Genomic DNA, 144,179 nt, shown 5'->3' with positions numbered 1-144,179 from the left:
GTGAGATGCAGCTCCCTCCTGCCCCGATGCCACTTCTCCTCCGCCTGATGATGCTGATGCACACAAGCACAGAAAGACAAACAAAAAGGGGGGGGGGAGAGAGAAATAAAGGGATATTGAGTACATGGATCTCCGGTACAGTTAGCGGACATGACAGACACAGATGCCCCCTGCACTAAGTTGCGCACTTGTGGTCCGCTACGCATTCCGTGGAACATGCCCTACACGCCTAGAGTTGACAACTGCACCCATGGATGACACGGCCCAGGGATGGCTGTACTGACAAACTACTGAGGGTGGTGGCTGGGGACACAGGGGCTTACGGGGGTGCCCAGCCTACAGATATCGCCCTGGCCTAGGGGGACCCCCAGCCCTCCTCCCCCACCCAGACACCTCCACTGCGCGACAACAGAGTAGATAATGCTTGTACTCACCCCCTTGTGTCTGCTGTGCTGCCCTCACGCGCCCATCCAAATCAGGGTAGGCCACCGCCAGGATCCGGAACATCAGGGGGCTCAGTTGACGGCAGGCACCCCGCCTACGTTGGGAGGCCATCCCCAGCAGAGACTCGGCGGTCTTCTTGGTCCCGCGGCGGATGTCCTCCCACCTCTTGCGGCAGTGGGTGCCCCGTCGATGGTGGACCCCCAGGGTCCGGACTTCCTTGGCGATGGCACGCCAAATCCCGATCTTCTCATGGGCGCGGACCTATGTGACACGTACAGGGAGGGAGAAATACCACGTTCAAGTTTGTCTGCATTTTCCTTGCCAGTGGCCCAACGCCCCCCATCCCCGCCAGGCCCCCCGCCATGCCCCCCGCCAGGCCCAACATACCCCCCATCCCCGCCAGGCCCCCCGCCATGCCCCCCGCCAGGCCCAACATGCCCCCCATCCCCGCCATGCCCCCCGCCAGGCCCAACATGCCCCCCATCCCCGCCATGCCCCCCGCCAGGCCCAACATGCCACCCATCCCCACCAGGCCCCCCGCCAGGCCCCCCGCCAGGCCCAACATGCCCCCCATCCCCGCCAGGCCCCCCGCCAGGCCCAACATGCCCCCCATCCCCGCCAGGCCCCCCGCCATGCCCCCGCCAGGCCCAACATGCCCCCCATCCCCGCCAGGCCCCCCGCCAGGCCCAACATGCCCCCCATCCCCGCCAGGCCCCCCGCCATGCCCCCCGCCAGGCCCAACATGCCCCCCATCCCTGCCATGCCCCCCGCCAGGCCCCCCGCCAGGCCCAACATGCCCCCCATCCCCGCCAGGCCCCCCGCCAGGCCCCCAAGCCAGCCAGTGGCCCCAAATCCAGATTGAATTAAACTCACTTGTTGGTCTGGAGGACCGTAGAGTAGCGCATACTGGGGGAGGACCCCATCCACAAGTTTCTCCAACTCCTCTCCAGTGAAGGCAGGGGCCCTTTCCCCAGGCGCAGCAGCCATTGTCCCTTCCAGACCGAGGTCACAGCAACACTTGCAGTATAGGTCCTCTCCTGTGAAAGTTCAAGTCGCAAGTGGATAAGTAGATAGAAAATGGCGGTCACGTCCGCGGCGGTGCGTACCGCGGCGGTGCGTCCCGCCACCGCCGGCGCCCTTCGCCATTGGCTCCTGAAACCCATAGGCTTCAATGTTAACCAATGCGGCTTCGCGCCGCGGTCTTCGCCCGCCGCCCGCCGCGGTGTGCCACGCCAGCGCATTGACCTCACATCCCATTGTCACACTTCACAGGTCAGGCAGCCGCCATTTCCAGGGCCCACATGGCTCAATTTCAACTGCGTCACACAGGCCTAGGCCTTGCATAGCCACTCAGACACGCCATTCACTGCATAGAGAATCGTTTACTGTGCTAGCTGTGAGTACGTACCTGTGGGTTGCTTGACTGTGTGCTCCATGTTGTCCTTCCTAGGCACCGTCCGCTGGGTTGGGCGAGGAGACGGATGAATCCTCCCGTGTACCGACCGCTGGTGGACCTGTCGACAATGGAAGAACGCCACATTATCCTGACCTACCGTCTTAACCGTGCCACTATCCATGAACTGTGTGCCCAGCTGGAGCCCGACCTGATGTCCCCCATCCGCCAACCCACAGGGATTCCCCCTCTGGTGCAGGTCATGTCAGTACTCCATTTCTTGGCAAGTGGGTCATTTCAGACAACAGTGGGAATTGCTTCTGGGATGTCTCAGCCCATGTTTTCGAAGGTGTTATCCAGAGTGTTGTCTGCCCTGATGAAATCCGTGAGGAGCTACATCATTTTCCGTGAGGTGGGCGAATTGGCTACAGTGAAGGGTGATTTCTACGCCCTTGGACATATCCCCAACGTCATTGGTGCCATTGATGGGACCCATGTGGCTTTGGTTCCCCCAAGAGACAGGGAGCAGGTGTACAGGAACAGAAAAAGTTACCATTCAATGAACATCCAGGTGGTGTGTTTGGCTGACCAGTACATCTCGCATGTAAATGCCAAATTCCCAGGGTCAGTGCATGACGCCTACATCCTAAGGAATAGCAGCATCCCTTACGTGATGGAACAGCTACAGAGACACCGTGTATGGCTAGTGGGGGACTCTGGGTACCCCAACCTGTCGTGGCTACTGACCCAAGTAAGGAATCCCCGGACCAGGGCAGAGGAACGGTACAATGAGGCCCATGGGCGTACTAGGAGGGTGATCGAACGCACCTTTGGCCTCCTAAAGGCCAGGTTTAGGTGCCTGCATATGACGGGTGGATCCCTAATGTACTCACCTAAGAAGGTGTGTCACATCATCGTGGCCTGCTGCATGCTTCACAACCTGGCTTTGCGCCGCCAGGTGCCTTTCCTGCAGGAGGATGGTCGAGACGGTGGTGTTGTGGCAGCGGTGGAACCTGAGGAGAGTGACGAGGAGGAAGACGACGGGGCTGAAACAGACAACAGGGACAGAATCATTGAACAGTACTTCCAATAGGACACAGGTAACATTTCAAAGATAATTTAGTAAATGTGAACTACTCTCCTGCATCTCTGCTGCCTGTCTATTTGCCCCAGTGTATGATGACTGAGTTGTGGCTTTTCCCTCCCTATTTCAGATCTGGGGTCCCCACTACGAGTCCTGTGCTTCGTTTCCCCATGGACTACAGCTTTGTGGCAGCTGTTTGTTGACTTCACCATGTACAAGGACATATTTGCACTGTCATGTCAATTACAATATATTGAAATCACAGCCAGACTCCAGATAGTTTTGTGCAAAATAGGTGTTTATTTAAGTGCTCAAAATGGGATGGGTGGTTTCAAGTGGGTGGGGGCTATGGTGAAGGAATGTCCATGGCAGAGTCCAGAGTAACAGTCACACAGGTGCATTGTCCAGAGGCCTGTGGAGAGATGGAGCATGGGCAGTTCAAGGATGGACAGGGTGACAATGTGGGACAGTGGGATGACATCAGGTGGTATCCATTGCTGGCGGGGGTCTTGACATCCTACTCTGTCTTCTTGCGAGATCTCAGGGCCCTCTTGCGGGGTGGTTCTTCTCCTGCAGGAGGTGGGGGTCTGGTGGGCTGCTGCTGTGCGGGGGCCTCCTGTCCACTAGCGCCGGCGGAGGTGGTTGGCTGTTCTTGGTCCAGGCTAGTGGCAGGGGCCCTTGGGTGTTGTTGAGTGTCCGCCCTGGTGTTGACGATGTCCTGCAGCAGCCCTACCATGGTAACCAGGGTGGTGTTGAGGGCTCTGATGTCCTCCCTGTACCCCCGATAGTGTTCCTCCTGCAGTACCTGGATCTCCTGGAACCGGGCCAGTACCGTCGCCATCGTCTCCTGGGAGCGGTTGTATGCTCCCATGATGGTGGTGAGGACCTCGTGGAGAGTGGGTTCCCTGGGCCCGTCCCCCCCCTGTCGCACAGCTGCCCTCCGAGTTGCCCTGTTTCCCTGGGCCTCTGCCCCCTGGCCGGTGTGCCCACTACCACTGCCCCCAGGTCCCTGTTGTTGTTGGGGTGGTGGGTTATCCTGGGTGCCCTGTAGTGGTAGACACACCGCAGATTGACGCGCCCTGGAGACAGAGGCATGGGCCCGCTGGGTGGGACCTGTGCTGGTGTTCCCAGAGGGGTTTGGGTCTGTAGTGGCCTGGGCCTGTGTGAGGGGAACCGACTGTCCAGAGGTCCCCGATGGTCCGGGCTGGTCATCGGTGTCCAGGTCGACAGAGCTGCTGTCATCGCTGACGGCCTCTTGGGTGGGGGGTGTGGAGAATTCTGGCCCCTCCGCCGCGGTGTGTTGACGGTCGGGTCCTGCAGGGGTATAGAGGTATGGTTATAGTTTCAATGTGTGGCATATGGGTGTATCTATGGGTTCTCGTGTCCCCAAGTGCTGGCATTCGTGTGTGGGGGCTTTAGTGAGGGTGGCTTGTGGGGGGGATGTGTATATGCATTGGGCATGCTTTGGTGATGGGTGTCCATGCTTAGTGGACGCATGCAGGCCTAGGTTTTGGGATGTGTGGGTTGTGATGGTGAGACATTGGCGGGGAATAGGTGTGCTGGGGGTGGGGGTGAGGATGGTGGTGGGGGTGAGGATGGTGGTGGGGGTGGGGGTGAGGGTGGGGTTCGAGGATGGGGGTGAGGGTTGGGGTATGATTTGGCATGCAGGTGGGGGGGAAGCAGTAGTGAAGCTTCAACTTACCAGTATCCATTCCTCCGCCGACTCCTGCGAGGCCGTCAGGATGCAGGATGTTCAAGACTTCCTCCTCCCATGATGTGAATTGTGGGGGTTGAGGTGGGGGTCCTCCGCCAGTCTTCTGCACGGCGATGTTGTGCCTGGATACCATGGAACGCACCTTCCCCCGTAGGTCGTTCCATCGCTTCCTGATGTCATCCCGATTTCTGGGGTGCTGTCCCACAGCGTTGACCCTGTCGACAATCCTCTGCCATAGCTCCGTCCTCCGGGCAATGCTGGTGTATTGTATCTGTGTGCCGAACAGCTGGGGCTCTACCCGAACGATTTCCTCCACCATGACCCTGAGTTCTTCGTCTGTGAAGCGGGGTTGTCTTTGGGGTGCCATGGGGTGGTGTGTATGATGTGTGGGGTGGAGTATGTGTAGTTAAGTGTGTTGAGTGTGGTGGTGTGTGTTGTTTTGTGTGTGGATAGTGTGTGGGTGATGGTGTTGAGTGGCTGTGGCTGTTAGTTTGTGGATGCTGGTGTCTCGCTCTGGCCTTCTTTCAGAATTTTTTTGCGTAGGGGTTTGTGGGTGATGTGGGTGGGTGTTTTATATTGTATTGTGTGTGTGGGAGTGGTGTGTGTATGTGTATCAGGTGTGTGGGATTCAAATCGTCCAATGTGGCTGAGTTTTGTTCGTTTGTGTGTATTCTGACCGCGGCGGTGTGTCCCGCCAATGGAATACCGCGTTTGAATGACCGCCGCGTGGATTCGTGGGTCGTAATGGCATGGGCGTATTTCTGTTGGCGTGGCGGTGGAGGTTTTGTCACCTCCACCTTTCCGCCGACCGCTGGTCTGGCGGTCGGTTGTGGCTGTCGGATTTTCGGAGGTTTGCCTTCTGCGGGTCAGAATGACCGTGGTGGGTTTCCGCGGCCGCGGCGGTGTTATGGCGGTCTTCTGACCGGCGGTAAGTGCATTTTACCGCCGGGGTCAGAATGACCACCTATATCTAATATCCCATCATATATTCCTTCCAAATCTTTTAAACGGATCAATTACATACTTTCCTCTTTTTATGGAATGAAAAGAAAAAAAACTTTGAATGTCTCTATTGATATTGAAATGTTCTAAATTGGATGTTGGAGTAAATATTCCTGATTTCCATAGATATCATACAGCCTTTTTATTAAAACAATCTATTTATTAGATTTTAGAATCTTCGGAGTAATATCCCTTGTGGGCAGACCTGGACAAACATTTTCTAGCGACTTTTACCTTTTATGAATATTTGGCATTCTCCAGAAAATGTCAGAGTATCTTTACTTCCATCTTTTAACATCTTTGTACACTGTCAGAACATATGTTCCCGTATAAGCCTACCAATGTTAACTCTTTCCTTAACTCCACGATCTGGCATACCACTCTACTATTACATATATATAAACCAATTTGTTGGAGAACATGGAGAAAAATGTTCTACTATGATCTAATCAACTATTTGTTATTTTATACATTTCCTCAAGCACAACACCTTTCTATTCTTCCATCTTCTTTTCAAAATAAATGTTAAATATTACAAACTATTATGTCTGATGCATATAATCAGTTTCAATCTTGTGTTCAATAGTCTCCAATCTCCACGTCTAGATTGGATTATCTATTTACAGCTCCAAAAGCACCTACTATTTTTCATCTTTTACAACAAACTCCCATTGAGCAGGATAAGACAGCTACTGAATTAGCCTGGGAATGAGACTTGGTAGTAACTTGGTCTATCCCACACGGAGACAAATATGGACAGAACTGCTTAAATCTTCTTGTACAGCTAACATTACACAAACACTATTTTTTAATCATATCAGACTTTTCATACCTCCTTCTATTTTACATTATGTGTATCTGGATCTTCCCGACACCTGTTCTTCAAGTCATTCACAACTTACAGACATAAAACACTTAGGCCCGTATTTATACTCCGTTTGCGCTGAAATAGCCTCATTGTTTTACACTAATTTAGCGCAAACTCAATTCCATATTTATATTTTGAAGCTAGACCAGTCTAGTACCAAAATATTGGAGTTTAAGTCATTTTTGGATGCGTGAAACCACCTTGTGTCAATAAGATGCAAGGAGGGCATTCCCATCCAAAAAATGACTCTAAGGCCCTAGCACCTTATTTATCCTCCTGTGCAAAAATGGTGCATGGTGGATGTGGGCCTAAATAATTGTGCTAAGCCTGCTTAGCGCCATTATTTAACACCTGGGTCAGGGCAGGCGTTAGGGGACCTGTGGAGCCATTTCCATGGTCAGACAACATGGAATGGTGCCCTCCCCAAGCCCCAGGAACACCCCCACTCCCACCAGAGGGACACTGGAGGATGGGGGACCCCATCCTGGGTAAGTAGAGGTAAGTATTTTTTAAAGTTTTTTAAAGTCCCTTTGGGGGCCCTGAAATGGTCCTCCCTCCATGGCACGGGGTGCAATGGCCATACCTAGGGGTCCCTTGTTCCCCGTGCTGGCCATTCGGGTGGTGGGCATTACTGTCATGTGGTATGGATGGTTTTGCGACAGGAAATGATGCTAGGTTTGTTAGAGGCATTTTTGCCTCAAACAAGCCTAACATCATTTTTTTGGTGCAAAACCCCCTTCCCCATACTGCCACCCCCTTCCTGCTAACATCATTTTCCAAGACGTTAGCCCACCCTTTGGCTGGATTGCGCCATTCCATAAATTTGGCATCCGGCTGACGTCCTGGAATGGCGCAAGCCAGCGCTATACTTTTTATTTTACGCAAAACTGCGCAAATGCCGAAATGTATAAATATGGGCTTTATTCACTAATCCTTCAGTTCATAATTTCTGGACACAAATATGGAATCAAATCAATTCTATTTTAAAGTTGCCTTATTCTATTATTAATGTTTTCTTGATTAGTTTATCTGGCGACTGGGAAGATGTGTCATTACATATTCAAATAATAGATCAATTGGTGGCAGTTGCTTTATAGCAAATAACAAGGAACTGGAAGGGCTTCACTCAATTTTCCTTTCAAGCTTACTGGTACATGGTTTGTTATAAACATAGATTGGATACAGCATATATTCATCCTCTTTCACTTGTGTTGAAATGGACTACTTTATAATCCCCACTCACACATTTTCTAAACAAACATGCAAAACCTTTTTTTCAATGCCAACCAAATGCAGAAGTTCTTCAGCCTCCTTGACTTCCTTTTTTCTTAGATAATTTCTTCTTATCTCTAAATTGCTTTAAATTGTTGAAAATGTCCTGTCATTATTAGATTTTTATTTTGAACCATTTATGCTTTTCTTATCATATTATCCATATTTTCTGTTTCCTCTCCTTCTTCTATCTCTTTAATTATATTTACTATACTGGTTTGAATGTAATACCATGTTGCATTTTGGTTAATTAAAGTAAACTTTGTTTAAACTGAAAAAAGAGTGGACACTACTTCTTGAAACAAGTTAGGGATAATGTAGTGCCTTTCCATCTGGCAGCCCTATACAGGTGAAAGTTGTGTCAGCTGTTCCTGAATATAACTGTAAAGAAACCTATGGATAACAGCAAAGGAATGCTACCACTGAGTTTGTTGCAAAGATGGCTCCTCAGAATCCAGGTTTTTCAAACAAAACAATGTTCCCAAAAGAAGCATTGTTGATAAGACGTAAGGATATTTGTCTCTTTTTCGAAATGTTATTGACGGTTTCTGTGCTAGCTTTTCCCTGGAAGGTAAGTGAACATGAAATCCCGATTTGTACAACGGCTTCCAATTGGATCAAAAGGTTTTTCATTATGGGAGGATAATGTGTACAAATAAAGTTAGATGACTGTAAGAGAAGCAGTTTAATTCTACACAATGTCTCGAGCTACTGTGCATATTTTGAGTTTAATTTGTCCTCTCTTTATATTACTTCACAAGCTGTTGCCTGCAGATCTTGAATTTTGTCAATCAGTGTGGAGGAGCCTTTGGAAATTAGGTCAGCTCAAGATTTTCTTCAGGTCTTTATGCCTTGATATCTCATGCACCCCTCTAGAAATTTACAGCTGCTTCTGTCATCTGCACATTTAAATTTTTCACTTACTTTTCTTGTTTCAGTTCCGGTTTTCCTCATGTCACTTCCCACGACAGCATAGTTGCTGAAGTCTGTTATTTCTTCATTTAGTCTGTGTCCAGTGTTGACGCACAACAGTTTCAATGTCTGTCGGATCTTTGCTAATGTGTTTTAAATGACACAACACCATCTACTGTTCATTTATCAAAACCGGACACTACGTTTATAATTAGAGCAATGAATAGGAAGGGAAAGTGTAAAGTTTTTTTTCTACATTAAGTACACAATGAGAGCAAAGTCCATGTGAACAAAAAACCCAAATTGTACACATTGCCTTTCTTCAGTACCAAGCAGCATTTCACATCAGTTACTAGCAAAAGCGCAGGGCCCCTGATGCAAGTAACAAAAAGCATTTGTAATGCAACGGGTCTCGCATTTCTCCGAGTTAGAGCTATTAGCAGTTGTAAACTCCAAACAGGACTTTTCTTGCCACATTAAATGGAAAAAAAGAGCGCAATCGCGCTGGTACAGTTCACTCGTAGTGAAACCTATCAGCAATTATCTATGTAACCGGCAAAAGTGAAATTAACTATGTAACAGGGTCGATGTAATGGAAAGCACTCGACTTCTGCCAAGCGAGATCGCGCTGTGAAAAAAAGATAAAAAGTAGTCCACAAACCGGACAGAAAACAGCGAGCCTCGCATGTTTTCAGTACTTGGTCGCTGTGCTCGAGGAGGGCTAACCACCGGAAAAGGCATGAGGTATGCATGCCTTCCACTAATGAAAGCCAGCAGATATTAACAGGCAAGCACACGAACAAATGAAAGACACTGACATGACATGGAGGGGGCTCGAAGCCCTTTTCCAACTAGTAAAGCTTCTCGCATGCGCGCAGGCTCAACCCTAAAAATGGGCTCCTCAACCCCCTGGTTTGGTAGTAAAAGAAACACAGCTACTAATTGTCTGAAGTTGGCCCCTCACAAGATGTGCCCCGGCGTCACTGCAACTGCTGCACTGTTCGCTGCACCCCTGCCAAACAAGGCACCCAGCTGCTTGTATGATGAAATCTTAACTATTCCTTCTGTTTCAACCGGCTATTTTAGTCTGCGAGTCTGCACTAAGGTAATATTCTTCGAAAGGCACAGCTAGCATATGCGTGACATGAGTCCTCACAGCAGGCTGATGTGAAAGCTGTGGCTTACGTGGAGTATAATGGCTTAGGTCACGCTGGTTAGGTAGAGTGGAGCATGCCTTCTGTATACGTGTGCTCTGACCCAACAGTAGGCGTGGTTTTGGGGTCCTATTCAGGCATGTTACCTGATTTCAGATGCAGCAGACCACAAACCAGCTGTAACCTTTGCCTTGCAGCCTCAGCTACGTGTGGGCAAGCGTCTGAAAGCTATAGATAGATGATCCTGGCTCAGTTCGAGATCTAGAGCTCAAATCTTACCGGGATTTAACTGGAGTCGATCTGGTATAGTGGCTGTAACCGCCAAACCACGTTTACCGGAAATCAGTTTGAATCCTGGTGTCAGCTTAGTGTCATATGAGTATGGCAAACTTCCTTGGGCCTGTAGCGTCGCGCCAAACTCGCTTGCGCGCGGCTTCCAAATAAACACACGGAGCCAGGTGTGTTTATTACGTGCTTTATTGGTTACCATAAACTCTGTCCCTGTCTGCTTTTCCCGCTCTCCCCTTTCCCTTTTATGCCCTCCCCCTCCCGCCAAATGGTGCAGCCCACTTCGCACCTTTTCCAGAGGGGTCGGGTTCCAGACCCCCCTCCCCGGTTTCTCCCCTTTGGTGTTGACCGCTTCCGCTGTCAACACTACATCCCTCCCCAACAGGGAGAGGGTGGAAACTATACTTTCATACAGATTAACTTAACTTGTAAAGCTAGAACAGCTCTTAGTTCACGCAACTGACCAAAATGCGTTCGACTCGGGTTGGAGCAGCATGCTGGGAGGATCAGTCACATGCAAAATCGGCATACCGCCGTGAAGGACCAGGGTTGTGCCTTAGCGAGTACTTTCCTGCTCTCGACCGCCCTGATGTCTGTGCTCCTTCTCTACTTGGTCCCGGCGCTTCTGCCTCTGTTGCCTGTGCTTGCCTTTGTTCCGTTAGTGGTCGGTCTCTTGGTTGTTCCTGACCGTGTTCCGGCTCATCTAGGGTGAAACCCCAATCATTTGGTTCAGTGTCCGACTCGGCTCTTGCCTCCACGTAGCTCCTGTCATCGTCGCTGGGTGTTTGTGGGGTTAGCCGTTTGAAGAATGCTACATTCCTGGTTACTTTTTCTTGGCCTCTCTGTGCCGTCACCATTGTGCCTTTTACGGTGATTACCGTCCATGGCTTGACTTCGAAAGGTAGTCGGAATTTGCTGCCTGGGTGGCGGTCTTTCACTAGTACCGTATCTCCCACTTGTATCCTTATTTGCTTGGCTCCTCTTTTCCGGGAGGCGTACATATTTGTGGCGCTCCTTTTGGCTGTTGACTTGCTGGGTGGTGGTATGCTCGCTGCCCAGGACGGATGGTGTTGGATGGCATCCACCACTGTTCTGCCGAAACAGAGTCGGCTGGGCGTGACTCCAGTGGTGGCATGAGGTGTTACTCTGTATTCCCTTAGAAACACATAGATTGCTCTCTCTATGTCTCTAGCTTCTGTCACCGCTATACGGATGACTTTGTTTAGGGTCCTCACGAACCTCTCCACCTCACCATTTGCTTGTGGCCACCGTGGAGTGATGCGTCTGTGTTTCGTGTTCGTGGACTCTAGGAACTGTTCCCACTCGCGGCTGTTGAACGGGGGTCCATTGTCTGTGCGGGTTTCCCCAAAGAAACCGTGAGTGGCCATAAGCTTCTCCACCTTGGGAATGACCGCTTGTGCTGACGTTGACTTTATCACTTCCACTTCTGGATACCGTGAGAAGTCGTCTATCATGATGAGCATGTGCGATCCGTCTGGCAGGTGCCCAAAGTCTGCGCTCACTCTTTGCCATGGTGCCGTAGGGTCTTGTTCCGTTATGACAGGTGCGGGGGGGTCGGGGTTGCCGCTGGCTTGGCAGGCCATACACCGTTGGATTGTGTCTTCCACCAGTCTGTCCAGACCTGGGAACCAGACTTTGTTTCTGATGCGGGTTTTGGACTTGACCACCCCTTGGTGCGCTTCGTGTGCTAAAGATACTACTCTGTCGGTAAGGCTGGCTGGTATCACTAAGCGGAACCCCCTGAGTAGGCAGCCTTCCTCACTTACTGACAGTTCTTGGCGCACGTTGAATAGTGCGTGCAGGCATGCCTGGGCTTTCTGCGTGCGAAATGAGTCCGGCCGTTGGAGGGGTCTCCATTCTCCTGTGCGGGTCGCCGTTATGGCTAGTTGCAGACACTCGTCCTGTTTGGTTGCCTCCGCTACTTCCTCGAGTGGTATGGGTATTGGCTGTGCTCTTTCTAAGATCAGTCTCACATATTCTTCTGTGTCTTTGGCTTCCTCAACTTCTGTTGGGGTGGCTGGGCGTGCGTGCCTGGACAGGAAATCCGCTGGATTCTTTGTGCCCGGTTGATATGTGAGCGTGAAGTCGTATTCTTGCAACTGCAGGATCCATTTTTCAATTCTTGGGGGTGGTTTGGATGATGACCCTTTGAACAATGGGAGTAGTGGTTTGTGGTCAGTCACTACTGAGAATGAGTTCCCATAAAGGTATAGGTGGAAATGTCGGCATCCCCAGTGGATGGCGATAGCTTCTCTCTCGATTTGGGAGTACCTTTGCTCCATAGGTGTGAGTGTACGGCTTGCAAAAGCGATGGGGGCCCATCCGCCACAGTCTTGTTTTTGTCCTAACACTGCTCCTAGCCCTGTTGGGCTTGCGTCTACTACCAGTTGTGATTGCCGCCTGGGGTCGAAGAACGCTAGGGTGGTGTCTGCTGAGAGTGCATCCTTTGTGGCTTGGAACGCGGTCTCCTGCTCCTTCTCCCAGATCCACGGTTGGGCGGACTGTGTGAGCTTTCTTAGGGGCCCCGTGATATCGGCCAAGTTTTTCATAAACCTCCCGCAATAAGTGACCATTCCCAGGAAACTCCTTATTCCTGTGACTGTTGTTGGTGCAGGGGCGTCCTGGATGTCTTTGACCTTCTGCGGATCCGGTCCGACGCCTTGTTTCGAGAATCGGTATCCGAAAAAGGAGATTTCTTCCTTGAGGAAATCGCATTTGTCTCTGTGGAGCATCAAACCTTTGGTCTGGAGCCTCGTGAAAACAGCCTGCAGTCGTTTCATGTGTAGTTCGATAGTCGGGCGTGGACTAAAATGTCGTCGCTGACGTTTAGCACTCCTGGGAGGCCATGTAGGACATCCCTGATCACTTGCTGGAAGATTTCTGCGGCGCTGGATATGCCAAAATTCAGTCTTTTGTAGCGCCATAGGCCGTTGTGTGTGGAGAAGGTGGTAATGGGCCTCGATTCAGGGTGTAACAGGATCTGGTGGTATCCTGAACGGAGATCCATCTTTGAGAACCAGCAGGACCCGGCCAATTCGCTAAGGATATCGTCGATTGTTGGGGTGAGATGGCGCTCTCTCTTTATTGCCAAATTTGGTATTCGCATGTCCACGCAGATTCTGACTGCGTCAGGTTGTTTAGGCTTCTTTGCGACCACAATTGGAGATACCCACGGTGTGGGTCCTGTGACCCTTTCGATGATCCCCGCTTCCTCCAGCATGTGGAGCTCGTGCTCTACTTTGGGGCGGAGGTGGAAGGCAACTCGGCGGTGTCTGAGCGCTATGGGGGTGACCGACTCGTCTATGTGGAGCCGTAGAGGGGGCTCTTTCAGGCACCCAATACCGTCAAAAAGGGTCTTGAACTCCTGTGTGAGCTGGAGCAGCGCATGTGCGTGTATGCTGAAAGCAAAATGTACCAGTTCGAGGTCTTGGGCTGTTTGGCAGCCTAGCAGGAACCCAGTCCTGTCCTTGGATACATATATTTTTGTGGGTTTTGTGGTGCCGGCATGACTGACCTCGGTGGTGAAAATCCCTGCTATTTTAAGAGGTTGGCTGTGCCCGAAAGCAAACACTTGGACGTTGGTGGGTCTTAGTGGTGGTAGTGGCTTGGGTAGGGTGTCATACACATCCGTGGCCATTAGGTTGATTGATGCACCGGTGTCTACCAACGCTGATACCTGTGTGCCTTGGACTTTAACTTTGCATGTGGGAAGCCGGCGGCCGTTTATGGTGTGTATGATGTGCACCACATGAGATTCGTTGTCTGTGTCGCTTTCTGAATCGGGGTCCCAGGTGGTGTTCACCATTTTGATGGTTGTTTTGGGGGCTGTCGTGGATTGTTTTGGTGTTGACCTGCACACCTTCGCGAAATGGTTCATTTTTCCGCAGGCACTGCACATTTTTACCCACGCTGGGCAGGTCGTTGGGTGTGGTGCTGGGCCTCCGCACCATTTGCACGTCCTGCTTTTGGGTTTGCCTTTGTATGTTTCTTTGCGTCGCACGGCCTCCTTAGTTACAGCATTTGCTGTTTCCGCTTTCGGTTGGGCTGCCACTGGTTGTTCTTGTGTGCTGCACGAGCGCGCGCGAGTTCTTGTGACCGCCCTAGCGTTAGTATGTCCTTCATTGTCATATTTGGCTGCTGCAGTATGCGTTCTCGGAGTTTTGACGACGAGCACCCTTGGATGAATTGTGCCCCGACCTCGTCTTCTTCGTCGGGCAGTGTGCAGGTGCTCGCTAGTTCTTTGAGTCTGGTGTAAAATACATCAACCGACTCGTCGGTTATCTGTCGGGCCTGGCGCAGGAGGAACCTTTCATAGTCTGCGTTTGCATATGGTTCGAAGTGTGCTGTGATCGCCGCTTTTAGAGTGTCGTACGTGTGCGGTCTGGCTTCTGTGACGGTCTTGAAAATTTTGTGTATGTCCACTCCCCCTATGTGGAGAAGGAGTGGTCTTTTCCTTTCTGCTTTTATGCCTAGAGCTTCAAAATAAGTTTCTAGGCGCTCCACCCAGACTTTCCATTTCGCTGCTTGGGTGGGGGGGGGCACCTGTGACCTGGAAAGGCTCTATAGGTGGAATTCCGGCCATGCTGGCTTGAGTGGTGTCGCTGGGACTATTGTGCGCTTATTTTTTTTTCGCTGTTGTTTATTTTGTTAGTGTCCTTTGCGCATAGCCGGTTGAAAATGGTGCAAAAAATCCCAAAGGAAGAAGAAAAAGGAAGAGTTCTGTGTGCTTTGACCCTCTATTATATATATTTTTTTTCTCTAGCAGAGTAGCGCAGCGGGCGTCAGTGGCTTAGCGTTGCTGGTGGGGTTCTGGGCCACTTGCACTGTGGCCTGGATTGCAGATTTGCGCAGCGGAGCGTTTCTCTGTTTGAAATCCGAATCCGTGTCAGGCGCCTCACCTTGTGTGCTTCGCTGATGCGATTGAGCTGCGGGGCCTGCAGGTGGGCGGGCCTTCCAGCGGGCGCGCGGTCCTCTGACTGCCGGGCGCGGCTTCCTCCGTTCAGCCGGCGCACTGGAGCTGGATGACAGCGCGCCGCGCTGACACGGCTGTGCGGTACTCCGATGGCCTTGCGGGACGGCGAGGTCCAGCTGGGTGCTTTGAGCAGGCGGTAAGCGTCTGTGCCGATTCCGTCTCTTTTCTTTTTTGTTTTGCGCCGTGGTGCGCGGGGATCGTAGTGGTCCTTGTCGCCAAATGTAGCATCGCGCCAAACTCGCTTGCGCGCGGCTACCAAATAAACACACGGAGCCAGGTGTGTTTATTACGAGCTTTATTGGTTACCATAAACTCTGTCCCTGTCTGCTTTTCCCGCTCTCCCCTTTCCCTTTTATGCCCTCCCCCTCCCACCAAATGGTGCAGCCCACTTCGCACCTTTTCCAGAGGGGTCGGGTTCCAGACCCCCCTCCCCGGTTTCTCCCCTTTGGTGTTGACCGCTTCCGCTGTCAACACTACAGGGCCAAAAGACAAACTTTTGTGTTTGTTGCGAGGAGCGCTTTTATGTTCTTGGGCGAGATACGTGCAATGTAACACTGCCCAAAATAAAACGTATATTATGCCAGTCGCCTGTGCTCCTATCTAATCCATCAAGAATTAAGAACAAAACATTACCTTTGATGTCAGAAAGAGGTGTTTATCTGGCATCTGAACTGTACAGTGTTAAACTGGAGAATCTAGGCCAGGTACAACAAACCTAACAGCTGACTGGCCTCTAAGTTCACTAATAGAATTGTCACCAGGGAGGGGCAAGAATGGGTCTCGGTTTAAGTTTAAAAACTCACTTTTAATAAACACTTTTCAAAGAATCTGTTGTACTTAGGTAAAATGCTTTTGAGTGTTAAAGACATTTGGAAATTTGATGACCCCCCCCCAAACATACTCTTCAATGATGTCTGTTGCATAGTTGTCTTGCCAAATATTTTAAAAGCTCCCTGAAAGCAAAAAGGCAGACCACTGGACCCGATTTTACCAGCTGAATAATACGGCTGGTGAAATCGATTTAGACTTGTGCTTCCAGAGGAGAACGGCCTCGTCCCAGGCCTCCACCTGACCCTGTCCTACAGCAATGGGGGGAGTACACAACGCTCTCCTGTGAGAGGCCATATCCTCCTCTTCCTTCTGCCACCGTCCTTATACTGGCCTCCCACCTGCTATTTACCACATGGTAAGAACAGGTGTTAAATGGGAGTGTTGATCCCTATAGAACTGGGAGCGGTGTGGAATTTCTTCTGAAAAACTCAGTCCACAGTTATTCCCCATCTCAGGGGGATTATCTTGTAATTGCACACTGAAAGGGTGGTACTGCACACCCTAGGAGCATACTTACACATTAGGCAATGCAAGGCAGTAAGCAAACTTGCTGCATTGCATGAAAGAGAGATATAAGAAATGAACCACAGCTACTAAAATAGGGAGCATTTCTGCTGTCTCCTAGTGTTGGTGCACTGTGTGCTTCCTAGCACAAATGCAAAGAAGTAACGAGGAGAAGTGAAGACATTTCTTCTGGTTACATCTGCTTCAGGGAGGCATAGCTTTTTGGCGCAGTCCCGGGTTTACTCACCTTAGTAAATCTGTGTTTGTGTCACAATCTGGCGGTGGGTGCCTAGAAACGCCCATGCTCCACCAATGGAATGCCATCCGATACAAAGTAACGCAAGGCACTCCATGCGCTGCCTTGAGTTACTTTGTATATAATAAACCATCCAAAGTGGCTTTGTGTTTATGTAAAAAAAAAAAAATTATTTCTGCATCTGGACTGAGCCATAAAAGTGACACAACCCCAATGCCAACCCTAAATCTGTACCATAGTGTTTACAGGTGTGGAGATTCCCCATGGTCAGTACAGTGTAATTCATAATCAAGACCACAGTGGATATGGAGAGTAGCATTGAACTGCATAGTGCAAGTACACCCCACTGTAAGGTATGCTGGAGAAGTGCTCATCTGGTTCTTTCTAGGAAATGTAGATTGCATAAGCAGATGTTTGAAGTTTTCATTTTCTGTTGGATTCCATGGTATGGAGTATAGAGATTGTAATATGCTTTGGCTTAATCGCATCTCATCAAATGTTGTACCTGCTATTTTATAAGGCTTTGTAAATAAGGGAGCAATTTTCAAGCATAGCTTCAAAGGTGCTTAATTCGAGAGGCCTTCAGCCAGTTGGTTTAATTTTTATTTTTTATTCTATAGCACTGGATTATACATGAATTGACAAGTGTAATTCATGTGACAGAGAACAAAACCGAAGTGCGAACCTCTGAAAGATGCCAATACTGCAGTACCACAGATGCAGATAAAAATCTCAAAGAGATTCTCTAGCAGACCACATTCTCAACTACTAATACTTTAACAGGACTTGTGTAAAATAACTTGCTAAAGCTTAGTCTTTCATAAATGACACTGATGTTACCTGCTTATCTTTCCATTCCATTCTTTATAGTCACTAACACAGACAGGGTTTTGTGCTATGAGGGATAAAGATTCCTCAATGGTCACCATAAAGGATAACCATGAACAGTGGGAACTGGCAAGTATAACAGTGGAGGGCCACACTGTGATTGAGCAAGTAGTAAATGTACCGTGGGGTTTGTGGTAGGCAAGGGGTTTCTCCGGAGACAATATAGTAACAAGCATTTGCAATGCAACGGGTCTCGCATATCTCCGAGTTAGAGCCATTAGCAGTTGTAAACTCCCAACCGGACTTTCCTTGCCACATTAAATGGAAAACAAATAGTGTGATCGCGCTGCTGCAGTTCACTCATAGTGAAACCTACAGGCAAAAGTGCAATTATCTACGTAACCGGCAAAAGTGCAATTAACTATGTAACAGGGTCGATGTCATGCAAACAGCTTGACTTCTGCAAAGCGAGATCGCACTGCGAAAAAAGATCAAAAGTAGTCCACAAACCGGACAGAAAACAGCGAGCCTCGTATTTTTTCAATACTTGGTCGCTGAGCTCGAGGAGGGCTAACCACCAGAAAAGGCATAACGTATGAATACCTTCCACTTATGAAAGACAGCAGATTTTAAAAGGCAAGCCCACAAACCAATGAAAGACACTGACATGACATGGACGGGGCTCCGAGCCCTTTTTTAACTACTAAAGCGTCTCTGTGCTTTGCCAAGTGCCAGTGTCTTGCAAATGATCATCAATCTCAATGCATTAACAATAAGGAATACTTTAAGCCAATAGCACATTGCATATTTATTAAATGGCCCATATCAATACATACATGTGGACATAACTACTATTGTGGTTTTAAACCCCCTTTGTCCTCTCTGCATGATTTCTCAATACATTTCTCTTGAAGTATACACTTGGGAAACTACTAAAACATGACACTTAATGGTATAAGCAATTTAGACTGTTTTCTGGTACTACATCCTCTTAAAAGAAACATATTTTTTTAATGTATGACAACTCAAGACATATGTGTGTTGTGTTGTTATAATGACTGTGCTGTGTTTTTTGGAAAGGGTGTGTGTGATGTTGCTTCGCTTCCCGTAGTATTTTGCTACATCAACCTCCATGCTTATATCTCTAATCAAATGTTAACAAATATTTCCAAATTACTGCATGTGGTATTTACATAGAGTAAATCTGGCTAAAAGACAGTAGAGAGCCATACAGCGTGAAAGCCAAAGACAGGGCAAAAATGTGAACGGAGGGGTAGCTTTTTGTAGTGTTACTGCATCATGATGCAGTGTTCACTAAAGAGGTGAATATTCATTTGTTTCCTAAATAGGAGCTGGGTTGAAACTGTCCAGATACATATGTGGTATCGTTCTAGATCCTTAGCGCATAGATGGGGGAAGTCATTTTGTCGATTTCTTTCTTTTTTTTTGCTGCCCATTTTCCATCTGAATGGTGTCCTTGCTGTGGGTGTACGGGCCATCTAAGTAGGCTAGGTTTCATGGCTTTTTAGATGATGCAGCTGTTTTTGAAGTTGGTACGGATCGGCAAGGAGAAACTTGTGGTGTTCCACCTTGGTGGGTTGATGTGTTAATATTTCTTCAGGCACTCATGACATTAGCAGCCGCATGTTGGATGCTCTTGAGGCGGGCCAGTTTGGAATAAAATTCCAAGATGCTTTTCCTGATACCCAGTACAGGATAAATTGTGTGGCACTGACAATTTTAAAACAAGATATGAAAGCAAACAAAACAGTTGAAAAAAGCTTGAGTTCTATTGACACTATCACTCAAGTGACCGTAAAAAATACCAAAATATAACTGAATGCTAAAAGGGTTTAATGATATGTGCCCTGGGCCATGGCAACAAGACCCCCATTTACACCCCCTGAAGCCCTCAAAAGTTTTGACTTTAATTCGAGGTAACATTCCTTTTGCACAGTGCTGTGATGCAGATTAAATTAACAGATTTAAGATATATCTCCTTTCGCCTACATACGGTGTTTCCCAGTTTTGCAGCACACTTGGAAAGGACACATCTAAAAGCAATCAAATTATACTGTGAGCCTCACTCAGTAACAAGCACAGTGCCTTTGGCTTCACACTAAAAGACTATAGCTGCAAGGACCAGGGCAGAGGAGCCAGCCCGCTAAGGTTGCTACTTGTCCATATTGACATGCCTAAAGCAGAGGAAAAAACAATCGAACATAGGTACAGAAGCTGGTGTTTTCTGCAGGAGGTCCAATGCAGATTTGCATGTGGGAAGTTCTAGTCTATAGCACTCAAAACACTAGCCCAAAGTGCCACAGGACACAATCTGCACCTCACTGAGGAGGCCCTAACAAGGCTGCGACCAGTATGTTGCTTGACTTTCCGTTGATGGGGGCAATAAGTTAACATTCCTGTACAGTTCTTCACTCTCAAATGGATGTGGAGGGGGCACAAGAGGATCAGTGTGGGGAGAGCTAAATGTGGGAAGTCGTGGCCTGGCACCGGCTTTGGTAGGCTGTATGCAGGCCCTGGGCAGCTGTCCACACTGCCCATGCTTAGTGCTGGCCCTTCATACTCTTACTGATTGCTGCAACAGACTAGCAAAGTTAATCTTGATAATAGGGTGAAATACAAGTAAAGGGTTGATCACAGAACTTGAATACCAGAGCATCAGTTCTCCAACCCATTGTTACGCTTGCTATGCAAACAGCCTTGTTCTTGCACAGATGATCCAGTCACTACTAACCATGTCAACCACAGCTTAATGAATCATGGCCCAACTTTATTAATGCATCCCCCAAGAGAGCCATAACAACTTTTTCTTAAATTTAAAAAAAAAAAAAAAAAAAACAGGAATGTAAAGCCTGCCTGAAAAACCTGTGAGTACAAGGCAGAATCTAATAAACAATGTCAACAACCATTCTATCATGTTTGGTCAAATTATTAGACAGATTCTTCTATTGGTACATTAAAAAAATGTAATTCTGTTTGCACAATGCTACTTTTTGCAATGGAGGATGGCCGGCCCACCAAAACATTTAACTTAAAAAAATAGGCTAAGTAGGGGGCGAAGAGTAAAAGGGAAGTAACGGGGAGTTGAGGGGGTGATGTTGCAACTGGGCTTCGAGAAAGTGCTTTTTGGAATACGGAACAGTCTGGATGTACAGGGCAGCTGTTGTGCCCTCCCAAGAAATAAATTAACGAAAGCATTATATTTTATGGATCGTGACGGGTAGGAGAGCAACGAATGAGCCGGTGGGGGACACTTTAGGGGAAACAACCAGGGTGGGTATTTGGAGGGGGCGTGTTGGGCAGCACATGAGAGGGAGCAAGAAACATGTACTCTTGAAGTTCTTAATGACAAAGAAAACAAGTTGTTCTTTAAATGTGAGCAGTGGAAGGATAGAAGTCAGACAACCAAAAGGACGGTATACAGGCAACGCTAAAGGGAAAATAAAAACACAAGCACATCGAATAAGGAGCTAGCAAATGGGAGTGACAAAGCCAACCAAACAATGGTAAGCAATGGGCGGTCTCCAAGTGAATGCAGTATTTTAGGCATATTTATGGGTTTGCAACATAGTCCCCTTTCTGCAGCATCTGCAGATGTCAACCCCAAAAAAAAAACACCTTTTGTTTCCAGCTCAAATGGATTAAAAGTTACTAAAAACTCAGTAATGCATGTTGCGGCGCTGTGGGAGGCCCATCACAAAGGCTGACTGGCCATCTTTCTGTTGCTTATTGCGGATTGTGTGTTAAACTGGTACTAAAGTGATGAAATCTTTGCACAGGCTGTGTTAATAAGCTTCGAACTGACAAACTAATGCACAAAATGTGCTGTATTATGCCACATCATTTGCATTTTCTTGTCACATATATAAATCAACCTTTTTTGCATAACTTGGTGCTACCCTGTCCTGTTATTCCAGGGGCTGTGGATCTGGTCTACAAGAGGTCCTCCACAAACTGAGACCTAAAACTCATAACCCTGAAAGAAGACCCTTATTGGTTGACCTCAATCACGTTTTAGACCAGGCCACAGCTCAAAAATTATTACTGACAATTACTAAAGACCAGTTCTAAAAGATGGACAGAGGCGAGACTTGACTTGCCTCTTCATCTTATTACATCTCTCTGGAGCATGTAACATCACAGAACATTACATACTTTTACACACCCTAAATATAGGTTTGGGAAAGAGCACTCTGCTGAAATGGCTTTCTTTTTATCATAGTAACAAAAAAAGATGTAAGTTCATATAGGCACGCACAGTTGTCATTCTTATCTTGTGACACACATGGTTCTACAGTGTGTCATCCTGTAAATTCTAATCTCAAGATGGAGTCCCTGGGTGACATGCTAAATGATGTTGTCATTGCATGCTCCAGTATGATGACAGTAGTGGGTTCCTCTTTTGAATAGACTCTACTGTAGACGAGTCATTCCTCACTAAATGCTTAAATAAATAAAATAAAATCCTTAATTCGTTTCAGTACACAAACTCAGAATCAACCCCTCCAAAAATGAGTTCCTCTCGACATCACCTTCTCCAGATAATTAATTCACTGGTACGAAGCTGGTTTGCCTCCCTCCCTGTATTTAAGGAATTTAAACTATATTAGTAAAAATGCTAATCTTTGCGATTTACTCAACAGTAGAATCCGTGTGTGTGATCTTTTTAAAATGTCATCAAAGGTGCAAAACAGACTAAGAATTTTGGAAAATTAGATCTTTTAGGTCAAGCAAGACCTAATGCCACTGGTTGAAGCCTGGGTCCTACACTGATATAGCTATGGGGAGGACCTTCTAACTGCTCTGACCCAATCGAAGATGACACTCCATAGCAACATTTCACATGGCATTTCTTCTTGTTGCTGGAAGCAGCCTCAAGCACCACATCACTGTACTGTTTCATTATCATTACAACCTCCTATTTCAAGAAGGAATCACTCAGGCTTGTATATATCACTTCCGAAGCCTTTCACCAAAATACCCAACCCAGAAACTAAGATATCAGGGAGTGTCCGTTCTTAAAGGAGCAAAATAAGTTTATTGTTTATACCTGGAAATCACAAGGACCAAAAAAACAAAAGACCAGGGAGCAGGCTTTGTCGTGAGCTGCCTCTAAATACATGTCCTTGCCCTCTCTCCTAAGAAAACACCTATCCCAAACAGCTTTAAATGTGAACTCAAGAGTTTCCTACCCAAGAGAGCTAGTCAAGTGAAAGGGAAATCTTGCTAAAGTGTATCCTAAACCTTAAGAGCACTTCGATAAAGCACCTTGGATATAGCATTATGCACTTTATCCAAGTGCTCTTACACATTTGGGTTACACAGCCCGAACCTCCACATTTTCTTGCTCTCACAGCTCCACGTGCTAGGTTTTTAAATAGTCAAACTCCTGCCTGCATGAGCACCGAATGCTCTTTCACTGCGATAATGCCAGGAACATATGTTTGTACTGCAGATTACCAAGCCTTTCCCCTCTCTCTTGGTCTGTGCGGTAATCAATGTCTATTGGATTGGCTTTAATGCAAATATTAATGGGAAAAGGCCAGTCTCTCTTTGGTGTTCCAAGCATGGTCGGACCTAGCAGAGACGTGGACACAGACACAGACTGCCCCAGACTAGGGGTGTTGCCAGTTACCACTGTATTTTTCACTTCCGCTTTTGTTTTGGTATGTTCAGCACTTAATAGTGTTACTTGCAGGTGTCAATTAAAACTCTAAAGCAAACCTTCAGACTCCACTGTAAAGTAAGCAATATGGAGATACCCTCCAACCATGAAGACCTATTGGAAGGCAGTATGGATCAGGGAGTTAAGTGCTCCACTCTGACATATTCGGTGAGTTGCAGATCTCAAAGACGGATTCCAGCCTCGGCTTTCCAAGGTTTGCAAATGGAATACCAATAATTCGGGTAAGAGTGTCACCTGTAATTTTCAATGCTTAGAAATGACAAAAGTGCGGTTTGAGGCGCCAAGTATAATTACGTCTTTATTCTGGCAAGCTTAACTGATGCAGCTGTGAACAACTCTACTTTCCAAAATGGACAGAAGCCTTAAGTTCTCCAGTCTGCACCAATCACAGAGTACCAAATCCAAGGCATCCAGATCCGGAGGTAAAACACAAGAGGCAGAAATGATTCATCTCAATTACCTTGGGTGTAGCCCTTAGTTGACTCTTTACCACGCTCCTACTATTCTTGTTACCACTCTGTTAGAACATGGGTTTCTGATGTTTTAACTAATGACAAAAGCACACACATTTTAATTGTCTGAAATTGCGATGGTGGTCACTGCTATAATGTTTGCCTGTGCCAGATGCTTTCAAAATGTGCAGCACTGGCAAAGCCAATAGCGGTAAATAGCAATCCTAGAACTATTGAAAACATTGTTTTCTATTTTCTCAAGATGGCCACCACATTGTGTGATGCAATGTGATAACGCAATGCGACAGCCACCCTTAAAGTATAGAACAAAATATTTTCATATTTCAAGATGGCCATCATATTGCATGGCGCAAAGTGAAGATGCAACGCCGGTCACCTGGAAGTGTGAAAACGTTTTTATACTTTTAACTACAGAAAACAATGTTTTGTATTATTTAGGATGGCTGGTCACTGAGACAGGCCATGCGAATACTGGCAAGACAACAGCAAGGTCATCACCATGTCAGTCATCAGACAGCCGTTGCGCTGCAGAGCAGTAATGGGACTGGCAGACACAGTAGGTCAAGCCCTTCATTCAGTGTCTGGCATGCAGCGGAGTACTGGGATGGTAAGGTGATGGAGAAACGTAAGGTGGGAGAAGTTTGGGGAGGACCCTGTCAGCAAAAGATGGAGCGGGACATTCATTCCCATAGAGTGCTCAATATGGAACAAAACCGAACAAAAAAAAGAAAAGTAGCTCTATGACGTCAACAGCAGAAGAAAACAACTTTCTAGCAGTGGGCGAATACACTTATCCAGGCAAAAGGAAGGGGCGCGACAAACCCGAGAATAGGGAGAAAAGCCATCTAATAAAGAGAAGGGACAGAGAGGCAAGAATGGCTTTAAATTACAAGGAAGGGGCTGGCCCAGATGTCCGTAGTGAGACTGCTAAAACAACTTTCAAGAGACAGCAGCAATATCACTCAGAGTAGGTCCTGCAGGGTTAGAGGTGCACCAGGACTCCTATTAGTTCCACCCTAGATCCTAAATAAGCACATCATTTCTTAAGGTAGAGTTCATTAGCTTTCTAGTTTCACAGTAAAGCTCTCAATCGATAGGCCCTCATATTTCTAAATTGTGGCAAATTATTTTGATGAATTTTAAATTAGTGGGTTAATTCCTAGTCATTTCTACAATGCCTTTTTCAATTCACCACAATAATGACTGTCCCAGGCTTTAGGAAGAACCTATAATGGTGCACCTGGATTGGAAAATGTACAAGTTTTGGACGGCAGACTGAATTATGCTACTTCGGTCACACCGGAATATAGATCAGAACCCAGGGATGACTCCCACAATAGAGTGCACTTATTCTGGGCACAATGGGCCTAATTTACAAAGGTAAACCTACATGTCTGTGTGACTTTACTCTTATCAAGTATTCACAAAACTGCAATTAAATAGTATTTTTACGAGTGCGGAGACTCCGCAGTTGGAGCGGCAAACTCCACACATAAAAAGATAGAACAGGCCTATCTTTCTATGTGGGGAGTTCTCACCCCAATTGTAGAGTTTCTGTACTCATTAACTTACTATTAAATTGCATTTTTGTTAATACTGAAAAAAAGAGTAAGCGTACACATATGTGCAAGTTTACCCTTGTGAGTCAGGCACTCACTCTTCGCAAATGAAGATTTTCCTGCCTTTTTACTTTACACCATGGCTTTGGGGAGCTGGTCCAATGGGCTCATGAAGAATTCAACAATTCCCTGTGAGGCGTGGAGGTTAAAAGTTACTTTTGAAATGTCATTACTTACAATACCCTCTCTGCAGCTTCAGTTTAAATCAGGTGCCCACAGATGGACCAGTCTTCCACTCTGAAGCCACTCATATAGGCTACAGCTTTGGGGTGTCTTGGTAAAATGCCTGGACCTACTCCTTCACTGTTGGGTAAATAAGTAAAAGCTTTGGATCTGCAGGATAGCTCACCAAACTGGAAGCTTTGCTTTCTCTATGGAAATGTGAAAGTGGTCATTTAAGAAACAGAATTTACATGAACATAAGATGGGTCTGCATAAAGAATAATTGAGCTTTAGGCTTGGAGGAGGCAGCCAATCAACAGGTGTGACTCAATTTAGTGATCTATCACCTGGGCCGATGGATCCATGTCGGAAATGAAGGTCCATGCTACTTTGCCATATTCCACTTAAATGAATGAAGGTAATTTGGCTTTCCTTTCCCCTTTTTCTTTCATGCACTCAAGTTTCTCATCTCAATCCTGTCACAATTTCAGCATCTCCTCACTTTTCTCATTTCTTTCCAGTACGATTCCATACGATTTTTAAGCGACAAGGTCACACTGGGTAAAAGAATGTACTTGAAAGCCAAGGGTGCCTCAGGAAGCCTTCTTGAATTAGGAGGCCTGGCTGCATCTCTTTTTAGGAATACCAGCTCCGAACTTCCTCTGCTTTGTCTTACTCCTGGCTAACATGCCGAAGGAAATCGAAGGCAATCAATAACTAGCCCACATGCTGCTCTAAGTAGAGGTGCAGTAAAGTTAGTACCAGTACATTGTGTCTAACAGAAATGTATTATGGCCTAAAGTGTATTGCTGTTAGCTAGCTATACCAGCTGAGCAGTTGAACAACCCTACTTTTTCTGTCATTTTACATTAATCCCTAAATCCATTCATATGGTTTGTAGTTGTACCACAGAGACACTGAACTGAGCCTCAACACACATAAGCCGTAAGGAATCATTTAGAGTTTAACTCAGATACACAAAAAATGTAATCTCCTAGTGAAGCGGTCAGATCAAGATTTACAAATTCAAGATCTGTAAACATTAATGCTCACAAACATATGGAACTCAGTAACAAGGAAAAAACCCTAATCTGCTGTTTTTCCGCAATGTAAATTTAGTATTAGAGGTGGTAACAGGTTATCCTGGGGGTTGGGGGGGGGGGGGGGGGTGCAACAATGGGAAATGTGGTCAGTAGTGTCAACTTTGTGGGTGTTCAGAAACCTTCCCAATGGTTTTCATGCCAAACTCGCACACTTAAATTGAATGCACAAAAAGCTGGAGTAAACACAGAATATGGATGTACAAACACTAGCATATTTTATGTGGTTGAGGAAGGGATCAAGCCACACTGAACAAATCCAGGTGGTGAAGAAAGAGACAGAAAGCTAATGTGCATGCCTGCTAAACTACAACCACACAACCAGCAGCACATTATCTGCTCATGAAAAATCTGGAGGTCTGAGTCTAGGAGTATGCAGGGCCATTATTTTTTCATAGAGTTCTATGCATATTCCAATCAATGTGCGTTGAGAACTGGCCTTTGCATGTTTAGTAAATTGGTCTTCTAATTATTAAGAAAATGCAAAAACATAGTAGATGAGTGGCCGAAAGGTGGCTGTAATTTCCGGCAAGGAACTGTAATGTAACAAGATCCAAGTGTCATAAATCCTTTGTGTGTTCAGCTACCAATTTAGTTCATGGAACACAATTGTCTGTATGTGTATTTGATGGGGTAAAACAATGTGTCAGAATTAATAGTCTGAAGTCCATGATTCAAGCAAAACAAACATGACAATCAAAATCATTGAAATATGAAACAATACAATTCTTAGGTATTGTTCTGTAAACTTCCCAAGTGTGCTCGATGACATGAAAATACAAATAATTAAACGTATGGAATAAAACAGTAACAAAAGAAGACATTTCACAATTCAGTGCTTGAGTGGTAGGTACACTAGTTTTTTTAATCATGTATGGTGTTTTGAGTAGACTTTAGAGCTGTTTTCTTTTAACACGAATACAAATATTACATCCAGTAGTTGCATTTTGGTACACTACAGACATGAACGTTTTTTTGCAGACGTTAACTAGAATCTGAGAACTTCCTTCACACATTTCACATACACATCATCAGGTGGGGGTTTCCTCTTGCTTCCTGGTTGTAGGAATTTTTCAAGTGTTGGGATTTTACTCATTCTTTCCTTGTAAACCTGAAAATGGGAAAAACACTTGTTGGAAACCAAGGTCAAGGAAATAACAATTGATCGAATAAAAGCGAAATATTTTACTAATGAGAACATTTGTTGCATCGGAAACTGGATTAACATAGCTTGAATTACTACTGGAATAGTGTCAAAATGCGTTAGTGCTAATGCACACTTTCTTTTTAGAAACGCATGTCCGTGCATCTTTTTCTCAGCAATCACAGGTGATAACTCAGGAGTCGAAGGGTGCACATCACGCTGATTTATGCAAAATATATATAATGAAAATGTCACTTACCCAGTGTACATCTGTTCGTGGCATCAGTCGCAGTAGATTCGCATGTTCTGCAATAGCTCGCCATCTGGTGTTGGGCCGGAGTGTTACAAGTTGTTTTTCTTCGAAGAAGTCTTTCGAGTCACGGGACCGAGTGACTCCTCCTTTTGTCTCCATTGCGCATGGGCGTCGACTCCATCTTCGATTGTTTTTCCCCGCAGAGGGTGAGGTAGGAGTTGAATTGTAGTAATAGTGCCCATGCAATGGAGTGACTAAGTATGCACCTATTTAAGGTTGAGATGATACATATATAAATAATTGAAGGTAACTTCCAAACTGCTACAGGCTCCCGGGGAGGCGGGTGGGCACATGCGAATCTACTGCGACTGATGCCACGAACAGATGTACACTGGGTAAGTGACATTTTCAGTTCGATGGCATCTGTCGCTGTAGATACGCATGTTCTGCAATAGACTAGTAAGCAGTTATTTCCCCAAAAGCGGTGGATCAGCCTGTAGGAGTGGAAGTAGTCTGAAATAATGTCCTTAATACAGCTTGACCTACTGTGGCTTGTTGTGCGGATAACACGTCTACACAGTAGTGCTTGGTGAATGTGTGAGGCGTAGACCATGTGGCTGCCTTACATATTTCTTGCATTGGGATGTTTCCTAGAAAGGCCATGGTAGCACCTTTCTTTCTGGTTGAGTGTGCCCTTGGTGTAATGGGCAGCTGTCGTTTAGCTTTAAGGTAGCAGATTTGGATGCATTTAACTATCCATCTGGCTATACCTTGTTTTGAAATTGGGTTTCCTGCATGAGGTTTTTGAAATGCAATAAAGAGTTGTTTAGTCTTTCTGATGTTCTTTGTTCTGTCAATGTAATACATTAATGCTCTTTTGACATCTAATGTATGTAGTGCCCTTTCAGCTACGGTATCTGGCTGTGGAAAGAACACTGGAAGTTCCACTGTTTGATTTAGATGGAACGGTGAAATAACCTTTGGCAAAAATTTAGGATTGGTCCTTAGGACGACTTTATTTTTGTGTAGTTGTATAAAAGGTTCCTGTATAGTAAACGCCTGAATCTCGCTTACTCTTCTCAGGGAAGTAATGGCGATGAGAAATGCCACCTTCCAGGTTAGGAACTGTATGTCGCAGGAGTGCATGGGTTCAAAAGGTGGACCCATAAGTCTAGTTAGGACAACATTTAGGTTCCATGAAGGAACAGGTAGTGTTCTTGGTGGTATAATTCTCCTAAGGCCCTCCATGAATGCTTTAATGACTGGTATTTTATATAGGGAAGTTGAATAGGTAGTCTGCAGGTATGCAGATATTGCTGCAAGGTGAATCTTAATGGAAGAGAAAGCTAGGTTAGATTTTTGTAAGTGAAGCAAGTAACCCACTACATGTTCTGGAGTTGTGTGTAATGGTTGTATTTGATTAATATGGCAGTAGCAAACAAACCTCTTCCATTTACTTGCATAGCAGTGCCTGGTGGATGGCCTTCTTGCTTGTTTTATGACTTCCATACATTCTTGGGTAAGTTGTAAGTGCCCGAATTCTAGGATTTCAGGAGCCAGATTGCTAGATTCAGCGATGCTGGATCTGGGTGTCTGATCTTTTGGTTGTGCTGTGTCAACAGATCTGGCCTGTTGGGCAATTTGATGCAGGGTACCACTGATAGGTCTAGCAGCGTTGTGTACCAGGGTTGCCTTGCCCAAGTTGGTGCTATCAATATGAGTTTGAGTTTGCTTTGACTGAGTTTGTTTACCAGGTAAGGAAGGAGAGGGAGAGGAGGAAAAGCGTAAGCAAATATCCCTGACCAGTTCATCCATAGGGCATTGCCTTGGGATTGTTTGTGTGGGTATCTGGATGCGAAGTTTTGGCATTTTGCGTTCTCCCTTGTCGCAAACAAGTCTATCTGAGGTGTTCCCCAGAGTTTGAAATAAGTGTTCAGTATTTGGGGGTGAATTTCCCATTCGTGGACCTGTTGGTGATCTCGAGAGAGATTGTCTGCGAGTTGATTTTGTATCCCTGGTATAAACTGTGCAATTAGGCGAATTTGGTTGTGAATTGCCCAATGCCAAATTTTTTGTGCTAGCAGGCTTAACTGCGTGGAGTGCGTCCCTCCCTGCTTGTTTAGATAATACATTGTTGTCATGTTGTCTGTTTTGACGAGAATGTATTTGTGAACTATTATTGGTTGGAAAGCTTTTAGTGCTTGAAAAACTGCTAGAAGTTCTAGGTGATTGATATGCAGTTTTGTTTGATGTACGTTCCATTGTCCTTGTATGCTGTGTTGATTGAGGTGTGCTCCCCACCCTGTCATGGAAGCATCTGTTGTTATTACGTATTGTGGCACTGGGTCTTGGAAAGGCCGCCCCTTGTTTAAATTTATGTTGTTCCACCACAGAAGCGAGAGGTAAGTTTGGCGGTCTATTAACACCAGATCTAGAAGGTGACCCTGTGCTTGAGACCACTGTGATGCTAGGCATTGTTGTAAGGGCCTCATGTGCAGTTTTGCGTTTGGGACAATGGCTATGCATGATGACATCATGCCTAGGAGTTGTAATACCATCTTTGCCTGTATCTTTTGTGTTGGATACATGCGTTGTATGATGGTGTTGAAATTTTGAATTCTTTGTGGACTCGGAGTGGCTACTCCTTTTGATGTGTCTATTATGGCTCCCAGGTATTGTTGTACCTTGCGTGGCAGAATTTTGGATTTTGTGAAATTGACGGTGAACCCTAGTTTGAAGAGGGTTTGTATGATATGATTTGTGTGATTTGAGCACTCTATTAACGAATGGGCTTTGATTAGCCAGTCGTCTAGATATGGGAACACATGTATTTGCTGCCTTCTTATGTGTGCTGCGACCACTGCTAGACATTTGGTAAAGACTCTTGGTGCGGTTGTTAATCCGAAAGGCAGTACCTTGAATTGGTAATGTATTCCTTTGAATACAAACCTTAGGTATTTCCTGTGCGATGGGTGTATTGGTATATGGAAATAAGCATCCTTGAGGTCTAAAGTTGCCATGTAGTCGTGCAGTTTTAGCAATGGCAATACTTCTTGTAGTGTGACCATGTGGAAGTGGTCTGATTTGATGAAAGTGTTCACTACTCTGAGGTCTAGGATTGGTCTCAGCGTTTTGTCCTTCTTTGGTATCAGAAAGTACAGTGAGTAAACTCCTGTGTTTATTTGTGTGTTTGGCACTAATTCGATTGCATTCTTTTGCAATAGTGCCTGCACTTCTATCTCCAGGAGATTGGAATGGTGTGTTGTTAAATTTTGTGCTTTTGGTGGTATGTTTGGAGGGAATTGTAGAAATTCTATGCAATAACCATGTTGGATAATTGCTAGAACCCAAGTGTCTGTAGTGATTTCCTCCCATGCTTTGTAATGATGACCTATTCTTCCCCCCACTGGTGTTGTGTGGAGGGGGTGAGTGACATGTGAGTCATTGTTTAGTAGTAGGGGTTTTGGGGCTTTGAAATCTCCCTCTATTTCTAGGGAATTGCCCTCCTCTATATTGTCCCCGAAAACCTCCTCTATACTGTCCCTGGTAAGTGGACGGTGTTGCTTGTGAGGTGCTGGCTTGTGTGCTTTGACCCCGAAACCCCCCTCGAAAGGGCGTTTTACGGAATGTGCTGTAATTCCCTCTGCTCTGCGGGGAGTAGAGTGCGCCCATGGCTTTGGCAGTGTCTGTATCTTTTTTGAGTTTCTCAATCGCTGTGTCCACTTCTGGACCGAACAGTTCTTTTTCATTAAAAGGCATATTGAGAACTGCTTGTTGAATCTCTGGTTTAAATCCAGACGTTCGGAGCCATGCATGCCTTCTGATAGTTACAGATGTATTAATTGTCCGTGCAGCTGTATCTGCAGCGTCCATGGAGGAACGGATCTGGTTGTTGGAGATGGTCTGTCCCTCCTCAACCACTTGTTTTGCCCTATTTTGGAAGTCTTTGGGCAGATGTTCAATGAGATGTTGCATCTCGTCCCAGTGGGCTCTGTCATAGCGCGCAAGTAGTGCCTGGGAGTTCGCGATGCGCCACTGGTTTGCAGCTTGTGCTGCGACTCTCTTACCAGCTGCATCGAACTTGCGGCTTTCTTTATCTGGGGGTGGTGCATCTCCAGATGTGTGAGAGTTGGCCCTTTTCCTAGCTGCTCCTACAACAACAGAGTCTGGTGGCAGCTGTGTTGTGATGAAAGCCGGGTCCGTAGGAGGCGGCTTATACTTTTTTTCCACCCTTGGTGTGATTGCCCTACTTTTGACCGGGTCCTTAAATATGTCTTTTGCGTGCCGGAGCATACCAGGGAGCATAGGCAGGCTTTGGTAGGAGCTGTGGGTGGAGGAGAGTGTGTTGAACAAGAAATCATCCTCGACCTGTTCTGAGTGGAGGCTTACGTTGTGAAATTGTGCTGCTCTAGCCACCACCTGAGAGTACGCGGTGCTGTCTTCTGGTGGAGATGGTTTTGTAGGGTATGCCTCTGGGCTGTTATCTGACACTGGGGCGTCGTATAGGTCCCATGCGTCCTGGTCTTGGTCACCCTGGCTCATGGTGGTGTGAGCTGGGGAGTGTGATGGCGTTTGTGCTGGTGAAACGTTAATCACGGGCGGAGGAGAGGGTGGTGGTGTAACTCTTTTCACCACTTTTGGTTGTGGTGCTTGTTCCGTCTGGAACTCCAACCTTCTCTTTCTCCTAATGGGGGGAAGGGTGCTTATTTTTCCTGTCCCCTGCTGAATGAAGATACGCTTTTGCGTATGGTCCACATCAGTTGCTTGTAGCTCTTCCTCAAACCTATGCTTTTGCATTTGGGAGGTTAGCGAGTGCTCTTCTGTATAAGAGCCCGAAGCTGGGTCGCTTGCAGTTTGTTTCGGCATCGAAACTTTGTCTGCGTGTTTTTTCGGCTCAGAGGTGACTTTTTTCCTTTTCGGGGCCGAAACCTCTCGGCGTCGATCTGTTTCGGTGCCGCTGTCTCGGCGTCGAGCCGTGTCCACACCGGCATCTCGGTGTCGAGGCTTGTCTCCAGCACTTTCTCGGTCCCGAGAAGGCTGCGTGCCGGTGTCTCGACCGGAGTCGGACGATCTCGGCACTGTTTGGGCCTTTTTCGGTGCCGACGGTCGGTCACCGAATTTATGGGTCGAGCCATGGCCTGGTGGCAGTGGCGTCCCCTGGGCCTTGTAAATGTTTCTTTGTGTGGTTTTCGACGTCTTACTCACGGTTTGTGTATCGTCGAATCCTTCGGAGTCTGAGTCTTGGATCGAGAAGGTACCTTCCTCTTCCTCGAACTCCCGTCGGGCTGTCGGTGCGGACGCCATTTGAAGTCTTCTGGCTCGACGGTCTCGGAGTGTTTTTCGGGACCGGAACGCACGACAGGCCTCGCAGGTGTCTTCGCTGTGCTCAGGTGACAGGCACAGGTTGCAGACCAAGTGTTGGTCTGTGTAGGGGTATTTATTGTGGCATTTGGGGCAGAAACGGAACGGGGTCCGTTCCATCGGCGTTCCTCAGCACGCGGTCGGGCCGACCAGGCCCCGACGGAGGATCGAAAAAACTACCCCGAAGGGCACCGGAGCTCTTCGATCTTCGATGCGGTGTTGAATCTAAGTACGCCGATCCCGAACGCAACAATACCGACGAAAATCTTCCGAAATTAACTATTTTTTCCGTTCTGAAACTCGGAGCGACAGGAACACGTCCGAACCCGATGGCGGAAAAAAAACAATCGAAGATGGAGTCGACGCCCATGCGCAATGGAGACAAAAGGAGGAGTCACTCGGTCCCGTGACTCGAAAGACTTCTTCGAAGAAAAACAACTTGTAACACTCCGGCCCAACACCAGATGGCGAGCTATTGCAGAACATGCGTATCTACAGCGACAGATGCCATCGAACATGTATTTACTAAACAAAGGGTTCAAAGCCAAGATAGAGAGTTATCCAAACTGAATTGTCTTAATTTACGAGTTGTGGTCTTTTAATAATGTATGGTCTAGTTTTAGGTGTGATAAAGGCCTTTGTTGGTTTTTCTCCTCCATATGGTCCGTGATACTCCCCTGTTACAGGTTGCCATGAAGGGAGCATAGGAAGGGCCTGGGAAGTTTGGAATTGGAACTAGACAGCAGGGTACTACCAGGTCATGGATGTAAGTCAGGATTCTACTTCACTGGCTCGTAGCAAGTTAGACTTGATTAAAAAAAAGAATAAAAGAAACCCTAATTCACATTATGTATTAAAACTGAAGAGGCGTTGGAGCGTACAGGCCTGGGCAGTGAAGAACATTGTTTTTTTAGGGAACAAAATAGTTTCCTGCGCATTACATTCCAATAGCAAACTCTCCAATGCTCACCTACTTCATGTGCCTACGTTCATCATTGTATAGTAACGCACAGACCCGGATGCCCCATCATAGAGTCTGCGTAACCGGAACACTTTCCTTCTCCTAGTTCAATCAGGGGGCAAACGTTTGACGCTAAGCAACTACCTACGACAATTAATCGTGTAACTACGTGCCCAGGTTTTTAAAACTCTCCTTCAGATGTCAACTCTTTCATGCTCACCTTTCTAACTATAATGTATGCATCCGATTACTGCTACCAATAAAAAGACGAAAGAAAACACATGTCCATGATTACCACAAACCTCTTTCTATCCCATTTCCTTTTGCGTAGAGACCAAATACCCATAACATTTGTTTATTTAAAATGTCATTACCTGCAGCAAAGGGAACTCGGAAAGCACGGATTCACATTTTTCTTCAGTCATTAAAATTGCTTCAAACAGGTGTACATCCGCCCAACTTAATTTGTTTCCAACAAGAAAATCTTGGCCGTGATCTTTTAAAACCTAAACAAATATTAATAAGAACATTGTGCATAAGAGACAATGGACACAGACAGCAAAGCATGCAATACACTGATATTTCTTAAGGATAGGACTAATAAACATGTTGTAGAATAGCACTTAATGCAGCCACCGAGATAAGATTACCCATTTATCGCAAGCCAGGCACCAGTGGTGATAAACACCAGTGGGATGGCACATTGCACATTCGGAAACCCACTGCATTCAGATGCACGTTTTAAAAACATTCATGTTCTATTATTTTTGTTTTAGGGTCTAGTCTGTGACTGCATGCCTCTCGCTTGTGAGACTCTGCTGTGTTCAAGACAGGGCTCGGAGCCCGCTTGCCACTCACCATTTTTGGGTTTGCCTGGCACTCTTCTTTGCAGCCTCGTAATTCGTCAAGGCACGCCTGGCACCACTTCTGTTTTTCTGTGTGGAGCAGGGCTCAAGCACTAATTGATGCAACTTAATTAGTGCCCGCTGGCTTTTTGTGCCTGCTGCGCATGTTTTTGGCAAAGTTTTATTTTTTAAAGCTAACTTTATTTTGCCAAGTCGTCTTTTCCCAGTTTCTTCTCATGTTATATTTTGTCTTTTGCTCGTGGGAGCTGTTGTCAAAGGATGGCAATTAACTTGTTCAAAATATAAGAGCCAATAGCATTGCAAATGCTTGTTTAATGATGCCCTTTCAGCAGCTTCTAAGTTGGAAGCTTGGCCATGTGCCTACCACTCCATGACAGAAACTGAAATGTCTGGGTAAAGACTACCTTTGTAGTTTAAAATTTAGGTGGGTTATATTGGGTATGACTATGAACAAGCTGTGTGTCTGCACAGATGAGAGGTCTTTATTTTCGATATAAGCACTGCCTGTGGTGCAAAGCCTGAAAATTGAATGGTTTTAGAAAACACACTGAGTCTTCTTGAGAACATAATTGAACAGGCAACACTTTTTAAGGAAGAAAGCATGGATGCAGAAGATATGGGATAAAATACTGCTGATGAGGCACATATAAATGCTAAAATAAACAATATCCAAGACAACAAAGTTGATGAATTTACATATGGCAGCAAGTTTGGATTGCCTATGGTTCGGCATTTAAAGATTAATTCACAAATGGTAAGTCAGAGGTTGGCTATTATATTTAGATGGCTTATGTAGAATGGAGGACTTCCAACCCTACTGAGGGTCCACCATCATTAAACCCTTTTTGAATAAAAGGAGCAACGATAACTACGCCTGTTATCGTTTTATTTCTCTGACAGATATGCCACCTAAAATACTTAACAAATTTGTGCTGATGAGATTAAAAGATTAGTGTAAGGACTATTCTCTGATGCCTGTAGAAGTGTCTGGCTTTGTAATGTCAAGCTGCCCGTAGATCAGTAGAAGTAAAACAATTACTGTATAGCTGCTTTGTTGACTTCTGAGCAGCTTTCTACTTGATAGACCATACTCAACTAGGATATCAACTGAAATAAAATGTCACCAGGGATTTAAAAAAAACATTTAAGTGTTGCACTGAAAAATGGCAATAAGTCCACGTTTCAACTAATGGTAAATTGGTAAAATAGATCACCATTAAAAATAGTCAAAGGCAAGGATTCATTCTGGCTACAACAACCTTTTGCCTATTTTTGTGAAATCTCCCAAGAAAATTTGTGAAAATGTACTCTTTTTCACAGTGTTGCAAGATTTACACATTGAATGTCTTCTGTTTTGGTCAACCTGATATTGAGTAACCAATTCCTATAGGTTTTTAAAGAAAGATTAAGGATGTGCACTGAAAAAAATAAAGTCACTGTAAATATTGGTAAAACAAACATGATGTGTTAAATAAAGAAACCAGGAAAAACCGATTGGTAGCAAGGAGGATCAAAAGAGTAGATGGTTAGTGAATACCAATATCTAGAATGAAGTTCTTCTATCAATTTATCCTAAGATCTACACTGGATAAAATAAATGAGGGTCAAGACCTTTAGCACAATAAATGCATTACTGAAGTGTAAGAGTTTGTAGGCTTCGTTTGTAATTCACTGTTATACAGTTGCTAGTAATGTCATACATTTGTTTCTGTATGAGCATAAAATTATATTCTTGGATGGTTGTGTAAAGTTTCCCGACCTGGCGAGTTTAATAATGCAAAGTGTTCTAAAACATCATCAGTCAGCAATGATAGAAGTTCTTAGAGGTATATTAAGATGGTGTCTGAGTGTTTTATTAGCAAAACATCAAACATACTTTTTTTGTAAAAATGAATGAGATGGAATATGACAGGCTTTAAAAAATGTCTTTTAGCGACTGTAAATAGTAAAGGTCAGGTTATAAATGTTTGAAGAATGATTGAAAGAACACGGTATCCTCCAAGGGTGGATGCCACTCCCCTTGGGCATTTCTACAAAGTGCAGTAAAAGGACAGTTAGAAAGTTGTCTGAAAGCCTCAGAGAGGATCACACCTGTTTGTCATCAAGAGCTTCCATTGCAGTAATAAGAGACTAGCTGGGATCCTGAAACTGTAATAATTATTTAGTATTATTCACGAATGCCAATTAGGCAGATGCTTTTTGTCGCTATGATAGTTGGTGCCAATACCTGATGGAAATTGGGGCGTTTAATGACAATGTTGAAGGATTATGGGGGAAAATGCTTATTTTTTTGTCATTCATTAAATATGATTGCACATTAGTTTTACAACTTTCTCATTATTTACATCCACTATTTATAAAATACAGATGTTTAACATCGTTGGTACCATGAAACATTAAGAAGTGGCCTTTGCCTTGGCAATATTAATGGGCTTTGAAAATATGCTTTTAATGATAATGTAAGTCTTGCCTATTTAAGAGTGTATGCTCAATGGAAAGTATAATATAAAATTAAGACAAATACCAAGAAGGCAAAGCAGAAACAAAGACGCGTATCCATCAATAACTTAAGTAAAGTGGATACATGTGTGGGGACATAACCTTTTTCCAAAGGCAATTTTCTTTTGCATAATACAGAGATCCCATTTTGCATCTTTCTGCTTAGTTCGGAGTGGTGTGGGATAGATGGATGCAGTTTTCCATTGACTGGGTGATAGACTTGCCAGTCAGGCTATCTTATACAATGGTACACCCTAAACAGTTGTTTATGTTCTGGGGTCAGGGTGGGAATAAGCTTGGGGCAGAGGAGTCAGAGGGGTAGGACCGATTCCTCGTCCCCCATTCTACTCCAAAGAGAATAATTTGGTCCTTCCACTCTCCTTTAATGGTGAGCATCTGCCAAATTAAAACAATTCCGAAGACACATAAGGAAACAAACTGCTGAATGAGTTCAGAAAATGGCGGAAGAGGATATTTTTCCATATGGAAAAGATTGAAAATCTATAACTTCTGTAGAGTTATTTTCAGGTGCCAAACATTTTAAACTTGTGTAATATCTACCTAATGAGTAAAGTGTAAACTCCAATTTATCCTAGTAGATTCCACTGCCTCATCATCCATAAAGCAGAGATTGATAGGCTTTTATGTTTGCACTATTCTTGCTGGTTACAGACGGGACCAACATTAAAAATACATTAAAATACATATGTTTGTTATCTCTAGTTTTTAGCCTGAATCTGGAACTTTAGCACATAGAAGCCCAAAAGCCCTTTTAGGCAAAGTCTGTATTTCAGCACCAATTCATTCATTCATTGAGTTGTAGCAGCCAGTTACTATCACATTCCAGGAGACCTATCATCTCAGAAAATTGAATTTCTTTGATATGGCTATACAGACAAAGACTGCCTAGTGTTTTTTTCACTATACGTTCAGGCCTTATTAACAAGCAGTAGCATGTTTTATAGCAAAGCAAGACAAGGTCAACAGAAAGAGCAGGAGCACAAGTGTCCATCAATCAAAGTTCTCGTATGGGCATTATATGAAGATTAGGAAGTGTTGGACAGAACAAGGGATAGTCGACTTTTTAAGAGTGAGATAAGACTGTGTAGACAATGGAGGGATAAGAGAAAAAAGACCGACGGGAGACACTGGTAGGGAAAAAACAGCAAGAAAGATGGAGTTGAAGAAAAGAACAAAAGGTGGTGTGGACATTGAGGGAAATGGTTCAGAAGAGAAAAGGTGCAACAAAAATGGGGGAAGGGAAGGACAACGCTAAATTTAAGATAGGATTATAGTGGAAATGAGATAGGGAAAGGATAAGAAAGGAGAGGGAGAATAAGGAGACAAGAGGGATGACAGTATACTAATATTTGGGCCTACTCACAAAGGCAATTTGGGGTATTTAATGTAGTATCCTGTAGTGCTATTTTACATACTCTTATACGTCTTTTGTGATCTGGCCCAAAACCTCTAATATGGGAATGTAATGGAGGTATTTAGGGTTGTATATTCATATCCAATTATTACAAACAGAAAGAACTGTGCCTGCTTTGCACTTTCACTAAGCAGGAGTTGGACGTTTCGGGCTGACTCACAATGGCACGTACGAGTATGTAAAAAAGCTTTTAAATGATTTTGTCAATCAACCACACTGACATCAAAGAAACAAAAACAGCCATGCACTGAAGACCAGAGAAACAGCCCCGATAACTCTGATCAAGAAACCATCATTCTCATCTATCCACTAATGATTTCTTGGCTGAAACCACCTGCCATAGGGCTGGGCCAGCCAGCAATGGAGTAACACGTGAAAACTGCAACTCCATGCCATCTGCCCTGATCCATTGCATCCTGATTACTGATAATCATAGAACATTTCCAGTGCCACTGTACCTGGACACTGCCAATGGTAATCCATCAGCTGGCTCTGGGCGACAGAGTAGCTGAAATTACCTATGGTCCGAACTTGTCATGGAGCAGCTGAAAACAAATGGCATAGAAGGATGGGTGCCACCTGAGAATCCCTCATCAGTTTTACCAGCCAGGCTGCAATTGACTGGCACAGCAATGGTGGAATGGAGTTCAAAAGACTCTGATGAGGAACAGGAGAAGAAGACCCTTTCAGGACCCTTCTGCACTCAGACTTGGAGCCAAAAAAAATCAAGATGGCTGTGACAAATATGTAAATTCCTGGATTGGGATCTTTTTAGATGGAAAGGACAGTTCACAGAACCATGAGGAAAGAGGGTCGGTGAGGAATCTGCAGTTAGTCCCTAGCAGCGAAGGCTTTATCAAAATGTAAGTAACTTGTTCTTCTGATAGAGGCTTCCAATTGCAGATTCCTCACCTTTGAATAGATACCCAAACAATACTTTCTTACATCCTAGGTGGTGGGGTTGTGAGCTGGCTAAAAATCAAAAAGTCCAGTAGGACGGAGCAGGCAAAATACCCACCTCGACGGACCTAGCTGTCCAGACAACAGTGGAGACATATAAACATATGGAGAGACACCCAATAACCACCTCACAAACGTCCAGACAGACACTCAGCAAGTCAACACAATGGGAGCAGTCTTGGATCTGGTAGAATGAGCCCTTAAGCCTTCCAGTGGCAGCTTTTTAGCCAAAGCGTAGCAGATCTTAATGAAGAGTATAATGCAGTGCAAGATGATAGGTTTCTGGACTTCCTTGCTCCAGTAAATCCAGTGAAGAGCTGATCGTCCACTGGGTGTTCTCTGGTATGATCAATGTAGATGCTGACAGCCCTTTTCCGATAGAGCGAATAGAGCCTCTTCTCCTCCTTAGAGGGGTTAGGCGGAGCAAAGAACGTCAGAAGTGTGACAGCTTATCCGATGTGGTAAGATGTTACTATCTATGGCAAAAAGGAGATAAGAGTCTGAAGAGCCAGCTTGTCTGGGTACAAACAAGTATAATGGTGGGCTAGCTGAGAGAGTCCTTAAACTCATTCACCCTCCAGCCCGATATCATGACAACCAAGAAGTCCATCTTAAGGGTGAGTAACCTGAGAGAGAAGTTGTGCATAGGTTCAAATCGAGAGCACATTAGAAAAGTCAAAAATACATTCAAATCCCACTGAGGCACGATAAAAGGAGAAGGTGGAAACAAATGTTTCAACCCTTTAAGAAGACTAATTGCAACCAGTGACTTGAATTAAGAGGGCTTTTCTGGCAAGTGTAAAAAAAACGTCAAAATGGCTGTATGATATCCCCTAACAATGCCCAAAGCAAGTCCATGCTGGGGAAGGGACAACACAGGCAAGAAGACCTCAGACAGCTTGGTATGGAGTGGGTCTACCACGCAGGTAGTGCATCAGGCCACAAACGTATCCCAATGGCGGGTGTATAGAGACTTGGTTGAGGAACACTTGGCTGCTAGAATGACATCTACGTCCACAGGAAGAAGGCCAAAGGCGCTCACCTTCCATTGCTCAGTCGCTAAGCATGTAGGTGGAGTGTTTGCAGGTTGGGGTACAGGACCCTGCCCTGCTGCTGCCACAGAGGGTCCTCACTTATGGGCACCCAGATCAGATGACAGATGCTCAAGCGTAGGAGTTTTGGCTAACATACTCTCTGCCCAATCCTGAGCCTCTAGGATGATTTGGGCCCAGTTGGTTTCAACTTTCCTCAAAAAACTCAGGCATGACAGGTATCAGCAGAAAAGTGCACAGAAGTCCTGAGTTCCACTGTAAGTGCAATGCGCCTCTAAGTTAGAGTCCCTGTGTGAACTCCGGTGCGCAGACGCAATGATATTGTGCGTTCTCAGTAGTGGAAAATAGATAGAGCCAAGGTCCTCCCCATTTGTGTAAGAGACCTTCGACCACTTCCAGATGTAAGCACTATTCATGATCCACAAGACATCGTCAGCGGAGTCCATCTGAGCTGGTGTTGCACCACCAAGAAAATATCCTGGAATTCCAGCCACATCCAGAGATGCAGGGCCTCCTGGCAGATCATGACCCTACCCCAGCCTGATTGTTGCAGTACCACATGGCAGTGGTGTTGTCCGTGAATACCTGAACCAGCCTGCTTTTGATGGCTAGCAGGAAGTTTTTTAATCCCAAACGTATGGCCTGCAGGTCCAACAGGTTGATGTGAAGTCAGGCCTCAGCCAAAGACTAGATACCTCTAATCTCCTCCTCTCCCAAGTGGATGGCCCATCCTAGAAGTTATGCAGCGGTCACCACTGTGAACACTGGGTGGGGAAGGGTGAGAGGTCTGCCACAGCTGGTCTTTTGCAGTCTAGTCTGAAAGGTGGATTAACTCCGAGAGATCCCCTGGTGCTGTGCCCACTGGGACCTCAGATCCCACTACAGAGCCTATGTATTCCACCTTGCATGCTTGACCTGCATGATACAGGAGGCCATCAATCCCAGAAACCCCAGCATCACGCTCAATGAAACACTGGGGTCATAGCCTGAATGCCCTAGACGCTCTGCTCCCGGGGGAAAAGTCAGGTGTGACTTCAGCACATTTATAGTGATCTCCAATGATGTTAAAAGGTTCGCCATAGTCAGGAGGTGGTTGACGACTACCTTGGCTGAGCCTACTTTTAGTACTTAGTTGTCAAGGTAGACGAAGAATGGGATTCCTTACTGCCAAAGATGAGCTGCAACCACTGCCATCACCTTCATTAACACGAGGGCTACTGGTGAGGCCAAGAGGGAGCACAGTGATCTGGAAATGCTCCTGGCCCATCATCTCTCCTTTAATTTCCTCCTTTTTATCTTTTCTCTATTTTCCTTCACTTGTTGTCCGTCTTTTTCTGCTCCTCGAATTTTCTGTTTCCTTCTTCCCCACCATTCATTCATTCCTGCCTTCTACAGTTTTTCTGTTTTCCTACTTTTTCCTTGTTTCCTTTCTCATTCTTTAACTGCTTTTTTTCACTTGTGTCTGTTTATGTATTCTTTCTCATCTCTCTATCATTATTCTTCTTTTTCTGATTCTTTCTTTTGTGACTAGTTTCCTCGCATTTTCTTTCCTCTCTCGGTTTCTCTTTTCCTTCTTTCTTTCTTTCTTTCTCTCTTTGTCTCCCTTGCTTTTTCACATCTCTCGGTTTTCTGTTACTCAAGTGCAAAGGGACAAAATTGTTCCTTGGGGATCAAAGAGGTAAACCTTTTGCATATAGCTCTTGTGATTTTAATTCTTTTTGCTCACTGGGCACGATTGAGGTAATTAGGTGGCAGTAATTTACTTCTCCCTTGTGTACCCTTGTAGTATCTGAAATTAAGCAGTAGATCAGGATGGTTTTCAGTAACCAGAATGTGAATAGCGGACCCACGGTGTGCACTGAAGCAACAAGTGGAGAAGGTATTGAAATATATAAAATATTGTATGAAAAATAGGTGGGTTCAAAGAATAAAAAGGGTAGTCCTCTTTATCATCTAACCCTTGAGATAGAAAGGGCTGTGAGTTTCCCTACTGGAAGGGGCTAAGGAGGTCCTTGAAAGTATGACTTCTCAACGTGTTTCTCAAGAGGAGAAGTGAAAGGAGAAGTTTCAGCTGTGATGGAATGTTGCTCTAGATTTTAGGTGTGTACCTGGAAACCTTTGCTTTTGGTTTTTTTCCAAATCCTGGTTTCAAGTCTGATAATGCCTGTTGTTGTGTGTTGCTTTGGCCTCGTGAGAAATTTAGATTTTCGGCAAGGCAGTGTGATGGGGTGGTTGTTACTCTGTGGATGGATGCAAAACGATTAGAAGATGATAAAGGCCTCAAGGGCCAGCCAGTGCACACATATCAAGGTAGGAAGCAGGCAATCATACAGTTTTAGCCTTTGTTTAGTAAAACAGCAACTTCTTCAATGGAATAAGTGGAAAGTTGAGGACGAAGGAAAAGGTTGTATGTTCATCATTAAGGATAGTGAATTTTTGCCTCCAACTCAGGATGACATTGTTAATTTCTACACAGAAGTTACAGCTGGCATCAGGCTGTTTCAGTTAAGATGGTGATGTTGGTTCTGAGGAAGTGGTCATTTTTGATGGAGACGCTACACTTATGAAGAAGTACAGTCTGAATACATGTAACTTCAGTTTGGAGAACCAGTTCTGGTTCCTTGTTAGTGCCATAGGAAATATGGATGTTGGTTTTGTTACAGATCACCATCTGACATTCAAACTTTGGTCATGGCAAGGCAACTTTTCATACAGAGTTTTTGATTGCTGCAATACTGGTGTATCTTTATTCAGTGGGTGGCAAGGATGACCATCAGAGTTTCTGGTTGTAGCCTGAGTTGTATAGGGGGAGAAATGAATCCTTGGGATACTCTACAACTCAGTGGTAGCTGCTGGCATCTAAAGGTGTCCTTGATGAGGATTTATTTCTCCCATGGCAGTGAAAATAAATGTGGGCCAACAAGAGCAACTACATTAATAAACACACATTCACACAGTTAGTACTGAAGTGCAGAGATCAAATGCCATGTTATACCACACTACAGTGAGACTGACATAATAAAAAGGACTGTGTATTGCCCCACTTCTTGCATGTTACAATGACTTTACAAAGGGAAACAACTCTACTCCTAATCACAAGGCCTCTTCAATGTGATTTTACCTTACTGCACAAACATAGGCCCTCATTACAACTCTGGCGGTTGGTGAAAAAACAGCACGAATACCACAAACAGGCTTGCGGTAAAAAAAAAAAATTGAATTATGACCACGGTAGAAACCGCCAACACAGACAACCACTTTAACACTCTGACTGCCACTGCGGTAGCAACAAACACTGCAGCGGTAACCGCCAACAGCCAGGTGGAAGACAATGGCCCTCATTACAACCCTGGTGGTAAATGCTGCAGACCGCCGTGCTGATGGCTGCCAACATACTGTGACGGTATATTGTTACGGGCATTATGACCCACACAGAGAAGTCCGCCACTATACAGACACCCACACAAGTCCGCCAGCCCAAAGGTCAGTGATAAGCTGGCGGTACCAAAACCCACACCGTTGTGTTACGCCAACAGAAATATGCCCACAGCATCAAGACCCACGAATCCCCGAGGCGGTCATTCAACGTGGTAAACCATTGGTGGTACACACCGCCGCGCTCAAACACACACAACCTAACAAAACTACACCACATTGGACAATTCAAAATATACACACCTGACACACATACACACACCACACCCAATCCAATATAAAACATACACCCGCAATACCCACAACCCCTTACAACGAAAATCAATATTGCCAGCTGAGAGAGAGACAAGCCAGGAGCACCAACTGAATCAGAGCCACAGAACACCATCACCCATACACCATCCACGCACCCCACAGCACACACCCCAACACATCACCCCACACATACCACTCACACTACACCCATGGCACCACAAAGACACCCCAGGTTCTTTGAGGAGGAGCTAAGGGTCATGGTGGAGGAAATCATCCGGGTAGAGCCACAGCTATTCGGATCACAGGTGCAGCAGACATCCATTGCTAGGAAGATGGAGCTATGGCGGAGAGTCGTGGACAGGGTCAACGCTGTGGGACAGCACCCCAGAACAAGGGATGACATCAGGAAGAGGTGAAACAACCTACGGGGGCAGGTGCGTTCCGTGGTAGCAAGACACCAGGTAGCCGTAAAGAGGACTGGCGGTGGACCCCCACAACTAACAACATGGGAGGAGCAAGTCTTGGTGATCATGCATCCTGAGGGCCTCGTTGGAGTAGCAGGAGGACTGGACTCTGGTATGTCAAATCTTTACTATTATATCCCCACCCTACCTGCATGCCATCACAAACACCTACCCCTACCCTCATCCTCATCACCTCACCTCACCTCACATATACCCTACCATCACAGCCCACCCATCCCAATACCAAGCCCTGCATACAACACCAATGCATGGACCCCCCATCACCACAGCATGCACACTAGTGACAATCACTTAGCCAACCAAATCACAACTCACACAACCCAAAGCTGCCTTGATATTAACAACAGAGGGAAACCTACCCATGCACAAGATGGCACACGCAGAAACAATAACACTGCATTTACATCCCCACAGGACCCCCACACAACGTCACCAGAGAGGAGGTGCCAGCCACATCCAGTACCCCCTCTCCTCCCCAGAAGAGGCCCACAGTGATGACAGCAGCTTTGCATGCCTGGATCACGATGACCAACCTGGCTCATCTGGGACCTCTGGACAGTCGGTTACCCAGGCACACTCCCAGCCCACCACAGAGCCTCACCCCTCAGAAAACACCACCACAGCACCCATCCAGCGGGTCCATACCTCTGTCCCCAGGACACGTCAATCAACAGTGTGTCCACCACTACAGGGACCCCAGGCAACTCCACAAACACAGGATGATCAGGGACCTGGGTCAGCGGCAGTGGGCACATGGTTGAGGGGACAGAGGCACAGGACAACAGGGAAGCTGGGAGGACAGGAACAGGGGACTAGCATTGTAACTGGTAGTGCATGGCCTAGTGCATAGAGCAGTCATCCCTTGTTCTGGGGTGCGGTCCCACAGCGTTGACCCTGTCCACGACTCTCCGCCATAGCTCCATCTTCCTAGCAATGGACATCTGCTGCACCTGTGATCCAAATAGCGTGGCTCTACCCGGATGATTTCCTTCACAATGACCCTTAGCTCCTCCTCCGAGAATCTGGGGTGTCTTTGTAGTGCCATGGGTATGGTGTGAATGGTGTGTGTGTGTGTATGTGAGGGTGTGTGGGGTGATGTATTGGGGTGTGTGCTGTGAGGTGCATGGATGGTGTATGCGTGATGGTGTTTTGTGGCTGAGATTCAGTGGGTGCTCCTGGCCTGTCTCTCTCTCAGTTGTCAAAATCTTTGGGTTGTAAAGGGTTGTAGGTAGTGTGTGTGTGATGTGTTTATGTGTGTCAGGTGGTGTATATTTTGAATTGTCCGATGTGGAGTAGTTTTGTGTGTGTGTGTGTATTTTGAGAGCAGCTGTCTGTACCGCCAATGGTTTACCGCAGTTGAATGACCGCCGCGGTCATTCGTGGGTCATGATGTTGTGGGCGTATTTCTGTTGGCGTAACGGTGTGGGTTTTGGTACCGCCAGTTTATCACTAACCATTGGGTTGGCGGACTTGTGTGGGTGTCTGTATAGTGGCGGATTTCTATGTGTGGGTCATAATACCAGTAGCGGTATACCGCTGCGGTGGCGGTATGTTGCCGGCAGTCAGCATGGCAGTAAGCGGCACTTACCGCCAATGCCGTAATGCGGGCCATAATATCTTGCATCCTGGTTTTGGTTAAATACCTTTTTTTTTTTTAATATACATATGAAAAATGACACAGCATAAGCTATGTATGCAAATGCTCAGATAGTAAAGAAATTATAATTTACCTGTAAAGTTGGTTTGTAATGTATGTTTACATGCTCTGCACATTCCTTCCATCTAGTGCTGCACTTGCAATATTGCAATTTGTTTTTGTTTGAAGCAGTATTTTTTGTTAAGGTAACTAGCAAGGACAGAGCTCCAAGCTTCTGAGACCCGTTGATATCAGAGCACACTGCAATACGCTTAACCTTATTTGCTGCTGGATTCCTGTTCACAACATCTGCAGGAATTGCAAAAGTAACATCAGACCTCACCTGGAAGCTGGCAGCGTTGCTCTGCTAGGTGCTGCATTCAGATTGGGAGTAAAGGGGAGCTTTCTTTCCAATATGCAGACAGTGAATACAGAATTTACGGGCCACAAAATACTATATTTTTTTTTCTGGAAAAGGAAGATGTCATGAATTGTGCAGAGCTTTAGAGTCTTCAGCTCCAATCCATCAAGGCTGTCTCCTGGTTTGTCTCTTATTTTATTGATATTACCCCCATGATTACCACAAACGTAGTGAAGATGACTGACAGCTGATAAAGGGTAAGAGTACTGAGATATGCTCTGAACTCAGGTGGCCTCACAAGCAGAGAATCCCATCTCTATCTGTAACTTTTGTAACCGTTTTCTATTTGAGGTGACTTGGGATACTGCCACTAAAACCCACTAAGACACAAAATCCATGTTAGATTATTTTGTTTCACCATTGGTCTGGACATGTTATTGAGTGCTCCATAAATGGCTGTTCACTGAATCTCAACACTAAAGGACTGGAAAGACCAAAGTCTTTCACCACAGCATTGAACACATCATTTAGTACCATCAAGGATCAGATTAGGCTGGAGAGTCAGGGGTCACATGGTATCAGAAGGGCTCATGTGGGGGCAGTGATGGGAAATTCTCCTTTTAAATAGTGTTGAAATTATAACAGCAAATTCCCAACGCCTAGACTGTAACTGTTGTTGACAAAGGGATCACAATAAAAGTGTATGTTCTGCTTGCAAGACACTTCAATCCAAAGATTGTGTTTTTCCATCCCTAAAAGGGTGAGTTAATGTGTAGAGATCCAAAACATTAAGAGCCTCGTTACTACTTTGAAGGTTTTTTCGGAGGTCCGCTGCAGTGGCAGCTGCCAAAAGACCGCTATGTTGGCGGTAATCGACCTCTGTGTTAAGTCATTCTCCGAAGACCGCCAAAAAACAGCCACAAAACCTGACACCGCCAGACACAGGAGGGTGGGAAAGAGGCGGAACCACCAACAGCCCGACAATTCCATCCACCAGATTACAAGCCTAAAATCAACACAGCGGATCTTTCACGGCGGTAAACCATTGATGGTGCGAACCGCCGCGCTCAGAACCCACTACTGTCAGAATACAACACCACATTGGACAGTTTGGATATTCCACACCTGACACACAAACACACACCTACTCACTGCACTATAACACACCCCCACACAACCCACAATCCTTTGCTAAAAAAAAAAAAAAAGATTCGATCTTCACATACACAGAGCAGGCAAATACTTATAAATCACCATATGCACATATACACATCTCACTTAGCACAGACCACACAACTGCACTACCAACACAAAACACACATAACAAGCACACACACACACACCACAAGCGTCACTCATTCACAATGCACCACCCACACCCCATCAATCAACCCATTCTGCACCCTTGCACACACACACAAACACACAACCTCAACACAACCACTACCATGTCCCCACAAAAGCACCCACGGCTTAGAGACAAGTTAAGGGTCATGGTGGATGAAATCAGAGTAGAGCCACAACTGTTCGGAATACAGGTCTAGCAAACCTCGATAGCCAGTAAAATGGAGTTGTGGCAGAGAATAGTCAACTGGGTCAACTCAGTAGGCAACTATCTACACACACAAGGGAGGACATCAGGAAGAGGTGGAACGACCCTAGGGGGAAGGTGCTTTCCATGGCATCACAACACCAGATCACAAGACTGGTGGTGTCCCCCCCCCCCCAAACTCCTGCCCCACAGTTCACATCTTGGGAGAAGAAGGTCTTGGACATTCTGCAACCCGAGGGCCTGACTGGAATACCTGGTGGACTGGACTCTGGTAAGTAACCACAACTACCATGGCACACAATTGTCATGTGCTGCATGCTTCCTCACCACCCAAATACTCCCCAATCCACTGTATGTCTCACTACACCTCCCACCTATACACCCAATACCCCTCTCCTACATGCCACACCTCCACCCAGCCCAACTGCCCACATAGCCCTTGGCAAAGGCCCAGACAGCATTGGATAATACTAGCACTATACAACACACAATGCACTAGTCCATCTATGTGAAAACCTGCAATCTGCACATCAGATCACATCTCTTGCTGTATGACTATAGAACTAGCTATACCAACTAGATGGTACGACTGAGGACCACTTAATAGCAATGGAAGCAATGCAATGGCTCAACACAATCCCCAACAAGGCTAAACACAGCTACAGCACTATGACTAATCAATTTGCCAATAATCACGATCCACAACCCAGAAATTGACCCATCATGGTATGGAATGTAAGATGGCATACTCCATGAACATGCACAATGTGCACAGACAGGACAATTAACCATGTATACTCACATACCCTCCTCTCACTGGGATACCATGCTGCAATGTCAAGCCATTTCCTCTCACAACTAGCAAGCCTGAATAGTCACTGGCTAAAAATGCAGAACGGTCATGTGAACTATCAGAAAGTACCAGTACCCAACCACAGAGCGAAAGTTACTAAACCTGAATGACACCAACCCAAACAGAGAATGATACACATGCCACAGACCACTATCTACCACCAATGGTATGCTGTGCCGCATCTGTCATTGTCATTGCTGGGAATCACGTCAAGCCACTGTATGCATATGATAAAGAGATAACCAAACACGTTCAATTATTAACTCTGTCTCTCACTCCATCCACAGGTACCCCAACCAGTGCCACCATGGAGAAGATACAAGAGGCTGCCAGCCCTCCTCAGGATGAAGGCCCCAGTGAGGACAACACATTGGATGTCTACACACGGACGACCTACCTGGCCCATCTGGGACACCTGGTCAGTCTATGCATCCCTACCTCACCCTGCCCACATCAATCCCCTCCAACCCTGTGGCTTATACATCACAGCCAACCCATCATCCCTAAACCTGTTTCCCCAAGGACTGTTCAAACTATTGGGGGCCCCACAGTACAGGGACCTGAGCCGACCCCTCACACCCCAAACAATGAAGGTCCTGCAAAGACTGGGAGTGGGCACACCATGCTAGGGGCACAGGCACATGCACATGGGGGCATGGGAGGGATGCTGTGGGCCCTGTGGGACTCTACTGACCAGGAAATCACCTCCCAAGTCCTGGGAGAATACCAACGATCCCAGGACCGGATGGGCCAGATCATCACTATGTTGGGGGAAACCAAAGGCTGTAGACATAATACCACCAGGCCCACAATGCCACTGCGGCCTCCATTACAGGGGTGCTGAGGGACATCAACACCACCCTGCGTGCTTCCTCCACCCACTACCAGGCCCCTACCACTAGCAACTTAGCATCTGAGCCATCCACATCCGCGGCAGCTAGTGGAATGGTGGCCCTGCCAGGGGAACCACAGCCCTCAGACCTCCCCTTCCAAACGCCCCCCCCACCCCTTCTGTCCCTAGTCCCTTAGGTGCCTGCCTGTCCCCTTGATGCCCCTACCCTGTGGAGGTCATATAGCAGTCAGGCGTCATGTAGGGGCACACAGAAGTGCCATTTGTGCCTTTAGCACTTTGAACTTTGGACTGGCCAATGGCTTTCTCTTGGTTTATAGTTATTTATTTATTGCTATACATTTAATATATCTGAGCCAACCAGTTGTTGGTTCGATGGTAACATACTTGCCCCGCTTTTCTTTCCACATGGCTGTTTTGTTTTTGGCTGCTTTGGTTTGTGTGTGTTTTGGTGTGGCCCTGGCATTTGTCCCGCTGTTTTGGCTGTGTATTGTGCATAGAATAGGTTTGTGTTTGGTACATGCATGTATGTTGATAATTTGTGTATTGTTTTTGTTGACGTGTAATGGTGGTGGTGTGTGTGTTTGTTGTGTGCGCGTGGGGTGATGGGTATGTCAGTAGCATTGTGTGTTGTGTTAGCGTGGTATGACGTATGCTTCATTGTACGGCTGTGTGATTGTGTATTTCGGTTGTCAGGTGTAATGTGCTGCTGTATGTATGTAGGGTCATTGAAGGTGTGTAATGTGTTTGCTTGGCGAAGCGTTTGTGTTGTTGCAGTTGTGGTTTAGTTGTGTGAATCGGTGTTGTTGTGTATTGTTGGAATGTGCCGGTGCTCTGTGTCTGCGGGTTAGTGTGTGTATTGTACAGGTGTGTTGGCCGTGGTGTGTGTGGTATGGGGTGTGTGTGTGTGCGCATAGGGGTGTGGTTACGTGTGTGTGAGTGTGTCGCCAGCCATCCCGGATGTGTATTTTGTGTGTGCATGTGTACTTTGGGTTTTCTTACCGTGTCAGGTAAGTGTGTGTACTCACGGTTGTTGTGGTTGTCGCAGGTTCTGGAGTCCTTGTGCAAGCAGGAGCAGTGGGAGGACGTGCAGTTCAGGTTCCATGACAGCTCCAGAAAGGTATGTGTTCTAGAAGGTGAGTGTCTCCTTTTATAGATTTGGTTTCCTACAGGTGGTACGACCGTGGCGGAAACCTTGGAAGTGTGCAGCCTCGTCATATGTCCGGCGGGAACATGATGTCTGCCGGCCTGAAGGTGGCTACCGCTGTCCATGGTGGCATGACTGCACTGGTAGTGACTTGGCTGCCTTCTGTTGGGAAGACCACCATGGTCATAATTTGGCGGTCTTCTCCGCCGGCCCATTGGCTGTACAACTGCTGCCGCCAGACTCATAATGACCTCCTAAGTAATTGTACTATAAAGATTTTTGTGAAGCCCTGAGATGGGAGTGTGTACATATGCTACAGGTTAACTGTCACCTACTTTACATCCAAGAAGGCAAGTATGCCACATTCTAATTAGTGTTCCTTATTTACTGAAAACCATACATTTCCCCCATTTCTATTTTTAAAACAGATGGAACAGAAAAAAGCTATTTCAGTGTTGGTCAAGACTTCCAACCATTTCCAACCACTTATATAGCACATGCCTACCTGTGAAGCAATAGAGACCTTATGTGAGGGGTCTGGAGAGGATCTGCAAGATCGTGTATACCAAGTAGGGATTACACAAATACAGTTTACACACACATTTAGGCAGAATAAGTGATTTGCACATACACACAATGTTGAGTCGAGCGCCAAGTCTGGGATTCAAACCCCCAGCCCACAGATTCCAAGAGCAGCTGCTCAAACCGCTAAGCCACAGCTCCTTTTAAAATATGAAATATGAAAACGTCAGGTACCAAATTGCTACAGCGAGAGATTTGGGATTTAGATGGAACATTTGGCACTAATGTTGACTGACCAAATGTAGATGTAATGGAAGGCCTGATGTGGGATGCATTGGACATTTCCAAAAGAAAGGCATACCATGGTTGACGTGCCAAAGCTGCAGAAACGAGAGCAAGTATCAATGGTGCTTGCCTCATTTTTCCAACGACATAGCGATCACTAGAAGTGCAGTGAAATGATATGAAACTGTGCTAGAGCAATTTATCTCCAGCACATGCTCTAAAGAACTGGTGTGAGTACTTGGAGGTGCAGCTTTGGCATTAGGAGTTTGCATGAATTGAAAGAAGATTTACTGCCAGAATTCCCAGGGCAGTAAACATTGAATGGGAATGTGCTAATTCATTTCCTATTCATGTGTCTTATTGTGTCTGCTTAGGAGATCAGGAAAGCCCTGGCTCAGCTTTAGCAGATGCTCCACCAGCATGTGTCGGACATGCTGTGTCAATGAGTGCCATTTGTGGGGCAAGCTTGAGAGCTGTAGAGAATGTGTACCCCTGTTTACGCTTGAAGTACATGGTGGTCATGCTATCTATTTGAATTAAGGCCACTTTGTGGTGCAGCAGCCCAGAAATGCTCTGAGTGCAAAGAGCACTCTTTTCAAATCTAAGAAACTGATGAAATGCAAGCATTCTTGATGGGGCTATTGATACTGAATCATAGAGTTAAGGTATATGTACTCGTCGCTCCGCAAACAGTGTTGTGACCTGCAGCTGTGGGTCAAGGAATGATCTGTCTAGTAAATGTTGTGGCCAGTTCCCCCACTGTTGCCTGTGCTGAAATCTGGGCTCCACCAACACAATCGCCTCTAATACCTTGGGGTCACTGTCTGAATAAACACTTGTGTATTTGCAGCTGAGCACTGGTTACTAAAGCGGTGCATGAGGCCATCAGCCCCAACAGCTTTGTTTTCATTCTACAGTCGGAGGATTTGATAGACACTTCATTCTTCCCCAAAATCATCTCTAAAACAGCAGAATGTGCTCGCTTTGGCTGTTACAGATTAGAATGTGGTCCCAAGAAAAGCCTTAACCTCTTGAGGGTGCAAGTGGTATTTTTGATATTGATTGTGAATCTAATTGATGTAGATGATGTGTTTGTGTTTTGCTCATGTTGGCAAGACATTGGGAGTGAGTCCTCCCCTTCACCAGCAGATTTTCCAGTTAAAGATGTTCATCCATGTGACAGTGAAGCATGTAGTAATTTGAGAGGTTGAGGCCACTGCATACATTTGAACCTGGAAATAGGTGTCCTCGAGGGTGAGTGTTGTCAGACAGTGGCTTCCTGAAGCATGTTCTTCTTGAAATGAAAGGCAGTAATGAAAATGAGCAGCCCTATATAGAGGACCAGCCAAACAGGTTCTTACATTTTGAGGATAAGGAAGTATGGAGTACATTCTTTTTTTTTGTCGTTGTACAGGTTACTCTGGCCAGTAAAGTTCACACCTCCTCTAAGAGCAATTGGCTGATTCTGCTATGCCTTGGAAGGCAACTGGGTCATACTATATGAAATTCCAGGCAATATCCTTGGGTCATGGTGGAAATGACCTGTGATTGCAAAAAGAAAACCCTCAGTCTTCCCACGAAAGAGAGGTGCTATGTGGTCAGGGGCATGCCCAGTCATGGCATGTTGTCAGATGCACCTTGCCTTGGGTACCTCAGGGTCTGGAGCTAATGTAATGGTGAAAAAAAACAATGGATGTTCTTTCCTTGCTTAAACTGTACTATCAATTCAGTCTGAAAGCACTGAGTGGTTTGACTACTACTGGCTGGTTGTGCCATTGTTCGAAGAACCTTTCATTTGGCAACAATGAAAGTAGATTTTTGTTGTTGGTTGAGGGGCACCCATAGCCTTTACGGTTTCAGTTTGTGGGCTAAACACAGGTTCTCCACTGAATGGCAATGTGAATAGATACTGCAGGACCCCCGGGTGAAATCCACAGATGCATAACTATGAACCACTTAATCAGAATACTACTATTAACATGCAGGAAGCCATATCCACACCACTTACAGTGCAGCAGATGCTAAAACTGAAGATTATTTTGCTCTCTTCTACAATATTCATATCCCTCCTGCAGAGGGGATTTGTACAGATGCTGCTACAGCCCTTCCATCTCCCCTAGCTGTTGTCTGTCATGCCTTGCCAACAGTGCCAATACACTGGTATTATGTCTTGGCATGGTTGCTTGAACTATTATCTGCTTGACTGCAGCACCAAGTATCTTGATTTCTGTATCTAGAGGTGGTGTATAACATGTCCCTTGCATTAATGCACGTTTGTGCACTGTGTGAATCACCCAGGAATTATGGGATCAATTGTTTGGGACGGGCTTAAACGTACTTCCTCTGAACATGTAGCATGACTATTCACCATGTTTTGACATGATCCTTAAACATCTCTTAGCAGTGTTTCAACATTGTTTTTAACACTGAACATACGGATTGGACTTTCCAGTTTTGGAGAGAGAGAGAGAGAGAGAGAGAGAGAGAGAGAGAGAGAGAGAGAGAGAGAGAGATCAAACGAGAAAATCATCCTCTTCGCCTAAACTCACTGCCTTATGTATGACTGCAAGAAATGCAGCCGTTTTGTCAACTGAAGAAGCCCCTACAGGCTGTGAGTCATTATGCTGAGAAGGTGGAGGGAGGGGTTAGTAAACCCTATATTTAATTATTCCAAGCATCAATCTGATGGTTTTCCACCCCTACATCTTGATAGGGAGGTAATGGATCCAAAGACATGGCATTAATTGGCTTGTGAACATGTGGTAAATAAAGGGGAGGCTCATGCTGGGACAGGAGCAGTCTTGTGTTTTTTTGGAATAGTGAAAGCCCTAATTTAAGGAGATAAATTCTTCTCAAAGGTAAAGTTTCTCTTTTTTGAATGGGCGGCTTGGGAAATTGTGACAGTATGTGCCCAGTGTCTAGACTGAAATATATAGCATGCTGGCTTACATCTGGCAGTTGTGACTGGGATGAATCCAAGACCTCTTGTTTGTGCCCCATGTTTGGAGCTGAAGGCATACAGGACATCCTGTTTTTGCTTTACGCTGAAGCCAATTTCCGAGTACAAGACTTAGCTGGGTCTTCAAGAAGACAAGGTTCATTTTGAGACCAAGACTTTTCTCAAAGCAAGCTTCCTCTGGTGTTAAGGGAGACAGACACTGACTTAAGAGTGCAGCGTTCAAGGCTTTTTTCGACGAGGCTCGTTGGATAAGGCATGGCAATGCCAATGATTTTCCTCTATTTGGAGCTGAAGCTGTTTTCAAGGCTGATCACTGGGGGATGGTCCTTTGGGCGCTGCATGGCTGTGTCCTGGCAAGAGGCGTCTTTCAGAGTTACTCTTCTATGTCAAGTGAGGCAATCGGAGATGTGGTCTTGGTACTGGGTATAGGCGGTGGGGGGATCCCTGGAGATTAATGCTCTCTGGTACAAGATCAGTTCTCATTATGAATGACCCCAATTTCAGAGTACATCCATTTTGCGATCTAAAGTAACTCTTGTTACTCCGTTATTAAAAAGATTAAAATGGTCAATTATAAGTGTATTCTAATTTACTTTAAAGTTAAAATAAAACCTGACGGTTTACCATTCAGTTAATTTTGCTAGCCTAAGCTCAAGTTCCGTTGAACATAGAGTAGCTGAATATGGTTGAAACTTTCATTGTGAGGCATCATTAGAGAGTTTGCATCTAGCATCTTCATGGCCATCACTGATGCTATGACTAATTTATTTTATGATGTTAGTAGTAACACGCTATTGTTATTCTTGTGGCTAGTAACACAAATGTGCTAGCATTAATTGTAGTTGGACGACTACTTCACCCATTTCAGGATCTAGATGATTGTGGAATTGATACAACCAGAAATAATTTGGTATTCTGCCTGTCAGCTAACATATGTTGAAAAAACAATAGATAATGTAATTAATGACTTCATTTGAAACGTCCTCTGTGACATCATGCTTGAGGACATAAGCACAGCACGGAGTGAGCTGTGCTTCTGCAGGTAACTACAAGTAGCAATTTTTTTAGATTTCGCATCATAACCAAAAAATTTCACTTTTATGTGTATTTTTTTCAACTGTTGGGCTCTTTTGCGGGCTTTCATAATTTACTTAAGTGCCCACAATATGCAATACCCTTGCCTTCAGCACTAATTGGGCACAGCAGAGGTCTCTGGGCTCAGGGTGTAGCTGAAGGCCATGTCTTCCTACAAGCCCCCCTGCTCCATATATCATCTGACAGTTTACCCAGATTCTTGATGTCATCAAGATCCTCACAGCATCTTAGCTTACTGAAAAGTCTGGAGCCTTCCATTGACAAACTGGAGGCCAGAACAGCTGTCACCTGCTTTTCTCTCTCACAAACTACACAAGCGTTGGATGGAGGAAGGTGGGGCAGCTCCCAAAGGAGAGGAGACAGGGGAAAGAGACTAACACGAACAATGCTTCTCAACCCTTGGACCATGCCATAAAATCATGAATGGGTATTCAATGCGACGAGTGCATGACTAAGCTCCAAGGTCCAGATTGCCAAGCAGGGAAGGGTTGAACACACTCCTCAAACTCATCTCGGGGCAAGAAAGTCAGATGGAAGGAAACCCACGGTGGTTTCAACCATCCCTGTTCGTTATTTCATGACCAGTAAGAGACATTTGGGTGGGATGGGGGTGGTTGCAGTAGTCCTACGCACCCGGGCAATGCAAGGTAGTGAACTGTTTTTCCCCTCAAGGCTCCGTTTTGGGTGTTGCTCACTAACAAGTTATTTTGTCTAAATGACAAGTGAAATAGAATTGTTTTCAGCTATGTCTGTGAATTGGCAGCGTTGTTTCATAACCTATGACACAGTTAATTGAAGAAACCGGAGCCTTAACCATTCGGAGTGTTTTTTTATGCAAATTTCAAATTGTGAATTGTTTTCCGAACCAAATGATCAAATACGTCATTAAATATTTGAAGTATGGTTGGATGGATTAAAACAAATCACAAAATGAGTATAGAATGCATTCACCTTAGTCTGACCTTTGAGAACCCAGATTTGTGCAAGTTCATCCAGCATTGTTTGTGTCACTGTTTGGCAAAACTCCCCCCTAGATGAACTCTTTTTTTCTCTGAAGTCATGTGAACAACGTTTTTTGCGGCCTGCCTAAGTATTTTGTAGGAAGACTGCAAGTGACCCAAAACATAGCTGCTTGCATGATACTGGGCTATTTAGTCATTCAAACATCTCTGCCTATTTTTGATCTTTTGTTTGGTTGCCAACAGTTAACAGATCTACAATCAGATATTTGTGTTCCTTTCATAGGCCTTCTCAGATAAAGGCGGAGATGCTTTACCACTTGGTTCACTGAAAAATATTTTGTGTTCTGCAATGGTCTAAAAACTTGGCCCTTCACCGATTACTCTTTGTAGTCAGTTGCCTTACTCTGCATTTTTAGGTAGCAGGGCATTAACATCAAGACCCTATGTGCCAAGGTTTTTGCTGTGATTGATATATTTCATGATCATCATTAACAGACTAATAGGTACTGTAGATGAAAAACGTATGTGAATGCCCACATACATATCTGAAGGTATTTATGTATGGCATGTAAAAGGAAAAGCAACATGAAAACAATAGTTTTCAGCCATGTATATAAGCAAATAAATTCTTGTTGAAGTCAGGAAAAATTACTTTTCCGTGACTTGCATGGGAAGAGTGTGTGGGGTTAGATGAAATCTTTTCAGAACAGTTGCATTACATGTGCTAACACACATACGCTTATCATTTACGTATGAAAAATGTCACTAGGTAAAAAAAAACCTGCATGTATAAATTTACTGAAAATCTACTATAGTAATAAATAAAATACTCCTGGGATCCTCTGAATACCTTGAAAGTGGTACGTTTGATTTACCCGCCGTTTAGATCAAACAGAAGCATACATTTGACTTTTAAAAGGATGTTTTTGTGGCTTAGTCTCTGAAATAGGACTAAAACCTATGGCGAATGTGAGATATCAAGCAGGCAGACTCATATAATTTCAATATTTTCCTTGTATGATGTGTAATCCCTTTTTTAAAGGATTCATCTAGTTCATCCCAGCTCATCATAACATTGGTCTCTTCTAGAAATTCTGAATCATATCAAATAATGTACCTTTTCAAAGACTGGGAAGTATCTGCCGGTGGCCCTTTTACGTAGTAACTCAATCCTTTTGTTCCTTTCATCGGTGTCAAGAAAGGCAGTAGGAACGATCATCATCATCAGTTCGGCTGCTGCTTCGACATACATATCGATCCTGCAAAAGTGGGCTTTGTATTATTTCTAGCCACAGATGTAACATATTTCACATACAACTTCTATGTCAAACATTTTTTACTTGGCAAGTAAAATGATGGTTCTTTACTTCCAACAGTGCAAAAAGGTATGATTAGCATGCGCACCAATCCTTTCTTATAAAAGTGAAGCAAACAACAAACTTATGATTCAGTACCTAAACTTCGGTAGTGAATGTTTTCTGGCATACGTTTCTAAACACTCGCTATTGTATTGTCAGTCAGTGATTCCTAACCTGTGGTCAGTGGACCTCTTAGGGTTCTCAAGGCCTACACTGGGGGTCTGCAACTGTTTAGAAAATTAATATTAACAGATTAATAAAGTATGTACAAATAAAAAAAGCAAAATGTCAAATTGAACATTTTAAAATGCTCTATATATGTGAAGGAGTTGAAAACTGGAAGTGCAAAATTAAGTTGGTATCCTTAGCTTTATTCATGACAAGTAGTGGAAATCCAGCATCAGTAGCGTGGGTGGTGGCCTCACCTGAAGCCCGTGAAAGCACCAACAAAAATAGAGGATGTGTAACGAGTGGAAAAGAGTGATGTTCTACGATCTAGCATATCGCTTTGCCTTTTAGTAATTAAACTAAAAGCTCCAAGCTACCCATTTTTTTTGTTGGGAATAAAAGAAAAAAAAACAACAAAAAAAAAACATAGTTTGTGTAGTTGTTTGATGTATACTTGTTTCTGTAATTTTGTGTATTTGTTGTTTGAGGTTCACATTGTGGAAATTGCTTTCGCCGTGGGTCCTAGTTTCAAATAGCAATTCAAGTGGGCGTTCTGTATCTTATTCACTAGCATCCGTCTGCTCAGAATAACATTTGCTCTAAATGGAAGGCAGAATCCAGATAAGCAACTGGGCAGCGTTACGATGGCATAACACACCAAAGAACGTGAATGTGATCTTAACTGCACCAGAAGTGTAAATTAATCTACTTTGGTCTTAATCTTTTAACTTATCCCCAATATTATTTCAACAAACATCCAAGTTGTTTCTTGCATAAAAAGTGTACGTACAATAGCCTTTCCTTTATGTCCTTTCCATACAGATTGTACTTTGCAGCAATATAGCTTTGGATGGCCCTTGATTGCACCATCTTCACCCCATCCATCTCTACCATTGGAACTTGTTCAAACAGCAAATCTGCATATGTGAAAGAAATGAAAAGAAAGTAGTTAGAAAATGCACACTACTGAACACTACAATAACTGCATAATGCGGACCAGGACACAGTGCCCCTCCTGGCAGATTTCTGACAGCCACTAATTGTGAAAGAGCAAACGCTCATAAAAAAGTCACTAACCATAATGTGAAATAACATGTATTATAAGGTATTTAAAGGCCTAACTGGAAACGTGTTACAAAAATGCAGCTGAAACAGTGGGCACCATAAACAACGAATAATGAAGTATTAGGTGAAAAATAATGTCTAATCAAAATGTATTTTGTTTAATCATAAATACATGTGTTGAAAAAGTTGATTAAGAATATGTACAAAAAAATTAATGGTTTAAATTAAAAATTTGCTTAGCACTAGTATAAAGGCCTCACGTTTTAGTAATTTTCCAGAAACACGATGTTTAAATGTTGTGCTCACTGTGCAAAATAATGTTTCTTCAAACATCCTGTGCGACATGCACAGTGGAAATTTGTCCTGCTTTCACTGCTCGTGTTGCATATTTCCTCAAGATAAAAATTGTTAGTTTTAAACAAAGAGCCTCAGTGCACAATGTTGTATTTAAATTTTGCATATTTTGTTCTTGCTCGAGTTTTAGTTTTTGGCAGGAAGCACATGTCATGATTTCACGTTGCTTAAATGTAATTTTTGTTCGGAAACTGGGGATTGGAGACGCAAGAGGAGTGACAGCGAACACCAATCATGGGTGCAGAGAACGTTAAGAGATACATCTGAAGCGCAGATTATGTTTTTTTGGCTGTGTACTAAACCACCTAATGGTCTTGTCCAATAGACGTTTAGCTGGTAACTTCTGAGACTTTAATATAGCAAAGCTTTAGGTGATATAAGCCAGTTGCCCAATTTCTGAGCTTCTTGCTAGTTCTACATTTTCTGTGATTTCATTCAGCTTCAATTCTGTTCAGATGCTGCTTAGTTCTCGCCTATGATTTTAAGTTCAGATATACGTGGCCCACCTTTACTGAACTGTTTCCTTTTCATGCCCTGATGCGGACTAATAAAGACCTGACATTCCTGCGCTCTGTTGATGAAAACACTACTGATTGCTGACCATTTAGGAGAGGTATAACCAATGTGCATGTGTTTTCTTTGCAGGTTTCCCTTTAGAAAAACCAATCGCTTATTTTGGTTAGCGCCATAGTTAGATGTTTTCCAAATTAAATTTTTTCTTATTTTGCTTTTGGCATGAAGCCCACACATGCTTTCTCAATTAGGGTAATAGTTAGGGATGCCTGACCTAATATCTGTTTTTGAATGTATTTTAACTGATGGTGGTTTATTCAACTGCACAAACTAAATGTATAGTGTTTCTATCATTCACTTGATTCTGTTGTTATTCTGTATTGGTCTTTTAGAGTGTTTAATGATAAATGTTTGGATTAGATTGCGATTCTTTAGGTGTTTTGACCAGCCTGTGATGTTTCTGTATTTCTATCATTTGGTCTTGAGCACGATTTACATGACTTTAGCATTTTTAATCTAAAGGGCAATAAAGGTTTAAACTTTACTAAACTGGTGTGGTGATTCATGGCCACATAAATCATGGTGTTTGAAAATGTATGATTCCACATTGAATATTTTACTTAATGTTTATTGGCTCATATTGTCTGAATGAATGATTTCCAACTCCTGTCTGAGTCAAAAAGCCAGAGTCGACCTTTGAGGGTAATAGATGACTTACCCTTATACGTGTCACTTCATCATAACAATATAAAACAAATAAGGTCTGACACGCCCACATACCTCAAAGCATGCCCCGATTACAAGCTGTGCGGAATAGGTTGGGGAATTCACCACACCGGGTAAGTACCACTATCCTGGTTTAGGTAGCTCCCTGATGTAGTAAATGTCTTCTATTATGTGGTTTCAACTTGAAAATGAAGCATAACATGCTGAAGCTTTTGTTAATACACTGAACTCTGCATTCTATGCTTTCTTTTCTGGGCCATTTTTACCAGTAAATTACAGTAGGTTTTACCTGCCAGATTCTATCAGGGGAAAACCGAGAGTGTGTGATATAAATCACTTGTAATTCTGATCCCAGTGCAATCTTGTATTTCCACAAGGATAGGAATTTTGCCATGATCTTTTATTCAGGGCCACAGTCAGTCTGAGATACCAGGACCAGGGTTATAAATTCTGGCTGGTGTCTCCACCCCAATTACTGGGCATTCTGAGTTTTTATATCTCAAAACAAGAATATCATGCTATATGAAGAACTGGTGGGTCCACTACTGAATGCGGATCCCAATCCCAGATACATTTCCTCACATTTGCCCCTTGCCTTTAGCAGAGAAAATGTGCATTGCAATTCATTAGGTTTTAAGGGGAGTTTGCTCAGACCAAGCAAACCTTGTAAAAGAATGTGCGGCATCCCACCGGTGACAGTACTGTGCCCGACTTGTTATTGAGCCATAAATGGTATGTATGGTACTGCAACAGCTAGTGAAAAACAGAAACTGGAAATTATCAAAGGTAATGTCCTACTGTCAATATGCATGTAACCATAAATACTTATATGCGCCCTCAATTCAACTGCTGTGTGTCCCTATGGATAGGTAGCAGCAAATTATAGTGGTGCTAATTTCAAAAGGCACACTCATTAGGACCTTGACTTGGAGCAAGAATAGGTTAATGGCAAGTTGTGCAGTCTTTGTTGGGGAGTGTGGGGTTGGGCAGCACCCTGCCATGAACACTAGTCTGAAATTACTAAACTCCTTTCACTTAACATTCAGGGATTGACCCTCATTGTAAGAGCTTTCATCCACTGGCGACATGAGTAAGTCTTCAATTAGAGAAACATTCCTAATCTGAGCTATCAATTATGCCCAATGCTTAGCAAAATATTTTCTTCTCACTAGCTTTAACTCTCCTCCCCAGGTATTTTCTACTACTATTTCATTGCATTCCTATCTTCATCTGCATCTGCATAACGTCTTTCATTAGAGCTCCTAACAGGGCAATTTGATCTCTAAATGTGTGATTGGTCACATTTTCCTACTGTGAATGCTTCGCTTGATTGTAAGCTTTTTTGAATCCCCGGTGTAACTGACAGACTTTCTATAACCTTGCAGTCATTTTGGTAACATGAGGATATCCAGAACTGAAGGCTAGTATGAAGTGGTAATACATTTGTATTCCAATTGATCATAAACAGGTCCTGCGGCTCGAGAACATACCGCCCAGCTTTGAAAGTAAGACTGTGGAGAAAGATTAATTCACCTCCATGTGACTAGAACTGCCTTTGTCTTAGATGTAATTCTTATGTTCCCCCTACCTGGGCTTCACAAATGCTCACACCATTGTGTATGAACTCTTCTGTGGTGCATGTCATGTGTAGGTCAGGAGAATAGTAATGGGAAACCACATGGAATTACATTTAAATCCTGACCTTCTCTTAGATGGTAAAACACTCACTCAAGATGTTGCTGGTCTACAAAAATATAGACCTGTTGTGTAAGGAAATGCCTTCCTTGGCATGGTTACCCCCTGGCTTTTTACCTTTTGCTGATGCCAGTTATGATTGAAAGTGTGCTGGGACCCTTCTAACCAGGCCTCAGCACCAGTGTTCTTTCCCTAAACTGTACCTTTCTTCCCACAATTGGCACAGCCCTGGCACACAGATAAGTCCCTTGTAAGTGGTACCAAGGGCCCTGTGGCCAGGGGAAGTCTCTAAGGGCTGCAGCATGTTTTATGCCACCCTGGGAACCCCTCACTCAGCGCATGTACACTGCCTCACAGCTTGTGTGTGCTGGTGGGGAGAAAATGACTAAGTTGACATGGCACTACCCTCAGGGTGCCATGCCCTCATCCCACTACCTGTGGCATAGGTAAGTCACCCCTCTAGCAGGCCTTACAGCCCTAAGGCAGGGCACACTATACCACAGGTGAGGGCATAGTTGCATGAACACTATGCCCCTACAGTGTCTAAGCCAAACCTTTGACATTGTAAGTGCAAGGTAGCCATAAAGAGTATATGGTCTGGGAGTCTGTCAATTATGAACTCCATAGTTCCATAATGGCTACACTGAAATCTGGGATGTTTGGTATCAAAGTTCCCAGCAACATAAATGCACACTGATGCCAGTGTGGAATTTATTGAAAAATGCACACAGAGGGCATCTTAGAGATGCCCCCTGTATACCAGTCCAATTCTTAGTGTTAGGCTGACCAGTTCCTGCCAGCTTGCCACACCCAGACGAGTTCTGGCCACATGGGGTGAGTGCCTTTGCCACTCTGTGGCCACGAACAAAGCCTGCACTGGGTGGAGGTGCTTCTCACTTCTCCCTGCAGGAATTGTAACACCTGGCATTGAGCCTCAAAGGCTCATGCCTGTTGTTACAGCGCCCCAGGGCATCCCAGTTAGTGGAGATGCCCTGGGGCGCTGTACCACGTTTGGCGGCAAGTCCGGAGGAGATAATGAGAAAAACAAGGAGGAGTCACCCACCAGTCAGGACAGCCCCTAAGGTGTCCTGAGCTGAGGTGACCCCTGCCTTAAGAAATCCTCCATCTTGGTTTTGGAGGATTCCCCCCAATAGGAATGGGGATGTGCCTCCCTCCCTTCAGGGAGGGGGCACAAAGAGGGTGTACCCACCCTACAGGGCAGCTGCCCCCCAGACCTAAACACACCCCTAACCCTAAATTCAGTATTTAGGGGTGACCCTGAACCCAGGAAATCAGATTCCTGCAACCTGAAAGAGGAAGGACTGCTGACCTGAAAGCCCTGCAGAGACGACAACTGACTTAGCCCCAGCCCTACCGGCCTGTCTCCAGACTCAAAGAACCTGCACAGCGACACATCCAGCGGGACCAGCGACCTCTGAGGACTCAGAGGACTGACCTGCACCTAAAGGAACAAGAACCTCCTGAGGACAGTGGCTCGGTCCAGAAACCGCAACAAAATTGCAACAAAGAAGCAACTTTAAAGAGACTCTCACTTCCTGCCAGAAGCAGGAGTCTTCTCACACTGCACCAGACACCGCCGGCTCGAGTTCAGGACAACCAACATTACAGAGAGGACTCCCCGGCGATGTGTGATGTGATCCAATGATGTGGACACCCCGAGTCGACCTCCCTGCACCCCTCGAAACCCCCCTCCCCACCCCAGTGATGCCTGCAGACAGGATCCAGAGGCTCCCCCTGACCGTGACTGCCTGGTAACAAAGGAACCCAACACCTGGACCAAGCACTGCACCCGCAGCCCCCAGGACCGAAAGAAACCACCTACCATGCAGGAGTGACCAACAGGCGGCCCTCATCCTAGCCCAGTCAGTGGCTGGCCCGAGAAGCCCCCCTGTGCCCTGCCTGCATCGCCAGAGTGACCTCCCAGGTTCTTCCATTGATTTCTACAGCAAACCCGACACCTACTTTGCACACTGCACCTGTCCGCCCCTGTGCCGCTGAGTGTGTGTTTTGTGTGCTTGTGTGTCCCCCCTCAGTGCTCTACAAAACCCCCCTGGTCTGCTCTCAGAGGACGCAGGTACTTACCTACTGGCAGACTGGAATCGGAGCACCACTGGTCTCTATAGGCGTCTATGTGTTTTGGGCCCTCCTTTGACCTCTACACCTGACCGGCCCTGCTGTGCTACTGTGGCTTTGGGGTTGCCTTGAACCCCCAACGGTGGGCTGCTTATGCCCAGGAGACTGACATTGTAAGTGCTTTACTTACCTGAGAAATTAATGTTTACTTACCTTCCCCAGGAACTGTTGATTTTTGCATTGTGTCCACTTTTAAAATAGCTATTTGCCATTTTACCCAAAACTGTGTGTCCTACTGTTTTAAATCAAAGTTCTATGCGTACCTGTGTGAAGTACCTTGCATTTTATGTACTTGCCTCAAATTTGAATCTTGTGGTTCTAAAAATAAATTAAGAAAATATATTTTTCTGTGTAAAAACCTATTGGCCTGGAGTTAAGTCTTTGAGAGTGTGTTCCTCATGTATTGCCTGTGTGTGTACAACAAATGCTTAACACTACCCTCTGATAAGCCTACTGCTCGACCACACTACCACAAAATAGAGCATTAGTATTATCTAATTTTGCCACTATCAACCTCTAAGGGGAACCCTTGGACTGTGTGCACACTATCTCTCACTTTGAGATAGTATATACAGAGCCAACTTCCTACATAATGGCTTTAAGATTATGTTACACCTTGGCCTTCATCAATTTGTTTAACGTTTGCTGACAAGTCCCACACAGAGTCATCAAAACACTCATCTGGCATCCTGGAGATGTTCATCACTCTGAGGACCGTTCACAAATTGCATTTAGTGTCTATTTCAAATCACTGAAAAAACATCCACCGTTCACTGTTTGGAGACAGTCTTTAATGACCGTCAGTGTCCCATGCCTCCAAGCCTTGCTTCAGAAAAAGCCCCTCGGAAGGGTTTTATTGGAGCACACTCAGACCCAGTAACATGTTTGTGTAAAACCTAGTAAACAATTTTTTGACTTGTGAACTGTAACTCCGGGATTTGCAGCGAGTGTTCATCAGAATAAATAAAGGTACTGAAAGAGTTCAGACTCCGTGTTGCTTTTGTCCACACCCATCTACCCCTCCTTGTCACAAGTCATGCGACTGCGCTAATACGCCTTAGCTGGGCACACTTGCCCACACGCCAGTTACTGTCCAACTGCTTGACTGTCACAGTTGTCACAGTGCAGCCTGTGATATACCACTGGTGGCCAGATAGACAGCCCCTCCCCCCCCCCATGCTGACTCCATCCTGCTTTGATGAGGCAAGGCTCTGTTGTGCCGCCTTTAATGCTCACTGGCTTGACAGTGATGCTGCTTCTGTCCTTGCATGCAAGTTGCACTCGTCAGGCAGAAAAGGGCACTGCACGGTCCATGCTCTCAGCAGTAACGGGGCAGTGGAGAAATTACATTATGAGGCCCTGTGCTCAAGCTCTGCATCTGCCGCGGCTCTGGAACTACCACTCAAAAGTGTTCAGTCCCTCATGCACCTCAGAGAAGATAACTGCCTGAGGCAGAGGTGTTTTAAAACATGAGCAACCTGGGCTCTGGACCAGGACCCCTGCCCTTCAGAGGGGGGCCCTGCTAGAGCCAGGTCTGTTGTGCGGTCTCTTCCCCTAATGACCATAAACAATTCATAAACCAATTGTTTACAAATAAATTAAGGGAAATGAAATTTAAAAGTGTGTGATGTATGGAAGTCTATTAGAAACATTTTGCAGAGAAGTGACACCATGCAATAGCCATAAAAAAGGCAAACTCTGCAGGAGAAGAGGGACTCACCGCTACAAAGCTTTCCTGGCAAATGCTGCTAGAGCACTACTTCCAAACTTATGAACTTAGTTCAGGCATGTGGATTTACTCTGCTCCTTTCACAGAGATGCATAAAGAAAGGAATTAGCCCTCTTCAGAAACAAAATCAAGAGAGGCGCATTGATACCCAATGCCTGGACCAATGTGATTGTTCCATGCTGGGACCCACAGAGAAGTTGGACATCTTAGAGAGCAATCACCCACATGTCATAGGCCACTCAGCTCCAGTCGACTACCAACCCCTACACTCACAGGCGGTCCTTCACAGGCTTTGCCACTACTCCCCTGCTGCACCCCTCTAACACTTCTTCCATAGATACGTACAGCCAAAATCATTGGTACCCACACTAGTGAGAAATATTTCTGTGCAAACTGTTCTTCCTGGGCTTAAGGAGAAAATATTTAACCTGCCCAGACAACAAGTTCCTCCCAAAGACTAAAGCACAAACAGGCTAGAGAAGGAGACGTGCAACCTGTCCTGAACCCAGATTTGCCCCTGGCTGCCAGCACACCATCTGCCTATTTCTCAATCATCCAAGAAGAACACTGCAACACCATGGAACACCTTCACGTCCTGGTCCACTTTAACCACACCTCCTCTGTCTGCGGCACCCTGATGTACAGGCCACCCGGCCCCTGCCTACCTTTCATAGACGACGTCATAGACACCGCCCCTCCCCCCACCCAGCCCCTGCCTAGCTTTCATAGACGACGTAGTAGACACCGCCCCTCCCCCCCCAGGCCCTGGCGTCAGTTGACTACCTCCTCCTCGGCGACCTGAACTTCCACCTCGAGGACCGCACCGTCCCAAACACCACCGCTCCCTTCGACAACCTCGCCACCCTCGGCCTCAGACACCTGGTATCCACACCCACACACATTGCAGGACACACACTGGACCCCATCTTCACCTCAAGCGACCGGATCACCATCAAGGCCATCTCCACCCCAGAATGGACAGACCACTGCTGCATACACTTGACAATCACCGCAAGCAGCAGCCGCACCCACACCTCCAGGACCGCCCGAGGAAACGGGATGAAATCACCAACGAGCAACTCACCTCATCGCTCGCCAAATCCCTCCTTCGCCCCTCTGATGACGCCAACACAGCAACACGCAATCTCAATGCATGGATCACCAAATGCACCAACACTCTAGCCCCTCTCCGGCTGACATCGGCCAAATGCATACCTAAGAAAGTTCAGCTGGTTTACCACCGAACTCCAAGAATCAAAGCGTACCCAAAGACGTTTAGAGAAAAAATGGAGGAACAGCCAATCCAACGAAGACCTCGCCTCATTCTGTGCTGCAACCGCCGCCCACTGATAAAAAATCAAGAACGCAAGGAAGGACGCACTCCGTAAGCGCATCAACTCCTCCACACACAACTCGAAGGAACTCTTCCCAGTTATCAACAAGTTCACAGATCCCCCCTCCGAAACCACCAGCATCCCCCTGTCACATGACCTCTGCGACAAACTTGCCTCCTTTTTCCACCACAAGATCCAGGACATCTACCACAGCTTCCTCCTGGAAAATCCTGGCACCGGAGCCTGCGACCGACCCATGCCCCCAGAACCCGCCCAGACCATCCACAACTGGTCCACGCTCACCACAGAGGAAACAGTCAACATCATGAACAGCACCCACTCCAGAGCCCCCTTGGACCTCTACCCGCATCACATATAGATCAAAGCCAGCACAACCACCGCTTTTGAGCATAACACAATCAACTGCTCCATCAACATGGGCACCTTCCCTTAGGACTGGAAACATGCCCACTCCTGAAAAAACCTTCGGCAGACCCATCAGAACAAAAGAATTTCCGGTCCATCTCGCGGCTACCCTACCCCACCAAATTACTAGAGAAAGCAATTAACACATAACTACGGAATTTCATTGAGGCCAACAACTCCCTGGACAGCTCCCAGTCCGGCTTACACAGCAATCAGCCTACTGGCAGCCGCCGACAACATCCGATTACTCCTTGACTGCAGCCACACCGCAGCACTCATACTCCTCGACCTCTCAGCAGCTTTCGACACAGTCTTCCACAGCACTCTGCGCACCAGACTCCATGACAATGGAATCCGCAGAAGAGCCCTGGAATGGATCTACTCCCTCCTCTCTGGGAGGACGCAGAGGATCAGACTCCTGCTCTCCACCTTCAGACCCACAGAAGTCAACTGCGAAGTCCCCCACAAATCCTCACTCAGTCCCATACTGTTCAACTTATACATGGCCCCTCTTGCTGCCATTGTCAGAAGCCACAGTATGAACAAAGTGTCATATACCGATGACACACAACTCATCATTTCCCTCACTGAAGACCCGGGCACGGCCAAAAGGAACTTTCACGCAGGAATGGAAGCTGTCGCCACCTGGATGAGATAAAGCTGCCTCAAGCTCAACTCCAAGTCGGAGCTCATCTTCAGAAACGCCACCTCAGCTTGGGCCGACTCCTGGGGTCCCTCATCACTCAGTGGCCCCCTCTGCATCAACGAGCACGCCCGCAACTTAGGAATCATCCTCGACTCCTTCCTATCCATGACCCGCCAGGTAAACTCTGTCGCCTCCTCCTGCTGGCACACACTCCGCAAACTTCGGAAGAGCTTCAGATGGATCCCAGCAGACTGTCGCAGGACAGTCACCCACGCCTTAGTCACGACTAAGCTCGACTAGGGCAATGCCCTCTACGGCACCTCAACTAGGAACATCAAAAAAATCCAACTCATCCAGAACCCTACCTCCAGACTCATTCTGGACCTCCGTCGCCGAGAACACATCTCCCAACACCTGAGGACCCTCCACTGGCTACCTATCGAGAAGCGAATCACCTTCAAGCTTCTCACCCACACGTACAAGGCCATACACAGCGCAGGACCAGCCTACTGTAACCACTGCGTCTCCTTCCACACCCCGCCTGATCCCTGGGCTCTGGCCACCGTCCTTCACATCTGCAAAACTACAGCCGGAGGAGGATCTTTCACCCACACTGTAGCAAAGAGCTGGAACAACCTCCCACTGCACCTCAGACAAAGCCGGTCGCTCACCATCTTCAGGAAGAACCTCAAGACGTGGCCCTTTGGATGAGGCCCCTCCCCTCTCATGCCTTGAGACCCTCACAGGTGAGTAGCCACAATTTATAAATATTGATTGATTTACAAATATTGATTGATTTCTCAGGGCCTCTGGAACCCAGTAAGAACCAACAAAAGGACAACCTGATAAAAATCGATATCTCCTGCATGCCACATCAAAGTCAACAACTACAAGACAGAAGGCCTTGAGTGCAGAACAGCATGAGTTCTTATCTGTGGTAACTCTACTCAAGAGCCCTGGTAAACTTAACTGAAATTACAGACACTGAAACCCCTTGCACTCCCTACCATTTTCCTTTCCAGCTTGGTGACAGTTTAAGGAGAAAAGAACTCTCTAACTTGGACTGAATACATGGAGCCACTACATCAATAGCCCATAACTTCAATGCTACTGCTTGTCACTGGGGCATGCAATACTGATGCATTATGCCAGGATGTAGCGGCATTTTGTTTTGGCCTCTGCTCACATACCAATGTTGCCCCTTGTAAGGAAGATGAGGGGAATGAATCCTCAAAACTTATGCCACATGTGGTTAGGAGTGACACATGCCTCCACAGTACCCTACCTCACTACCAGTGCTGCTATGGAGGCCCAACTGGCCTTACATCTGAGGCTGTGCCATGCTTGATTAATGAAGGAAGATAAAGAAGTGGCCTGACAGTCCACACAGACATACCAGGAGTCAACGCCAACATAAACAAAGAAGAATCTTGTCATATCCTGGCACCAAAAGTCAAAGGAGGGCAGCCACCATTTCACATATACAAACCTGAAGCCCACTCCTGTACAAGAGTAAGAAGAGCCCAAGTGCAGCTGCTGATTAGGTTTGATCACACCAGAAGATAAGGACATCCCCAAAGACTTGCACTGTCATCTATAGTGCAGGCTTCCTTCCGGAACAGGCTGTCCACCAATGAAGAGTGACAACTTTGTGAAAGCCTGGAGGAAGAACTAGAAATAAGCCACACTCTATCCCTAGCTTCCCACAGCAACAGCCCAGATATGGTCACCGGCTTTCTACCTTAAAGACAATGGCATCCACCCCAATAAGACCTTCCAATGCCTTGCACAGGCTGAAAAGGTTCACCCTTCAACAAACAAACAGGCTGAAGATGTTCATACATCAAACGCAACCCACAGGCTACTGGGATAAGACGTTCATCCTTTTACATACACTTGATGCATCATGGAAAGATAACCATGGCTCCATGGAAAAGCTGTCAACTGCCAAGTCGTCGAATTTTCAACCTTTCCTGTTAAAGATTACAAGTTTCATCTTACCTATGACTTTACTACCATGTGTGTCATCCGATGAGCCAGTCTTCGCAATTAACAAATTACTCTAGTAATGTTCATTCCCTGATGCACCATTTATATTTTTGGACAAGAGCCACATACTCTCTGAAGAGTCTGCTGGGTGGACCAACTCTGAACTCTCTAAGCAACATCCTGCTGTGTAGGACATCATATTTAATTGATCCATTTACATTGTTCATGACCGGACTCAATATCAGTTTAAACCACAAACTTGAGCAACAATTCCCTGTTGCAGCAGACATTGTTCATTTGGGGGTCCTTCACTGTCTTGCTGATCTACTCTGAGACTGATAAACCTACGGTGGTGTCTTTATTTGTTATGTTTTCCTGGTTAGGCTCCGTGTCTTTCAGTGATTTTTTTGGGGGAGCGATATAGTGTCCATCAGGGCACATCAAGGGGCAACTTCCTTTCCAAAGCGGGCTATCTTTCATATCAACCCACACTCATCAACCAGTCATGGCACAATTCATCTGACCGGGCTAAGAAATAGAAGCTGAGTGCCAGTGCTCTCAGTGCAATTACTGCCCAACTGCTTGTCTCTTCGTAGCCAGTGACATAACAAACAGCAGCTAAACAGGTCTGGTGTAACAGAGTAGGATGATAAAGGTAAAGCCATGATCCACCGTGCATATGGGAGTAAGTGTGGTGCAATAACTTAGCATGCCCAAACCACATCCAGTAAGAGTTTGGGCGATCACACTGATGATAAAGGAATCCAATACCATTTCTTAAAAGAATCAAATCATTATGACTCTAACCTGTGAAAATGTCAAACTAACCTTAAATCTGTAGTGGTTTAGATAAAAAGCAATACTCCTGTCTTCATGTCCAAGACGCAGGTAATTTGCTCTCTCTCATTAGTTCTAGAGTCTTCCCTATCCTGAACTTGCCAACTAGAACTTGGGAAGCCAGTTTCTTGAATTATGCTCAGGGGTTTTGCGGTTGTCACTGCTCCTTCGCCTGCTTCCTATGAATGGCAATAGTGCAAAGAAGTACATAGTGTTTGTACCTTTTCATTCCTGAGGAACAAAGGAAGCGAGAAGATCTGCAGCGGTAGACCCTCAATGAAAGCATATACTTCCTCAGGTTCGAAGGAGCAAGAGGTATTGGATACACTGGTCATGTGCTTTGTGGTGGCTTAGTTATAAGGCAATCCATTTAAAGAGTCAGATTTATTGGGTACAAGTACAAAGTGGAGGATACCTTGGTACCTGCAATCCATCCACCACTCCCAATGATTAGGCTGTACTAAATCAAGTCCCACAAATTTATTTTCCAAAAGCAGATATGAAGCTACAGCACCCATGTGGGAAACTTCAACCTTGAATGGATTACACCGCACCCTGACTTGCTCAGAGTTTTCATCCAGCAAGCACCCCCATTGTGAACTCCCACAACCGTAATCCAAGGTCCTGGCTATAGGGTTGGCTTCAGCTTGTGACCTTTGCCACAGCAGAGCAGAATGCCAGATCTCCAAGGACTTATGCAAGAGTGGCTGGGCCCAGTGATTTTAAATAGTAATGGCTAAAACATGTATTACTCGTGTTTCCTTTATTTGACTTTTCTAACATTTTGTGGTGGCAAGTACTTTTTTATGAACTGGAGGTCAACTTTACTTATTATGTTATTTGCCCTTGCACCTTCATCCACTTTACAAACTTAACTACCATCATCTCAGGTTCTGCTACTAAAAGTTAGTCAAGGATTCAATAAAAGGATATTTGGCTTATGTTTGTGTAGCGTTCCAAACAAGGCTGTGTAGGAGCTCAGCAAGAGCACATGCCTGGGCCTCTAAGCATTATCATATATTACTCTGCAGGGGTATTTTTATAAAATCAAACTTGCTAAGAAAACTACTGCAAGTTAACCTTACTATGTTAAAGGAATGCGGGACCTCATTGCCACAGGACCCAAACATCAACATTCTTTATATCATTACCCACAACCCCACCCACTGCAAGCTTACCTGGTGAGCCCATCCATGTGTAGGTCACCCTCTACTTCTAACTTCAAAGAAAAGACTTGGACTATCTCCTGCTTCTCTGAGGTCACTGGATTTTTCTTTAACCATTTATCGCAGCCAAGCTATTCACAAGAAGGTGTGAGTGCAAAGGCACCATCACTGTTACTAAGATAGCCTAGCAAAATAAAACATAATAATGCAAAGATTTCCTACAAACTTACAAAGTTAATAGTTGATATATATATTGAAGCAGCATAGAGTTACATTACTTGGGATCTTGTACTAATGAAGGCCCCGTTTATTTTTGCATTGTGACCAGACACTTAGCAGACATGAGTCTGCATGCTAAGCAGTAACCAGAAATGAAGGCATACCAGCACGCAAAGGCAGCAACATAAGTGATGTAGGATCTAAAGTAGTGAATGATAATGGAAAAGATTGTTAAAGAGTGTGCTACCCTGTGGTAAGAAGTAAGGAAGGAGGTTTATAGGACTACAATGTGGTTAGAGGTGGATGGTGAAATAGCACAAGTCAATCAAAAGTGAGTAGGCAGCAAGAAGAATTAGTGACAAAAGATTAGTAGTATGTACATGCTGTTGGCTGCACAATGTCTGATGTAAGACCTTCGGTCCGAAGGTGGTGCCAAGAGTAAAGAGCAAAATGGTAGGTAACAAAAAAAGACATGTGGGTGCAATGATCCCTTCCTAAGGTCATCACTCAAATACAACAGTGTAACCTAGCCGTCAGCATCACGGGTGACTCTCACTACTGGTTTACTCTCAGGTGATAGAGAGGAGTCGCAGGGTTGAATGGCTGTTCACATGTGGGAAAAGGAACAGGTTCCTCTCTGGGCTTTCCCTAGCACATATAGGAAACAGTAATTTCTTAGTCTCTTGTAGCAACAGTGAAATGCAGGGTGAAGGTGCAAGGCAGCATGCAGAGGCAGCAAAGGCTGGAAATTGGGCAGGAAATCGACAGCTTCCAAACTGAAAGAGTGAAAAACATGCCCGCTCTTCTACCCAGGTGTTGTTCAGACTAATTTTTTCAGGGAGAGTGTAGGCCTTTGGCTACGGAAGACTTCATCAACACAGAGTCTTTCTCTTCAACAAGCCCCTCGTCGCAGGACTAATTTCCCCCTCCTATCTTCAGAGCGCATGTCACAAACCCAGTCAATTTCAGAGAAGCAGGGCACTTTGGAGCAATGGGCACTGAATTCACAAATGTGAACAAAGAGCAGAAGTGCTATCATCATCTAGGATGGGTCGTGTGACCAGGAGGACCAATCATGTGCCTTTCAATGTTTCGCACTTAAAACAAATGAAGCAAACTCTGATCTGGGTCAATCCCATACAGGTGTCCACATTAGTAAGGCTACCCGCCCTTGGCAGAATCGGGCCAGGTAGCAGGTTCCCTTGCTCCATGACTGATTATTTCTGGTCTCCTGAAACATCGAAGGATCTCCATAGCACATTGGATACATAGGCTGACCTTGTCCTGTTCGCTTCCCATTGCCAAGAGATGACAGAATACTGACCTCCACAGTAACCATGTAGGCTAAATATACAGACTGTGTTACAAACATTTCCACAATTTTCTTGGTTAGTCACAACTTTTCTTCTATCGGTTGAGGCAAAGTCAAACATCAATCAGCCAGCTATTGTGTCAGGTGAACTTGCAATCATTTGAGGCCATTTGGACTCAGATACACAATTCCTAATATACCTCCGGCTGCTAAAACCCACACCTAAGGTCCTCAGACTCCCTCACCACAAAGTCAGTTTTAGAATACATGAAGACATGACAATATCTAGCCATCATAAAAGTATAGAAAGGAACAAGGACAATGGGCAACTGTGCGATTACCAAAAACTGTATCTCAGAGTAGGGACTGCCCAGGGGCTTTTCACTTTATGTTTAGTGAGTTAATCTATGCATATCCAGTTAATGGTATGTATTGATGTATGCCATGTCAAGCCAATAAAAAGTGTCTATAAAAGCAGGGACTTTATAAAAATATGCATTTGCAGCAAGCCACAGTGCCACCTAACTTCTGAAGAATCGTTTTCCCAAGATAGGTTATCAACAATGCTATCCATAGCCTGGTATCCAAAATTGTCATGCCACTTTCATTAAAGGAAGATATTGTTAACTCCATTATACTGTAAAGGGATACACCCATCTCCAATTCTGCCAGCTCCTTCTAGTCTCAAACTTGCCTTTTAATGTAAGCGATTTAATAACGTGCTAATGATTCTTCCGTGTTCTTCCTATTCTTCAATCATTTCTAGCTTGTCGACCAGATGATGTATGCTCCAGTACTGCTTTCCGTCAGAGATCACCTTAACTGGATTTGATCAGTGATGAAGTCACTCTCCACTGTCAAGAACATCTCCACTACCAGCCATGAACCTCTAGCAATTAGTCCAAATAGTATAACTTGCTCAATAGGGTTCCTCGATTTGTTCCTATGCTTGCCAGTCTTTGCTGATGAACCCCTCGTGAACAAGCATGCTCAGCTTCTTTGGTGCTATCATCTTGGTTTCAATAGCAATGTAGCTTTGGCCTGACAACATAATATATACAACCCAACAGTGGCCACACCCCTTCATAAAACAGCAATGTGGTTATTAAAGGAAGTTGGTCTTTTTCACAAAGTATTCACATCAACATTGTGGCGGGTTTTCAGATTTCTATGTGCATGATCCTGTTTCTCACTGTTCATGTGACACTTCAATGGTGCTATATATATTCTCATATTTGGAGTGTCTACCTCAACTCGTCTGGTATCTGTTCTGATCCCATTTATCTTGTTCTACAAAGCTATGCTTTGTTGGTCCAGTGATTAGAATGTCCTGATTGAGAAGGTCTCTCACACACTAAGGGGCACAGAAATTACTTCTGTGTGCAGTGGGGTTCCTTGCTGAATTTCTTCACAGACGACTTGAAATCGCAAATATATTGAGTGCACTCCAGGATATCCCACAAGGATCCACAGAACAGTTCACTTGTGAGTAATCTTAGCGGCAGGAGGACACCCCCACAATCAGTACTGAGATTTGACTGTTCTCGAATAATTCTGTGTCTTAATGTTTTGCAGCAGTCAGTCTGAGGAAGACGGTGCGAGGGTATTGAGCTGCTTGGGAAGTCGGGTATTGGATGGTTGTAATTCCTAAAAATATGCAACGCCGAAAAATCAAAGAAAAATCTATTGATTCCTAAACTGTTTAATTTATTTTCCCTGTTGAATTTTCTGTATCAAGTTCTCTTCAGATAAAGTTCTACAACTCGTGTGCGGAAACACTTGAGAATAGATCAATAGGAATTTGGGCACCAACCAAACTTTCCCAGCTATGATACAATTTTGCAGTCTTTCCCCGCTCTTCGTTGTTTTCATGACATATCTTCTATCATGCTTTAATAGATATATGTCTCTGTTTACTTGGCAGTGATGTGCCCTCTAAAATGTGTTTGGAGGTCACAAATGGATGCAGCCAATGAAGGTCCGAGGGTCTGGGTACCTTATCTTCTCCTAGATATCTTATGTTGTGATATCAGTGTTGTAATGTAGAGCACATCAGGGATGCTATTCACTCGCTAGATTCAGCACACTGGAGTATGCCATCAAGGTATGGATGTGTGCAGGAACACAGTAAGTGATGCCTATGCTGTGCTCACTCCCATTATGATTGTGCGGCTTGTGGCAGCCTAATATGAGCAACTTACCTTCAGGGCATGGCACCAGACCTTGCAAGTAGAGTCTATAGGCAGAAAATGAGCCTACTCTGCAAACAGCACTACTGTCCATCCCCTTCCCTCGTAAATATAGAAGTAATTAGCATAAAGGATAAGTCTTGTAAAGCTCGAACATAGACCTTCATCATACAAAAGACTATGTAGCTCTCTGTCTCCTATGCATGCCAAACATATCATCACGCCATCAAGGAATGGGGAATTCAGATCCATGTAGGTAGTTCCATCCACAAGCATGGTGCTGCTGCATGCCCCAGCTACCACCGGCAGATAAGGCTATAAAATTACAGTAGGATACCTACCCAAAGCATCCCACTTTAAGTCCATGTCAACAAGGTAGCCATTTTTGAATGGCTTTGAAACTGATCTCTCAATGCTAATAACAAGCTCACACCCCAAAGACATAAAAGGATAAATGCATTATTGCCTTAATCAACATCCTTCAGCATGACAGACACCATATAATTACCTCAATTCATCCAAACTGACCATTTTGCACGCCACTGAAACTCATATCACTATAGAGGTATAACAATATCAACTAGTGATGGCTAATCAAAGTGCATAGGCCTTATAAAAAAGCATGCTAAATAAAGTGCAGCCATTTTTAATTTAACATGAGTTGCCATCCTACATAAATGGACTATTGGCACGCTCTACAAATTAAATAAGGCACAGTAATTCCAATAACATTACATTTAGCTTCACCATTTTTAGAGTTGGATAATTCTCAACAATAACAACAAGCATTGGCAAAGCCAATAAGTCGCTCCCATGCAAGAACTATTGACTTGGTCAATGTGTTATAGCCATGTTGCATAGCAGCACAGCTGCTCTTCAAAATGGCTGAAAGTCAGGGGGAAAATGTGTATAATGGAACCATGCTTTTCAGTCTGGCAGGAGGGTGGGACAAGCAAAACAACACAGGAGGGGTAAGTAACACAAAGCAGGTGGGGATTGGGAGGGACATAGAAAGCAATGACTGGGCAACATCAACAACGTGGGGTGGGGCAGGAGTGAAGAGACAGCCTGCAAACACATGCACTCTAATGGAGTGCTGCAAATACAAGGAAAAAGTAACTTCTAAAGCACGAGCAGTGGAAGGACACTGGCAAAGGACGAGGTACTGGGGTCATACCACTGTTCTGGGATCTATAAATGATACATCAAAAAGGTAAGCAGTTAAGGTTTTATGTCAAGTCGGTTCCAAAATGTTGGAAACACAAGTGGTATCTCACAGCAAGAACATAAATCCATAACCCATCACAGGGAATGTCCAATCTTCCAGGGTGAACAGTGCATCCGAAGATTATAATAGATCAAATGAAAATGATCTGAAAAGTGCAAGAAATTTTGCTACTATAGAAACAACCAATATCATTAAAAGTATATAAAGTTGGCTCCAAAATTTAAAAAAAAAGTTAGGAGTAAAATGGTTGATGTGATGAAGCGCAAGCTTTTCTTTTAAATGATCAAAAGAAGCAAACGATATTCTATTTAAATGTTTACATAAAAAGCCCTTCTTAAAAATGCCCGTTGAATGAAGGCAGTGGTGTTAAAGTATCATTTATTCCTGAAATAGTTTATGAACTCTTAAAGTGTTGACGAGAGTGAGTAACGTTATAATTGTAGAGATGCCCAGATTGCTTGCTGCTGGGAAGCAAATGTGCAATTGTGTGTACTACCGTAATTGTATTTATATAGCCCTTACTACTGCCGACAAGGCGCTAAAGCTCTTTGCGCTGGGCAGAACACTGTTCCGGGAACCCAAGGTTAGTGGTCAGTTTGTGTTTATTGGTTATAATTGGTTTTCTGAATTAATCTTGCGCTCTCAAGGAAACCATTCCATGCATTTACAGAAGTTTCTTTTTGTTGGAAGATGGAATTCATAGGACTCAGGGCTCAGGTATGATCATTAGCAGAGAGATTGGAGTCCATGCAGAAGGTTGGTGGAATTAATAAAATAGCCACTGGGATGCAGGGTTATTAGTTACGAAGGAGTTCGTTATGATCTTTGACAAGAGGTGTGGGAAATTTGACTCAGTCCACTGCTCGAGTATCACCAGGCGGCCATTTCAGCATGAAGAGCGCATCAGCACAGGGGATGGAAAAGTAAAGTATTGACTGGATGCATACATTGAGAAATATCAAGAAACGTATGCAGCACATGAAAGAAGCAGTAACCTCATAGAGTAACAATGTGGGAACATATATGGGAAAATAATGCAAACATTGAAATTCTGCAAATGCCGAAGCTGATTTCTTTATAAGTTCGCCCTCAAAGTTTGGCCCACAGTGTTAAATCGATCCATTTGGAATCTTCTGGTTTCCCAAACAATATAAGTGTATCACCTGCATTCCTATGGGAGGAAGGTGGTGATCCAGACAGGGAAGTGGGAGTGGTGGAGACAGGACTACCTTTAGAAATGTATTGGGGATTAGTTCTTCCTCAGCACTGCTCTTGACAGATGGTAGGGATGTGGGTGAGGCTGTAGGACCTGTTGTTCAAGGTGAGAGACTTTATTGGCCATTTTTTCTGTCTGTAATTGCTGAGTCAGGAAGGTTGGAGTGACGAGGCCTCACGCCTCCTTGTGTCTCTGCTGTGGGTGCTCCGGCTTGGAGCAGCCACAGTACTCCCTGCTGTGAGAAGAATGCTTCACACAAAGGCCGAGTCTGGGAAGAGGGCACGCCTAGGAATGACAACTGCTCTTTACAATGTCTGCAGGATTAAACAAGCACTCAAATTCGACACTACTCAGATGATCCAACAAACCGCACAATAAAAACAACCAGCTAGCAAGTTGTATTTCAAATTTAAGAACATAAAAGTAATGTAGTCTGGCCCACAAAGCTGCATCTGATCGATAGTCACCCAGAGCTATATTTATAATAATGAAACAAAAAAGCACCGAGGACCACGTTACCACTGTGCGCCAGACACTTCTTAGCTTCAAATACAACACACTGCATGTACGGTAAGAGGCCACTTTCGCAGCATTTTGTCACCATACACAGCCAGGAGTGGCTGCCTTTTAACTAACACACTGCTAACAAAAATATAAAAACAAAAACCACAGTCATCCCAGCCGCGTTCACCGGACACTTGAAATGGCGAAACAGCACTGGGGCTTTCTTTTTGGTGAAAGCAAGATCCTTACCTCTGAAATATTGTACATGTATTCTTTAGCGAGAGGCCCATAGGAAGCTGGTGCAGCCAATTTTAGGATGTTTAAATGTTGATGAATAAAAGGTACACACTTTGATTCCGGACCAAAGACTGCACATCCCCACAGACTGAATCAGACGCAGGTCAGTTTGGGAAACTACCAAATGTGCTGCACTAAGGCCAGATTGTTTGCTACATGAACGCCAAATCAAGGAAGCACCAGTATCTGAGGCGCCACTTGCACAAGATGATCCAAAAATCACAATTCGTTAAGCTTTGCATAGTTTGCATCGTATGCGACTCTTATATAACTTTTTCCTTAACAAGTTGTTTGTTCAAATGCATATGCCATTATAGCCGAGTCCCTCTTTCATTTCTGCTGCACTTCCACTTCCTACTTAATTAGCAAGCATTTTCCCTCGCAGACCATTACACATCTCGCGACTACCTGAAAGCTCACTGCTACTCTTCTTCCTGGTAAGTGACCAACTCGCCTTTGCAACGTATTCCTTAACGTTGTCTTCACCAATATTAAATACTGTACTATTCCTACCATTTCCTTAGATTGAGACTCGCCTTTACAACAATTTCTAGAGCGTGTACCTCACCGTAAATACTACTTTATAATTCCTGCCATTTCCACTTACTGATTCTTTGCCCACTCTCCTGCGGTCAATTTTCTAACCACAATACATTTTGTTTTAGTCCTCACCAGCCACCCACCACCACACGAGCTGTTTTTACTGTTTCAACCATGGTTTATTTAATTTTGAGCTACGTGCCCAATATATCACCGTGTGCTTCGACTCGGTTTCTCTAAACTGGTTGTGACTTAATTTCTGGCGCATTATCCCATAGCTAAATCCCCATTACCCGACCGCACGAGCATTTTCGACTTGCAATGTATTCATGCTGGTTTCCTAATGTCTTTATTCCTCATATGAATCGCATTCACGATAGCATTTCGCTTTAATTTTACCTTCTTTTTTACACTAATTTCCTTTTTAAGTCTTCCGGTGCCGGCTATCCTGCCTGTTTTTATACTCACTTTTTATCATTCACCTTGTCAGGACCCCCTTACTGCTTTGTCAGATCAAGACTCGCCACTAGCCTTGATTTCTTATCACACAAACCCTGACTTGGATCTTACTCTACCTCAATTACATTGCCTATAGCTCCCCTCATCCAGGCTTAAACTCAATTTTTATTCCATTATTTTTTTCCTGGCACGGTCATAGGTTATGATTACAGGCTTATCAGGGCCTCCTCTATCTGCATTATCACACAAGCTTTCTACCTACGTACCTGTAGCTGCCTGGCGCAGCCATACTAATTACAGCTTTACCACTATACTCGGGTATGTTCTCATTGACCCATTATATTTTTATATTTTTTTCTTTCTCTCCAGTCCAAATTTTCTCATTAATTTCTCCTCCGGACTACCTTCTCTGTATTTTTCTACGCCTATTTTTCAATTGTCCTGTTACACACTAGTACCTGTCCCCTCCACATGTTCTCTGCTCCTTCTCTCTTTGGTTTATCTTACTTACTTTCTTTCCAGACCACTCAACTGATCACAGAGCAACTTCGCTACTAAACATCACCACTTACTCACTTTGGCCAGCTGCCCCAGGTAGGAGTTATATTTCTTTTGTGTGCCCTCCGGGGCCCCCCCACCCTCGTTACTTCTCCGTTTTTCCACCTTGTACATAACCGTATCTCCCTTTTTTCTTTGATGTTTCTACTCACTTTCTCTTCCTGGTTTCTCTTAGTCCTGCACTACTCTCCCACTTGCATACCGATTGCTAGATAACATTGCTAGATTGCTACATAGTACTTAAAGTATAAGCTTTCCAACACTTTGTGTTTTAGACACTATCCACATGACCACGGTGATTTACTTAGTATTTTCATGCTTCCTAATTTGGATCCCACCACTACTCACCTTTATAGCCATGTTCACTAATTGCTCACTTACACAAGCTCGTACCACTGGTTTCCGGTTTCTGGGTTCCACACCAGATTCTAAAACACACATATATATCCAATGTTTGCTGTCATTACTGTATTACAGCCTTGATGAAGTCACCTGTGTGACGAAACACGTGTTGGCTGTATCTCCACGATGACTCAATGATTTCTAAACACCTACAAATAAAGACACCATCTGCAAACAGGATTTGAGACTCGTTTCAACTTCATACCTCTCCCAACCTACAGAACGACACCAGGAATATCTATTCCTGCTTTACTGTTGGACATTACTTTCTGTGTGCTGTGGCCATCTTGTCCCATTTTGTTCTAGGGTACTCCCAGTACCCGTTTTGGTGCCTACCGGGTAGTAAGGCACTGGGCCGTTTTGCACCGGACTTTGCTCGTACTTCTTTACTCTGTTAAAACTATTTGTTTACTGCCTAGAGGTGCAGCGCCTCTCACCCTTACTACCCTCATTTCTCGTATCCATGATATCTGCAGGCCCTTGTCCAGGCTGGAGATGGACCTGCTGGGGCTTAACCATGCGGTGGACCACGTGGATGCTCGACAGCAGCAGGGGCCACAGTTACATAGGCAAGCCAAATTACTTACTGACCATTCTGATCTGATGAGCCGAGAGGCTTCTTTTTTTTTTTGGGGGGGGGGGGGGCGAAGTATGCCAGAGCCCGATGCTACGTGGAGGGTAACAGACCTCTCGTCCCCCCTGGCGACACCTCACACATGCCAGAACTGATGCTGGACGATGGAACCCAAGTAACAATAGGGACATTCTTTTATTGCTATTAGCTATTACGTCTGCCTCTATACCTCCTAAATAGCCGGGGATACTTCAGCTTGGCCGACTAACTGACGGAGGTGGCCATGGTGTGGCTATCTAGCACCCAGCAACAATTCTTGAATGAACCGTTCACATCTCAGAAAATAATTTGAGCCACAGATTCATTGGAAGGCTCCAAGGCACCCGGCCTAGATGGGATTCTTCTATATAATGTTTAAGGAACTCCATGTGCCACACTTGCTGGTGGTATATGCGAAGACCTCCGAGGCTGGAGTGCTCCTTTTTGACAATGAGAGAAGCAGTTATCAACTTCTGACTAACACCTGGCAAGGATCCTCTTGCCTGTGGTTCATATTGTCCACTTTCCTTGCTCAACTTTGATAACAAAATCTTGGCCAAGCTCCTCTCCACCCACCTCATGCTCCTGATGGACTAAATCATACCTCCCGTTCAGCCAAGGTTTGTCCCGCATAGATCCACATTCTTTAACCTATGAATGGTGTTTTTGGTCTGTAAGAGTCTCGCCAGAGACGCCAGTGGAGGTGGCACTGCTGGACACTGAAAATGCCTTTGAATCTTTGGAATGGACCTTTTTATATGCCACTCTGCAAAAGTTGGGCATGCCATGGGCTTCCTATCGTGGTTTAAACTCTTATATTCCCAAATGGTGCCCAGGATTCGGGCCATTCGCTCCCTCACAGCGCCATTCTCTATCACTAGGGGGACCAGGCAAGGCTGTCCCCACTCTCCATTACTTTTCATCATAGCACTGGACGCCCCCTGGTTTGCCACCTCTAGGAGAAACATGCATTGCAGCATACAATTTAAACTGGGCCCTTTGTTGATGTTGATGTCAATGTATGTGGATGATTTGTTCTTTGAGCACCACCCGCCGCCAATCTTGCTCTGCTCCTCCACGAGGTTGCTAAATTTGGGGACTTCTCAGGCCTCCATATTAACTGGATGAATTCAGAATTGTTTTCTCCAACAGAGGCCACTGCCCTCACACTGGGTGAATTTCCCTTCCGCTAGTGTGACAGGCCGGTTAAATACGTGGGCATCTATCGCCGTAGAGGTAGGGAGTAGGTGGTAAAATTGAATTGCGGACCTGCCACAGATAAACTAACCTCCAAGGTGGATCAGCCTCCTTCTCTCAATGGCGGGTCGTATCACGCTCATACAGATGGTGATCCTCCCCCATTTTCTACATCTTTTTCTCAATATACCCATTTGTTGACCATCTCCTTCTTCGCTACACTGAGGAGCATATTGTTAAGACTCATTTGGGCGGTGCACCCTGGAGAAGAATATACCACCCTGGACTTACACAGGGTGCTGGGAGGTCCAGTGTATGGAGGGACATGAGCCAGGGGGTGCTGGTTGGCGACCTGCCCCTGGATAGTTGTCACAGGGCTGACTTCTCACAGAGACAGGATGAGGGGGTGATGACCCAGAGAAATACGAATAAAAACTACAGAAGACATCTGTTACAGCTCTTGGAGCAGTAGCAGAGCCCCTCTACCTGTTGGGGAAATGGGGGGTGTGGCAGCATCACAGAGATACCACAGAACCTCTGCAGCGAGCTAATAATATAGTGACTGTCTAAAACGAACAGCTTGGAGACACCCGAGAATAGGTTACCAGGACCTCAAGAACGCACCAAGGATAAGGTTCTCAAAAAGAGGGATGGACACGGGGGGGGGGGCTCCCAGCATATGGGGACCACTAGCAGGGATTCAGAACAAACGTTGCCTGCGCAGACGGGGACAGTGCCCTCAACACCACACTTCAAGATGTGCTGCAAGCTATAGTGGCTTGGAGAGAGGCCCTAGAGGCCAAAATTGATACGCTAAGTATTGATCTGGATCTACTACAAGACAACCACAGGCACTTATCAGAGAGAGTCACTGCGACTAAAAGGGAGATCCCCGTGACAATACCTACAGTAGCTGAGGTAGGAGAACGAATTGACTTTGTGGAATCTCGACTACTTGCCCTAGAGAGCAGAGCAGAAGAATTGGAAAACAGAGGGCACCACAACATTAGAGTGGTGGAGCTACCTGAGAAAGTGGAGTGTTCAAACATGGTGCGCTAGTTGGAAGAATGGATCAAGAAGGTGGTGGCCCAGAGGGTCTCGCCCCCTTTTCTGCCCTAGAGCGGGCGCACAGGGTACCTGCTCAGCAGCATTACCCGGGAACCCCCAGGTCCCCCCAACCCCCACTAGAGACCTGTGGTGGCAAAGTTGCTCCACTTTAAAGACAGGGATTACATTCTGCAGTGGGCTCGGACAGGCGGAAACCTTGTAGTGGAGAACAATAGGATTTCCATATGTCCAGATTTTTCCAGAGAAGTACAGCGCCGGAGAGCCACCTTCACCATCGTGAAGAGGCAACTTCAGGAACTGGGAATAGTATTTTCCATGTAGTTCGCTGAATGACTCAGAGTAGTGACACCCACAGGAGTGCAATTCTTCTCTACCCCTCCAGAAGCATGGGACTGGACGTAGAGGCAGCCCAGCCCAGGCCGGAGCAACCTTCCCCGACCGCAGAAGAGAAAGCGGTGCCCTCGCTCAAGGCGACGGGGACTGGCTGTACCGACTGGGCCTCCCACTAAGAAGAAAGTGCAGAAAGGATGGAGCACAATCATAGAGCCTGAGCAACAAAGTGCGAAGCTGGGGCATGGCTACCAGGAAGATACAATTATTGTGGAAAGCCACGGTTAAAATGTTGGGTAGGGGGTAGTACTTGTTGAAGAAGTGTGTGTCTGGCTTTTTTTCTGAATTGTACAGTGTAGGTGCTGATCTGGTGTCAATAGGGATGCTGTTCTAGATCCTGGAAGCATATCAGAGAAGATTCTGCCTTCTAGACTTTTCCTTCTTGCAGTGTTTTGTCTCCACTCTGGCAATATCCAGGCTCCTGGTCTGGTATTGTCCCCAGGAAGTGGCTAGTTTGTTTGCGAAGTAAGCTGGTATTTTGTTGCTGACGGCTTTATAAGTGATGCAGGTCATCTTGAAGATAATCAAGGCTGGGAGTGGGAGCTAGTGTCGGTTTTTGAAACCTGGGCTCAATATGGTCAAATTTCTTTGAGCCCTTGATGAGCAATACTACTGTAGGATACCTCCCAGGAGTGCTGGGGTGGTACTGGGGAGACCACTGAACAAGGTGTTGCCTCTGTCCCAACGGAAGTTTACTAAGGCTTGTACAGTTATTCTGATAAAATCTTCTGGAAGAGACAGGTTCACTCTCTTAAGGAGGGAGAGTTGGAATCAAATGGTCTTAGTCTTCCTTAAATGTGTTACTTGAATGAGGTTTGTCTCAAGGATAAATTTCAGAGATTCTTCATGGTCGGTGAGCCAGGGGTGAAGAAGTAGGTTTAAGTTAAAGAGCCATGCATGGATCAGGAATTGTTTGATGATGCCAAACAGGAGGATTGCATTCTTTGTGGGGTTTAGCTTCAGGACATTAGTGGATATCCAAGATTGGATAGGTTTGAATCAGGATTTGAGTTTCTGTATGAAGGTTGGTGAGGCTATTTTGAGGTAGAGTTGGGTATCATCTACATATTAATGCCTCTTAATGCTGCTGTCTGCAAGAATATATCCAAGAGGTTCCACACAGAGGTAAAAGATGATGGGAGAAATAATGAAGCCCTGGCATAGTCTGCAGGAGATTGGGAGTGCCCCTGATTTTTGTGGGACCCATTTGCATGAGCTGGCACCGGTTGGTGAGGTAGAATATGTCTCATTTCAAGAAAGCATGACAATCCAGTGTGTGTTTTCAGAGTGTTGATAAGAGGCGAGTGGTCAGTTATGTCAAGAGCTCTAGAGGTGTAAAGCATGACCCAGAGTTAGATGTTTTTCCTGTCATTGAGGTTGGGTTGTCATTGAGGAGGAGAATGCTGTTGATTACTTGCAGGATGGCTGTCATAATCCTGCATGTGGACTGAAGCCTAATAGGCAGTCCTGCAGAAGATTATGTTTGCTGACGTGCTCATAGGTGATGATTGCTTTCAGATTTTTGTTATGAATGGAAGGTGGGTAATATGGCTAAAGTTGGTGAAGTCAGCTTAGTGCAAGCATGGTTTCTTCAGCATGGCAAGCATCCTTGGTGTAAGGAGGTGTTCAAAGTGTATAGAAGTAGCGTGGGGACCTCTCCTTGGAGAGACAATGATGGAAGAAGGAAGGAGGTTGGTTTGACAGGGTTCAGGATTTTGGAGAGATTCATGTGCAAGACTAGACTCAAGGAGGTCCATTTGGTGTTGTGGGGGGGGGGTGGCTGAATGTGAGGGGGAAGTGGAATAGGTAATGATGTTTGATCAGATTTTGTTGATATTCTTGGTGAAGAGGTTGATGGTGTTGCGTTTGTAAACTGAAGCAGGGGATATGTCTGAGAGAGTATTAATGCAGTGTTTGACACCCTGCAAAAGGTTTGCTTATGTTGGTTGCCTCACTGATGGTGGTCTTCAGTAAGAGGCTTTAGTTGTAATCATGAGGGATCTGCAATTTTACTGGGGTGATTTGAGTAGTTTGAGGTCTACCAGGAGATTTGATGTTCTCAATTTCTTTTCCTGTTTGTGTATGGCACACGTATTTCATAAGGTTCTGAAGTGTACCATAGTGCTGGGGGTATTTGGCTTGGTGGTTCAAGTTTTCAGTGTTTGACCGGTGTTGTCAGAGGAGTTGTAGATGCTGAGCTGCGCTTTGACAAAAGTAACAGGGTGGAAGGGTTCCGTCAGGTTGTTTTTTACCCTCCAGATTGTTGTTTTTGATAGAGTAGAAATTATTTTTTGTCTTTTCGGTTATCTTTGATGATTCACTGTAGTATACGCAATGGTGAAAGGAATGGTAAAGTGGTCTGTTCAGTCCAGGGCTATAGGTGACTGGTGGTCAATATTAGAGGATGCGGTCCATGTATTGCCATTGGAGAGGGTTGGGTTGTTAATAAGTTGTTTTCTTTCCAGTGTGTTGGGAAGCGTGTAGAAGACTATCTTCATACATTTTGTGCTGCATTTGCCAGCAGATTGGAGTCCCCAGGAATATGGAGGGGGTGTGTTGAGTGAACACAGACATTGAGGTCTGAGATTTCTTCAAGGAAGTGTCTGTTTGGTACACATGATCTGTAGATCAGTTAAAATGAGGCTTCCTAAAGGTGAAGAGGGACATGGCAGGAGAGAAGCTTAAAAGAGTGCCCGAGTAGGACTGCAAACTGCTATCCTAATTTGTATGTGCAACCTATGTGTCATGTCTATATTGTGGGTCTTTTAGTACTTATTTTTAAAATACAGCATAAGCCTGCCCTCCCCCTTCACATGCTCAACACGTTGACTGCTTAAAAGTGGCTCTTGGTCACAGTGGCTCCACACACAAACATCAAAACAGAGGAGCAAAATCTTGCAACATGTGGTAAATTATGGCACTGAGATGCAGAACCTTTACATCCAAATACCTTTGTGAACTCGTAGTAGCAATTACACAAGACCCTCATGAACACTTTTGCTGTAGAATACATTCTCTGTATCAACATGGCCATCTTGACTGACCTTGCTCTAGGAACAATGCTAATTAACACTGTCCAGTGGAACCTGCAATGTGTTAAATTCCTAACTATCATCACAGAATTTATTAATGCCTCCCTTTAGCTTGAGGGGAGGCAAAGTCACTAAAACATACACAAACAATCCTACTACTGGAGAAACAGAAGCCTGCCAATTAAATCAATTTCTCAAGGCTGTAGTAAATTCCCAGCTCTCAGTTCACCTGGAACAGAACAACCGCATGTGTGACTTCCAGTCTGGGCTTCCAACCAGATGAGACACTGATATAACCTTGAGGCAGGACTGGACTAGGAAATAAAATCAGCCGTAGCTAAAAAGTTCAAACTAGCTGTGTTCCTCTTCCTCCTCATGCTCTCTCTCTACACATAGTCACCCATTCTCCGTCTCCCTCCTCTTCTCTCCTGCTGATCTCTCTCCATACTCTTTGTCCTCTCACCCTTTCTCTCATCTATTTATCTATTTCTCTTTCTTTCCTTCCTCTAATTCTCTAGGTCACTCTTTATCTCTTTCTGCACATGAAACTGCCAGACAGAGTGACACAGACACCAGGGAAGATGCTGGCCTCCAAAAACCAGTGTACAATGGCTTGAGCCACTGCAAAACATCCAATGAACCATGTGGCCAGTCCAGCCAGGCACATCCAGGAAAATCGGTTCACTACTTTGTACTAGATGAGGGCATGCACCCTAATCCTCCTGGACCTCTCAGCAGCTAGTCAAGCTATTGACTTGCTTGACCAGACACGATTATTCAAACTTCTTACAACTAAATGGGACATCAAAATCATAGCTCTCAAGTGGGACTCATGAGACAGAGTTGGCCAATTGCAGCCACTTGCTTGTCCACCTTCAGGAATACCATCTGTGGTGTCTGACAACAGGGATCAAAACTAACTACAATCCTCTACGATCTGCATATTGCATCACAAACAATGTTGAGATTCAGCATAGGGTAATAAATGCATGCTGATGACAACCAGCCTCTAGTGGCATGGGTGATCATTAACTAGTCAATGAGACACACACTGTTTCTGGGGCCTGGCAAAACCAGAAAGATAACTCTAGTGTTAGCTGTGATGGTGTCCAGAATGGATTACTGCAACAGAAAATATATTGTGATATTTTTTTCTTGGCTCAAATATCACAGAGCATTTTTTACCCACATTAATTTCTGTTCATTGGCTCCAAACCAAAAAATCCTCTTGAATTCATGAGAATATACTTTATAAGTAAAGCCCTTCATGGATAAACAACCTTCTACCATACCAAATTATTTGGTACCATACCGGTCAACCAGACTGCTAAAGTCAGCACTCAAAATAGACTCACAGTTCATCCAGTGTGATGCAAACATTTAAGATTCAGGAACCCTTAAAAGAAGCAACTGGTCAGAAAGGCTTTTGAGAGCAGCTCAGGTGGCAATTGTGGCTCAGCTGACCTACTGCCACTATTGTAATCCTCCTTTCAGCTAGTAACACTTCTTGATCCCCCTTCGTAGGCACACCAACAGAGTGCTCTTAGGCAAGTAAAGGCAGTTTTAATACTACACAAAAACCCAAAAGGTCAATAAATTTGAAACACATAGATTCAGAAATATCCTATTAACACTGATAACAGAAGAGAAGGTGTATTTGTGCCCAGACAAGGCAGCTAATAAGAATATTCTGTCCAGAGTGGGAACCATCATGTGTATACTTCAAAGTCAGTATCCACATGTTGGATCCAGTGAGACCCTGTATACTCTGGTAGTGGTAGTCTTTCATATCAAAACCCATCATATTGTTTCTCAGATTAAAATCAGTATTACAGTTCATAAGCAACCTCTATACATGCATATATTTCATTTTTTAATCGATTTTAAGATGAACTGAGCTTTTCAGGCATCATTGTGCATTGAATGCTCAAAACAGCAATAAGCCATGTGTCCCCCATCTACCCACCCAAACATTTCAAGAGAACGTGTGGCTGAACTTAGACACTTCTTATGTTAATTGTGATACAGACTTTAAGTTGTGAAAAATATTGAACATTTTAACGTGAACAAATATATCACAGCCTCTATGGATCAGGAAATACAGCAGGGCTGAGTGTGTGGATATTTCTCCAGAGTAGTGAGCCGATTCCCCAGCAGCTCCTCTCAGCCCTGCCCTGACAGGAGGGAAAGGAACCTAACGTGCATTGTTGAGGCAGCAGCCTTCCCAAAGCCAGAGGTCATAGAACCTTCGGGTCTTTGAAAATGGATGATGTTGACAGATGCCACAAGTTAAGAAGTTCCATCACGAGTCTCTAAGATATCATTGTAAAAGTCTGCCTTTGTGCTAACACAGTCACAAAACCTTAAAGTCCTTTATATTAGGGTCCTTAATTAACTCATTGACTCCTTCCTGAACCACCTACCGTGACCCACGCCCTCGTCACGAGCCGCCTGGACTACGGCAACACCCTCTACGCTGGGACCACCGCCAAACTCCAAAATCGCCTGCAACGCATTCAAAACGCCTCAGCCCGCCTCATCCTCGACGTACCCGCAACAGCCACATCTCCGCACACCTGAGACACCTGCATTGGCTCCCAGTCAGCAAAAGGATCACCTTCAGACTTCTCACCCACGCACACAAAGCCCTCCACGACAAGGGACCGGAATACCTCAACAGACGGCTCAACTTCTACGTCCCCACCCGCCCCCTCCGCTCCTCTGGCCTCGCACTCGCCGCCGTCCCTCGCATCCAACGCTCCACGGCGGGTGGGAGATCTTTCTCCTTCCTGGCGGCCAAGACCTGGAACTCCCTCCCCACCAGCCTCAGGACCACCCAGGACCACTCCGCTTTCCGGAGACTCCTAAAGACCTGGCTGTTCGAGCAGCGATAACCACCCCCTTTGTCCCTAGCGCCTCGAGACCCGCACGGGTGAGTAGCGCGCTTTATAAACGCTAATGATTTGATTCCTGCAGAATTATACTGCTTGGGTAATCTGCACGCCATACTGAAGACACCACATCATTTCCGCACTTTGGGTTCTATGTTGTTTTCCATATGTCAAAGCATTCAGGGGCGTAACAGGACCTGACAGCCGTGGTGGTGCAGAGGGGGCCCCTCTCTTGGGAGGGAGTTCATTCAGCCGAAGGCCTATGACTAACTCAGATATGGGAGTCTCAATGGCCCCTTATAGCATTATACAGGAGGGCCCCAACATTTTGTGTTAGGCCACTCAAAGCATCCATCTCCAAACCTTTGCTTCATGTAGACATTGATACATTTTCCCAACCAGATTATGTATTGGATCCAGCCAAATGTTTGGTTTCCTACCCTTGCAGTCCAACAGGAAGGGGCACAGGTTGCCACATGATGATCACTTAAGATGCCCTAATTTGGAGCTCTGTGACCCGAAGATCCACGATTGTCATTCCTTTCTAAATTTTCACATAGAGATAAAGCCTCATGTATTTCATAGGATTCTACTAAACTCTGCCTTTCCAATAGCCTTTTGACAGGCGTCCTGTCTGCATCACTTTCCACATGCCTGACTTCCCCACATGCTACAAATCCTGCATTATGAATGATAACCAGACCTAGGATGTATAACAAAGGAAGTAAACTTTCATTACTGTGACAAAATGGAAATATTGGATTCAGAAGCAAGCAGGAAACTAAATCTGTGACTAACATTTGCAATCAAAAACTAACTGAAATATATAGTCCTTTTTAAATCAAATGTATTTTACAGAGCTAACCAGAAACAGTCCAAATACTATACCTTAAAATAATATTTGTGATAAAGTTCTACATGCCAGAAGAAAAGGCTAGCATTAATTGCTTTGATACTGGAACCCAAACTCAGAGTGTGAAAACAAGCACAGCCAATAACAACAAGCAGTGGCAAAGCCAACAGGTATCGGCTTTATAATGAGACCTCAGCTGTGTTTGCTTTACTAATGTTTGTCTTTAAATCACCGCTTAAACATAAATCAATACACTGAAGGAAAAGGAAACATGTATCATAGTGTCTCAAAACTGTACATTGAATTCAATGTTTAATTTTTATAAATGGCATGGCTTATTTTTCAAATACTTTTCATCCTAAGAAACTGATCAGAATTAAAAAAGAATAAGAACGTGTCAGAATGTAAAGGGAAATACTTGTTGAGGTCTAACATACATTCGACAGGATTCAGCCTTTTTGCTCCTCTGCACTAGTCTAGAGAACGGAGTTGTTGGCCTCCACAAAAATTGTTATGCTAAATACACCTTTCGTCTCAGACATACAATGAATAAGTGCAGCAGTTACTCCTTCCCAGCACCATAAAAGCATGTGTGCCTCAAAGTTTGTACTTTCAGGTAGCTTGTGGAGTGCAGGAGATAAAACAAAAATAACCCTTAAGATCAGATTTTCAGCCATACCTCAGCAAACAAATTCCCTGCTGCTCTGCTTTTACAGACAAGCTGGAATAAATGAGGAGCAAAACAGCATCGGAGAAAGGAACATTCAAGAGATGAGGGGTTAAGCAGTACAAGAGAGAGCTAGCAAACACATGCACTCTCATGGAGTGCTGAATGAAAAATAAAAAGTGTTCCTTAAATGTGAGCAGCGGAAGGCTACATATCTGCCAATGAAAAAGAAAGTTAAGAGAATATTCTCAAGAGGAAATAAAAACACAAGAGAAAGGCAAGCAATCTAATAAGAAGTAAGCAAATGAGACTTAAAATATAACCAACCAATTGCAACCAATGGGTGAGTTGTAAACTCAGTGTACGCTCACAGCATATCTTTTGGAATCAGACAGCTAGCGCTGTGTTTTAGACTACCTAAAAAGCAAATAATGTGATCTACTGATTATACATTAAACAGAAGTATTTTCTCTCACCTGGAAGTAACTTTTCATATTGCTCTCTTGTTTGTATAAATACTTCGTCAAACTGAAAATGAGAGAGAAAACACAATATGTATATTATGTGTGGTTTTACGTTCCAAAAATATCATCTTCAGCAGAGATTTTGCATCCAAAGTGTGACAGGTTTATTGTATATTAAACACAGTTAAAGACAAGTCAGGTAAATTTGTTCACAATTTAGCCCGTCACACAAACCAGTCAAGCTCAAATTGTACTGTGTTCATTTGTGCAGTGTTCCAAAATGCACAGGTCATGCCATGCCAGGCAATGCAATTCTTAGTTAGATATCCCAGTCTTTCATTTGTAAGAGCTTGGCCCAAGCACACCTGTTGAGTTTACAAACAAGTTTTTTGCCAACTCCAGATTTCGCTGCTGCGGTCCACATGTCATTTTAAGGCCTGTAGGGGAATAAGCATCTTGTCACTGTGACTGTCATTCTGCTCTGTACACCAGGACTAAACTGTGAAACTAATAAGTGGCCCATATCCCAGTCACTCCAAAATACAGTTGAAAGATCACAGCAGATGCCATTACAGGTTTGCAAATTGTACTTTGCCATAAGATCACATTCACCAGTTTTCACATTCCTTCCCTTCTTTAAAAGATTTCACCTAGCAGTAATCTATAGTGCCTGCTTGAGACAGCCATGTGGGTAGAGAAATGGCAAAGCTGTTCCTAGACAAGAATGAGGTGATGCATTACTTCAAGGAATGGCAGGGGGTGGTCTAACCTATTTGATGCAAAGGTATATAATTTCTACAACAAGTATCAGATAAATGATTACACTGGTCGCAAAATCTGGTCGCAATTTCCAAGCAGTAGTTTTGCACCCACTATGAAATTTTGTGAACTGACCTATGCAATAATAGGTAGTTTGTAAAATTCTGAATCACAGTGGCTCGCTACAATACCAACCTCCTTAATATTCATAAAGCAAGGGTCAGCAGGCCACTATGTCAGTTACTGATTTTCGAGAAAGGATATATTTTTAACAGCAGTTCGTTTTCCTTACAAGAAACAGTTTTTTAAATACAATTTCAAAAGTTATAGTGATAAGAAGCAGTGTTTTCCCATGGGCCATTACCTACTACCTGTGAAAGTTCTTTTTTAAACATATTTTATTGGATTTTTGTAGCAAGATATCAGTAGATAAAAACATTTTTGCAAACGCATTTTGTTAGCATTTAATGAACAACAATGGAAAATGGAACGTAAACAGTGTCCACAAAAGAAGTAGGAGTATTCGCGGATGATTGCATCGTAATCAATGAATACATATAAAATACAATCTGCGTTGTATGTAGTGATTCTCATGTACACAGTAGAATACACCGCAATACCATTTCTATAATAACGTCCTGTACAACGAACCCTGAATGTAACGTGTTCCCTATAATCACAACCAATCCCCCACATCCTATTACCCCATCCAATCAGGGTTTAGCTGGCAGTATACGGCTGTGTCGCTATGTTGATAATGTAAATATGAATAGAGTCACTGGGAGGGCATTGGCATGCAGATCAACATTCTATATGGCCACCCCGACTGGTCGGACCCGGAGAGTAGAGCTGGCCCGGGAGAGAGGCGTTCATCCGCAGTCGCTACCTCTGGATCCCTCTTATGTAGTGCCTGGGTCTTCCTGGTCAGCAGGAAGGGCGTAGCCATGCCGGCCACGCGACTGTGATCCTCTGCCATCAAATGCCCTTAATTGCAGGTGCGAATCAAGCTATACTGTGGCATCACCACTTTAATCTAGGGCAGAATGATCCCGATTCTCTAGCCTCTGCTGGGTGTGCTCCAGTGCCGTGGTGACCCACGGCTGCACCCTGCCGTTGACATGCACAGCCTGCGACCCGGCCCGCCTCGGAAGCCCTGCGGTAACAGAGGCCATGGGTGAACCCGAGGCCGTGAGGCTACCAAGCCTCCCGCCGGGCCGCCTAGACATCGCTGCGACGGACCGGAACCTGCTGCCCACCAGTTGCATTAGGGTGCGATGTATGGACAGTGTAGTAGCGTGCTGACTGCAGTGTGCCGCCGCGTGGAGCACGTGGTCTAACTGGGAGAGACTGCGCGCTCGGAAAGCATCGGCTGAGCGCCCGCCGTCTCTGGTATGCCATCTTGAAGCATCTCCCACTTCTTCCTGTACCTACACTCGGAGGGCACTGGCCGGGACCTGTGGAGCACCACACATCTAGGCTGCCAAGGAGACCGCAGGGTGGGGAGCATGCCCTGATGACATCTGCAGCGACAAAAGCACTCGTTGCCGCTTCGGGCCTGGTGCGGCTCTGGTGACGAACCTGGCTGGGGGACACATAAATACACTATCGATGCAGCCACTTGGCCGCAGTTTCGGCCTTTGTAAAGACGCTGGAGTGCTGCCCCTCACTGAGGCAAGTGCATGGACTGTGACTCTGCACAATTTCAGCGATTACAACTGTGCACAACTGCTTTATGCTTGACTCCAGGAGCATTCCCCCTTGGTTTGTTAACTATGTAGTGTTTGGGCCCTGGGCCCCCATGCTACTAAAAAGATACGACACGGACACAGTTTGGTGGTATCTTGAACTGGCCCTGGGCACGTGCGCCCGGCCCATTTTATTGCCAGGGTCACCTGACCGGTGACGCCTGTGTTGGGTGGGTGTGGGGTGTATGTGGGAGGCCAGCCCTCAGCAGAGAGGCTGGCCAAACACTAGAACGTGTCCAGCAGGACACTACAAACTACTGGCCTGATTCCATTATTTCCTTTAGAGTTGAGTGGGCTGGGACCAAGCATGCCTGTGGCAGTTCTCCCTTGGGCATTATATTGCTCATATTTCTTGCAGTCAGAGCCGGCACACTATGCTCCCGTAGTTGTGTGTGGACCACTTAAGCAGAATTTCACACCAGTGTACACATTGTTGAACTATCTGCCTCCCGAGGGGCAAGCGGTGCCCTGCCCGCATACCGCACTTATTTAACCTCAACAGTTCACCATGGGTCGGGGGGACCCAAAGGAACGCAAGCTGACATTCAAGCGCACCAGAGAGCCTGAACGCAAAGACACTGCAGAGTGTGCATGGGGTGTTGCGGCGGACCCACCAGGTGGCGACTCCTCCTCGGATATGACTACCATTATAACCAAACTACATGCAGGCTTTAGGGCCATTGATGCGCTACTCAACACCCTGACGACTCGCATAGCGTAACAACTAGATTGCCAAAAACAGCAGCTGGGCAGGGCTGAAAACCGCATTTCGACCCTGGAGGATGACGCCAGACATGTACGGAAATGGCTGCAAAAAGTTGAAAAGGGCTTAAAAGCGGTGGCAATAAAAAATGAAGACCTCGAGGTGCGATCTCGACAAAACAATCTACGCATTATTACCCTCAGGGAGGCCATGGACACTGGCTGCATGGATCACTTTATCGAACGCCTTCTCCTAGATCTGTTTGGGCGTGACAAATTTTGTTCTACATACTCTGTGCAGCGGGCGCATAGGTCCCTGGGCCCCAGACCACCACCCAGCAGACCACCACGGCCTGTCATAGCATGATTGCTAAATTACAGTGCCGTGATACCACTCTGAGATGGGCGCCTGAGGCTGGGACAGTTACTTTTCAGGGTATGCACATTTCATTCTTCCCAGATTACACCATTGCCATACAAGGTGCCCATTGCAAATTCAAAGATGCCACGGCCGCGCTACGCTAACTGGGGCTCACATTTGCTATGTTATATCCAGCTAGCCTGCGGGTGCAGGTGGAAGGCAAAGCTCATTTTTTTGAAAATCTGGAGGATGTGATGGCCTTATGTAAACTGTACAGGAACACAATTGTCTGAACTGAGACAGGGCCCCACTGTTTCCCACCACATCACAACAAATGTCCCAGGGGTCCGAACAGGCTGCACTGGACTGGATTACAATGGTGGTTTCGCTGAAACCTGTATACTGGTTCGGCCCCCTGACCATATTGCCGACTTCTAGCCTAATTGCCACCATGCTTGTGTTTTGCAGCCCCACAAATACTTCAGACTTCTCTGCACAGAGTGAGGTGGTCGTAGTGTTGCCACCCCCCCCCCCCCCCCCCAGGCGTGTATCACCCCTACACTGGCTTACTTATTGTTTTGTTAAAGTGGATGTTGTTTTCCAGTATTTCGGTATTCACTGGGCACAGTTGGGTGGAAGTTATATGTTTGTCTTGTTGGTTTTGTATGATCATCGCAGATTCAGATGTCTGACCTACACAGATACTGTAACACAACGGGTATACATGGCACGCACACATCCTGCATTACACATGCAATTACACAAGAACCATGATGCCACGCTAGAACTGAAATTCATGACTCAGAACATCAGAGGCATCAGCAACCTGCGCAAAGGTAAGCTGGTCCTCCAATATCTCACCAGGCAGGGGATAAACATTGCTTCACTTCAGGAGAACAACCTATCCTCTAAAGGGCCACTACCTTAGGTAGGTGCATGCCCTTTGGGATGCCTCAAGCCTCCTGTGAGGCGAATGCCCAGGATACACATTTTACTCAGCGCCCAACGATACCTGGTCCCAGATCACTGGATACTATCCACCACTGCTATGCCCTGGCTTGGAGAGATCAGCAATCTACTGCAAACGCTGTCAGATCATTCCCCCGTGCACTTGGGGGCTCGGATCCCTTACAGCAGTGGTTAAGAGCGCTACTGGCGATTCCCATGCTCGGCTTTAATGGACGCAGCATTTTGTGATGAGCTCCTTGCCTCCACCACTGACAACTTTGACCTGAACAAGGACTCGGTATCAACACAAGCAGTCCTCTGGGAAGCCTTTAAAGTTTATATAAGGGGTATTGTAATCTCCAAACACTCTGGGTTTTGAAGGCAATTCATAGCTCGCTTACCCGATTCGAAAACGATCTCCAAGCTATTGATGACCCTTACTCAGTCTCTCGCAACGGTCATCAGTTGGCCAAATGACATTTGCTCCTCGAGGTATTAAGGGAAACCGTGGAGTGAGAAGTTTTGTTCCTTGATAAATAAATACACCAAGGCTTGACAATACGACGAGGGAGAGAGGCAAGGCTGCACCCTGGACCGACTCCTCTGTACCCCTCAAGGCAGTCCTCATATCCTAGAGCTCATAGACGCCAGTACTAGGCTTACCGACAATAAAGAGATTCTGCAGGAACTGCTTCTTTACTATACAGCATTATATAGCACACAGGGATCTTGCCAGGATGCAGCTCTAGCTGAATATCTATCTGAGATGGCAATGGTCTGGCTTTCACTCCCCCAACAACAATTGCTCAACTAACTCATTGCTTGTGAAGAAATCATCGAAGCCATTGATGCACTGGCAGGTTCCAGAGACCCGGGACTGGAAGGCCTTATGGGCTCCGTTTATAAAATGTATAAACAAGTACTCGCCCCTCACCTCCTAGAGATGTATGCAAAATCCTTGGAGAATGGCAGTCTCCCCCATCCCTCTGCAAAGCAGTCATAATGTTGCTTCCTAAACATGGTAAGGACCCCCTACGATGCACGCCTTACCGCCCGCTCACCCGGATGAATTTCGATACAGAAATACTGGTGAAAATATTGGCCACATGCTGGTCCCTACTGCTTGACCAGTTATACCTCCACTACAATCAGGTTTAATACCTGGGTGCCCCACTTCTCATAATTTGCATATCATCTTCGCAGTACTCCACTGAATCTCACCCGGTGTGCCTGCAGAGGTCTCCTTTCTCGACGCAGAGAAACCATTTGATTCCATCAAGTGGCCATTTCTACTGGCCATCCTGTGTAAGTTGGGAATCGCCTTCAGTTTTGTATCTCTGATAGAACCATTGGCCTGAATGTGTGCCTGTGGCCATGTATACAAAAGTTCTATTACCGGCCCATTCAATATTACAAGAGGGACTAGACAGGGTTGTCCCCTATCACCAATTCTTTTTATCATGGCTATGGACCCATTGATCCGCCTCCTTCACGAAAAACATCTCCAACGCAGACTGTAAACTTTGCACTACTCACCCGTTAGGGTCTCACGGCGCTGTACGCATACCGCTGTGGAACCCCTCCTGGCTTTTCCCTGTGAGGCACCCACTCCTGGACAGCCCCAGGTTGAAGCCAGGCATCTAAGTGCTGTTAGGGCCATTGTGGAGATTAAGCAAGCTATTGCCCAGAGTTACAGAGTGGGACCCATTAATTAGGCACCGAAGCGAGAATTATCTGTTCCAAGGGAATTGAGCCCAAGACCCGCCAAGGGGGGGAATTGAACCCTGGTCCCGGGCCAGATCTCTGCATCAGGGTCTGCCGCTCTAACCATTGTATCACACTTCTCCACTTACTACACCACCCCAGGTTGGACCCAGCCATATGCATGTCAGTCTTGACCCTGTTCCTCATGGGAACAGTCCAGCCCGAACTGCCAAGCCAGGTCCTCCCTGGACCGGAAACAAGCATCCTAGGACCGGTTTCAGGGTATCACCCTTCATCAGCTAGGCCAGCTGCAGACTGCAGTTCCGCAATGGTCCCCTTCTCCTCTCTTTGTATGCGGGTGATAGTTTGCTCTTCGTCCGACACCCCGAAGAAAATATGACCCCCCCCCCCCCCTCATACAAGAGGTGACCAGATTTGGAGAGTTCTCAGGGCTTTGTATTAATTGGGGGAAAATCGAGTAGTCCCCCCCCCCCCCATAGATTCAACAAGACAATTTCCAAGCTCTTATCCACTGCAATGGAAAGCAGGCCCTATTCACTATTTGAGCATCTGGTCACATAGTGACAAGGAACAAATCGTTCAGTTGAGCTATGACCCTGTGATCAACCTCTTAAACTTCGAGATCGAGTGATGGTATCATCTCCCGCTATCTTTGGCGGGACGCTCCACCATCATTAAGATGGTGGTGGTCCCCAAACCCTCTTTTGTATCTATTTCGGAATATTCCAATTCCTCTCACTAATGCCCCTTTTGTAACCATCAAAACTTTAGTGCTTCATTTGATATGGGCGGGCCGTCGGCCCTGGGTTGGTTGGGAGACATTAGTGCTGCCCTATAATAGGGGTGGATTTGGGGTCCCTCATTTTCAGCTTTACTATCTAGGCTTAGTATCAATTTTCACATCACTTGTTTCATCCAGATGCCCGCCTATCCTACGCCATCCCAGAGTGTGATCAGGTGTTCCCTGTGCCATTAGCTTCCATACTTCCGCTGGGTATCCCGATGAGCTGGGTATATATACAACCTCTCTGCACCACCTGCTGGGCGTGGAAGCAACTACTCCGTTTTCTTGGGGGAAACCTCCTCTATTCTTCAGCACTTCCACTGTTTAACAATCAGTAGCTACCCCCTACTCATGATAAATTAGTACAATGAAGTTTCTTACAGCTCCATACAATAGGTGACTTATTTCCTGAGGGGCATGCCCGGTCACATGGTGATGATATTCTATTTGCAAATGGCTCATTGCTTGATCACTTTGCCTTACGCCGCGTCTACAGCGCTTTGCACACCCGGATTCCCACATACCCCCTCGCCCCAGGCGATTTTTCTCCTCAGACTTTGGTAATTAATAATTTCAAGGGAAGAAGACTATTGTCTACATTATATCATACTTCGATCGGATTGCTACCGGCTTGGGACTCCTGGCTGAGGGAAAGGTGGGAACAAGATTTAGGGCTCCAACTGTCAGACAAGACACAGAACTCTTGCTGCACTCAAACTAAGCTGATCGCCCCCCCAACCATAAACATAAATTGATACACTACAAATTCCTCAGACGCACCTACCTCTCGCTCAGCACTTTGGCCAAATGGGATCCCTTTTCATCCTTTCCTTGCCCGAAATGTGGGGCCCCCGATGCCGACTTTTCTCATGACATGGAATTGTGAGCACATTGGAGAGCTGTGTTCTCGCAACTATCCATGATGTTTTACATATCAATTGTACTAGCCCTTTTTATGGCCCTACTGGGCTACACAGCCGAGATACCACCTGGAGTCCACCGATTTGCAGCAACAATGCTATTACTGGCTGGAAGGGAGATTGCCCAACACTGGGGTAGCAAACGCTGCCCAACCATGACTGTCTGCAACCTGTGAGGTTTACAGATCCCTTTTACCTCCTCTTTCTAGCCCACATGACATATGACAACCCCTCAAAAATGATTTGGCGCTGCAAAAAAGCTCTTATGATGACTGAATGCAATCGGTTCATAACTTCATAGTCACGCTTAGATATCTCCCTGCCCACCTTACAGACCAGATTATTTGCATGACATTACTCATATTCTAACACCGGTTGCCTCGGATGTCGCAATTCAGTTCATTTTGTTCCCCACCTTCACTGCTATTATAATACTTAACGTACCTGACTGTGCACTAATATGTACGTGTTGATATGATGTAGCAGTTATGTCATATGTTTCCATACACAGATATAGTGATGATCTGTTTTTGTGTTCATAGCAAAATAATAAAGATTAAAAAAAAGGGGGGGGGGGGGGGGGGGGGTTCTTTCCCATACCTGAGCTGTCTCCATTAGGCATCTCCCACGTTTGGCATCCCTCTACCCATTCATAGTCAACCCAGCGTGTGAGGTCTCCCTGCCATTTCGCAAAGGTGCAAGGCCCTGACATTTGTACCATTGAGGGTTATTAGCCTCTTGGCCAGTATCAGGGCAAGGTCTATGAATTTGGTGGCTACTTTGTGTTTAGCTGGTCAGGAGAAAAGGCTTAAGTGGCTAGTTGCAGGGGAGAGATCCACATTACGGCCTGTAATCTCAATGGTGATCATTAGCATTTCTGCTCAGATATCTATGTGATGTAGGCAATTCCACATCATTTGCAACAGCTCAACCCCTTCTTCACCGCAGCGAGGGCACGTTGCAAGGGTGGCATGAAAATAGTGATTAATTTTGCCCAGCATAAGCTACACTCCATGGAGGTAAAATAAATCAATTAGTTTAAATTGGGCATTTTCCAAAACCCGCCGTATGTAGGTAAGGATCTGTGTCAGAGATTGGGTCACCAATATTATCCAACCAGAGCAGTGAGCCAAATATTCAAACCGCACCAACTCCTTGTCCCAGATATTACATTATGTTGTGCTCCCAAACCAGGCACATACTGCTCCCAGAGTGCAACCAATAATGGTCCAAAATCTGTGAAATGCATTTGGAGGTACACCAACAAAGTTCATATAGGAAGTATTCATCTAAATGTGTTTCTCCAATGGGATATTTTACTCTCTTCAATATAATAGACAATAGCCAACGCGTTTCGCTCACCACCTGTGAAATTCCTCCGGGCATCACTATTTTTGTTTGCGCAGAAGGTTGAAGTTTCCTGTTACACCGCCTACAAGTTCTCAAACGCATATATTCCCTTGTATTATTCCTTCGGACAAAGTATATTAATTCCAGTTCGAATCAAATAACAGCTATAACAAGCCACCCTGCAGCACTGCTTCCTTTCCATACACTTAGACAAACGCCACAATGAGTTTGGGTCACCAATATTTGCTGCCCATTTGTCACGCAAGTCCAACAAGGGGGTGAGAAAATCCCCTGTAGAGCACTGGAGAGGCTAGCGACAGCTTTATGTCCACCTGAGGTGGTGCACACGGTAAGACATTCCCTATGTGTCATGGGTTCAGTTTCTCCTTCCTTCCATCTCTGCTGCAGCACAACAGAGGGCGCTCCGTGTAGCAAAATTTGACCCACTGGTAGGTTATATGCAGTCTGCAGGTCCTCAACGGACTGTAGTAATCCCCCCGCATACAGGTCTCCAAGCGTTTTGATGCCTACTGTCATCCACTCCACCAGTAACGATCGAGCTCCAGCTGGCAGGAGGACCAAAAGCCAGCTGAGGGGTATTGCCAGGCGATTGTTTTAGTCTTTTGTAAGCACTGGAGTCAACAGTGTTCACCCACTGCCTGTTGGCTCCCTGGACTAGTCCCCATCCTCCTTGGTTCCAGGATCAATCAAGCTAGCAATTGTGTCATAGGCGTTCCCGTCTCCGTCTCCCCTCTGACCCTGGCCACTGGCAATCACGTCACCCACTGAAATTGTGTGGCCAAATAATATGATTCAAGGTCAGAGGAAGTGGATACATTACATAACAATGTCTGAATTGAGGTTCAAGAAACAGAATCAAGATGCATAACCCCGCAGCCCTCCCATGTTAGTATTTCCACTCCCCCACAAGTCTCTCTTGAAAAAGGATTAAAGGTGGTCATTACAACCTCGGCGGTCTTTTTACAAGACCGCCAAGGGACCGACGTGCGGAAGACCGCCAGTAGTGGCGGTTTGCCATTCGGCGTATTATGACTGTTGGCTGCTCTCCATCCTTTTTCAGACAGAGAGCCACCAACAGCCATACTGGCGGGGAAGTGGAGGTTGCCCCACGTCCACGTCCACGCCAACAGAACACTGCCCACTGAATCACGTCCTGTAATTCAGCGCAGCGGTGTTCTGTTGGCGGTGTGGTGTCGGGGGAGCAGACCCCCATGGCTCCCGTCCCCTCCCGGAGGTTCGACGGAACAGGTAAGTCGATCGTCCGTTAGGGGTGGGGGGGGGGGGGGGGTGTTGTGTGGGTGCATGGGTGTGTGCATCTGTGTATGTAGAGGGGGTGTGTGAGTGCGTGTATGCTTACGGGGATGTTGCGTGTTTTGGGAATGGGTGCGTGTATGGCTGTATGGATGTGTGCGTGTATGTATGTATGTGGGTGTGCGTGTCTGACTGTGTGTGGATGTAGGCATGTATGTCGGTGTGTGTGTTGGTGGTGCCTGTGTGTGTGTGTGTGTTGGTGGGGTGTGTGTGTGTGTGTGTGTGTGTGTGTGTGTGTGTGTGTGTTCTGTGATGCTGGGGGTCGGGGTGGGGAGGGGGGCCCTGCCACCTTTGGGGGTGGCGGAGACCCCTATCAGTGCCAGGGAAGGAATTCGCTGGCACGGATAGTGCTTACCGCCATGGATTTCATGGCGGTTCCAACCGCAGGAAATCCACAGCAGTAAGCCGAGTCAAAATACCGGCGGCGGTATAGTGACACCGCCCTGGCGGGCGGAACGGAGAACCGGCGGATGACCATGGCGGTAACCGCCATGGTCATAATACAACCAAAAAAAAAGACCGCCAGCCTGTTGGCGGTCTTACCGCCGCTTCTCCGCCTTCCACCAGGGTCATAATGACCCTCAAAGTCTGTAACTGGTCACATGAGGCTGTAGGTGGCTATTCCTTGTAGGTGTGAATACCTTGTTTGCATGAAGGTGAGCGGGTCGGGCCCCTTCCATGCTGTTATCATGCTGGGCAGCAACTGTAAAAGCAAGTGGACTATCAAGTAATGGATACCTAATGCACATAAGAACATTTGTATGGTGAAATGAAGTGCCTGGGACGCTATTGCAGCTATATGGAAATTAAGCGCTCCAGCTCAGGAAGTTATTTATATGGAACTGTGCATTATGGGAGTTGGAGTTTGGTTACTGAAGTCACATGACTATTTAAAAAGCACTGGCTTGGATTTTAACATGGACTGGTGCCTGGGCTTTTCGTGTTTGGGATATATATATATATATTATATATATATGGAAAATGTCACTTACCCAGTGTACATCTGTTCGTGGCATTAGTCGCTGCAGATTCACATGCTGTGCACATCCCGCCTCGGAGTGTTACAAGTTGTTTTTCTTCAAAGAAGTCTTTTCGAGTCACGAGACCGAGGGACTCCTCCCATTTCGACTCCATTGTGCATGGGCGTCGACTCCAGCTTAGATTGTTTTCCCCGCAGAGGGTGAGGTAGGAGTTGTGTATACCAGTAATAGTGCCCATGCAATGGAGTGAATGCGTATGTACATAATGAAGTTTAAAGTAATAGATTTACAAATGTACAAATGTTCAAGATCTACTTCTAAACGGCTACAGGCTCCCGGGGAGGCGTGTGGGCGCATGTGAATCTGCAGCGACTAATGCCACGAACAGATGTACACTGGGTAAGTGACATTTTCCGTTCGATGGCATGTGTAGCTGCAGATACACATGCTGTGCATAGACTAGTAAGCAGTTATCTCCCCAAAAGCGGTGGTTCAGCCTGTAGGAGTTGAAGTAGTTTGAAATAATGTTCTTAGTACAGCTTGACCTACTGTTGCCTGTTGTGCAGTTAACACATCTACACAGTAGTGCTTGGTAAATGTATGAGGCGTAGACCATGTTGCTGCCTTACATATTTTGTTCATTGGAATATTTCCTAGAAAGGCCATGGTAGCACCTTTCTTTCTGGTTGAGTGTGCCTTTGGTGTAATAGGCAGTTCTCTTTTAGCTTTAAGATAGCAGGTTTGAATGCACTTAACTATCCAAAAGGTGGACCCATGAGTCGTGTTAAGACAATGTTGAGGTTCCATGAAGGAACTGGTGGTGTTCTTGGTGGTATAATTCTCTTTAGGCCTTCCATAAACGCTTTTATGACTGGTATCCTAAATAATGAAGTTGAGTGCGTAATTTGCAGGTAAGCTGAAATTGCAGTAAGATGTATTTTAATGGAAGAGAAAGCTAGTTTTGATTTTTGCAAATGTAGTAAGTATCCTACTATATCTTTTGCAGATGCGTGTAAAGGTTGAATTTGATTATTATGGCAGTAATAAACAAATCTTTTCCACTTATTTGCATAGCAGTGTCTAGTGGTAGGTTTTCTAGCTTGTTTTATGACCTCCATACATTCCTGTGTGAGGTCTAAGTGCCCGAATTCTAGGATTTCAGGAGCCAAATTGCTAGATTCAGCGATGCTGGATTTGGATGTCTGATCTGTTGTTTGTGTTGTGTTAACAGATCTGGTCTGTTTGGTAGTTTGACATGAGGTACTACTGAAAGGTCTAGTAGTGTTGTGTACCAAGGTTGCCTTGCCCATGTTGGTGCTATTAGTATGAGTTTGAGTTTGTTTTGACTCAACTTGTTTACTAGATATGGAAGGAGAGGGGGGAAAAGCGTACGCAAATATCCCTGACCAGTTCATCCATAGTGCATTGCCCTGAGACTGATGTTGTGGGTACCTGGATGCGAAGTTTTGGCATTTTGAGTTTTCTTTTGTTGCAAATAGATCTATTTGTGGCGTTCCCCAAATTCGGAAGTACGTGTTCAGTATTTGGGGGTGAATTTCCCATTCGTGGATCTGTTGGTGATCCCGAGAGAAATTGTCTGCTAACTGATTCTGAATCCCTGGAATCAAAATTGTGCTATTAGGCGAATGTGGTTGTGAATCGCCCAATGCCATATTTTTTGTGTCAGGAGACACAACTGTGTCGAGTGTGTTCCTCCCTGTTTGTTTAGGTAATACATTGTTGTCATGTTGTCTGTCTTGACAAGAGTGAATTTGTGGGTTATTATGGGTTGAAATGCTTTCAGCGCTAGAAATACCGCTAACAGTTCTAAGTGGTTTATATGAAACTGTCTTTGCTGAATGTCCCATTGTCCTTGGATGCTGTGCTGATTGAGGTGTGCTCCCCACCCTGTCATGGATGCATCTGTCGTTATTACGTATTTTGGCACTGGGTCTTGAAAAGGCCGCCCTTGGTTTAAATTTATACTGTTCCACCATTGAAGCGAGATGTATGTTTGGCGGTCTATCAACACCAGATCTAGAAGTTGACCCTGTGCTTGTGACCATTGTGATGCTAGGCACTGTTGTAAGGGCCGCATGTGCAGCCTTGCGTTTGGGACAATGGCTATGCATGAAGACATCATGCCTAGCAGTTTCATTACCAATTTGACCTGTATCTTTTGGTTTGGATACATGGCTTGTATTACATTGTGAAATGTTTGGACTCTTTGTGGACTTGGAGTGGCAATTCCTTTTACTGTGTTGATTGTTGACCCTAGGTATTGCTGTGTTTGACACGGCAGAAGGTGTGACTTTGAGTAATTGATTGAGAAACCTAGTTTGTGTAGGGTTTCTATGACATAATTTGTGTGTTGTGAACACTGTATTTGCGTGTTGGTTTTGATTAACCAATCGTCTAGGTACGGGAACACATGTATTTGCTGCCTTCTGATATGTGCAGCTACTACTGCTAGACATTTTGTAAAAACTCTTGGCGCAGTTGTTATTCCGAATGGCAACACTTTGAATTGGTAATGTATCCCTTGGAATACAAACCTTAGGTACTTTCTGTGTGAAGGATGTATTGGTATATGGAAATATGCATCCTTTAGATCCAGTGTTGTCATGTAGTCTTGTTGTTCGAGCAGTGGGATTACTTCTTGTAATGTAACCATGTGAAAGTGGTCTGATTTGATGTATGTATTTAATATTCTGAGATCTAGTATAGGTCTTAGACTTTTGTCTTTTTTGGGTATCAGAAAAGTACAGTGAGTAAACTCCTGTGTTTAGTTCTTGTTTTGGTACTAATTCTATTGCCTCTTTTTGGAGCAATGCTTGAACTTCTAATCCTAGAAGATTTATATGTTGTTTTGACATACTGTGTGTTTTCGGTGGGACTGTTGGAGGGAATTCGAGAAATTCTATGCAATAACCATGCTGGATAATTGCTAGTACCCAAGTATCTGTTGTTATCTCCTCCCAATGTTTGTAAAATTGGCTTAGTCTTCCCCCCACAGGTGTTATGTGATGGGGATGTGTGACTTGTAAGTCACTGCTTATTTTGAGGAGTTTTGGGGCTTTGGAATTTTCCTCTATTTTTTGGGAATTGTCCCCCTCTATATTGCCCCCAAAAACTTCCCCGCTGATATTGGCTTTGGTAAGTGGGCCTTGTTTGTGATTTCTGTAGGTTGTCCTCGAAACCCTCCCCTAAAAGGTATTTTGCGAAATGTGCCTCTGCTCTGCGGGGAGTAGAGTGCGCCCATGGCTTTTGCTGTATTAGTGTCTTTCTTGAGTTTATCAATAGCAGTGTCGACTTCCGGCCCAAACAACTGCTGTTCATTAAATGGCATATTTAGCACGGCTTGTTGAATTTCCGGCTTGAACCCTGACGTGCGCAGCCATGCGTGCCTTCTTATTGTTATTGCAGTATTTACTGTCCTTGCAGCCGTATCTGCTGCATCCATTGAAGACCGTATCTGATTATTAGAGATACTTTGTCCTTCTTCCACCACTTGTTGTGCTCTTTTTTGGGAACTCCTTGGGTAAGTGTTCTATCAAATGTTGCATCTCATCCCAGTGAGCTCTATCATATCTTGCCAAAAGTGTTTGTGAATTGGCAATGCGCCATTGGTTTGCTGCTTGTGCTGCAACCCTTTTGCCCGCAGCATCAAATTTGCGACTCTCTTTGTCTGGAGGTGGTGCTCTCTTACGAGCTGCCCCAACAACTACTGTGGAGGAGTTGCTACTGGTGATGTGTGCACTGATGGTGGTGGAGTTGTTTTCCTTGCCACCTTTGCCTGTGGCTCCTTGTCCTTTTCTTGAAAGGCAAGTTTTCTTTTTATTTCAATTGGGGGAAGAGTGGTTATCTTCCCTGTGTCTTGTTGAATGTGGAGCCTCCTTGGAGTATAGTCTGGCTCTACTGCTTGAAGTTCCTCTCCGAATCTATGTTTTTGCATTTGGGAGGACAATCCTTGTTCCTCTGTATAGGAACCTGTTTTCGGCTCCGAGGCTGGATGTTTCGGAACCGAAACTTTTTCAGACGTCTTTTTAGGCTCTGAAGAAACCTTTGTAATTTTCGGCGTGGTGGTGTCTCGGTGTCGAATTTGTTCGGTGCCGCTGTGCCGAAATTTCTCTGAGCCGATGTCTCGGGTCCGAGATTGCTGTGTGGCGGTATCTCGACCGGAGTCGGATGACTTAGACACCAGCGTGCCCTTTTTCGGTGCCTTGGATCGGTCACCTATTTTTTGGGTTAAGCCATGGCCTGTTGGCGGTGGCGTCCCCTGGGCTTTTGTTGACTTCTTGTGAGTCTTATGTTTCGACGTCTTACTCACGGTTTTCGGCATTTCTTCGGCCTCGAGCTCTTCCGAGTCCGACTCGTGGATAGAGAAAGCTTCCTCTTCCTCCTCGAAACGCTCTTGTCCTGTCGACGCCATCTGCAGTCTTCTGGCTCTTCGGTCTCTTAACGTCTTTCTGGACCGAAACGCTCGACAGGCCTCACAAGTATCTTCCTTGTGCTCTGGGGCCAAGCACAAGTTACAGCCCAGATGTGGATACTTGTTATGGCATTTTGGACAGAAGCGGAATGGGGTCCGTTCCATCAGCCTTGAAGTCACACGTGGCTGGGCCGACCAGGCCCCGACAGGGGAATCGAAAAAACCCCGAAGGGCCACCGGAGCTCTTCAAAATTCAGTGTTGATCTGTTGTAACTAACCCGATACCGAACGCAAACAATACCGACGTTTTTTCCGAGATTCTAACTAACTTTCCGACCCGAAACACGGAGCGAAAAGGAACACGTCCGAACCCGATGGCAGAAAAAAAACAATCTAAGATGGAGTCGACGCCCATGCGCAATGGAGTCGAAATGGGAGGAGTCCCTCGGTCTCGTGACTCGAAAAGACTTCTTCGAAGAAAAACAACTTGTAACACTCCGAGCCCAACACCAGATGGCGGGATGTGCACAGCATGTGTATCTGCAGCTACACATGCCATCGAACATATATATATGTATACACACACACACATACATACAAAAGATAGTACACACCAGGCTACATACACTAAAATAAGGACAACCCCCCCCAGCATCATCTATCTTAGCAACTGGAGAGCAGAAAAATATCCTCGTCCACAAACCATACCTTCTCCAAACCATGCACTTCAAGCTGGTGTATTTCAAACTGTATAGATTATTTACAACCTGAATATATAAATAAAACCATCCACACTGCGCAACACGATATATAGCCTTGTAGTTCACACACAACAGTAGGACAGGATATCTGTCAACCAAGGCTATCCTTGAGCTACTAACATTACAACAGCAAATCTCACAGCTTATGATACACTAGAGTGCAATATATCTCTCATCCCTAAGGCACTGAAAGAGATATCATCCAACCCAAAAACAAAGGGTATTTTTAATTACAGGATGCCAATCTACTCACAGACATGTAACCGTGAATCTCCAAACATGGTGAAGAATGTGGAATCTCTAAAATACACATATTTCAACAGCTTCATTTCTAACCCAATAAACAACTGGGTATCTTGCATGGCAAGCAAACAATTATCTCTCTGGACCCTAGTGCACTCACTCCCCATGCAGCAAAAGCAAGTGTAAGAAAAGGGACTTTTCTAAATCCCATAGATCACTGCCTAATTAAGAGCCTCATTAAGGCTTTAGTGGGCAATTTGCTAGCCTGCCATGTCAGCGAATGCCCTCAGTTGCTCATCGAGCTAGTGAGATGTCTGCGCTATTTCCAGCAGAGCTTTATCTGGCATGTTCCTCTAAACCATAATGGAATGGAGTGCAATTACCAGAAAAGAGGAGAGAGTGTAGCACCTCCCTGTTAGGACATACCTTAGTGCAACCCTATTGATTGCACCCATTGGTTTTTAATAGTATGATGTGTTTCTGTTATGGTTTTCCATCAAAGGTAAGTACCAGGTATGGCACTGATTTGTGGAGTCATTTGGATGAATGTTGAGCTCGGAGGTCCTGCCTCTCCCATTACCTCCTTGAAAAGCCTGTGGCAGCACGACAACTGGGAGGCAAATGCAGAAGGGGTTGTACTTGGTCCGGTTTGCAGAGACCTAGTAGTATGAACCCTATGACACCAGCGACAAATTTCTGCAATCACTATGATTGGGGCCCAGTGACCCTATGTCTGCCCTATGGTCTGAAACTACTCTGGGTCTCATTCTTTGTTACACAAAAAGGCTTGAATCGCACATGCAGGACTGCTGTGCGCACGGAGGTGGGAGTTTAAATACTGCTGATTAATATGGTGAACTGTGAGCAGTGGTACATGCTCTTCAGATCCATGCAGGGGGTATTTTTTCCTGTCCCAATAGCATATTTATATGATCAGCGCGAGACCAAGTTTCAAATATGTCAACACAAAGTTCTTGATGAATGAAGCTTGTGGGGTTGCCTAAGCATTTGTGAAAAAAGTTGATGTTTCAAGGTTAACACAGATTTAATTGGGACAACCTAAATCAGAGCCTCAAAGTCCTTCTAGTTAGACCCACCTTTGGAGCCTCCGGCCAATCAGACTTACAAATATTCACTATAGGCTCGGTCCATGCAGACTGTAGACATACCACTGCCACTCAGGGGAGCCATGTATTGAACGACTGCCTTTGGGCAAGATGACTTAGCATTTAAGGGCCTAACTAGTGAACAACACCTCCCCACAGAGACCCAAAGACATTGTCCCTCATTCACCCACATTCGTGCACTGTTGGTGCTTTCGCTTGCAATCGTTGTTGTTAAAAAAGGAGCTCCTCAGCTGAAATGAGCATACTTTGAAATAGGTTAACTTGCATGTTGTTCTTGACGTACATGTACCTGCAGCATCGTGGTCTTGCAAATATGCTCAAGTGGGAGGATTGATCTGACAATAGTAGGTGAGGCCTTGTAGATGCTAGCCAGCTGCAGGTGCTCTGAACAGAGACCCTTTAAGCCATGGGCAAAGCGGATAACTGCCCATGGCCCCCACCTTCCAAGGGGCCACCTTGGGCAGTGAGAACTGCTGCAATAATAACATAACAAAAGATGCAAAAAATAGAATCTTTTCCCAATTTGATAAAGCAGTAACAGTGTGCATAAAAACACATCTTCTTTTCATTTTGACAGCTAGGCATACTTCACAGACGTTCAGAGTGCATGCCGAGTCTGTCTGCCTGAGTGTTTAAGTGTTGATGTCAGTCAGTGGCAATTAAAAAATAATGTGGTCTCTTCTTCTCCCTCTACCTCACCTCTTATACCTCACTGCTCTTCCTTTAGGTCTCTTGCACTCTCTCAACATCTACATCTTTCTGTACCTATACATTTTCTCTCTTTCTCAATGTAAGTCTCTATACCCCACCTCTCTCTCTCTCTCTGTGGACCTCACTTCTATATTTGCACCGCACAATCGCGCAACAAGCTTGTCACCAAGACAACCGGGGCTCACGAGGCAGCTCGGAAAATAAACATGGGAGTGCTGCTGTAGGAGAAATCAAGAAACAAAAAGGCAGCCGAGCATATCAAAATGAAAAACGTTGTTGTACAAAACGATGAATAAACAAACCAGTAAAACTATAAAGCAGCAAATGATAGTTGATTCATTGTCGAAACAAAGAAGATTTAAAGAAGTTTATAAAAGAATGCAATGTCACAAACTGAAAATACAGCGACGAAGACACGTTCCTAACATCAGTTACAACAATCGGAAAATAAAATGTCACAAAGTTTAAACACAAGGCCAAAGAGGAAAAAAGTACATCATATACTATATTTAAAAGACCACTTACTTTTTGTATGTCCGATACACAAACTTTGGGCGCAAGATGGGAGAAATGGCTATGGAAATGGCAGCGTTATCTTAAGAAAACTTGCAAAAGATATAGGCCCTTATTATAAGATTGGCGACAAATGCTGCCTACCGCCACGGTTACGGCCACCAACATACCGTCGCCGTGGCTACCGACGGTCCATGGAATTATGACTGTAGCCGGAATTCTGCCAGAAGGCTGGCGGAATTCCAGCTACGGTCATGGCGGCGGATGGTGGTAAAGTGGCGCGTCCCGTCTCCTGCCGGAGGACCCCCTGAAAGCAGGTAAATCGGGTTTTCCGGCAGGAGAGGATGGATGGGGGGGGGGGGTTGTGTGCGTATGTCGGGGTGTGTGTGACTATTTGAATGCGTGCTTGCATGAGTGTGTGTATGTGTACGTGCATGTTGTGTCGTGTGAATGCATGTGTGCCTGGATGTATGTTTGTGAGTGTTGCTGTGAGTGTGTATGAATGTATGCATTTGTGGGTGAATGTATGTGTGTATGGGTGTGTATGTATGTGCGTATATGGGGGGATGGAGGGGAGGGTGGGGGGAGAACTTTGGGGAGGAGGGTGGGGGAGACCCCCCCCAATCAGTGCCAGGGAAGGAATTCCCTGGCACCTATAATGCCTACCGCCATGGTTTCCGTGGCAGTACAGAAATCACGGAAGCCATGGCAGTGGGCGGGGTCAAAATGCCATGGGTGGCCTAGTGACGGCCACCGGGTTGGTGACTGTAGTCTCCAGCCCGGCGGTCAGTGTGTTAACTTGCCGGTTTGGCTATGACGAATCCGCCAATGTCATAATAGTGGAGGTATGTACCGCCAGCCTGTTGGCGTTAATACCTCCACTATTACACTGACTGCCGGGGTCATAATGACCTCCATAGTGACCTGCAGGCAAGAGAGACCTAATAATAAACCTAGCAGATGACTAGGTGGAAGAACTTTTAGACACTTATCCATTCAAACAGATGCAAGCATATGAAGGAATCATTAAGTGCATACATGAGAGATTTGTATTGCGGAAAAAACTATGAAAGATGGGTATTTAATAAGACCCATCAAGGACAAATAGATACTACAGATTAGTTTTTCTAAACAAGATTGGAAAATGTAGTAACTCAGTACGACTTTTATAGGTTTATTACTGAGGAAGCAATATGGCTATGGAAGGATTTAATTCAACTACATTAGGAGTAAAATTGCTAAAGGAATTTATAAAATTGAAATATACAATGTTTAATATTAAATGAGGGCGGAATTGTATTATAAAGAAATTCAATAGCAGAACATGTGCATCATGTGAAAATGAAAGAGAAGGAAAATGTAAATATTCCCGGAAAACAGCAGCAAGACTATAAAATGCGCTGCAGGTGCGGGTTGACATTTCCACAATAAGGTCATTTCCCAACACAAGGGCAAAAATCCAACAAATGTGGGAAGTTAAACCATTTTGCGTCAATATGCAAAACGAAATTATCAATTGGCAAAAGAAGACAAAACAAAACATAAAAAATATGAAGAAGCAAACAGAGCATAAAAAGATAAATGGAAAGTATGGGTGATAAAGTAGGAAACACTTTGCCAGAAAGTGATGCACAGAAATGACTTACATGATGGCAAGCAGAGATGAGGATAAGAATAATGTGTTAGCTAGAAATAAAAAAGAAAACAGCAACAGTACAAATCCAAGTGGGAAACATCTGGTGAATTTGTGTATTAGATGGTAGTACTATCTGTAACATAATGTGTCACAAAATGTGACAAAATGGACAATAAACTGTCCCTTCAACCATCCGACATACATAATTTCCACTGGTGAGAAAGACACCCACTTGAGGATGTGAACATTTTAACAGGAAATAACCTAAGCAAAGATTACATCCACATAAGAAATACATGTCCTTTGAGGAGAAATACCCGGTGCCACTGCGCACATCACACTAGTTGCAGCGACGTTTAAATTAACCAAAGAATAGAACCAAGCAACAGTTCCATAAGACCAAAATTAAAAAAATACATAAATAAAGCTGCCTATTAATAAGGAAGTTTGACCAGGGGCTCAGAATCACAGGGGACACCAAATAACCTTTCAGAAAAAAGGTTGAAGATGGATTACAAAGGCTGCAAATATTATTAGACCAGTTTTGAGTTCAACACCTATGGGGTGTCTCCGAATGTAGCAGTTTAAAAAAAAAAAAAAAAAAAAAAGGGACTGATGAATACTCGTCTGTGTAGACATGCGAGTTCCAAATACTGCAATCAAGCGACCACTGCATGGAAATATGATAGGTTGCCTGACAGCAGCTACAGTTGTCTCAAAGTTAAATCCATGGAAAAGATACCACCAACTTATTTATGCTGGTGTCCAATCCAGATATGTAACAGAGGCTTAACCTCTGAATATCATCTGCAGCATATTTTTTTCAGGAGGTGATTAGGATCCAAAGGATGCCTCGAAATTATGTTCCAGGCTAAGAATGGCAAGCCGCCGTGCCAAGTATTTCCTGCAGGTTGGAACAATAAGTGCACTGCTGACAGAGTTTACAAAGAACTATCACAAATTTAACTGAACAGAAGAATGTGAGAAGACTTTTAACAAGATAAAGTAAGAAGTGTGGTCCGCAAGACACATGACATATTTTTGAGCATGGAATTATGCGAGGATGCCAGCCCAGTTGGCCTAGGAGCCATTTGGTCCAGCACAAACCAAGCAAAGACCCAACCAGTCATGCAGTGCCATTTGCAAGTAGAAGTTTGACATAGGTAGAGAAAGAATATTCCCAAGTGGTAAAAAGTGGTCTGGCAGTGGTTTGGGCCTGCGAACAACATCTGTATTTGCATGGAAAACTGTTTGCCATAGTTACAAGCCATCAGCCACTTCTCACCATATAAGGCAACCCCAAAACCCAAGATGCCACCAAGAATGGTAATGCGGGAAATAAGACTCCATGATTAGGACTAATCGATTGTGCACAATCCTTGTAAAGAATACAACCATGTGGATTATATTTCACATTATCTGTTGTTTAATGTTAGAAGTGAACAGAGTTGTTCAGTGAACAAGACTATATTCATTTTAAAAATTCGGGCGTCAACTGCTGAGAGAGCAACAGCAGAGGACAGAAGAGGGCTATCTAGAGGAGCTAACCATACAAGGGGTGATAAACTATTCTTCCAAATAAATGGAAACACGTTAACTCGGCTGTAAAATATTAGAGAGGAGTAAACAACAGTGAGATACTGTTGTACGAATAAATATAGAGTGCGTTAAGAATAGTGACAAGTGGCACTCTTAAGACAACAAAGATTTGTTATGTCACAAAAACTTTGCAAACAAGTTATGTGTGTGGCAAATGAAAGTCCCATGGGGTTGCATCAACAAAGAAGCTGATATGGACAGTTAAAAATACAATACAGTCATATCTCTGCCAAATACCTGGGAAACCAACTGTGCCTGCAAACCTCACAATGTTAGAGGTCCCAAAAGAAGTATGGTGTTCGGTCCTATTGATAACATACCACAGAACCAGATGAAGTGGACAGGGTTTCTCTTGCATCACTCCGAAAGCAGGGACCGGTGTCCCACTCCATATGGGAGCCTTCTCCCGTCTTCTGGGATCCCGCAAGGAGCTGAAGACCGAGCTGTGTGTTCTCACTGGTGATATTCAAGGTTCCTGACTGTTCAAAGTGTGTGATCCACTTCTGGTGCTGCTGTGCTTCCCCCGCTGAACGAGGTGCGAGTACTAATAACCCTCAAACCGGACAGTGGTTCACAGTCCGATGGGGACTAATTTCAATGTTTCACGCAGTTCAGGGGAATAAACCACAAGAGAATTAATTAGACTGAGATGACAGGTAATGGCGTTGCTGAAAGTGAAATTTCTTCGATCAAGAAAACGACACAATTTTTTTTAAATTACATATTTTATTACATCAGGCAGTTTGCCAAATGCATGACTATCAAGTGACTCAACATGCAACCAAGGGACTCTATTCCTGCAATTCTCTAAAGGGGAAGAGCCAAAGCATAAAGGTGTATTTGAGGATAACAAAAAGGCAAAACAAAAAATGAAAAGCTATGTAGATACAGAACGTCATGCTATAGATTCAGATCTGAAACCTCGGCACCTGGAATCGGAGAAACAGCCTCAAAGGAGGAAGACAGGTGCCTATTTTAGAAGTCATTCAGAGAGCCGAGTCAGAGAGTCAGATCAGAGGGAGCGAGCTAGCGGGGTCAGTGGCTGACGAACAGGCACCAATAACCAGAAACCATTCCCATCTCAAACCAGTTGTAGAGCCACGTCCGTGGCCAACAGAAAGACAGGGAAATGGAAGACACGAGGAGTTTCATTGTGCAATTGCTCGAGAAAGTGAGACTTTTTAAAACGTTCGCATATCTTCAAGGTTGATAAGGAAACCACGATACTTAATTGAGCTAATGCAGATGAACATTTAGGTAAGCAAATGTATGTGTGTGTTATGTGAGTGGACAAGTATATTTGTGTAAATGTTGGTGTTTGTCCAGTCTTTTGTTTGTTTTCTTTCCTTGCCCTTTCCTGGTGGTCATAGCTGTGTGTGTGATACGGGTTTCTTTATCTCCGTGTTAATTTAAAAAGGAGGGAGATATAGTGTCCTCTGAAGTGCGCAATGACGGGTATTCACAGAGTGCAAGAAAGGCTATGCTCTGAAGAGACACTGCTGAAGTGGTAAACACGCGGCCTGGCTTCTGCAATAAGAGACCCTCTGGGTCTGTCGCTCTGCCATTCTTCCTGCACCTCTGTGGTTCACCTCTCTCTCCAGTGCGCTCCCACGCCTCTTGCTAAGCAGACTTGATCGGATTTCACCGGAGATAAAAGTGAAAATCGTCGCGCAGAGGTTCAAGTTTCAGGGCTGCAGCAAGAATGCCAGTTGGGAGGCTGGATCCCCTTTTGTCTATAAATACGTGATCCTTTTTGCTATGTACACGTGGATTATTTTAATGTTATGCACTATTTTACCAACTCAACCTTGTGTTAAAATACCTACAGCGGGACTAATAGGCTAGTTACAAACTAAATTCTACGCAAACATCGTTGCTGAAAGCCAAAAAAATCTAGATCGTGGTGCAAAATAAATCTACAATGCTCAACCAGTTTTTCCTTTGGTGCTGTTTGGCTGATGAACGCCAAGCAATTAGACCTTTTCAGGTCGAGCGCACAAGCGCGTTGACCAGTCGTAATCATTGTCGCTTTTAACCTTGCCCATCACTCCCACTCGCTCGGGGACTTGCGTGTCACAGATCCTTTATCACTGGTAACGGTTTTACGTTTGTCCCTCTTTGGGGCACTTTTGTTGCCGCCTTACAGACTGCCCCTGTTACATGGGTAATTGCAGGATTGCTCATATGATTGAATCTGAGGGAACTACTTAATCTTGTGCGTCTCTCCTTCATGCTCATTTCTTCCATGACGCTTTGAATCGGCTCGCTTATGTCAACTGATGTGTTACTTTTTGTTTTCAATGTATTTAAGTCCAGTTCGAAATTTATAACGCCAGTAGCTCTAACTCGAGCAAATGAGAGACCCGGGGCATACAAAAACTTGTTAGCTGTTCTTGGCTTCCCCTTTTTCTGGAATTTTAAAGTATATTTTTGTGCATTGCCAGGACTTGAATTACCTGACAATGGATAATACATTAATAGGTAGCACGGGGCCCCAAAATGCCTCTTGCCAGGGCCCCAAAACCCCCCAAAAAACAATGGAGGCTGAAATAGTGGGTCTCTGCGAGTGTGGATTGGGAGCTCGAGAGTTATTGGATTCACTGATACGTGCATCTAACACCCACTCGTTCTGTGTTTTTGCCATTATTCTGCACTGAAATCAACAGGGCAACGGTTGTATGAGAAGGGATGGACAGAGGTGACCCCTAGATTACCACGAGAGAGGTTAAAAGTGATGTAGACATTCCATAGATGCGCACAGCCTCTTTGCTTTCTTCTGATGCACACAACTCCAGTTCATAATTGACAATGCAAGCCAGGCCTGGCATATTAGCCAATATTGCGTTGCATTATGGTATTATACAGTCACTTTTATCATTGTAAATGTGACCTTAAATATCCCATGATGCAAAGTGCTGTTGGCTTCAGAGCCAAGACTAGCCATATTACCAGAGGCTCCTCGGTATTTCTGTATACTAGTGGGCTCTTTCAGATTATTATGCGCTGCAGACGAACTAATCCTGCTGCGTGAGGTACATTCTGGCTCTGTTTATTATAATTCACCAAATATATCTGCTTGTACATTTCTATCCATTTACACGTTCCTTTGGCATTTGGTTCACACTTTATGTAACAACAAACAAAGTACAAACCTCAACACCAGCTGCTGCTAGCAGCCACCGAATTGACTCCATCCGACCTCGTCCATTAAAGTAAAACAGCTTAGGTTTTCCAGCCATGATTTCACGTTATTACCTGTCGAAGCAAGCACATGCGCACATGTTAAGAGTAACACAAGACAATTGGGATACGGAGGTCTTGGTGTTGCCACATTGTTAAAGAGGGAGTGGCTGGCTACACAACAAACTCGAGTCAGTAAAGCAGGTCTGCTCACATTGTTAGCAGTACAAAGTAATGTGACTTTATTTCATGAAAATTGCTATGGAAACCACAGTAATTTGCCACCAAAGTACATACCCAATCTGAAGGTTAAAGTTTAAACATACATACTGACGTAGAACTAGGAACAGATTAGAGTTGCATGCCTATCCAGTGAGCCCATTAGATGATCTTGACAAACAGATTCTCACATCAGGTTTACCTATACTCATTAGTGGGAACCTAAATGAGGTTGGTTGAAGGCTACGATGGGGTCTCTTCGTGAGGCCCGGTCATGATATTGCAAATCATAACCAACTTACTAATGTTGAAATTGGAAGGAGTGGGTTAATGACACAGCAGAACATAAGTTACTAAAGGAAAATGTTGTCACATCAGTAAAAGTGTGAAGACCCTGACCTGGATTATATTAGCTGTTAGCATTGCTTACTCTTTGCAGGTCTCCAGCCTCTGCCACGGGCCTTTTTGTTCATTTCCTATTTTCACCCCACAGTCTGTGGAGGGGGGGGGCGGAGAGGGAAGGGTAAGGTTGCTCCACTCAAGGTTCCAAACATATTTATGTCAGGACCTCTCGCTGCCTAGGAGTAAAACTCTGCTGGTCTTTTGTGTTGCTTGTACTTGACTCCCGTCAGAGACGCAATCTGCTTTATCCTTCTGGTTAAATGGCACCCAGGGGAGAGGAGCAAAGAAGGAGTTGAGATGCTTTTCATTTAAATGAGAAGTTGCCTAGTAATTATATGGCACAGGGAACCTCTGTTTGAATCCTGATTCCCCGTTCATCAAACTGTTTGGTATTCGGCAGGTCGCAGTAACTACATGTTCATCGACTCCTTTATCTGACAAAACTGAAAGTACCTAGCGGTAATTCACTTTGCATTAAAGTTATACATGCAAACTGCATTTTACTATAAGTGCAAGACAAACTCTTTCCAGGAGGCGTGGAGAGATAGTTCCCGTTGAAGAGAATGTAGATAATTGCCCAACTGTGCTATTTACAAAAAGGTTTTAGAAAGAAATTAGCTAGTAATCAGGCTTTACTGACTGCGCAAAAGGACAAACCATGGAACATCCTTCCTGCTCGTCAATTACTTTATATTGCTTTCTTTCTATTTATGCATTTTTTTTCTCTGTTCCTTTGCTTTTTCATCCCCTTGAATTTCTCTCTTATATCTCTTTCACCCTTCTTCTCGTTTATTGTTTGTTCCTCAACTTTTTTTTTCTGAACGCTAAGATCGATGAGATCAAATATCAGTGAAATAATTATTTCTTTCAGCATTTGCAAGAGGACGCATTAACAAAAGTAACAACAGAGCAAGTTTCTTTCTCATGGAAAAGATATAGCGCTGTGCAAGTTACTCACAAAAACACTCAGTGGTGAACCCATGTTCAGACAAAGGGCATCCATCTTGCTGAACACCTACCTGTAGAGGGTAGAGGTAGCACAGCAAAAAGAGGCATCCACTAGGCCAAGACCTGATAACCTGTTTGTTTTGCTCTAGAGACTGTAAATAGTTGCTGAGGGAAGAACAGCTGATCCGGAGAAACAAATCCAGTGATCCGAGTGCTTTGACCATGACAATGATTCAGGTAAATAAAGGAGAGCAGGTTAACGTAACAACTCTGCCTCCGAGCTTGCTTCCCTGTGTATCAAAAGCATTCTTTCCCCACCCCAGAAGATCCCCTTTTTCCGCCCTACAGTAGCCCTCTGGCTCTAATGTATGTTGACCCGAGGCCAAGAAAGGCACTGACACCAGCCACACAGGCTTCCTTGGAGTCGTGATTTCGCACTATGGACTACATTGTGAGTTATAACTCATAATTAATCTGCTCTTCGGGTTTTCACTGTTGTGCAACATTAAAGTAGTATTCTTAAACAAAGATACCTTTGGCTGGACCTTCATCTTTAATGATGTAGATAATGTGTGTGACTGTGTCCAAACTACTAACCACCCCCTAGAGTAAGCCTGGATCATCTGGTCACACCTACTAATTTAGTATTAAGAAAAAACAAAGAGTCACTGCTTAGTTTTACAAGAAGTAGTAATCACTACCATGGAAGAGCAATAACATTGTACGAATCACTGATTCTGTGAAGTACTGCGCACCTCCACAAATATTGAGAAAAAGGGCTGATGCTTTATTTTAGAGAATGGGCTTCGAATACAGTAAGCTGCAAGTGATGTAGATTGAAGTTCAGAAAGTGAAGGAGGAGGAAAATCTACAGTGATTCTTAGTTTGGCCTCAGGGAAAAGGGAAATTAATTAGGCTAGAAAATAAACGACAGAGATTAAAAATACTAGATGAGTTAAAGGGCTTTCAAGATTTTGAATGGCTTTTCAGCATACTGCTGGTCGCTAGAGCACAAACTAGTTGTTTGATACCTTGTTCTGTGCACTTCCGCAGTAGTTGGTGAATTCGGTCTCCAGGCTGCAGGGTGTGGTGTAGGATGCTGAACCCTAGGCCATCTCACCACCTGCTGCCTGCGGTCGCATTCTTCGGAGGCGGAGTCTCCCTTCATGCGTTCAACGTTCAAAGAGCCTAAGCTAAGCAGGAAAGAGAACAATGGAACCGCCTGCTCCCAGCTCATTGAAGCTTATTGGGAGAGCATGTGGTTAACACAGTAACCCACAATGCCTCTGCCACAGCACCCTTGCGTGTGCACATCAGCATGTGAGCTCTCGCTTGTGTCTGAGAAGCTGCGACTGCCAGCCCCTAGTACAAAAAGACTCACTTAATTCTTTCTGTCCTCATTTCTGCCATGAATCAATAACCTTGTCATGGCTCTTTGGTGATAACTGCCTAGTTTATCCTACCACTCATTTCAAGCAGGCTTGCTTTAAGCTGCAAATCTCATAGTGTTCACACTTGTATGGAGTGTAACTGCAACGGACTTCTTGGCCCTCTAGAACGGTCTATCCTTCGCCACTGATTACAAAGAGCTCTCAGTGGTCCTGCTAAAACACCTCTTGCATTTCTGAAATCCCCCTCTCATTTTGACACATATGTTTCTATCCCTCCTTTGAAACAATTAATTCCACCTAGAAATTGGCGGCACAACGTATTTTGTCACCTCACAAGTATTACATGTTTTTTATGGTTTGCTTTTATTTAGTTGCCCGAAAGGTTACTGATTTCTAGAGTGGATCCATTTATTTTAAAACTACAAATTGTTTAGACCATTAAGACCCTTCCTTTCTAGTACAGCTTCCTTCAGGTATTATCCAAAACTTTCAAACTTAAGAGGTTTAGAACCTAGACTCCCCAATCTTCTCTGGGTCAACCAGTTAGCTCACAATAAAGCCAGTAGAGTAGTCATAGGCTTGGCTCCTTCCTGCTGGTTGATATAACATAAGAAGAGTTAAATTTATCGATCACACCTGTGACAACTGCAGCTACCATTCTGCAGTATTTTACTTTTGGGTCACTGACCACCCAGAAAGCACAGGCAATGAGTAGTAATGAAGGTTTGTTCTGACAAGTCTTTGTAATGCTCAAAGTTCGTGGGAGTTCTCCCCAATGAAGAACTGTTGGTCTTGTACATCTCATGAAAGTCACTATTACACATCTGATGGCTGCACCACAATACAGAAACCATGATGTGCAATTGAACTGTGTTTTGCAAATGGCATTTCTAATACGTGCCTAATTTTATACAATGTTTTTCTTTCAATTACATTCTATTGAGGCACTGTACTATACTGTCAGTCTTTCTCATCCAGGGACAGTAGTTTGGAATCACTTGTATATAAAACCTGGCACTCAAGTGGGATAACGAATGACCACAACCACTTGCTAAGCAATCAACTTGTTTGGAGATTTAGTGAGCTTTAGTCTCTAAGTAGTGGGTTGGAATTTAGTCTCTCACATTTACTGAATGCTTCTGCGAGATTCGGTTATCATGTTATGTGTCACTGAGACATTCCCACAATTTTAGATCTGAGACCACAGACACTTTATTCTGTATAGTCTATGAGCTACAATTAGTCATTTCTTTATTTTTTGATTGAATGCCTAACCAGGAACTGTATTAGTATGTTTCAGGCAGGGATGTAACTAATCGTGGTACCGCAGGTACACTGGCACAAGAACTTGGGGTGTGCGCTCAATTAGGGCTATATTTACCATACGACTGGAGACAGGGCAGGGTGGCCCATTTACCCTAGTTACATTATGGCCCTTGATGCTCTTTCCTCTCCACTGGTTGTTGGTTCAAAATATCAACCATCTATGGTGTATGTATAAGATCCAAAAATTGGCAGGCCCAAGAAAGTACTCCTGGAGATGGCGCCTAAACTATTCTGTATTGCTGCATGCACAGTACCTGGCAGGGATGGTGTACAGTTGCAAACTGCAGCTGCAGATAACTGATGGACCGCAGCACCTCGAGTCTGGGCTGTCCTGCAGTTGAAGTTAATGCGGACTTGGGGTGCCTGGTGCACAAGTGTCTGTGGAGCAACGAGTTTTCTTGATCCATCGGTTGGAAATAGGATCTGGAGGTGGACACCACGAAACGTTTCTACAGGGCTTATCTTAAGACCAAAAAAATCTGATTTACTTCCACTCATAGTGATCATTCCCCAGAGTAGGAGCTCAGGCCAACAGACAGAAATTGGGGTTCGTTTTAGTCGTGCCTGTGTTGAAAAAGCAAACACTGCATTAGCTCTGTTAAAATAATGGATTCTCAAATCCACTTTATCCAGAAGTTACATCCTCTCATCACTCAATATCCACATGCACGTGCCCGAAGTGTAATGATTTCAAGACTAGCAATCTCTTCAGGGTATGTGTCTGCATTGGAGCCGGAGTGGGGCTGGAGGGGGGCAGCTCCCAAACTCTCCCCACCACCCTCTACTGCGTGCAGCCTTTTGTCTACAGGAGGTAGAATGGGGCTGGAAATATTAATGTTCCATGATATGGCTGGACAATATGCTTGGTCACTTAAAGGAAGACCTATAAGCGAGTTCACAGTGCCCCTTTGTTCAGTATCATGTAAAAGGGTGCGAGACAGCAGGGTACTGGGAATCACAAATGGAACTTCTGCTGCAGAAAGGGTTTCCTTCAATTTCAGCCAGCAGAATTAAGCCAGATACAAGACTAATGGGTGTATCTGGACGTTCCATCCCAGCCGGTAGGTCTGTGTAGTCAGATGCTTCAGGTCATAGGAGGAAAAAGCAATAGAACCAATATGTCTATGAAAACCACAGTTGTCACGTTTAGTAAGGAAACCAAAATGCTTGAGTGTTGTCTTTAGAACAAGAAAAAGCTTTATGTCTAAGACTTTCCAGGCTGGAGGAACATTGAAGGATTTCTTAACACAAGAGACTCTTTAAGAAGCTATACTAACAGATGAACAATAAAAAACGCCTCTATAATTGACACAAAAAGCATGATCGTGCCTACTAACTTATAAAAACACCTGGAGTCTAATAAAGTCGGGATGCTAATATTATTTGGTCCTATAATTTTTAAATGACTTTGTTACAAGCTTACTTCTTATTATACAATGCATTATTCTTTGTATACTAAAGTTTTACTGTGGGATTTCATGAATGTTGTAACCCTTATTCCTATGGTAGGCATAATGCTATTGATTTCATTGTTTTTTTTGTTTAGGATCAAGTGCACAAGCGCTCCGTCCTTGTTGTAATCTCTCTTTGGGCTTTTAACTACGCCCATGTCACGTCTATCACTTTCATTGGTTCGTGGGCTTGCCTTTTAAAATCCACTTAATTTCATTAGTGAAAGGCATCCATATGTCATGCCTTTTCCGGTGTTTAGCCCGCTTCCACAGCATTGGTAAACTACTGAAAACATAACAGGCTCCATGTTTTCAGCCTGGTTTCTGCACTACTTTATCTTTTTATTTTCCACACAGCGCGATTGTGCTGGGTTTTACATAGTGCAATTTCTCTATTTTTTTCTGTTTTCAATTTCAGCGCAATCGCACAGGGCTTTACGTAGCGCAATCGCACTCAGTTTTTTTCTTTCAATTTATGTGGCAAGAAAAGTCCAGTTAGTAGTTTACAACGTTAATAGCTCTAACTCGAGCAAATGCAAGACCCGTTGCATTGCAAATGCTTGTTTTTAGGGTGTGATCACTTGGCGGTTGGTATCGTGAAAGTGGTCTAGTGAAGTTCAAGGGCTGGAATCAGAGGTCTGTAATCAAAGGACTATCACTAATTGAGGCACAAAAGTTGTTTGTTAATCCGCAACAAAGATAGAGGAGGACTTTGGAAGGGATGTGCGCTTCATGCACTGGTTTGGCTAGTGTGGTCACGTGTTTAGCCTGGGTTCAGCTGCTTAAGCTTGCGCCTGCCAGCCAGGATGAATATCAGTTTCCTTGCCTGCACTAGTGTGGGCAGATAAACAGAAGTCTTCTCCATCCCCGTAGGAGCATTTTTAAATTAACCGCCGAATGAGAGCAGAACTGACTTTCCTGCCCGCACTCCTGCAGGCAGTGAAGGCATGAATGGGGAAAATGGTTCTAAGACACACTCCTTTTTCTCTGCTCCTATTTGACAGATCCCCTAGTAACTTTCAAGTTACAAGCAGAGGAGAAAAAAAATTGGGGGCGGGGGGGGGGGGGGGGGGGTTGGAGAGTTCCTTAAAAAGTTTTCAAACTGCGCAAAGTTATAAGCAAACCAAAAAATGGCATTTCCCATGGAAACGCAATCCTAATTATAACTACCCAGTGGTGACTGCCAGTGGGTAATTATATCTGTATCTATGATTTATAATTTGCCCCAGCGCATTTATCTGTAGTCCAATGTGTGCCCCTACCCTTAAAAAAGAGGTCATACTGTGCATGGATTTTAGCCACCTAAGGTGAACATATAATTTGTTGCCCCTGTTTTGCCACAGACTTCATATTCTTGACAAATGCTTGCTATATTTAAATACATTTCCCTGTGTACTCTTCCATCCGTAGAGTTTTACAATACATTTTTTGTTTTAAATATGACCGCACATTGTTAACCCTCCTGGTTCAAATGAAGAGATTGAGAACAATTTTCACAACATTAAAACATTTCATGTCATCATCAAGTACATTATAAAATATTGCTCTGTGAGGAAATATTGCACGGTTTCTTTTGTGTTGTAATTTGTGTGTCTGAGAGAAGCTTGAAGGCTGCTGTTGGTCCTGTACAATATATCCATGCATGTGTCGATTTGTGTCTGTGCGTACTGTACCAAAGTAGATTTTTGAAGCAAACTTCCTTTGTCGTTGTTTGCACATTACCTGCTCATTAAGGAATACTTGTACTGCTACATGTGCTGAAGGTGGGGGGTGGGGGGGATGTGGGAATTACCTGGCTGTAACTTAGTATATTGGGGTGACAAGCTTAGACTGCTGTTATTGTTAGGCCTGCTAGTTGCAAACAGCTATTGTGACAGGGGGACGATGGTTGGAGAAATGCAGCAGGGGCATGGGAGCTCATAAAGACCCCTAGCGAAACCCCTGGCTTTACCTGACACATGGAAGAAAATATTGAAGATAAATCAAAAGTGCACAAAAATAATATTTTCCAACGGTATAAGGGATCTCCAGTTTGTCCATGCAGTTGTGCTTGCCGCAGAGCCTAGAGCAGGGATCTCCAACTGTTTCTGTAACAAGAGCTACTTCTGTTCAATGAAAATCATCCCAAGCCACTAATATTTTTAGTGTTGTAATAGGGACCACACTAGACATGATCACATTTGTGGCCACCATATGCAAGATTACTAGCAGTGATCACCTAAGTACATCAGACAGGATTGCCAGCAATAATATAAAAAGGCGTTATTTATCAATTTTGAATACCTCAACATAGGTATTACAGAGCAGCAACAGCTGGAATGCCCTTGGCAATGCTATATGATTTATCATTCAAATATCAGCCTTAAATATACACAAATAACAACAAAGATTGTGGCCGTGTGAAGATGGTGCGCACTTCCAAAAGTAAGCTAACATATATGTAAAAAAAGTCCGTGGCAATAGAGTCTATATTGGAGGAAGGAGTGCCCAAGTGGTTTGGCACCCAGCCACAGGGTGCATAAACTGTCACCTTGAAAAGGCCACAGTTGATTTGTAAGAAGAAGAAGAAGAAGAAGAAGAAGAAAAAAAAACGGCACATCGCAGTTACGTAGAGATTTCAATGTATTCCTCTGTGGTGTCTCAGGAAACACATCACCCGACCCAGTAAAACACAATGGGCATGGTGTCAAAAGGCCAAGACAAATCTCATATTCAGAAAAATAACAGCCAACACGTGTTTCGTCAGAATTTACTTTTTCAAGGCTCCAACTTGTGGAAGTATCAAGTTGTATTGTTAAGCTCCAATGGCCAATGATGATTTAGAGGTTACATGGCATGAACTACAGAGAGTATCCGAAGGCCATGATAAGCCTTAGCAAAAAAGCGGCGAGTGTTCGTTCAAGCTGTTAACAAAGAGCACTTCCATAGTGAACAGTGACTACAATCCCTGTTGCTGGTTTCATGCCCTTTCACAGTTGACTGAAACCAGTTCCAGTTCCAAAGAAGCAGATCTGGAATGCTCATCCTTCCTTTGCAAAATTGGTACACAGATGGGAGCTCAAGGTATAGAGTTGTTTGTTGCGGTGGTCTCTTCTACCAAGGAGGGAGTAATCAGCTGAGTAATCAGAAACTAATACACAGTCAAAAGTTGGTGCTGCACCAACAGCCAACTCCACAGATTAAGGGAACATCACTTGGAGTCCAATTTGAAGAAGGAATTACTGGGTTGTCCTGGGTGTCAAGATATCTTGCCTGTGAGTGAGAGAAGGAACCACCAACCCTGCAGGAGGAGTGGATAATGGAAGAGACTGCTATAGATGACCCTGGCATATGGGCTGTCCTACAGACACCTACTAAGCAAGTGCGCAGAAGGACTTCTGCCACATCAGGCAGTAAGACTTTTATCCCTGTCATAGCTGGCACGTACCTGGAGTGGTGTGCCTGTGTAGTAGGCCCAAATGAAACTGGGATAGGCACCTCCAGGTGGCCTGTGTGGCCCCACAAGTGGACTGCATCATTGCCAAGTGTGTCCTTGGGTTGGGGCTATTCCAGAAGATTAAGTGACCCAAGAGGTGCTGTGGGAGTGCCTTGTGAAGAATCAAAGTAGTTGCCTCAAGGCACTATGTGCAGAAGATAGTGTCTGGTAGCTGCCATGCAAGAAAATTATCATCTATGGATGTGGCCATAGTGCTCAAGAAGCATCCATTATTCACTGGAGTTTTGGAATGAGCCACGTTGTGAATCAAATACTCATCAAAGTACAGTACTGAGCCGAGATCTGCCCGCTGCCGACAAAAGGGCCCCTGTAAGAAACCTATATTCTCGTCATGACCCAAGGTGTGCTGTCTGTTACTGAAGGTCACACCTGCATAGACTGCACTGTAACTATATGCTCTTCAAAATCATTTTCTTCAAACTAAAAAAATTCCAATCTCATAGTAGAACAGCGTGGCAATACCAATATGTAAAATTAAAAAAAATGTAAAAAAAAAAAAAAAAAAAAAAAAAAAAAAAAAGAGTCCAACAACAGCATAAATTAGAATTACCCACCTCTGACTAATAGTAATGGGAAATGTTGGATTTATGTTTGCTAAAAGCCCTTTTGGAAACAGCAACCTTTTCCTAATGTACTGCACTACTGTTCAGTGTTTGAGAAAAACCTAGCGACCAGGGGAAACAGCCTTTAAAATGTGACTGTTACCACACAATACCTTTACCATGCATATGCCTTTCCAACGAAAAAGTAAGTATTTCGCAGGTAAGTGTAGAATAAATATTAGGACAAGGGAGTTTTTAGGGTTTGGGTTGGGTGAGGGTATGGGGTGAAAGGTTTTTTTTTTTTTTTTAGGGTGGGTGGGGGTATTTGGGTGGCAAGTGTATTTTTAGGTTTTAGGGTGTGCAGGGGTATTTGGGTGGCAAAGGCATATTAGGCTTTATGGTGAAATGAAATGAAAAAGAGACTTGTACAGCACTCTAAACCCAAAGGTATCAAAACGCTGTGTTCTGGAATTCCTAACTCCCCCTCGGGAGAGCCATACCTATGATTAGAAAAGCCACGTTTTTACGTGTTTTCGAAAAGCCACAAAAGAATCGATTTTCGGAATATGGATTGCCAACGTATTCCGTAATTTGGCAACTGAGAAGGAGCATGTGCTTCATCTAGCCTTTCAGAATTTTGGAGCAGTAACTTTTCTGCTTAAAGCGGATCTCAAAAACCTACTTGACTTATACAGACGAAAGGCAGGCATGATGGCCAGTGGGCCCTTGCTGTACAAAGCGAGGTGAACTGTGCAGAGCACTTTGAATATCACCCTGTTCTTAACTGGAGGCCAGTGGAGATCTTGAAGACCATTTCTCACAGAGAGATATTTTGTGGATGGTGAGGATACATCATGCAGCTGCATTTTGAACCAGCTGGCATTTACTTACAGAATAACTGTTTATATTAGCATAGATCTCATTACAGTAGTCTAGTGGGGCGGTGATTAAAGCGATAGCCACTGTTTTGTGAAGCTCCCCAGGAATGAAAGGGAAAATCTTCCTCAGGGTTCAACTAATATGGAAGCAGGAGCTTGTGGTGCGGTTTACCTGCAGCTTAAAGTTGAGGGAGGTATCGAACAGAACCCCTAAGTTCTTTTACCGATTCTGCTGGCGTTGAAGGGACCCACATGAATCCGGCCACAAGAGCTGTGACCAGATAGACTATTTAGCTACGAAGACCACAACTTTGGTGTTATCAGCATTAAACTTAAGGAAATCATCCTTCATCCAGCTACTCACCCCATTCATGCAAAGTTTGAACTTCTAGCATAGGCTATGCTGTGAGGAAGATCTTTGTAAAATTGTAACGCATTGCCATTAAATCTCTTATTTTGCATCTGTTCGAGCTTTGGAGTGCGAGTTCTTGGTGCTTGTGACTTAAGGCACCTTCCTGTGTTCATATTAGCGTCGGCCACTCGCACTGGCCCCGCGATGGTTGGTATGGTCGGGAGATGCCAGAACTTGTGTTTCAGTATATATATATATATATATATGCGCTTTGTACTTACCTGCGAAATACTTACATTTTTGTTGTAAAGGCATGTTTGGTAAAGGCGTATGCGTGGTAAAATTTAGCGTGGTAAAGGCATGTGTGGTTCTGACATACAACCGAGACCAGAAGGTTCACCTCATGCTGTAGATCCAGGAGTAGACAGCATTACTGGGGAGGAGTGGACCTGCCTGAAAATATGGTGGGTTAACAGCCACTGCATAGCATTTCACTGGGTAAACCGCATTAGGTGCGCCCAAATACAGGCTTGCCCAGTCACCCTGTTCCATAGTGCATTCCACACTCCCAAAAGAACAGAAATGACTAAATTCTTGTTGCATACTGATGATATTTTGGAGAGTTGCTATTTTTTTTTTCCCACTGTTGTGTAGGATTTCTTCTACCACTGGCTTACCGCTTACAACAGTGATCCCATCTGCAGTCTTCTCGCACCCTGCTTTTGTTGTTGCCAGACTGTTTTACTTTCCTTTTCTGTCCCCACATTCTGCCACTTATTGCGATCTACATCCCAGGCTGTTTAGCCATCTACAGCAACCACTGCGTAGCTTTTTATTTTCAGGTGTTTCGCCACTACATGGGCCTCAAGTCCTACAACTCTGCTAAACTCCTACGACATTATCATCTGCACTCAGGGCCCCATTTCTGCACTTTAATTCTCGACCTTATTGGGTAGGAGTGCATTCTGGGGTATGTCTGAGCATATTATGCCCTACAGTGACTGCACATACATGTCCACATATATGCACTAATGCTTGCTCTTTGCTTTGGCAGTAAATAAAACAGCGATTGCTCATAATACGTGATCATGTGAAAGAAAGAATATGTCTGTGCATATTCACCACAAGGCATTTTGGTGTTAGGACTGAGTAAACACAATAAAGACAAGAAACTAAAGGATATGATGTGTTTTTAATGCTCTGTGGAAGAAATATTAAAGGAGGATGTTGTGAAGAGAAACCAGGAGCTTGTTGCGAAGTTTGAGTTCCAGCACTGGAAAGGCTTGGCCTCCAAGGTGAGAGCGGAGATGGTGCTCACTGGTCGTGTACTGAGTATTACCAGGATTTCTCCCAGCTCTTTGTTTCAGGCGTCCTTCTAGGTCCATAAACCATCTGATTGAAAATCAGAGCGAGGAGTGGAGGTACTCTCAATACACACATATCCCTGGGCTGAGTGGGCAGTGCCCCCAAACTCTACTTAGATAACTTCTGTCACTTTTATCCCTACATGCTCCCAGACTCAAGCAACACCTACCCTACTCTGTAGGTGACCCCAGCCCCTAGACCTAGTGAAGAAACTGAACAGGCACAAATGGGTGGCGCCCATTATTATGATGACCATATGGTTTCGAAGCAGTTGGAGCTGGTGAATCATAATTGGAAAGACCTGAATAAAGAGAGTTAGAATAATCTAACCTTGATCTAGTTATGGTTCACTAGTGCTATGATGAAGCTTCTCCAGAAAATGCACTGCTGGAGATTTTCATATTGGTTGGTTGACCAGCCTGGAACAAAGGCAGAGGAGGGACCATGTTCCCTCATGTAGCACACAGTGACCAATGCAAAAGTGGACAGTGCTGGGCATGCTGCAGCTCTCCTTTTCCTTGCGCTAGCCCCCTTGTGTCCTTCCCTAGCATCAGTGGTGTCTCTAAAAGTAATTTTTGTGGGGCATGGTTCACAAAGAGTCACACATAAAAACTGGTGAGGCTACCTACAATGTGAAGTTGTGTGTTTATACATATGCTTGTACATATTCATACATACATACACATATAGATTGATATATAAACCAGGGGTGGCTCCCTCCGCTATGGCTGAGGAGTGTTGTCCCACATAGTAAAAGGATAAAAGGGGTCTGTGACAAGACAGAGGGAGGGAGCACAGCACCCCTCCCCCCACCCCCCCCCCAAGTATGCATGAGCACCTGGCTCTCTCCAACCAAGCAACGCAGGCACTGCATTGCTGGGTTGGAGACAGCAGGCAGAGACTTTCACTCTGGCTCGGAGCGCCCTGGCTCGGCGCTCTGTCCAATCTGAACGCTGCTTTCATGCTGCCAGCAGCATGAAAGCAGTATTAGGACTGGATGCAGGGTAGGCTGGGAGCCTGTGTCTGCAGAAGAGGAGCAGAACGAAGCAACACCAGTGAGGCGCAGAAGGTAAGTTTTTTTTTTTTAAATATACTTTTTATTTGTTGTTGTCCTTCCCAATAAAGCTCCCGCCACGTGCCACCCCTTTTCCCTCTCGCGAGCAGCCACTGATATAAATACGCACAAGCATGCACACACTGTAAACATTTAAACAAATATGTTGCTCACTACATACTCTCAAACAGTTGCTATTCTACTGTAAAATATGTTGGTCATATTAATGTATGTGGCAAGGTGCTCTGTCTGTTTTTTAGGTTGCACAGCGCTTACAAAGTCTTTTGTAAGTGTATAAAATTCTTCAAAGGTGTTAACAGCCCACCTCCAACTTTCCATTTGTTTCCTTGCTTGCCACTCTGTTTATCTTGCTTTTTGCGATTTCTTTCTTTTTGATTCTGTGGAGCGTAGACCAAGACCTCCTTCCTGTTGCAGATTTGAGTTATTTTTTTCTTTGTCATGCAGCTGGATTGGTAACTGCATGTCTTTATCGGTGCAGAAGTTAGTAATCAAGCTTATTATTCCAATGCATTTAGTTTGTTTCTAGAGTTGTGGCTTTTTTGCAAGACATCCCTTCTGATCGAACACACTATTTCTTTGTATGACTAACTTGGTAATGTTGAGCCTCCCGTCCAGACTTGAACCCGGATCACCAGCTTCAAAGGTGCCGTAACGCCACATCCTTTACCTTTGTCCCCGAACTCCATATGAGTGAATGTGTTTAAACTCCGTTCTTCACTTATTTGTATACTATCTCTGCTTAAAGCGAATTACTGCCACAACATCTTTCCTCCTCGTTATCGCCCCTCCCTTCTTTCTCCCTCAGATGGCCCCTACTGCTTTCTGGCCTCTGGAATGGGTTTAATGCAGAGGCTGTGCTAGGGCGAGTTAACTGTTCCAACTTTAGTTTTTCGCTCTGCTGTGATTTAAAAGCACGTTAGTGGAAAAGTTGACCCCTGGGTCAGCCTTCTTGCAGCTCCAGATAACTTATTGTAACGCCAAATGAAAAGATGAATAGCATTGCAAGCAAAGAATTGCTATTTCAATTTGAAAAATGGCCAGCCTGTCTTTTCTGCAGCAATCGCGTTGTGTAATCGGGTGATTAAGGGAGCAGTGGGAGGTTCGTCTGCACTTGGGACCCTTTGTAAGGGAAGGAGGAATGAGTTAGCATGATGAAATTTACTTATGTGGCTGCAGATTGCAGGTTTTTGGCCCGCTGGCGCAATCTGAAGTCTTGGACATGTGTCCAACAGTGTATGGAAACCCAATATCTCCCTCTTTTTAGGAATACTGTTGCATTATATTTAATAACTCATTGCATTCTGGGAGCTGAAGTCTCCCTCATTAGACCAAGGTTTTAGAATGTTTTGAAGAATATTATACTGCACAGGAATGTTAAATGCCCTAATCAGGGAACAGTGCTGCTAGGGGTAGCTGAGACTCAAACCTGGCTCCCCAGCTTCAAAGACCTCCGGTCCAGCCGTTACGTCACTTCACCTTGGTCACCCGACTCAATACGAGCGCGTGCATTTAAACCCAGTCTCCTCTTTTTTATTTTTTATTTTGCACTTTAATATAGCGCAATCTCGACCTAAAGGTATCGGCGCGCTTTACACAAAGAGCCAGTTGTTTTATAAACAGCCACTTTCTTATGCTTTCACACAGATTAGGTTAAGATTGTGCTGATAACATGCGGTTTGAAAACCTGCAGTGCAAATGCAATTGCTAGGTTTTTCTTGCAAGCATGTCTTCATGTACTGTAAATATAAAATGCCATGCTTGCCTTCATTTCAGCACGCGTCCTACAAGGTCTCCCCAGGCGTTTGAGTGACCTGGCCTTTCTTTCCAATGCCAACCAGGCACGTCATGGCGGATGACTATCGATTTGCACAACAGTGAGACTCTGAAGACTCCTAAGGGGCAGGATCAGGCACACCATTAATACTTTTATTACTTACTGGGACAACAGAGTCTAGAAAGATAGTTATGGCGAATCACAGCGGCCTCACTCAAGCTTTAGGAATGACAGCTCTGACAAAGCCAATAGTTTTCACTTTTGTATGCTTATAATGTGAGGGGCTAGCAAGCCATAATTTTAGAAAGAAAACTCCTGCTGTTTTGGATAACTGATGTCCTACTGCAGAAAAATGACAATATTTACATGCGCTTGCTGCTTCAAGCTGGAAGAAGTTGGACACCGAGCTAAATCAATGTCTACATTTTTTTGCAGCGTGAACTCAGTCTGAGGGCTTTAGAGCACTTTACGTGGGCTCGGATTCATTTTTAGGTTTCGCCTGTACATTGCTAGTGCTGTGCTAGTGCCCATGCAAAAATATTAGCTTTGGCAATGTTTTTTTTTTTTTTTTTTTTTTTTTTACACATTGCACAACAGTTGAGATGCTGAGGAGCATGGCTTAAAGTAAATAAAAACGATATGATGCTGTCAAAACTGTCCGATTAGATATCGGCATGGACTGCAATAAAAGTATAATATATAAGAATAACACAGCTAAAAGTTGCTACATAGGCGAAACCTATTGGCTTTGACAAGGCTTGTTTTTCGTTCTTGCTGGTGATCGAGGGGTGGCCTTCCATAACTGTGGTGATGGGGCCCAAGGTGGTGGTGGTGGGGGGGAGGGGAATTCAGGATAAATTGAGACACAGTCCTCATGTCCCTACCAAGAGATGCAAGTGCCTTGCAAGATGAAACAGTGACAAATGTAGCCCAGGTGGTGCTTAAAGGGGTCCAGTAGGATAGAAAATACATCGCTTTTTTTCTACAAACTTATTCAGCTATCTTCGCATTTTAATCACATTTTCAGTTAACATACGGAGCAGCCTAGGCAGTATTTCCGGGGTTTTTGATGCCTGGCTTAGGCATTCTGAAACTTGGCATGACTGCTTTTGTATCCCACTTAAACTGTGCTTAATGGGAGTTGACCTAGTTTTAGACAATAGTAGTGAAACAAGAGAAAATGCCAATCCAAAACACCCATTCAGGCCGTCGAGCTGGCACACGAGATCAGTGCCAGAAAACACTCATTTACGCAAAGAACTGTCCTTTCACCTCAAAAAGTGTGTGGAACTCTAGAGGCACGCCTGAGGCGTTGCCTTCAGGGGGCCAGAGAGCCCATTGTCCCTCACCTAACCTCCAACTCCTCCCCTCGAAGGTCCTGGGGGGTGCTGCCCCCTTCGGGAAGGAGGCCTGGAGGCCTTCTGCAGGGCTGCAGCAATTAATTCTAAGCTCTTGGTATGCTGGACTGAGGCCAGAGAAGGAACACAAAGAAGGTGTGTTTTTACTCAAGTTCATGACCAGCTCCTCACCCCCCACCTTGTCCTGCCTGAAAAGGGGGAAGAGCCTACAGATATTGGAGTAGGAATATTATATTTCTAAAACCGAACTGGCCAGCTGGGCCTGGACTTCCGGACACCAGCACCTTGCAGTGCTAGAAAGGGAGAACGAAACACATAAAGGTGTTATGCTTAAACATGAGTCTTAATTATATATGCGTGCAAGGCTTTTATAGAAGAACCGCAGCTAGAAGTAAGATTGCATCTTTTGTCTTTAACAAGGTGTAAACGTTTACACCCCAAGCACCAGCTTTCCGTGTAAGCGGAAGTGCGGGTTTTAAGACACAAGGGGTGCGGAGAGCTGGGAAAGAATAAAGAGCTTTTCCAACGGGTTCTTGTTTTTCGAGTTTGACTACTCTGAAGTCTATCTATTTTTAAATAGAAAATTGTGGTGCAATGCCCTCCCCTGGCCGGAACGACTGCCACACTGCCCTCAGTCCTATCCCATCTCCACTACCTACGCATTACTATCAGGAAGAACTGGAGACATCAAAAAAGGGATTAAAAGAGGATGGGAACACGAAAATGACACTGACAAAAAGCAGCAAAGGGAGGGAGACAGAACAAGACAACAGGACATGGGGAGAAGTCAGATGACTGAACAAGTAGGGAATGGTGATAAAGCTGGGGTGTGGTGGAGAGAGAGAGATGGGATAAGGTAAAAATGAAGCAAATGTAAACAAGCATTTGGGATGCGATAGACCTCGCATTTGTGAGAATTAGAACTATTGGCGTAGTAAATGACAATGTCTTTTACCAATGTGTTTTGGTCTGGACTGTAGTGAATGTAAGCCAAGTACCACTGCAACCCTCCCAGGCCTGTTGCTGCAGGAGAGAGGACACAATAAGGCTGCCATCTTGGGAGTGTTTTCACCTCATTCCTACAGACTACAAGAAAAGGGGGCAGAAATATATTTCTGTGTTAAATCTTTAAAGGAATGATTCCTCTACATTGACAATACCAGCCTAACTTAAAAACACTGACTCTATACAAAGAGTATAAGAGAAGAGGCAGCTTAACTGAACAGGAGGCTTCAAATATGTGCAGATTGGTGAAACAGAGCTTCAGAGGTAGATGGGCTGACAGGATAGCTTCCAGAGATGCGACATCTGTGATCCTGGGTCAGTGTTTTAAATGGAAATACAAAAGGGTGTATTCATTTAAAGCACTGTCTTGGGTTAATAGCCTTATGACAGCCCTTGGCTCAGGGCTGGACTCTTTAGAACAGATACGTGTACCTGACTCTCCTGGGCCTTGATGGTGCCTTTTCAGTTCATACAATGAGCCCTGGCGGATGGTTTTGAAGTCAGAATTATCTCTGTTGGGGTGACTACTCAAAAATTGAAGTCTTGTCCCTGAAACGTGGACCACTCCGAGTACAGCAGAAAGCCGGGTTTTAGATGATAGGGTGTTTTTTCGCCTAGACCAGTGAGGCTCCTTGGCATTTTTTAGGGCTATGGAAAGGATTCAAATGTATGTTTTTTTGGAGAATCCAAGGTATGCCCAGAGCCATGTCAGAGTTTCTTGGTACCCACATAACATAAATTATGTAAAAATAATTTATATGGAACTTATTTACACAGTGGTTACTCTGCATGCCTGGCATGGATCCTGCCTGTTTGTTGTCTAATACAAAAAAAGACTTCAGTCACAATGACACATTTGGGTTAATTAAGTATAAGCAGTGGCTGGTCCTGGTGGCCACAGTTTGTGAAACAACGGTTCTCCTGTTTAAAACACCTCCTGCCCATGGAGTCTTTCGTGGTACTGTTCACGATTGACTTTGAGATGTAATCCTTGGGGTGTGTACCTATATAAACAAACACACATATATTGCTATAGATACAGGGAGCCGTGGTGAAGCACTGAGAGGAACACCATTAGAAGCATCCTACCGGATGCTTGAGGTGCCCCAGACAGCTCACCAGCATGGCCTTGTGGCACTGCCAGATGTACTGGACTGCCTTTACACATGGGGCTGATGCAGGACATGCTAAGGTCGAAGTCATCCTATGATTTTGTATTTTTTTATTGCTGCCATAGTAAATTATTTATATTTCCAGCCCTCCTGCAGAATCAGCAGGTTTAACAAGGTTTTTGCAACAAACTCTGAAGCTTTGAAACAGTACAAAGTAGTGGCTGTTAGGTGATAAGAAAGTGTTTAGCGCAACACAATAGACCACTTCTGCGTGAACGGTCCACATGTGCGAATTTTGCCGGGGTTTCGGCACTGCGGGCGAAACAGAGAGTGGAGTGGACGGCCTGCGGTCCTTCAAATGCCGGGCACTTAGAAAGGCCAACGTTTCTTGGGACGGGCTTGTGCTGTCAGGGAAGCTGCTCACCAATGGCTTCCACTCTCACCCTTGCCTGTGGCAGGTGCCAGACTGGCCAGGATCACATCCATGCCCCAACCAGAACATATCTGTCTCTGGGAGCATGAGAGGGGCTTGGGCGCAAAACCATACTCAAAGTTCTAGCTTCCTTCAGCCTAGCAGAAGTAGGTGGAACATGGGTCTTTTAAAGATTGCGTCGTTTTGCTCGTCGCCAAGCTTGATTGCCCTTCCACTTCTTTCCTTGTTCATGAGGTATACTTGTACATCAAAAAATATCCTGCATTTACAAAAGGTGCATGCCGACTGCCCATGTCACCAACTCCCATCCTTGCTCAAGGAGCATTTTTTCACTCATTTAACAGCATCTGTCTAATGCTAGAATACGCAAAGTATGGCCCAAGGGGTGCATGCGACCAACCTGACCTTTAAATGCGGTCAATCTGACCTTTATATGCGATCCTCTGGTGAACAGAGGCACTGGGCAGCTGTTCACTTGATAGAGCAAGAACATTCAGAAAGCTGTTAAACAGGAAAGCTTTTATTTACACCTTAACTAAAATAAAAGATAAAGAAGCAAAGAAGGTGCCCCGCACAGCTTATCTTTAGAAACACCTTCACTTTTAAAGACTTCTTACACTAAACATGCAAAAACACGATAAGCTCTTCAAACTCCATCATTCCTAAACATCCATAAGCATTTTACCCTAATACATCTCATTAGGTCACTGCACCGGGATACATTTCATTTATTACAACAGTTTTCAAACATGAACCTGGAAACATTCATGCCTACCCAGCCCTGCCAACAATGCTATTAGTGAACCAAAAGGTAAGTAATTTGTCAGGTTCACCCTTGTGTGTAGCTTGGTTTGTTATTGTAATTGGAACATTACAGTTTATTAAATCAAAAACAAGATGTGGTTTGGTACAGCTCACATCCTGAACTCGTGCTTTTCAAGTTGTTCCCCTATGCAGTAATGAAGACAAAGAAGGTAAACTGAAATAAAACAATTGCCTAGGTTCATACAGTTTGGTCAAGTGAGGAGGTCAAGACCGATCGCAGGTTTCAGGTTTCACATTGTGCAATTCAGCCCACAGAGGAGTATCAATTTCCCTCTCTCGTGTTACATCAAAAGTTAATACTTTGTCTTTAGTTCTTAATCCACTGGGTTACAGCATCGGAGACAGACAGAAGCGAAGGCTTGTTGTCCATTCCACACTTCGCTTCCCCCTACGCCTACCTTACACCACCCCGAACCTTACTCTGCTGGCACCAGGGTGACCCTCGGGCATGCCACAGGCCATATTTTAAAGCCCTGGAGAAATGTTTGCAAACACACATGCGCTAATGCATGTGTTGCAATATGGCTAACTGGGCCTTCTCTGATCAAATTAAACACTGCCCACTATACCATCACCTACGATGTAACTTTCGACTTGACGAAAACTGTGCTTTGGCGCCCCACATACAGGTATGAAGCACTACATAAACGCTACAGTACAATAAACCATATTTCTACATTCTATGTACGTTACTGCAGTTCAACATATCGAGCATTTGCCTGCTATGCATTCACAACATGGCAATGTATATTAAAACAGTCACCCCATCACTCAGTTGTTTCCAGGTGCTTGAGAGAGCTGCCCTCGGAGCGAGGAAGCTATGGCTGCACACACAGTCTCAGCAGAGGCAAGACAAACTCAAGGGACGCGTAAAAGAGGTACCGATGAGGGAATCGTGTTGGTTTCTAACCGCTATTGTGGCAGACTTAAGCGAACTGAGTGATGGCCACGAGGAAATATGGCTGATCTTCAGAACACGGCTGCTCGTCCTGGCACTGGATCTCTGGACCAGACACTCGTGTCGAGAGCGCCCTAACACATCGCTGGACACCCCTGCGCCTCTGTGCAACTGGGCGCGCAGCTCCCTTCCCTCCACCCAGCCCCCACCCCCTCCCAGGTGCAGCAAGTCCCTTGCGTGGTAACTCCGCTTCCCGCTGCGCTCAGCGCAGCGCCCTTCCTGTGCCGCCTCGCACTCCCCCCAAAGCAGCCTGGGAGCAAAGTGCAAATACTGAAGTCCAGACAGACCGTACACACCTAAGAACGACAGAAAGAACCCCCACCTACTCACCGCAGGATTTCTGCTCAAGAGCCCGCTGTGAATGGTACTAGCAGAAGTTAGCTCCTAGCAAAAAGAGGGTTGAAGGTTGGACTTTATCCCAACACACTCTGAGGTCGGGGGAGGTGCTTGGTGGATGGGCCGGGCTACAATGAATGAACAACAAGTCACAAGAGGGAAAAAAGCAAGGGGCCGTGCTAGTTCTCTCCGCGATTAAATGCTTTCAGTGACTCAGCACATTGTAATTGTACCGCCTGGTACGGAATGAATGAACTCGAGCTAAATGCACAAGTGTGCTTTCATTATTGTTCACAATCACATATCTTCTAAATGCATTTCATGCTAATATGCGGCATTTGTAGATGCAGTAGCTGACCTATATACATTAGTTACTTCTGTCATCGTACTGCAATATGGTACCAAAGCTAAACCTTTTATTATCTGATTTTTTCTGGCCTCAATTGAGCTGTTTTAAATACATTTAAACCATTACATTTTCTTACGGATTCACGCGTTCTGCTCAATTTCTTTTCTATCGTGTAGGCAAAATATAAATCCTGCGCCAGAGGCAAGTCCATCTGCGCCCGTCAGCGCCTGGACCACGCCCAGTGCCAGACCCCCTGGCCTGAGCGCCCCCCCATGCCGCCGGGCGCTACTACAGTGCCAACGAAATCCATGCCCTCAACCCAGGCCGCTCGACTGCCTGCGTCCAAGCCACCCCCAAGCCACCCCGAGGCACACTCACGGACCCTTCTCCTGTCGGATCTGCAGCTTCACCTGCCCCCAAGCTACCAAGCACCACACCAAAACCACACACAACCTCCTCAGCTGCATCCTCCTCAACACCCACTCCGTCCACAAGCACACTGTCGAACTCTGGGACCAACTCACCTCATCTTCCGCAGACGTCGCTTTCCTCACCGAAACCTGGATGACTCCCTCCTCGGAACCTGGCATCGCCATAGCCATCCCCGAAGGCTATAAAATCACCTGCAGAGACCGCGGCAACAGACTAGGAGAAGGAATCGCCATAGTCCACAAGAACACCATCAGAATCTCAACTAACACCGATAACACCCTCGATGCCGCCGAACACTTACACTTCCAGATCCACATCAACGCAAACACCACCCTCAGAGGAACCCTTGCCTACAGGCCAAGTTCAGCGACTCCATTGCCGACATAATAAGCACCCAGGCCCTTGCCTAATAAGCACCCAGACTACATTTTCCTCGACTTGACCTTTCACCTCGAGAACGCCAATGACAGCAATACCACTGCCCTGATTGACAACCTCTCCAACCTCGGTCTCAAACAACTGGTCACGACGCCCACCCGCTCCACAGGCCACATGCTCAACCTCGTCTTCTCCGCCAGCAGCCACGTCACCTTCAGCCAATCAACCGAACTCCACTGGACTGACCACCGCTGCGTCCACTTCACCTTCCAGAAACCCGCCACTCACCATCGCCCACAGCAGATTCCCCGCCGCAGCTGGAACAAGATCTCAGAAGACCAACTGATCTCCACCCTTGCCAGCGCCCGCCACCCAGCACCACCGACCTGAACACAACCGCCCTCAACCTCGGACATTGGATAGATGACTGCCCCAACACCCTCGCCCCGCTCAGGAAATCCTCCAACAACCGCACCAGCACCAGCGCCATCTGGTTCACTGCCGACCTTCAGGCCTCCAAGCGGGAGTGCCGGAAAATCGAGAAGAAGTAGCGCCACGAACCAACAGAGAGCAACCACGCCGCCCTCAAGACAGCCATCTGCAAGCACCACCAGCTCATCCAGACCACCAAAAGATCCTTCTACAAAGATCGCATCGACAACAACGCCCACAACAGCAAAGAACTCTTCAGCATCATCAAATAATTCACCAACCCCAGGTCATGCTCCATCAACCCCCCTCCATCGCAAGACCTCTGTGACTCCCTTGCCACCTTTTTCCATCGCAAGATCGCAGAAATCCACAACAGCTTCAACTCCTCGCCTCCCACTACCACCACGGCCACCACTAACCCCAACGCACCCAGCCACACCAACCTCTTGCTCTCCTGGACCCACATCAATGACGAGGACACCATCAAAACCATGAGCACCATCCACTCCGGATCTCCCTCCAACCCCTGCCCTCACCATGTCTTCAACAAAGCGAGCCCCATCATCGTCCCCCAACTCCGTATGATCATCAATAGCTCCTTCGAGACCGCCACCTTCCCGGAGAGCTGGAAGCACACCGAAGTCAACGCCCTGCTAAAGAAACCCAAAGCGGACCCTGAATACCTCAAGAATTACCGGCCCATCTCCCTCCTTCCCTTCCCAGCGAAGGTCATCGAGAAGATCGTCAACAGCCAACTGACCCACTTCCTGGACGACAACAACACGCTGGACCTCTCCTAATCCGGATTCCGTAGGAACCACAGCACTGAGACCGCCCTCATCGCTGCAACCGAAGACATCAGGACCATGCTGGACAAAGGCAAAACCGCGGCCTTCATCCTCCTGGACCTCTCGGCTGCCTTTGACACCGTCTGTCACCACACCCTCTGCACTCGCCTCTATGACGCCAGGATCTTCCACAAGGCCCTGGACTAGATCATCCTTCCTCTCTGGCAGAACTCAGAGAGTCCACCTCCCTCCCTTCCTGTCAGAAGCCACCAAGACCATCTGCGGCATTCCCCATGGACCTTCTCTCAGCCCAACCCTTTTTAACATCTACATGGCACCGCTCGCCAACATCGTCCGATCCCACAACCTCAACATCGTCTCCTATGCAGACGACACCTAGCTGATCCTCTCACTCACCAAGGACCCCGCCACCACCAAAACCAACCTACACGACGGACTGCATGCCATCCCCAACTGGATGGAGAAGAGCCGCCTCAAACTTAACTCAGACAAGACAGAGATCCTCATCCTCGGCTCCAACCATTCCACATGGGACGACTCCTGGTGGCCAGCCACTCTAGGAACTGCGCCATCACCCACCACCCATGCGCGCACTCTAGGTTTCATCTTAGACTCATCGCTCACCATGACCCAGCAAGTCAACGCCGTCTCATCTTCCTGCTTCAACACCCTCCGTATGCTTCGCAAGATCTTCAGATGGATCCCCACCGAAACAAGAAGGGCGGTCACCCACACCCTCGTCAGCAGCAGACTGGACTACGGTAACGCGCTCTACGTGGGCACCACAGTCAAGCTCCAGAAGAAACTACAACGTATACAGAACGCCTCCGCACGCCTCATCCTCAACATCCCACGCCGCGACCACATCTCAGCCCACCTCAGAGACCTACACTGGCTTCCTGTCACCAAGAGGAACACCTTCAAACTCCTCACCCAC

The 144,179-nt window shown here is 45.2% G+C and overlaps 1 protein-coding gene across 1 annotated transcript; it reads right to left on the bottom strand.

The window, feature by feature from the left end:
* Positions 1-27,440: 27,440 nt before the first annotated feature.
* Positions 27,441-140,988, bottom strand: LOC138296564 (glutathione S-transferase 3-like). Its single transcript, XM_069235803.1, has 7 exons — positions 140,837-140,988; positions 119,569-119,671; positions 93,801-93,852; positions 59,846-59,972; positions 58,647-58,788; positions 34,695-34,826; positions 27,441-27,712 (listed from the first exon to the last, which is right to left on the bottom strand). The coding sequence occupies exons 2-7, from the start codon at positions 119,653-119,655 to the stop codon at positions 27,590-27,592; spliced, it is 663 nt and encodes a 220-aa protein (XP_069091904.1). The 5' UTR covers positions 119,656-119,671; positions 140,837-140,988; the 3' UTR covers positions 27,441-27,589.
* Between the last annotated feature and the right edge of the window lie 3,191 nt (positions 140,989-144,179).

The sequence above is a fragment of the Pleurodeles waltl genome, chromosome 5, assembly GCF_031143425.1.
Source record: "Pleurodeles waltl isolate 20211129_DDA chromosome 5, aPleWal1.hap1.20221129, whole genome shotgun sequence".
Taxonomy (NCBI): Eukaryota; Metazoa; Chordata; class Amphibia; order Caudata; family Salamandridae; genus Pleurodeles; species Pleurodeles waltl.
The sequence above is the reverse complement of the archived record's forward strand: the minus strand, read 5'-3'. Positions and strand labels throughout refer to the sequence as shown.

Excerpts from the sequence above, each read along its gene's own strand:
- LOC138296564 (XM_069235803.1), bottom strand. The coding sequence starts at position 119,655 with ATGGCTGGAAAACCTAAGCTGTTTTACTTTAATGGACGAGGTCGGATG. Across the intron at positions 59,973-93,800 it reads ATATGAAAAGTTACTTCCAG|ATTTGCTGTTTGAACAAGTT; the intron begins GTGAGAGAAAAT and ends TCACATATGCAG. Across the intron at positions 58,789-59,845 it reads GACATAAAGGAAAGGCTATT|GATCGATATGTATGTCGAAG; the intron begins GTACGTACACTT and ends CCACTTTTGCAG.